This window comes from Malus domestica, chromosome 03, assembly GCF_042453785.1.
Source record: "Malus domestica chromosome 03, GDT2T_hap1".
Lineage (NCBI taxonomy): Eukaryota > Viridiplantae > Streptophyta > Magnoliopsida > Rosales > Rosaceae > Malus > Malus domestica.
The window spans coordinates 32645100-32750307 of record NC_091663.1 but is presented as its reverse complement, the minus strand read 5'-3'; the positions used below and the strand labels follow the sequence as shown (position 1 = coordinate 32750307).

Genomic DNA, 105208 nt, shown 5'->3' with positions numbered 1-105208 from the left:
AATCGAAATAGTATATAACTAGAAGTGAACCGTCATTCAGTACCACGGTCTGGTGGTATTCCTCTTTCGCTTAAAAGTGAGAGGTCTTAGATTCGAATCTCGTGAATAGTGAATTCGATACCAAATTAGGCTGCCCATTATGTGGCTTAGTCGAACTCTCCCTCCCCTTAGTGTAAAAATATCGATCTGCTGAAAAGAAAAAAAAAAAAAAAAAAAAAAAAAAAAAAAAAAAAAAAAAAAAAAAGAGAAGTGAACCACGACGGCCGTATGACCTTTTTAAGCATTTCTACAACATATTGCACAAGCATTGAATCACATCATGCAAAAACTTATTCACAACACTTGCGGTACTGTTCAATTAACCGAAGTAACTTGCAGCAAACTAAGAAGAATTCACGTGAACGTGAAAGGAAAGGCGTAAAAGTGACCGTCTCTATTTAAGATATGGAAGAGAACGAGAGAAAAATATACATGATTTACATTCAATCTTGCGAGCAAAGTCTGTCATATCTTCTCCTCGAGTCAGCTCTCTCGAATTAAGTTGGTTGGTTCGCTCAAAACATACTTCGGTAGTTCATATTTTGCACCTGCAAGGGGTTAATGTAAGCACGTGCTAAGAGGAAACGGAGGGCAGTAAAATATGAATGGCAATCTGCCATTTTTATAGAAGATGGAACAAGTTTTGCCAAATTTTCATTCAAAAAGCACACACGACGACACTTGCACATACAACACACCCGCTCAGAGATGTAAGCCAAAAAGAAACTTGCGTACCATTTGAGGTTTTTGGGGGGCAGCGAGTAGTAATGAAGAAAATGGAAATTGGATAAGTACCTCTTTCGTCATAGCAAATTGTTAAATCAGCATTTTGAACAATGACCCCAGCACTGTCCACAATCGCTTGTGCAAGGCTTATATCTGCTTCAGAAGCAGCTCGAAGTGCATCCCAAATCTCTAACGTACAGTACAAGTGAAATTTTTGTAAGATATACCATGTGTGAAGAATGTAACTTGGAAATGGAAATGGAAACAAAAACCACAGTAGCAAATGCAAAGTCAAACAAGAACATGACCACAATAATCACTTTTCTGTGCTTTTAGGGTTCTGAACCAGTATCATGTTGAAGATCCTTCTTTAATTCTCTATCGGAAGCATAAACCTACAGCATCACTCCCTAAGAACTAAAACCACCACACCAAATATACGGAAAAAAACACATGAACAGTGGTATTATTTACAACATTTTTCAATTCTTCTCGTTTATCCTGAGGTGATACTGAGGTGAGCGGTGACCACTTATTCAACTAAATACAAATCCTATCCTTAGAGATTCAGACAAGAAGCTAATCCTTGTTCTCCATTTTTTTTAGATGCAGCCATTAGCTGCCATTGCATTCACATGACGTGATCATCTTTATTCTCTTATCTAGTTATCCCTGGTTTCCCTTCATTTAACAACGTTCTATACAGAATTTTCTAGGTTACTCAACAATCAACATCATCGTACCCTAAAAATATCCCAAAAAGATCACCTTCTATGTAATTAAGACATTTCTTAGGTGATACCAGTTCCAAATAATACAGATTAAGCTGTCATAGGGTCTTCAAACTGAACTCGAAGTTTAATAATCAGGTATCTTGAGCATTCATTTTCTACATAAATCATGAATTATTCACATTGAATGAAAATTTACCAAAACATTATACTTTAAATCTTGTACTCAAGTTCTTTAGAACATTTATGATCCTTAATGGTCATTCAATCTCAGATGAGTACAAATTGTTCAATTGTTATACCAACAGACGATCACAATAAATATTCAGAGCTCTACAGAGTGACTGAATTCAAACTAACTGTTACATTTGAGATTTTAAGGTGACTAGAAAAGCAATTAATTATAGTTCTCATCCTATTTTTTTTCAAGTCAATGTTCACAAGATAAGAGCTTCTATTACACTTCTATACAACCAAGTTTACTAATAAAGACTAATAGGTTTAAGAGAATGGTTTTCCTGATTAATAAAATATCATGAAACATTTCACTCTAAATTGCACAGGATTTCAGAGATATTCCCTGATTCTCCCTTGATTGCATTTCCATATCTAAACGCATTCTGATGTTCCCTGTAAGTTGCCACCCTTGGTTTTTACAAACATGGAGTTGTTTTGGCATAGAAAACATTGCGTCCCAGTAGGAACATAGTAACAAGTAAAAAAAGTTAAGGGCAACATGACTATTTTGTATTAAGGTAACCCAATGATGCAATCCAACAAACAAAAAAGAATGAACCCAAAAATCTTCTGTAATTTTCAATACATACATACATATATCTACACATCCAGAGGAAATAGTACCTTTCCTGCCTCCATAGTGAGGAGCAGTGTCCCAAAACTCTTCACGCAACTGCAAAAGCTGAGACTTTGTTAATGGCTGAGGATGCTTCCAAGGTTTTGGCTTCCGAACCTTCTTCAATGTCCCTATTAATATTAATCTAATTATTGCCTCTGAAATCACCAGTGCTTAAAAAAACAACTATCAACTTTCTTAACCGTAAATTGCAAATAATCAAAAGATAACAGTGAGAACCATACTCCATCGACTGAAGCATGTAACTACTTGTTTCCTTTCTCTTAGTTATTCATGTTTTCTTGGTGAACTAAGAAGAAATACATAACTAGTATAACCACAAATCCCCATCCAATAACTCGTTCAAGTTCAATGAACTAGCATAGAACTAGAAAGGAAAGCCCACGATTTTTCTAGATTTTGCACAATGCCTTCCAGATATGACATTCATAAGTTCAATAGGGCATAATTTCATATATTACTTTTCACTTTTGTGCACATAAATGTCCAACATACAGGCTGGAAAAATTAATACCAACGGTCACACGCCAATGTTAAGATCAGAAAGAAATAACACTAAGAAAATTGTCTGATCAAACAATTCCCTGTACCATATTGGGCATAAAAATACCATCTTTGGCATAAAGTCGAAGTCCGGCTTTTCAATGCGCAGATTAATGGTCCAAAACACATTTAAAGGCCTAAATCCATCTCTAAAACCGCAATTTTCATATGTTCGATTCCTCAGCTAAACTGAATGTCATTCCCTAATCATCTTAATTCTTTTTTCTTCCTTTTCTTGTCTCGAAAACAATTTAACTGCTTCATTCATTCGAGCATTGTTTGTCGAAACAACAAGGCATGTAAATCTTGAAAAATCCAAACTATATCAAAAACTAATTCTTGAAATTAAAATAACAACAATTCATAAACCCCAATAACATATTGATCAATTTTTCAAGAAAGAGAAATAATTCATAAGTCTGACTCAACTGAGCTCAGCGCTCAACCAATTTCCAGAAATCACAACTACTTTCAATTTCTTCAAAGATTTTTCAACTTTCCTTTTCCTGCGTTTTCCCAGCAGCCAAACAGAAGCTAAAGCACCAAACCCAAAAGATAAACAAAGAGACTGAAGTTGAGAGAATGATAGAGTAACCTCACCGTCTCCTTTGGTCTGTGACGATCCAGCACAACCCATTGTACAGTGAGAGGGACAAAAATGGAAACCCACGAAATTGAAAGCTTCGAAAGAATTAGAGGAGGAGAAGAAGAAGCAAGCGAGCAGCGTTGAGCTTCGAGCTTGGAGGTTCAGCTTCGTGAAGACGCAAAGTCAAAAGCGAAGCGACCCGGCCGAACCGACTCGATTCCGGCGAGAAAGCCTGCAGGTTTTCCGGTAAGAGATGGAGAGTTGTAATAGTAAAAGAAGGGCGCTTTATTATATTTTTTTTTTATATTTAATTAATCATTGCTCAATTATACACGAATGTCAGGTAACATCTTCTACTTTTTCTTTTCTTTTTCTTTTCTTTCTTTTTCTATCTTTTGGCTTATAGGACAGCCAGGCTCACCCCTGTGTCAGAGACTGCATGGTGTCATCGGTTGTTCTTGATTCCAACAATTTTAAAAGTTTATGTATATTTGTTTTGTATACAGTATCTTGCATCAACTATTGACAAGTATCTACAAAAAATATTGGCATAAACTTTCGACAATATCTACTCCTGACGTATGTTGACAAATATAGGCAGGCGCCTACTAGATGCTTGACGAAATGGCCCAATGAATCTTTTTTGGTCAATATTATAACCTCATTATTTAAAAATCATGGTTAAGCCACTGGCTCCCATCTAAATTTCTGCCTAGATGCCTAGGCATTAGATCCTTATCATCCGTCCGATTAGCACTTACCTTCTTTTAAAAACTTTTATGTAATAGATTTACCGTCATAGCAATCTTCTGATTAACATTATAATTTTTCAAATTACATGTATCGTCAATATCATGTGCAATTGTTTAAATTACATTATTTAATCTAAACATCATACAATATCAATATATCATACAAAAAATTTTAAATATGAAACAATAAACTTATTTCATACACGTTGCTATTTTGTAAAATGTGAAGGAGTGAGGTTAGTGAGAAATGAGTTGGATGTCAGTCACGTCTTCTTCTTTTTTTCTCTCTTTTTGGGGTGGCCAAGTATGGCAACTAGCCATTAATCTATACCATACATTCTGTACTTTTGGCTAAAATATTTAATTACACTTTACTATTTATTGTAATAGTTATTCAAACAAATTTTATTTTGACTTTAAAGTGAAGATATAAAATGGTAGAATCTGTACTTACTACTCTCCCGCTTATAACAAACTCGCGTTTCTATTTTATTCTTATTTTAATAAAAATGAGACTTTAAGGTTTTTTGAAACTTTAGACTCCATCGTTAAAAATGCACTAGAAGCAAACTCACGCACCACTTTGTGTTTCCTATTTTTTGCTTCGAAAACTATTTGTCTCAATGTGACTAGTAATAGGGAATGGTAGAAACCAATGGACATTTACCCTTTTCAGAGTTGGAAAAAAAAAAAATGTCACAGGCTATCTGTGTCTTGCACTTCGAAATGTTTTGAATCCTTTGCTTGTATTCTCTATACAAGGATATGCTCCACGCTTGTCATCCTTATTTAGGAATGTCTAGTTTGGTTTGATTTGACTTCATCCACAATTACACTATTTTAGTCATATACTTTTTTCATGTAAATATAATAATATATATATATATATATATATAAATTTTCCGGGTACTTTTTTTTTTTTTTTTGAAAATAAAATTAGAAGAGAAGGGATAATATTATATCCAAGTCTCTGTCCAAATCAAACCAGCTTCTTTTGGAGGATGGCCGACCTATATCCACCCACCTACTATAAATATGACTATGACGTACCAAGCCGACGAGCGGAAGGCAATTTAACTATAAATTTCTAATTTTAGAAATACTTGCAAATTCCAAATTCTCAGATATTTCCAACAATATTAAGTTGATTAGCAACTTTATAATTTGTTAATTTTTATATTTCGTTGATTTTTTTAGCTAAAAATTATGAAATTAATTTTTGTATAATCTACCTTGTTTTATTTTTACGAATATTTTGAGGTAAAGAAATTAAAATGCCAAAAAGAAAAAATTGGTAGTGAAATATGAGAAAATTGAATTTTTTATGGTTTAGTGAATAAATGGATGGTTATTTATTACTTTGGAGGAGTTTAGTGTTGGATCTGATTTGAACTAATTAGTAATATTATTTTGACTTTTGAATTTAAATTTAAATCGCTAGTTTTTTTTGTTTTTATTACCGCTATGATTGATTAAATTGAATTTGAGCCGTTAGATTCAGAAATAGTTGGAGTTCGGCACGTCGCAATGGACCAAAAACCAGAAGGCACACCAGCCATTGGATCTTAACAACCATTTAATCTGGGCGGTAGAAAGTATGCCTTCTGCGGTGCACTCACCAGCATGCAATCGTCCCCGTTGATGCTGTCGTGCCGACACGAGAGGCCCGCCTGAATCTGCTCTTCAATTGGCTAGTGAAATGTGGGTCCCCCAGCCCACTTGCGACCTTATCTATCTGGGGTGGGTAACAATCCCAAATTTCCACCCCCAAACTCGAGATCCCAAAATTCCAACCCCCAAACCCAAATCCCAAAATTCCCACCCCCAAAATCCATTGCCATGGAGAGGTTTTGAGCCCACATTTTGGGCTTGTTTTGTTTGAGAGCCTAACTACTTACCCTAGATCCAAGTTAGCCCAATCGTTCAGGACAATATATTTGCTCCATTGCATCCGAGTTCAAATTCTCCTGTTTCGTAAATTAAAGTAGTAAAAAATCGTCTTATGGAAAGTTACTAACCCTATTACGCGAGAGAAATTCACCTACAATGATTGTAATTGTAGTGTCTCATGGTGTTATTTCAAGCACTGTCATGCGTTTTATCTTTCTCCCACGATGGGACCAATATTGCATCCTCATTTTATGAAAGCAATCGTCCTACCATGCAGACAAAAGAAGAACCAAGAAAATCCATTTCTGCACGTCTCAGTTTCTCATTAACTTCCTCACAAAATGAAAGCAGTGTATGGTGCCTAGACTAAACAGTCCTATGTCAGATAATACTTGTAGAATCCTCACCCATCTGTAATTTTTTCTTAACACATTCTTGTTTACAAACTTGCAGCATAGAATCAGTTGCAGACTAAGCTCGAAACGAAATACAGGATACACATTCAAGATCAGGCAAAAAATGGCTGAAATTTGCAGGCCGGCAAAGGGTATTCACCGGGTCACAGTTTGATCAAAAGCGGCATGAACTATCAGTCCCATACCTGCTCCTCATGTTGTAATTTTCATACTTTGGATTGTCATAACCCGCTGGCTTCATATCCACCGGTTTTGTTTCTGCCCCAACAGTTCCATAAACTACCTCTCCAGCCTTTTCTCGCTGGCGATCAGTCCCATACCTGCTCCTCATGTTGTAATTTTCAAACTTTGGATTGTCATAACCCGCTGGCTTCATATCCACCGGTTTTGTTTCTGCCCCAACAGTTCCATAAACTACCTCTCCAGCCTTTTCTCGCTGGCGATCAGTCCCATACCTGCTCCTCATGTTGTAATTTTCAAACTTTGGATTGTCATAACCCGCTGGCTTAATATCCACCGGTTTTGTTTCTGCCCCAACAGTTCCATAAACTACCTCTCCAGTCTTTTCTCGCTGGCGATCAGTCCCATACCTGCTCCTCATGTTGTAATTTTCAAACTTTGGATTGTCATAACCTGCTGGCTTCATATCCACCGGTTTTGTTTCTGCCCCAACAGTTCCATAAACTACCTCTCCAGTCTTTTCTCGCTGGCGATGCCTTGTCCTTTCTTTCTGGCTCTTAGACCTGCTATGAGAAGAAACCTCACCGGACCCATAGAACTCTGCAGAATCCTGTCTTTTTGAAGACCGGTGCTTGCTTGGCAAAGAGGGATCTTTGAAACTAGCTGACTTCATTTTTGGTGGCTTCATTTCTGAATACTTCTCACTTGCAATGGGAGTATGGGCCTGTCGAGTTTCAGATAGAGGAGCAGGAGCGCTTTGTCTCTGAACTACTGGAGCCTCAGATTCGTCTTCAGGCATCCTAAGAGAATCTTTTAATGGTGTGAGGGCTTTCTGGGAGCCACCAGGCATAAAACGCGACGGGAGGAAGTGAACGAATATGCCAGCCAATGCTTCAAGTCCAAGTTTGGATAGATCACTGACGAGCTGTCCAAAAGAGGGCCATCCCGGTTCCTCTTTCATGCTTTCCACCAGTAGAGTGGATTTTTCACTGCTTGGATGTTCTTTCATTTCACTCTTTGAAGGTGGCTGCTGTACCAGTTATGCATTACATCAAGCAAAGAACACAACTTGCATAAAATAGAATCTAACAAAAGCATGCACAAGCAGTAAAGAAAAAGAATAAGGGCAGAAATAAATATTTGACCAAATAACGTGTTTTACTTGAAATGCATTTTTTAGCTGAGATGGGATGAAAATGAATCAAATTTTGGGAAAAGTTCATGACTGGAACAAGGACGAGCATTTAATTTATGTTTCTGCATTAGTAGATCATAGGAAGCATACTGTTCTCGATAAGAAAGAAGGTCCATATCCCTGCTGAAGCATGCAAGTAGCATACCCTACCAAGACAGCACCAACAACCATAAGGACATCTGCAAAAGACACACAAATGTCAGTCAGAGAAATGCTTCACAAGCTTAAATAGAATTTGATGCCCCCATCATCATGAGGCATCATAAATACCATATATTTTAATGCAGCACATAACCGAGGTTATCCCGAGCTTATATTAAAAGGTAACCTTCCAGAAGGTCAAACATATTAGACAGTTTATTGTGAAACACAATATAATTGTCACAGAGCAAATCACTAACAAAATCTGTAGCATTTAATTAACCGGAGACACTACATATATCTTGTGCAGAAGGCAGAATGTCAAACATAACCACTCTTTATACTGGATAAAATATACAGTGGCGTCAATTAGGTCCTCCAATTAGTGCTTATTTCTTTCAACTGCATATGACATCTATGTCTGTTTCAAGTAAAAAAATGTACATTAAAATCACATCGGTGCCTAAAACATGATATAGTGAACATAATTTGAATTTTCTAATGATAAGGAGACATGGAAATGAAAGTCAAGACCAGACTGTGAACGCTTGGATTCCTACTCCACAGGCATATAATGATATTACAACAGGAATTCAAGAATCAGGAAAACAGCATAAAGGTGAATTTAAGAACCGTAAGCCCTTACATTCTGGTTCTGCTATCTATTGCATTGCTTCCTACTAATGGGCTCTCGGTTGGATGCGAAGAACATGCTATGCCTAAGACTCATGACTTGAATCATGTTACCATTTAGATACTCATGATGTTAAATACCCAAGTATCCAACACACGCCTCATCATATCTGAATTCACACACTAGGACACTGGCCAACAATTATTTTGGGGGTTTGACAGAAATCAACATTGACATTTAAAACAATTTTAACAAACAAATAGATGTATCCTGTTCATCACGAACGAAAACTGAATCATGCACCAACCTTCATAATATTAGTCCTAATTCCAGATTCATACTTGTACATAATAGAATACATCAAATCCGTAATAATTAATAAGCCCTTTAACGCTTCGATTATAACAGAAATACCTTCAATGCTAATTCTTCACGCAAGGCATTTTCTCATTCTTTTCATTTGATTTGCATCCTTTAAATTTCTTTTCTAGTTCATTTCTCTTATTTTCTTTTATTCTCAAAACCAAGGCCTATTTGTGTGTGCGATTCTAGAACTTTCAGGACAAAACAGCAGATTGGTGATGGATTCTAATATTAACTCACTCATAAATGTCAAATGTCAAATGTCAAATGGCTGCTACTTCCGTGGTATTATATGTCCCCATTGATCAGTTTGTGGCCATTACTACATATTAGCTAATGGGACCAACTTATGGGAAATCAGCTTCCACAGATTCCACTTCTTAATGGTAACTTTAAAGTTTGACCACAAAACCCTCCTAATTCTTTGGATCATCTAAGGCATAAACTTTCAATTTGACATCTAGATTTAACACTCCCTCATATACAATAATAGATTTAATAAAACACAAAAGGCAACCCTTTGTCTGCAGAGCTAACTGATACAGATCATTTTGAATGTTCATATACAGTATGTGAAACTGTACTTGCAAAAACTAGATGGAGAATCAGCTATAACAACCTATGCAATAATACATATGTACATGAGTGAGTATGCTTGCCTAGACAACTTGCATGGTCAAGCTAATATTACATCCACAACACCCGTTTTAGAGCTTTCATACCATCAATTCAAAACTATGCCTAATGAATGGAAACTGAACGTAAACAGCATGCAATCAAACCTGTGGCAGAAATTGAACTGTACTGATAATTACAATCTTCCTGGTTGAGAGAGATCTGCCGGAGAGCAGCATTTCCTCTATCAACAACTAGCAATGAACAAGTAGGTTGAACATATACGATATCAAAATCATTTGAGAACATTGCATCTTCACTGGGCCCATCCCTGTAGCCTGCAACATTTGATTTCCCACCCGCAATGGTTGTCACACCTGCATACAATTTGCATTAGAATTTCAGAAATTGAATCATACTCTTATCTGAGTTATCTCTAAAAAAGGATTTGAAAAAATGGTTTTCAGATAAAAATAATAATAATAATAATAATAATAATAAAAGTTGCAAAATTTTGAAATTTTTAATAGTTTACACTCCCACGTACAAGTTACGTTTCTATACTTATGTTTTGCTAATTCATCATAAATACATGCATGCATGCATACATAAAGAAATTTGATATTTTACTCATATCTTGTTGCCAGCTTTCATCTGTATAAGCTTCTAAATAACTATGAATATAACATGAACTACATGTACATACCAGCATCTCCAATCTTTCTTATGGCGTGATTCAAGGTATCAGCAACATACACATTCCCTTTATCATCCATGGTTACACCTTTGGGATGATTGAAACGAGCATCACTTGGCTTCCCATCAACATGTCCGGCGTAACCCTGAAATGAACCAGCAACCAATCTTCCCCTACTATCTGCAGCAATGATATGTTCAAAAAATGAAAAATGAAAATCAAGGAATGTGATTCCGGAAAAGATATAAATTCATATTACTATACAACTAATTCATATTACTATACAACTCAGGGATGTTGATTATTGATACAGTTAATCCATACTACAAAACTACGAAAACCAGAAGAAGTAAAAAAAAACATATACAACAAGCAAGATTAAAGATCAAGCATTGTTGTGTTAAGGTCAAATTCATTATTTTAACATCCCAAACTACAGGACCGTAGGATGTTGCACCATCTTGTTACTTTCTTTATAAAAAATTATTAGCATCGAGTAATTGATATACAGAACTTTCAAGTTAGGAAGAATCCGGGAACAGATCTCAAATAAGGTGAAGCAATAAAGCATAGTTGCATACATTGGGACAATGGTGGAGTAATCCGCATAATGTTGCTATTAACGGAGTCCACAACAAAGAGCTCCCCATCCTCCGAGATGCGGATTTTGTAAGGAATAACTCCGATATCATTTCCTTCCAAAACAGTCTCAACTAAGTACCCATCCTCAAACTGAAGAACATTCCCATCTGTAATACAACAAAATGACAAACCATATAATACTTGCAGATAAATTATCCTTGAATAAGCAAAACGTTCACCAAAACCGAACCAAAGAAACTTAAATTCACTTGAAGTTACCAGATTGTGGCGTTTTGGAGGATATTTCCCTGGTCCATTTGAGAAGAGAAGACAAGTGCTTTATCAATGGCCCTGAGCAAACACAATTTAATCCAAAGCAATATCATCAGTGAAGTAATAGTAATAATACCAATTAAGTAAACAGATCACAGGAACCCAGTATATAATCATTACCAAATGAATGAAAGACAAAAAGGGTTATTTGGGAATATCAGAATAAACAGAACCCATTAAGTAGAATCAAGAAAATGAAGAACTGGGTATCTATTTATATATGCAAAGCAAAATCCCATATTGGGTTTTTAACAATATGATAAAAAAAAAATTCAATCAGAATAAGAGAAACAAATGAAGAAACAAAGCAAACCCAGTTGCCAAACGGATCAAACATACAATCTAAACCATCAAACAAAGGAAGAGGAAGATGGTGGCTGAAAGTTTTACCTGCAGGAGCAGCATGAGCTTGGAATCGGAGGGAGTAAGTGACAGTGAGTGTTAGGAGAGTGAGGAAGAAAAGGGAATTTCTCATTGCACTGATTGAAGCAAAACCCAAAAGGCAATCGGTTGGCTTTGAATTTTCAAGTATTTACCGGAAAATCATGGCCTCCGAGGTGCAGAGAAAGCTGGGTTCTGGGATTTGGTATCTGCTTAGCAAGTACCAGCAGCTGGGGTGGTTTTTGCTGTGTACTTTGGGAGTGGGAGGCTTGATTTGTGGAGCGTACTCGGTCTACTAACAGACGGTACTCTTTTTCTTTCCCTCTTTCCTTCTTGACTTTTTAGGGCTTTTATCATAAATGTGATTTGAGATTGACTAAACTGATGGATTTTTCACTTTCAAAATCAATTAACGTGGTTCTTGACATTCATTACTACACATCAATAAGGCTTTTCCATTCAGATTCTGTTAATTATTCTGTTAGTTGGTACGTGGGATTCACAAATCCATTAAAATAATTTTTATCACAAATAGTCATTGACATTGATCAAACCCCTCATTCTAGTTCCTAAATTTCAAAAATCAATAAATTTAGCCCATAACTTTCACTATCGCACATTAATAATTTAATAGAGTCCTTCCATTATAATTTCATCAATATTTTTTTGTTAGTGTACTGATGCGGTCTCACATGTCCAATCATATGAAGCCAAGTGGATTAACTATAAGAAATTAATTTTTATTTAGAGTGAACCAACTGGGGAGTATTTTGTGCTAACATTTCTCTAGCATCCCACAATCCTGATTGGAAAATAAGATTCAATCTAAATTTGATAAAATCGAATCCAAATTCAATTCAAATTTGATAGGAGTACAACCAGCCAGAGAGTGAGAAGTAAGTTCACGAGCTTTAGCGGTGTCATGGTGCGTTTTTTTTCTTTTTGAGCATACCTAGATGAAGACGATGATGTCTTCTTTTTTTTCTTCTTTTAGTTTTTGTTTTTTAATTTCTTATACTACTTTTAGTTTTAAATCTTAAAAATATTTTTTTTATAATTAATCCATGTGGCGCTATATGATTAGACTAGTGGGACCATATTATCACGCTAACAAAAACTATTGACGAAATTTTAACGGAATAACTAAATTGATGTGCAGTAGTGAAAGTCAGGGACTAAATTTATTGATTTTTTAAACTTAGGGACCAAAATGAGGAATTTGATTAATATCAAGGACCATTTGTGATAAAACCCTTCTTTTGTATAATCCATGTATCACCATTTTATTGGATTTGTGGGTTCCACATGCAAACTAACAAAAATAGTTGACGGAATCTAAACAAAAGGACCAAATTGATGTGCGGTGGTGAATGTCAGGGATGACATTGATTGATTTCTAAGGTGAGGGATCAAAATGATGAGTTTAGTCATTCTCAAGGACCATTGATGATAAAAACCTGATTTTTTGTTTATGTTTAAACTTTTGTTTTATTATTTTCTCACTTCCTTTTACACTTTTCTCACAAAGTGAGTTTTTCTAGGAGGAAAAAGTATAATCAGTGGGCAATTATCTTATTTTAATGAGAAATTAGCTATTTTCCTTGTTTGTCGTAACTTTGATAAATAGGTTATGTTTTTTGTGTTCGTATTATTTTTGTATCAAATTCGTTATCCTAAGTGGACATGTTATGATATTCAATTTTTTTAGTGAAGATACGATATTCATTGATAAAAAATTGAATTTGTACAAACAGAATATGATGAATGCAGTGGGCCTCGATAACACTCAAATTATTTCTAAGAATTTAAGAATTTAAACTTACAACCCGACCCACTAAAATTAAAGGGTTATCCATAGAAACTGTTTACACTTATTAAGAAACAATACATACTTTAAAAATTACTAAATATTAGCATGTGAATTCGTAAGTTCCCTTGGTTAAACAACAGGATTACAATTTCATTAAGCATTGTAAGTTTAAATCTTATATATTGTTTTCTAAACGCATCATATATTTTGCTAGACCCATTGTTCAAAAATCAACCTAATTAATTATCAATACTGTTAAAGTCAAAACAAAAATTAAATTATCAAATTGTTTCTCCGACCACATAAAACTGACTATTTATTACCAGTTTAATAACCAAAGATCATAATTATTCATATATCAAACATGAATAAATTCCAATAATCCAGCAACAAAATTTCCAAAAAATAAAAATAAAAATCCAACAACATGAACAAAATTAAAAATTAAAAATCAGACAATTTGACCAAAAAAAAAAAACCATATCAAATTAAAACTACAAATAAAATCACTCAAACTATATAACAACAACATCTCATCCAATTATCCATTATTCCAACAACAAATCAATTGTCATGGATGCAACTGTACAAGTAACCTTGTTATGTCCTTGCATTATTCTGAAGACAAATGAACAAAAATGCATCAACATCGTGATTCTAACCCTAGATTGAGACTCGAGTCTCCAAAATTTCCCATAAACTTCAAATCTAAATTTCGAACTTTGGATTTTAGTTATTGAATAGTTTATTTTTAATAAACGATATTATCTACACTAAGGGGAGAGTGGTATGCTTAATCTCACAATATGCTAGCAATAATGTGGTTTAAATTCGTTTTTTGCAAAAATCAAACCTAAGACCTCTCATTTACAAATGAAGAGGAATATCATTAGACCGTAGTACTAAATGGCTTGAATGTTAAACACTTAATTAAAATACTCTATATATAAAGAAATGAAATCTGAAACATCCAAAATAGAAAATAAAAATAGAAAAAAATCCCAAAAATGACCAAGTTTGCAAAATTGAAAATGTTTCCCAACCACTCTAATTTCGAAATTGGAGTCAAATTAAAATTTAAACCAAAAAAAGGAGGCAACTAAAATTGACACACTCATTGTGTCCTATTCCACGTCATTATCCGTACACGTGTCAAACACCGATTCGCTTTGATCACGTGGCCTCCGAGTCCCACACTTACACGTATGCCCTTTATTTACAACGCCGAAGCACTTCAAGCCCATTTCTCATTTTTCAGCTCGTAATCCGGATCCGAAATCTCTCTCTCGGATCGATTTTTTCCCCGTCGGAGAAAGCCATTTCTAGGGTTTGGAGATCCCCAAATTGGGTTTGCGAGGTCAGTTTCTCAACCTCGAATCGATCTCTCTTTCTCTTTGATTTGGTTTCGGAATTCTCAGATCTGTTATGAATTGTCCCCGATTTCATCTCTATGATCCATTTATGTATGTATGTATGAATGCATACATGTCTCGATTCATACATGTATGTATGTGTTTATGCATGCCTATGTATGAATGTGCTATGTGATGGATCGGAATTGTATAACTGTGTGAATCTAGATGCTATGCGTGCCTATGAGTGTGCTTCGGTTTCTTAATTTCGTAAGATTAAGCTGGATCCTAATGCCCCTTGTCAAAAAGTCAAATTTCGTACCACGATAGTGTTTTCGATTCGAAAGATGTTGACTTGATGTTAAATGGGTTATAAATTTTTAACTTTTGGATTAGGTTGTTAGATTAGACGAAGCAAGATGGGAGGAGGATTTCGAGTTCTTCATTTGGTCAGACCGTTTTTGTCATTTCTGCCCGAAGTTCAGAGCGCTGACCGGAACGTGCCCTTTAGAGAGAAGGTGATATACACCGTTATCTCGCTGTTCATTTTCTTGGTGTGCAGCCAGCTCCCTCTGTATGGCATACACTCCACCACGGGGGCAGATCCCTTCTATTGGATGCGTGTTATCCTCGCTTCCAACCGTGGGACTGTCATGGAGCTTGGGATCACCCCAATTGTCACATCTGGGCTGGTGATGCAACTCCTTGCGGGGTCTAAGATTATTGAGGTTGACAACAATGTACGCGAAGATCGTGCTCTTTTGTAAGTATATTTGAGGCCTTTTGAATTTTGTATTGGTTAATATTTTTTTATGTTATTGTTTGCATACTGTTTGAAATGAGAAAAGGTCTTCAGTCCTTGATGATACAATTTCAGAAACAGTTTTCAAAATACTGGCTGAAAAGCTCAAGCCATTACATTGGTGTTTTAGAATGGGGTGTGATATTCCCACACCATTTTTTACGTCTCACACACCTTTTTAATTTTCGGCTGTTAGATCGGATGAATTGAAGAAGATCAAAGATAGAAATTAACAAGGGGTGTGTGAGAAGTAAAAAGGAGTGTGTTGATAGCACATCCCTTTTAGAATATGTTTGCTATTTTTTGGTTCAGAAAAGTAATGCCTTTGTTTTCTACTACCTTTATAAAATGGCATTTGAAAACATTTTGGAAACTATGCCAAACGAATGCTTTGTAAAGTGGCATAAATTTTGCCTATCAATTGTGATCGCCTGTTTCTAGTTGACTTAATTTTACTGGAAAATTCTGTTGTTGAGGTTTCAAATCTGCTATTAAGTTTGTTTGAACATTTAGTGTTCCCTTATATTTGCATCTTGCATACACAGCTTGTTTTATGTATTGCATGTGCTGATTTATGTTTTTCTTTACAGAAATGGAGCACAGAAGTTATTGGGCATCCTGATAGCTATTGGAGAGGCAGTTGCGTATGTCCTCTCTGGCATGTATGGTAGTGTTAGCCAACTTGGAGTTGGAAATGCCATTCTAATTATAATTCAGCTCTGCTTTGCCGGTATCATTGTGATATGTTTGGATGAACTTCTTCAGAAGGGATATGGTCTAGGCTCTGGAATTTCACTTTTCATTGCCACCAATATCTGGTGAGTTATTTTTATCCTTTCTTGTCCCTTAATGTGGCCGGCAGTGGGTTCTTTAGCACAAGAACTCGACAGCATATGAGTTATGTGTTCGTTATTTTGAGGAAATTTTCTAAGATGCTATTCCAAATTTAGAGTACTTAAATGTTATACTATTCTTTTTCAGTGAAAACATTATCTGGAAGGCATTTAGTCCCACCACTATCAACAGTGGGAGGGGAGCTGAATTTGAAGGTGCTGTTATTGCCCTGTTCCATCTTCTGATAACTCGGACAGATAAGGTTCGAGCTCTCCGGGAGGCCTTCTACCGGCAGAATCTTCCCAATGTGACAAATCTGCTTGCCACGGTGTTGATCTTCCTTATAGTAATTTATTTCCAAGGGTTCCGTGTGGTTCTGCCAGTGAGATCAAAGAATGCTCGTGGACAGCAGGGTTCTTATCCTATCAAGCTGTTCTACACTTCCAACATGCCCATCATTTTGCAGTCTGCACTTGTGTCCAACCTTTACTTTATCTCCCAGGTAATGGAGCTTTTATCGTGGTATGGGCAAGTTGGGATTGTTTCTTCTACTGTATTTTTGTAACCAATTTTTTTTTTTGTTTGGTACAGTTGCTTTACAGGAGGTACAGCGGAAATTTCCTTGTGAATCTTTTGGGCAAATGGAAGGAGTCTGAATATTCAGGAGGTCAATTCGTTCCTGTCGGTGGTCTAGCATATTATATCACTGCACCATCAAGGTAATTTAAAATATTTTCCTCTTGAAGATATTATGTTTTACGCCTGATAAAACTTGAATTTTGTTGGTAAACCTGATAATTATGAGCTTCCTCTCTATTTCTGCTGATCCCCGCATCAATTGATATGATGTGGTTATATTTTGCAGCTTAGCTGATATGGCAGCCAATCCCTTCCATGCACTCTTCTATCTCGTGTTTATGTTGTCAGCCTGTGCACTTTTCTCCAAAACATGGATTGAAGTATCTGGATCCTCTGCCAAAGATGTCGCCAAGCAGCTCAAGGTATTATTAATTTGAATGATTTAAACAAATTGTTTAATCATTTTGTTGCAAATGAGGGGTTAGTGTGGGTAGGTCAGATCCAATCTACCCTTTATATACATTAAATCCCACTTGTTTGACAACTTAAGTGACCAGATCAGAGCCAACCTACTCCTTAATTTTTGTTTGTACCTAATGCGCTATTTCTATTTAAACTTAAATATGTATATGAACAATTCTTAAGCCCAGCCTTTTGACAAAATAAGTGTTGCATATTATATACACGGCTAAGCGTCATGCTAACCGTAACCCCTTGTAATTTGCAGGAACAACAAATGGTGATGCCTGGTCACCGTGAGTCAAACTTGCAGAAGGAGTTGAACCGCTACATTCCCACGGCAGCTGCTTTTGGAGGCATGTGCATCGGTGCACTCACAGTGTTGGCCGATTTCATGGGTGCAATTGGTTCAGGAACTGGAATCTTGCTTGCAGTGACAATCATCTATCAGTACTTCGAGACATTTGAGAAAGAGAGAGCCAGCGAGCTCGGCTTCTTTGGCTTCTAAGCACGTGTACTGCAAGAGTAATGGTCTCGCCCTGACAATTTTGGCGTGCTGAGAGATGTAAGTAGGTTTTTACAGAGAAGTTCAAGATACTAGGCTAGTCTCTTTTCACTCCGTTTCATGAGAATACAAAAGCAATGCGGTCCTCTGAAAAGGAAAAAAAAACAGTGTTAAATGGTTTCTTTCCTTTTCGTGTTCGTCTCCACTCCCGTTTCATTGTCAAGTATCGTTGGATCGATGTAACCCTTTCGGGTCCTGTGGATCTTTATAATTTACCGTCTGAAAATTTTAAAGTACACACCTTTGCGAAGCAACTGCCAGGATTTTGCTCTTGCAAATTAGTAGTAGAAATTGCCTGAAATCTAATTTAACTGTTTCTATCGTTACAAGAAATTGAATTTGTTATATGGTTTAAGCTGCGTTTTAAAACGCATTTTGAATTAGTGTTAATTCTGCTGTTGGTTTCGTCATTGGAGTATGCTTATATTTTTGTTTAAGTCTATGGTTGCTGGTGCTGGAATTTTTAACAAAAGCGGACGATCTGTTCGTTGCTTTTCCATTTAAATTTACACCATTATGATAATAAAATTCACTGAAATTTTCTTCGAAATATCTCTAAAATCTTTTAAATTAGTTTAGATACAGGACTTTAGTATTAAAATATTTTACCGAAATTGTTGATATGGCTGAAAGGTTAATGGTTAGGGTTGGATTTGTATATCAAATGATTTGGTCGAACATGATTGAATTATTACTTAAGTATTGATCAACATGTTTATTCTCTATTGGTGACATATCAGTTAGCTTGTAAATTTGGTTTTAACAATTTGATCTGCCTAATATTATCCTTGCCGAAATATCTTTTACCTTCGGAGAAATCTTGAAAAGATATTTCTTCACCACTTTCGATTGTCGACAACTCTAGTATTGGTGGAAAATACCTATATGCAAATTTGTGAAAATACGATAGATATATTGATGCAGGTGCTTTCAATGGAAATGATGAAAAATTAAAATTAAAATATAGCGAATGCCAAACATTAGTTTCGACGAAATATAATAATTTATCTGATATTTAACTAATGTATTAGAAATATCGACTAAAGTTGTCTATTTTAACCGAAATTTAAAAATTTCTTCGATATAAGGTGAAGTTTAAGACCTCACCTCCTCCCCTTCCATATCTTTCTCTCGGAGAAATTTCACACTTGAGTATATCGATATTCAAAAACTAATTCCTCGGTAAATAGAGGGCATGGATAATTTATTGGGCAGCAATGTTTTGTGCTGAATGGGCATGGGAAGCCTATACCCAGCCACTTTGGCCCATAGCCCATCACTAATCCAGCACTTGCTTAATGGGCATGAAAATATCTCCTTCCGAAAGAGCATAGCATTGTCCTTAGGGTTTCAACTAGGTTTTTTTGTTTTTTTTTGTTCAAACTATAGATTTGTTAGAGTAGATATTAAATTAGAGAGCCGGCATGTTCGAACGCACACCATAGTTGTAAGGGCAACACTTATCTTCATTACTGTGGTAGATGACTACTTGCTATATAATCAATTAGTTAATCAAAGAAATTATGTTCAATATTAGACTTTTGGTTGGCCAAACAAGTCACTTAAGAGCATCTTCAAATGAGATGTCAAAAAATAAATGTCAAATGTTAATTTGATGATTGACGTGACAATGTTAGATTTTCTCTACTTCCAACCAATATGTTTTTTTGTTATAAATGATATTTGTAAGACCTATTTTAAAAGGAAATCAATTAAAATAAATTTCAAACATTTATAATTGGTGCATTAATGAGACTCACACAATAAAATAATTAAAAATGATTTGATATCACATTTTCTCATATGTTAAAGTTGACATGAAAACTCATATGTCAATCCTATGTGGATTGACATATCGATTGAAACTTGTTTTTACCTTCAAATTTAATTATATAACATTCCACTCATAGGATTGACATATCGATTGAAACTTGTTTTTACCTTCAAATTTAATTATATAACATTCCACTTATGATTTGACATTTTCTTTAGAGATGGTCTAATTGTGTCCAAAACCTCACGCGTTGCAATCATATTTTATTTTCGATCTGTCACTAACAATTATTCACTAGAACAAATAAGTCATGACAAATAGTCTAATACTATCTAGAAAACATAAACGTGTAAAAAAATAACACTAAGAAACAAAGCTCATAGATCCTCTGTTTTCCTTGATTTATTAATCTGTTACCTTCAATAGGATATTTCAATAAAATACTAAAGTTGCCGAGTATCGTAGCGTCGGTTTATAGCTAAGTAAGATATTAAAATGATAGGTTGTAACTTGTAATTAAGAATTAAGTTAAAGAGGCGAGAGATTCATCATCACCGCAATGCTAAAGTCACAGTAAAACAAATCCCGAACTCTCAAATTAGTACACACATCAACCTTTGATAAGCGCGTAGCAAAAGCTTAATTAAACGACTAAATTTGATCAAAAAATTTGGTTTAGCTAATTTTTAATTAGAATTTTATGGGACCCCAGTTGCATGATCAAGATGTGAAGGAGAGAGACTGCTAATTTCCATTCAAAGACGTGAACCACAAGCCACTTTTGTGGTCTTGGCTTGCCCAAATTTAACTTGTCCCAGATTTTATAGGGTTCATTATTTCTTAGTTCTTTTGTTCCCATGCGTGATCCAACCGGCCATGAAATTCAATGTAAGACGTGGGACGATTGTGATTTAGACTAATTACCTGAAACGTCATAATTTGACACGAAACTTCCTCTAACAAAGTGTATAAATTGTAGCTGACCATGTGGATGGTTATGAAATTTTGAATGTCATAAATTAAAATGGATATTCTATGAATGATATTAGTTACAAATTTGATAGAAGTAGTAGTAGATGTAAATCAAATAAACAAACGCAAATTAATCCAACCTAAAACAAATGGGAATTGTATCTCCTCCTGAGCACAAGCTCAGGATCCTGCTGATCAGCACACCTGAACCGTTAAATTTTGATCTAACGGCTACAAACAAATGATCATTTTAAAGGTTATAATAATTGTAATCGTTAGATTTTAATCCAACGGCTCATGTGGATTAGTTAGTAGGAAATGATCTAATTCCAAACAAATGGTTCCCTAGGATCCTTTGTTAATGTCAAATCAAGGGATACTTGAAAATCATCTAATGTTATGAGTCACCATATTTCTCCCCTTTCGAATATTTTGATTTAAACTTAAAAACTATACAAAATTACGCTTTGGTCTTTCTTTTTGTGGTCAGAAAATTGCATTGGATCATGATTCTCGTTTTCACACCTCTCTTTGTCCATTTTGTATGAATTTATATCCGTCCAAGTTGCCTCATTTCTCAAGAAAAAAAAAAATCTACATGCATATCAATATTCTCTAATCAAATTATTCATATTTTATTTAATTAAAGTTTAAGAGAAGCAAAGGCTAACCAATTTGAGGGCAAGAACGTACCATAAATTTCTTTGAAGACATAAAGTAGACATTTTTTGTTTTTATAGATCGTCTACCAAAAAGTATTGCGGACAGCTAAAATCAAACCTATACATTAATTTAACAAAGAAAATGATCATTATCAACTCAACTAAACTTTATCGGCATTTTATTCATATTTTCCATTAACAGAAAGTATTGGATACTTTTACCAATAAAAAAAAATATTGAATATTTGCTTAGTTGGGCAAGGGGTGGTGACATATGTTGCCATGCGCATCCGCTCACACCCAAACTTCCCAATCAGTACGCACAGACAATACCTTTTCCAGCAATCAACACAAACCGTACATTTTTTCCAAACTCTCCACCTGCGATCGACGTAAGATCTACCAGTCTTAAAACACCAAACTGCCCCTCCCCGACCTTAACTTCTCCACCCACAACGGGCAGGTAAATACCCATAGAATTGAAGGGTATATCCGTCCTATTGAAATTTCGAAAGCGACCCCACCCTTTTTAATTCCCAATGCCCCTGCTGTGACGCTGTCGGACCCTTCCCCCCAAAACCGTGCCTTCTTTCGTCATTTCATACCACGCTCGTTCTTCCTTCTCCCCCTCTGTCTTCCTCCAGGATCCAGCTCTGCGATTTTTTTTTTTGCAAAAAGCTCTGGCCTTTCGTTCTCTGAAAACGCATTTCCAAAAATCCATTTCAATTTCCGTTTCCCTCTCCAAAACCCAGTTTTCTGTTTCTGAAAACGGTCGGAAAACAAAACCCAAAACCCTGAAGGCATTTGAGCGTTTGACGAGTTCGATTCGAAAGCAGACACAAAAAACGCTTCAGAAATTCGCAAGTTTTCCTCAGAAGGTAGAACTGAGCTGTTTTTGAGTGTTGCGTGCTGGGTTTTAGCAGCCCATTTTATTTATTTATTTAATACGAAGTTTTTCTCTCAACGTTTTTTCTCTTTGTAGCTTTTAATTAGAGGTAAAGGTTGGTGAACTTTTTATGTATATTTCTCGAAATCCAAACACGTTTCCTGTTCATCCTCGATTTTTGCTTCTTGGGTTTCTCAGACCACTTGTTGTTTTCTCATTGGCAAAGAATAAAACACAAAAGTAAGTTGCATGTTAATTTATTTTCTGAATTTTAACGAAAAGTCTTGGTTAAAGAAAAATCATATTTTTAAGTTAAAATATCAATTTTGATACTATTTATTTTACTTTTTATTTTGTCATTTTCGTTCAAATTCAAAGTTTTTCAATTTTTTTCATTAGTTTTTCTCAGAAAATGTCGATTTTATATAAATTTGTTTAAATTTTTCAGTGTTTCTGATTTCTGGGTTTGTTTTGCAAGGTAGGAAGGACTCCATTTCTGCCTCCGGTGGGTTGTCGTGTCGACGTCGTCGTTCTGTTTGCTTGAGATTTACGTTACAATGAACAGAAACTGAAACTGATCCAATTTTCTCGTGATATTTCGAAGGTAAGTCGAACTGTATTTTACGCGAGATATTGTTTAGTTGACCAGTCAGTAGTCAAAGCAAGGTTTAGATGATTAATTACTGGTTTGGGGCTTTTTGGCACCAGGATTATATGGTTAGGTTCTGGTAAAGTGTTTGCAGGACCAGAACAGTGGTCCTGTACCCTCCTGGTCCATACTTTGCATTTGTGATATGGTTTCTGTGTGTGTGCAACGATTTGCTTTGGTATATCTGTGGGCTCCCCTTTTAGCTTTGCCAATTTTATTGCTAAGAATAATGAGAGGTTTGTGGTGTGCGGTCCAGCTTGTGGGGCCCAATACAAGATCTATAAACTTCTAGAGTGCATGTTAAAAATTTGCAATGTCAATGTTTGGTATTGCGTTGCCGCATTTACTGATTACATTATTAACTAATTTCTTTAGTTGAGTGGGGTTTTTGCGAAACCCACTTTTGCAAATGGATCTTGATTATGGGGGATGTGGTCGGTAATGTGATCAGTAAATATGGTTGCGTGAAGGCGACATGTGTTGTTTGCACTTGATGTATTAAGGTTTCAATTAGAAGCTTTGTTAAGTGTGGTATTGAAACTTGAGATTTGTAGAAACCTATATATAATCTATGCAATCTAGCTTCTTTTAACAAAGAAACATTTTATGAGTGAGAAATGCTAAGGAGACTTTCAAAAGTGAAACTTTTCATGAATTCCCTGCTATTATATGTTTTATATGTCACGAGAATTGATGTTAGACTACGGGAGGCAGATGGTTCACGAATTGATGCAATGAATTACAAACCCTAGACGTGTGGGGTTGGGAATGCAAAAAAATGGAGGGAAATGAGGTTTGTCAATATATGGGGGAGCGGGAAAAAATGGCAGTGGGAGTCAAACATTTGCCCGTTGGATTACAATAATAGTCTGCACGTCATGTGAAATCTGGCTCGGATCTCTATAACTTCTTCAGTACCATGAAGTGTTATCGAATGGGGGTAGTTGTGTAATTTCTTGTTTTATATTGTGATGGTGTGGTGCATGAGGGGGGGGGGGGTGGTGGAGGACAAGGAAACGAATCCACCGCCTTTGGTTGTACTAAAAACCATGATTGTGGTGTAGATGATCCAAGTTTCCTAATCAGGTTTTCACTACGATGGGTCCCATGAATTTCAGATTATCTGGTTTGGCAGAGATTGCTTTAGGAACATCACTGTTGTCCTAAGTTGGCTGCCTCAGGGAATCCTAGGGTTGATGCCCTTTTTTTATTTTGTGCATCGAACTCGGGATCTTGGGTTCGAGGGCTGAATGCTCTTAACCAACTGAGCTATAAGCCGTTTGCGTATTTGTGTTTGTTTTTGGTCAGACATAAGGTTTGTGGTTGTGTTCTGCAATGCCTAGATTTTATTGACTAGTAGGAATGACCCGAATGTAGAGTTGGGAAGAGGATGACGAAGAATGTTAAGAGCAGAAATCACCCCAAACCATGCCCTCCACACCCTAATTAAGTTATTAAAACGTGTATTATTGTTTAATCTGTGATCTTTGGTCTTGTATCGGATTTAATAACATGTATAATGCATGTGTTATTGTAACCGAGCTCCCTCGTGTTCCATGGATTTGCATTTAGAATTTTGATTTGTACGCGTCCCTTGATCCTGTCCGGTGAATGTCTTTCCATAAGCTTCTCCATCCCGCTGTTTTTAACTCTGTCTCGCTTTCGCTTTTTCCAGCATTTTTAGATCTACTTTCGTTGCCCTTTCGAAAGAAAGCAAATCGGAAACTCTTAAAGTTGGAGGAGCAAAAAACAAAAGGAAATTCACTCCTCTATCAATGGCCTTGGTCTAAGTGTTAAAGCGTATTGCTTTTTTTAGCTTTCCCTCAGCACTCTCATCATAGTCATCATTGGCGTCCCGTGTCTTTATTCCTTTTGTTTCTTTAAGTTTCGTTTTTTTTAGATAAGAGTCTCTTAGATTTCACTCAATCTATCCAACTCTCCATCATTTGTGATCCTTGTTTTGCAGATGGATTCGGTGAGACCATCCGCCGTGACCCCAAATAAGAGAAGATGGGCACGTACTATTGCTAAAGTTCTTCATCTTCAGGCCGCAACAGGTATTGCCCCTGTCGATGGGGTACAGAAGGTTAAGTCCCAAGAATTCAAAGTTCAGAAGGTAAACTACCAAGAAAGTGGAGTTCAGAAGGTGAAGTCTCAAGAAAATGGGATTCAGAAAGTCAAGTCCCAAGAGAAGGTCAAGGAGCTCCAGGAAAGAGTCGCCTTGGAGGCTCATCTAGCGAAACTGTTTGCAAGCGTTTCATCTGTTAAAGCTGCGTATGCACAACTGCAGCATGCTCAGTCTCCCTATGATGCTGAAGGAATCCAAGCTGCTGACAAAGAGGTAATCTCCGAATTGAGGAACTTGTCTGAGTTGAAGCGTTGTTTCTTGAAAAAACAGTTCGATCCTAAACCTGAGACTACCCTGGTTTTGGCGGAGATCGAGGAGCAGAAGAATGATCTAAAAACCTATAAAATCATGGGGAAAAAGTTGGAATCTCAGGTGAGGCTGAAGGACTCTGAAATTGTATTTCTCGGAGAAAAGTTAGAGGAGGCCAAGGATCATAATAAGTTGCTTGAGAAGAGATTAAACCAGAACCAGAGCGGGCAGCTACATGTGCTCGACAATCTTCATTTATCTGCTTTAAGTCCTAGCCATTTCATCACGGTTCTTCGACACACGGTGAAGTCCATCCGGAGCTTTGTTAGGATGATGGTGGATGATATGAAATCTGCCGGTTGGGATATTCATGCAGCAGCTAAAGCGATTGACCGCGATGTGCTTTATCGGAAAGAAGACCACAAGTGCTTTGCATTTGAACACTCTGTTTGCAAGGAAATGTTTGATGCTTTCCAGTACCCCAACTTCTCGCTTCCAAATGAGTCCTTGCCGGAGAAAAAGAAACAACAGCAGCAGCTCTTTTTTGTGAGATTCACGGAACTCAAATCGATGAAGCCGAAGGACTATCTCGCCCAGAATCCCGGATCAGCATTTGCCAAGTTCTGCCGTGTCAAGTACTTACGACTGGTTCATCCCAAGATGGAGACATCATTCTTCGGCAATCTGAATCAAAGAAACCTCATCAATGCAGGTGAGTTTCCGAGCTCTGATTTCTTTGCTTCATTTGCTGAAATGGCAAAGCGTGTCTGGCTCCTGCATTGCTTGGCCTTCTCCTTCGATCCTGAAGCCGCAATCTTCCAAGTAAGCAAGGGATGTCGATTTTCAGAAGTGTACATGGACAGCTTAGACGACGAAGGGTTCCTCTCAACAGCATCCGAACCACAAGTGGGATTCACAGTTGTTCCGGGATTCAGACTCGGTAAAACTGTCATTCAGTGCCAAGTATACCTCACTCGGTTACAATCCACTCCGAGAAAGCAAAGGTAAGCAATCAATCGATGATCATTCATTCGCTCCGAGCTGAGATTGTTCGTCGGCAAAACGCGCCCCAGGCCCACAACATCGGATATACCAAACAGGAACATAGCATGTTTGGTCGATGTTGTGGGTAATTCCAACTTGGTCACTTTGGAGATTTCATCCTCCATATATTGATAAAGGGAAATCGCGTTGGACAATTGTGTTGGAAGAGATCTTTTGAGTCATTTGCTTTGAGTTTTTTTAATTTTCATCCAAGGCCATCCCTAAATTTTGTTAATATTAGGTCAGTGACAGAGGGATTGTCTAGCTGTTTTGCATCATTTGTTAAGCAGACATGGGCATGTTTTTTAATCATGTAAATAATAATATATAATGTTGGCGGAATTTTTTATATTCCTAATCTTTTACTTGTCTCCTTGCTTTTCCCAAAAGGGATCCTATCCTTTCTTTCTAATTCACCAAATTAGAAAATTTGTGATATTGAAATTTGATTTAACGGTTATAAATAAGAGCTTATTTTAAAAGTTATAATAACTTCAGTCGTTGAATTAAATTTTAATGTTACGAATTTCTTGATTTGACGGATTAGAAAAAAGGGATTCGAAAATGATCTCTTTCCTTTCTTTTGCACCATGAGACATTGGTTTTTGGGTTTTTTGATGGACCAATTGGTAGTAAAGGGGTCATTTCCAGATTCATTCGTTCTAATCCATTAAGTTTGGAAATTCGAACCATTGAAATGTGATTCAACGATTAAAATTATTATAACTTTTAAGGTTGATCTTTATTTGTATTCGTTGGATCAAATTTCAATAATTCGAATCTCCGAACTTGATAGATTAGGAGGAATGAAGGATCCTTTCCCAATTGGTATGTCACACTCACGGGCAGCATTGGTGGGGGGCCTATGTGTATGATCCACGTCAGAAAGATGCTCAGTGTGAAATTCACATTAATCAGCAATTAACCATCAGGATTGTATCGTGGAAAGGCAATTAAGGAAACTATTTATTTAAATTAAATTTTGTAATATCATATGATTTTGGTTATTGATGATTAAATTATTATTTAAATATTAATTAATATTTTTATTTTTTATTGTTCAATTTAACCTTACTCGTGTAACTCATGTTAATTATCAATTTAGTTTTTTGTAACAGATGACGTAAGTTTACGAGTGGTCAATGATATTAGTCTACAAATTTTACGTCTTATGTAGATTTATGTTGATCAACCGTTTCTAGACGTGTTCATGAATATAAATGACATTGGCCCACTCGTGGACGATGACATTATCTATAAGTATTATTGATCTCTTGAGAAATTAAAGAAAACAAAGGTTCTTTTGGTTACTGTTCAGAACTTGTGGATTGAGTAATGGAGGTGGATTGTCTGCCCTTCTATTTCCATACTCTTTTCATATCACGGTTAAGTTATGTCAACATTTTATATTATTTTTTTTATAGAAATAATAAAATAAAAAGTAATAGGAATATAAAATGTTGACATGACTTAACCGTGACCACATAAACAAAAAAGAATGGAGAGAGTATGGAAATGGAAGGGCATACAATCCATCTCCTTGAGTAATATGTTCACTTGTTAACATAGACTAGTCCTGACAATTTATTATATGATTCGACAAAAATAACAAATTCTGGACTCGTACATGGTCATGATTGTTATCAAATTACTCGTTAAGATAAAAAATTTAACACTACATGACTTGTTAAAACAACCGAATATGAGATCAAAACGACATGAACGTAACTGGTTTGCTAAGTCTACCATACAAACGACATTAAAATTTAATGTCACTTTCATTGAACCGCGCAAATCTGATTTATTTCTGTCTGCAATCTGCAGTATGATGCATGACCAGTCGAGCATGATACATATCGGGTGTATAAAGCAAGGGCGGTGCATACGTATGCTTATTTCTGTACCTTAATTTTGTGGCTGGTCGGTGGATATGGAGGGCCATTCCAATTTCTATGGGAATGACGAGTTAATAGAGGCAGATTCTCTACCCTCCTATTTTCCGTGACTTCTTATTTGTGTAGTCACGGTTAAATCACGTTATTATTTTATATTATTATTTTTTATATCTTATTATCTCTATAAAAAATAATATAAAATGTTAACATGGCTTAACCGTGACCGTATAAAACAAGAGGGCACGGGAAATGAAAGGGCAGAAAATCTGTTCAAATAATCTCCGACTACTGAAGAAAATATTGTTCCCCATAAGAAAAATATGCTTAATTTTCTATAGTTATGAGTCATTTCTAGAGCCACATTATTTGGTTGAGGAAAATGATGGAATTAATTAGATATGGGCAGTTGTGGCATTAACTATAGGAGAGACAATGACATGCCAAATACCCTCAAGAGTTAAATTTCTAAGCCTATCATGTCGGGCTGGTGGTATAATATTGCATTCTAAGTTTATCACGTTATGTTATGTGTTTTGATTTTGTTTCGATAATGTTACATAATAAATTTAAGATACTGTCACTTTAACATTCTAATTACATGTATTTCTCTTATAAGTGACTTGGAACCATCGATGCCCATAATTCTTGGATTTTCCGGATACGGTTGCTCATGCATGTGTCAATGGCGTTGTGGTCTATATCTAAGTGGTTGAGAGACTATATTTGCATCAAATGTTAGAAGTGACTACCGAGCGTATGCTAACTTGTTATGCACTCATTGTGGTCTATCTCATTCTCAACGTCTACTTCCTCATCTCATCCTCGTTGTGTTTTGGGGTGCTCAATTGAGCAGCTGCTTTATGTCCAGCTAATAATTTTACATGAGGCACCAACATGGTCGGTGGGATCGAATATTAATGATCACACTTAACGAATACCAAGTAATTTAGTTACATTCATCATTTTAAAAAATTACAAATGTTTTCAAATGGAATACGAAACTACTCTCAAAAAGCAAACCGTAAGTATCAACAGTCTCATCCTTAGCTAATGACGTTTTGTGACTTGTAGTAAGAACTCGTCGTTGCACTGTTCACCGTATTATAGTGAACCAAGGGTGAAGGATTGATTTGCTATAGTATGCCATAAGCAGAATCAATCATGTATTAGGTTAAGTAATATTCCAGAGAGAAGCATTATAACTAAAAATCGACAATACCATACCGTGTTGCATTCATGCAACGCAAAATCTACGAGTAATACTTTAAGAAACAGTTCATATACCGTTCTCGACTTCATCTAACCCGTTAATATTTGAGGTTTGATGTGTTTGGTAATAGGTACCCTAAACATAAAACGTGGCTAATGGTGGGGGGCTCAGGGTTTGATATTCTGAGGTTGGCTCAACAACTGAGGGCTGCAAGTGTTTGTCTACACAGTGTGTTCGTTAACGGAGTTGGATTTTTAATATTTTAGCAAGTAACGTGAACACAATGCTGAACATGTCCATCAAGATTGCTCAAAAGGAAGGAGTAAAAACCACAAGGTAAAGAGAGACTTCAAGTTACAAGATACTAAAACAATATATAGGTAATAACAACTGAAATATTGCTCTGAATTTTGAAATATAGCAAAACTTAGATTTGTCTAGCAAACTTACAAGGGAGTTTAGGAAGTAGAGTTAATTTAATATGGTTACACTCGTGTTCTATCAGATAGGATAAGGTCCATTCACAAATGAATCAACATTGACTATAACTCCTAGCCTTTCAAGTTAATGATGTGGGTTCGATTCCCGCTAATCTTTAACCTTCCATTTTTATTATTCCACAATAATAGGCACAATCAATATAAATGGAAGAAGATTCATTCAATTTTACAAGTCCTTGAACCACGACGGGACTTTAAAAATCTCTTCTATATCTTATTCAAAGTATCAATAATCAAGTCCTTGAACCACTGATTCTTTGTGGAAATCACAAGTATAAATTTTCACCTTATTCAAAACCTTACCGTGCTTGACCAAGTACTGTGTTGCCACCAACTCATCTCGTCGTCCCTGGAATCCCCGTTTGCAAATAGTCTTGAGGCATGACAACAGACATGCACAGACTCGAGTGGTTACCAATCATGTACCAATAAATTATGCTACTCATAAGACTGACAACCAATGTTCTAGGATTAATATTTTAGAGTTTTGTACCAAGTCTACGGTCGTAGGATACTGCTTGCACATGTACGATTTATATTTATATTATGTTCAGCTTGTTCATACCACGAACATGTCCATTCAGCTTACACTAGTTACGACTAGTGTATGTCATATTATTCATCTTATACATGTATTGGGATACTATATTTATATACTCTCGGCTTGTCCTTGTCTCGAATTATTCGACAATGACTGGTTATAATTTTAATTTACACTAGTTACCGCTAGTGTATGAAATTGAATGCTATACTATCGGTAAGCACTGCTCTAAAAATCTTCGCCTAGAACTGCCTAGGCCCTGCCTATGTGTTAGGCGGCAAGCCACCGATTAATCCCTAGGCACCCACCCAGCCCTGCCTAAGTCGCAATTCTCACTTAGACATAAAATAGCTAACTTTCATTTTGCATTTTATTTTTTCAATAAATTGTAATTGACTTGTTGAACACGTGGATAAATACTCATTATATGCTTGTACCCCCATGTTTTCATTGTGTTCTTATACTTCATAATATATAATTTATTTTATTTTGCAATTGATGTATCTTAGTACAATTATGTGTTTTTTTAAAGTATAAATAGACATTTATATATTGGTTATAAAATAAATTTAGTTAAAATTAATAAAACCGCCTGGGCCCCGACCTAGACGCCCCGGTGCTAGGCCTCTGCCTGCCGACTAACTAGCGCCTGTCGCCTTTTAAAACCTTGCTAGTAAGTATCTGCTTAGTGTGTGTGTATGTGTGTGTGTCAGTTTTCAGTTTTTATGACATGCTTAGGTATACTCTAAATAGAGAAGGGAGTGCATCATTTAAGGCCCCCTTCAAAACCAACACACAATTGCCTGTGTAAACAACCTCTCAAAGACTTTGAGATTTTTATTTTCCTTTTTCCCGCCAACACACCTTCAATTTGGATAAACAATATTGTGGAGGCAAATGGCAACACCTTCAGTTTGGATAAACAACACTGGAGCTGTAGAACCAGTCGACCGATGAGCACCTTCAGTTTGGATAAACAACACTGTTTCGAGACCGACTGGTTACCTATCCAAATCTCGACCAACAAGGATTTTCGAGTCCTTTCCTCAGCCTTCTTGGTGAAGTGAGGTGTTACCAGGATACTTGTGACGACCCGTCCCTAATTTTCTATGTAATTTTCTCCCCGAGTGTGTAAATTGACGTTTATGCCATTTTTGGTAAAAGTGGAAACTGACGTGGACATACTTATTCGGCTTTAATTTATTTTTCTCGTTATCGTAATTAATTAGAACTCGTTGTTACAATAGCGTGAGCGTGAATTAGACCCAAATCGGATTTGTAACAAAAAAGTTATGCACATTTAAAGTGTGCTAACAACGGGTAAATTTGTACACGTGCGTGTTAATTATTTAGTGTTGAAAAACATTGTTTTGATAAGGAGACAAATTTTGTGTTACCTTTGGATTGCACTAAATCTTATCCTTTTTCCCTTTTTTTAAAACCTGTCTGTGACTTACCTCACCACTAATTATTTTGCTTCCCACATTATTGCACCCAATCAAATCACACACACACTCTCTCTCTCTCTCTCTCTCTCTCTCTCTCTCTCTCTCTCTCTCTCTCTCTCTCTCTCTCTCTCTCTCTCTCTCTCTCTCTCTCTCTCTCTTTTTGGACTAATCAAAAAGTTCTCTCTCTCTCATCTTCTTTTTCTCTCTCCCTCGCCCGAGTCTTTCCTTTTTGCAACACACACACATATAGACACCATCATCAAAACTTGCAGATCGAACCCAGAAACACCACCATCACACTCATCTCGAACCCATGAACCCATCCGTACAAGACGATTCGAAAATGATTGAGTTTTGACTCGTTAACTCGGAAGCTCTGACTCGATGGGTTTTACTCCGACGTGTTTTTGGTCGTGTTGCACGATTTTGGGAGCTTTGGAAGCACTTACTCGACTCCCTGTGACCACTAGCCTAGGTTTGGAGAGAAGACAACGTAGAAACCCACGGTTTTGGGACGATGAACTTAAGGCCAAGACTCTCGAGTAGAATTTGATCCATTTCCGTCCACCTTTTGGACTTTCAAGAGGTACGAACTTGTTATCCTCGTCATGGGTTTCAATTCCATGTAAATTTCTTTGAAAATAGTTAAGAATTGACAAAGTTATGAAGATTTGAATTTTTTTCCAGTTTTCGACGAAACCAGACGACGGTGGACGACGAAGGTTCATCGGAGAAAAAGGAGAATGTTCTGTCAAAGTTGACAAAATATTCCATCAAGTCTGATGGAATATTCCCTGGAATATGTCAGCTTTGCCAACGCATGGGCGCGTGTGTGGCCGTGGGCTAGGCGGCGCATGAGGGCACATCTGGCCTCCTACCAGCGAGTGCTTGACGTGTACGGGTCCGCAACATCAAGTAGAACATTTTCGTATATTTAAACCTTCCGTTTGAGTAAGCTATGAGGAAATCTACCTAGCTTTTAGTATATGTCTTATTAAATTAATTAGTTTAGTTATTTCACATACAGGTGAAAATTACCCTGATGAGGAACGAGGACAAGCGAGGTTAGGAGGTTACGATCCATCGACGTATCAGTGAGTGGGCATTTGTTTATATATATATATATATATATATATATATATATAAAGTTTTATAGTTTCCATAAATGCTTTTAGATTGATTTAACGCCTTTAGATTGATTTAACGCCTATTATGCCATGAATTATTTAAAATAAAAACTGCTGTTATTGTTGAGATTTATATATTTGTATGGCATGCTCATACACTTTATATTTGCTCATCATACTAGGTGTCAATCCTGTCATACATGTTGCATTAGGCAACTCCAACTCGTAGGTGACCGCGCTAGTCTTCACGTGATTGTAGCACTAGAGCTTATATATTATGATTACACCCAGTCATGTTCATGTCAGAAATTATCTGCATGAACTCGTGTGTTAGCATAGATTGATGAGCACCTAATTTCATTATGCTATTGTTGAGATATTGTGGCTTGGTGTATTTATAGCAGTATTGCTGATTTACAATTGTTTTCATACTTATACGTAGTATGATTTCCTGGAAGCCATACATGTTTTATAGCAAGGGGTTAATATGTTCGGAAAATAATTGTGTTTTATAAACCTTTGTTTTTGCCCACTCACCCTTCTATTTTCCCCCTTCCAGGTCCTAGATAGCTGAATTACTCTGTGGCGTATGAGGATTAGCCGGCGATTCTGACATACCCCTAATAAATGTAGGAACTGTTTCCGGTTGTGTATTAAATACTTAACTAATTTCGACTGCACACTCTTTTGTCATCTATGCTCTAAATATTTGTATTCTATGGGTTCTACCCACTACTGCGCACTCACTTTATTAATTTAAATAAGTTATAGTTTTGGTTTTAATTTATTCACATTTTTACACCATTTGCACCTTTTGATTATGTCACCTTCAGGTGATGGCCAACATGCCTCAACTTCGGTCGATGTTTGTCATTACTACATTCGGCACACTAAAAGCTGAATTCGATATTGAACTTCGCAGAACTAGCAGCCTTGTCTTCAAGTTCTAAAACCTGAAGGCTGAGAAGTGTTTCTTCCTCGATCGCAATCACGAGATCAAGAAGTCAGCAGTGTGCCTAACGCCACATCAACATTCATTTTACTCCCCGGCTAAGCTCGGTTGATGAGTTAGCACGCCCTGCGTTCGACCGAAGGACGTAGTTAGCTTATTAGCTATTCGGCTTGCGTGCTACGTAGGCTAAGTAGTTTTTAGGGTCAACAGAGCAGGTCATAGGTCCAAAGTTCGATTCCTCATTCCCAAAATTGTTTTATTAAAAAGGAAAAATGACACATTATAGTCGTTGTTTCTATCTGATTTGTCAATAACACATGAAAACTAGGCATATTAACTTGGAATTGGCTAAATCGTGGATCGGAGAGAAAATAAATTCGATCAAAGAAAAGGAGAGAATAAATAGAAAACATGATTAACGACTTCCCCACATCAAACTTCAATAATGGTCTCAGATATTTTCACTTAGATTATACGCTGAACAAGTGATGAATCAGAACAATTGTCAATTATCATTCTAAATAGGTAAACATGTCAACTGGTCCAAGTCCATGGTGCAAATACGTAGGGCAAACACATAACGATCCATAATCTCATTCCTCCAAAGCTAAAGAAGCTAAGAGCAGATAACATCAGTTCAAAACACGACTGCAGTTCCATCGATACAGAAGGGACCCCTTCCCAACTTGAAAATGGAATCCACATCAATAATTAGATAACATTATCTTCGAAATTCAATTTGACAAGCCTTTGAAGCCCTTGGGAACGTTGACATCTCCTGGCATAACTTCATCTCGTCTTTTACAGAGAAATCACAAGTAAATATTATCACATTATTCAAGACTTCACCCTGCTTCAACATGTACTTTACCACTTCCATTTCATCCGCTCGTCCTCGGAATCCCTTTATGCAAATGTTCTCGAGGCATGACATCAAGCAAACGGGTACCCACCTTGGCGGAGACCATACATGGTGTAAAAAGTCACAACCATGGCGAAAAGCTGAACACTTTGCGTTCTGAAGATTATTTAAAATAAAAAAGTTAAAATCAAGTCATTGAAGATTACCCAGGTCCCATTTAGCTTAGGGTGAATTTACATATACTTACACTTTGAAGGAATAGATATTTCAGATTGTGTGATTTCTTGAGAAAATTTGTCAGTAGTTTCCAAGAGCAGCATGTATGAAGAAATAGCTCCAAGCGGTTCAAATAATTAAACGTAGGTAGATGATATTGATGCATTATATCTGGATCCTTCACACAGAAAAAGTATATATCAATTATAAACAAAGCAAAATTATATTTCCTCAACATAGTTGAGAATTTCCATTGACGAATCCCAACATGTAAGAGGGGATAAGTTAGAGCTAGCTTACCCCAAAAAGTGGAGCTGAAACCGAAAGATCTTTAACATACAACAACCCTTCAAAAAGCCTTTGCATACGATCAGCAGATTCAAGGATATAGTCATTGTCAATGCCCTGAAACCGGTGCAGCTGTTTGAAATCAATCTTCGCTCTGCTTAAGGATTTTGCCTTGTTCCAAGAATAGATCGCCATATATTCGTCTTGGAGATCAAACTTTTCGAGACTTGGAGCATTGACATTAACAAATATTTGGTATGCACGAGGGATTTCAGACGTACCTTGGTACAAATATACTTGTAACTTGTTTAGTTTCAGTGCGGAGATATTGAACCTCAATACTGGAAACTCATCAAGATCGACGAGTTTGCAATCTATATTCAAATCTTCCAGTACAGGGCAACAAGAAATGAGCTTCTCCATTGATTCAATATCAAGACAATCGAACATGAGTTTGAGAAACTTGAGACTTGGGAAACAGTTTGACGGAGGAGTAATGGTAAAAGAAGGTTGGAGTCTTAGCTTCAACACCACCAATGTGTTGCACATGTACAAGCTTTTTGGCAACTCAAAACCCACGTAATAGGACACGGTCTCCCCATCAATAAGATCCAGTTTTTGGCTGAAACCCCCATCAACAAGATCAAGTACTAGTTCAACAACATTGTGACTAACGGCACTGCGAATCCAAACGTCAAAACAAGAATAGTTCACAAAATCCTCACAAGTAAGACTGAATCTATGAATGTCTAAGGAGCCACGTGAGAGAAGTACAAGATTCACGATTCCCTCAAAATTATCTGAATTAATCCTTCTTCCACATCCGAGATCGCATAGGTCAATATTGGGATTATAAGCCCATACATTCTTCCATCTACGTGATAAAACGCTAGTCTTTACAGCTTCCTCTGTTATAAGGAATGAAAGAATGTGGCAAATAATTTCATCTGGCAATCCACTTATCCTATCTCCAATACATGCTTTTAACGACATTTTGATTTGAAACCGAGCCAAAATTCTGTTAAGATCCAAAAGAAACAACTTTAACTTCTAAAAGAGAGAAAAAAAACCAAGTTTCTTTTCTTTGTTAGATCTAATTTGTTTCAAAGGGTTTTTAGGGTTTAGGGTTTTCAGTTAACAGCAAAACTTGTGAGATTTGGCAGTACGTGTTTTGATTTAAGTTTTCCCGAAATCCAAACAGAGATATACAAAAGGAAACAAACGAATTCATTAGCGAAAATAAAAACAAACAAGATATCTAAGAAAAAGAAAAATACCTGATACGTTACTGAATCGGTGGAGCCTTCTAGGTTTAGATAAACAGTGTTTGGTAGCTGAGAAACGGCGGGAAAATGAGCAACTGGGTCACACTGAACGACAGCATATACAGTGAAGACTGAACAGGATAGTTAAAAGAGGGGGAACCGGATCCCCTTCTAAGTAACTGGACCATTGAAATTTGATCTAACAACTACAAATATAGAGACCTCTAAAAGTTATAATTATTGTAGCTGTTGGATTAAATTTCAATGATCCAAATGGTCCGGTCAAGAAGATCCCACCCTATGCTCAGGAGGGGATCCGATTGAGGGGATCTGAACTGTTTGGAACTTGATCTTGACGAACTCTATGATGACCCTAGAGTTTGACGGACTCTATAACGACCCTAGAGTTTGATGGACTCTATAACGACCCTAGAGTTATATTCAACCACACGTCCTAAAATTTTGGTAAAATTTAACTTTGAGTTACATAACAAATTCATACTCCATATTTTAAGAGTCCTGCTCTCCTAAAGTGCTCATTTTAAGGTCATATGAGATCCAAATGCATATTAATAAAAGGTCGTACCCAGTGCACAAGGCTCCCGCTTTACGCAGGGTCTGGGAAAGGTGAATGTCGGCTAGCCTTACCCCCATTTATGGAGAGGCTGCTCCCAAGTCTCGAACCCGAGACCTACCGCTCATGGACGAAGGCACTTGCCATCACACCAAGTGCGACCTCTTTATCCAAATGCATATTAATCACAAAATTATATTAATTTAGATCAAAAAATTTAAAATATTTGACAACTTAATAAGGTCCTAAAATCCTCATTTTAAGGTCCTGTTACTCCTGATTGAGTTATTATCCAGTTACCCATCCTCCGTCTCTTCACCCTTGGCACGTCCTCCGTCAATTTATGGCTTGTTTGGAGTGATTAGAGGTGGGCCGTAATAACTTTTACCCTATTTTTAATAAAGAATTGTAAATACAAAAAGATTTAGGATAATTAATTAGAAACAAATTATAATAAACATTACATTAAGGAATTTATTATTAAGGGGAGAGGTACAAAAATGTTAATAGTAATTTACAAGAGGGAGAGTTTAGAAACGCACTATTACCCTATTAAAATATTGGTCCAAGATGAACTGTTTATGGTCATTTTAGATCCCTCCATCTAATATATTTTTTGTGTATATATATATATATTTTGTTTTTTTTGGTAGTAATGACTTTCTAAGAGCACCTCTTATGGGAGATGCAAAATTACATCTTTTGGTCATGTTAGATCCCCTGGATAAGGTTCTACAAATGAATCCGTATCAATGAATTGTTGATGGTCATTTTAGATCCCTCCATCTAGTTGTTTTTTTAGTACGTTTTCTAAGAGCATTTCGTAAAGGAGATGCGAATTTACATTTTTTGTAGACAAAAAACCCTTCAATGAGAGATGTAAAAAATTCATATTTGTTGGAAGGAAGATTTAAATAAAAATGTAAATTTACATTAAAAAAAAAAAATCTTGTGGAGGTGGACTTCGCCAGTCAAAGAAAAAAAAATCTTATTAATTTACTTATCCTCCATTAGAGTATAATTAAATTATACACCTTTGAAAGTGTAGAATGAGATGTAAATGTGGTTTTTGCATCTCGAATTTGTTTTTTTTATTGGAGATGCTCTAACTAATTTAGCCGTAATGAGTTTCTAGAATTACTACAAAGACAAACTTTGGTCGAAACAAATGGGTCGATCAAAACAAGATTCCTATCCTCTAAGACAAAAAGCATCATAGAAAATGTTAGGGAAACAATGTTTTTATTTCATATTTTTATGGACCATATGATATGGAGGTTGATGATTGAATATTTTCTTTAATAATTTAAAGAAAGAGTCTAACCATCAACCGCACATCATATGGTCTACACAGTATAATTCAAGTAGATGGTCTCTTGAACATATTGTCCCTTAGAGCCAGCCATATTTTATTCTCATGTTTTATCTACTCCCATGATCTTAGTACCACCAACGCTAAAGAAGTTCAAAAAGTGGAGAGGATTTAAAAACAAAAATACTGCAAGAAATTCATGTTTCAATGTTTCATGGACAAAGAAAGTGGATCCATTTACAATCATTTTAGTGAAGAGAGAGCCACTTACATTTTAAAATTGGAATCGACATAAAACCTATTCAACTCGACAAGTCTTTGAACCCCTTCGGCACATTGAAAGTTCGTGTCGAAACTTCATCTCTCCTCCTGCATGAAATTCAGAAGTACAAACTCTCACCATATCCAATACCTTACCGTGCTTTAGTAAGTACTTTGTCACCTCCATCTCATCTGGCTGCCCATGGAGTCCCCTTATGCAAATCGTCTTGACTCGTGATGACAGACAAATAGGTACAAGCTCCGTTGGACACCATTCATGTACAAAGATAGGCTCGTAGAGATGCAGAGAGCATTTGATGTTCTAAAAATTTTTAAAACATAAACGCGGCAATCCATGGAATAGTGCAAATGAAACAGTATTACCATTTACCGAAAGTGTAAATCCATGTATTACTTACAGTTTCAATGACAAGATATTCTAAACAGGGAGATATCTTCAGTAACTTTGTCAAAAATTGCCAAGAGTAACAGGCTTGAAGATGCAGCTCCAAGTGCTTCAGATTATTTAACGTAGGCAAATAGCTTCGAGTTTCAGTGCAACGATCCTCCATGACAACAAAGTGCATAGGTCAAACCAATGCTCCAGACAAATATAGAATGTCCATTGACATATATAATAGTATGCAGAAAGGCTACTAGACACTAGACACTAATGGAACATGCTAGAGCATACTTACCCCAAAAACTGGAGCTGAAAGTGATAAATGTGTAACATTGATAATTGCTACAAAAAGACTATAAATACGATCAGCAGACTTGTGCACAAAGTCAAGGTTGTTGAACACATGCAGGTCTCCCAAATCAATCTTCGCTTTGCTTAGCGAATTTGCATGGTTAAAGGAATAGCTTGCCAGAAAGTTCTCGAGGAGGTTGAACTCTTCAAGATTTGGAGCATTAACGTTAAGAATCTTGCAGTAATAATCTCCCATTCTGTAAATATCATCTCCATCAAAAGGGAATGGATCAATGTGCAAGCTTATTCGTAGTCGTTTTAGATTAGGTGCAGAGACATTAAAATTCAAAATTGAATCTTCTTCAAGATCTCCATCGATAATCAAATCTTCAAGTACAGGGCAACAAGAAAAGAGCTTCTCCATTAAGTCACCAACGAGATAACGCACAGTAGCATGGAGAAACTTGAGACTTGGAAAACAGCCTGAGCTAGGAGTAACGGTAATATCGTTACAATGCAAAGTCAGCTTTAAAACCACCAAAGTGTTGCACAACAAAAGCCTTCTTGGCAACTGATAACCCTGATATGTATTTGGCGTCAAGTCTACGAAGTGATCAAGTTCGAGCTCAGCAACATTACGCCTAACAGCAGTGCAAATTCAAGAATCAATCCTAGAACAATCGTCGTTCAGTACCTTACAACGAAGCTTGAATGCATGAATTTTTTATGAGCTGCGAAAGAAAAGTACACGGTCCACAAACCCAGCGAAACGGGAAAATTCTTCCGGAGAAGTCTGAGTTAGGCTTAGATCGGGAACAGAAGCCCACACATTGAACCATCTGTGTGACAAAACGCTGGTTTTTACAGCATCTCTTGTTGAAACGGAAGAAAGAATGCGAAAAGTATTGCATTCAATGCATGCTTTACGAAACTTCGAGTTTGAACCCATTTATTATCTGATGAACTTATCTTCTAAGGGAATTTCCTAATGAAAAAACGGACAACCATTATATACTTTCATGGAAAATGCATGGAAAACTTTGTTCCCTAAAATTCTACTTTTCAAATTCATGGAATTTCTCCTTATATACTATAACGTTTGGCGCTAGGTTTGTTTATTTATTTATTTTTTTTCTGGGCTTTTACTTGGTATCCAAACAGTGCATGATACCAAAAAAAAAAAAGGAATATAAAGGAGGTTAATTTTAGAGAAAGAAAAAGAAAATACCTGATCTTGTTATGGAGTGGTCGAGCCGATTTTAGTCTGTTTGGTTGCTGAGAAACAAGAGGACAAGTAAGGGCAGAAGCTGCTGGATCTCTTTGTATATATACTCCTTACAAATGGTGAGGAGTGACAGGCTGACAGCTTTGAGATTAGAGATACTCACCTGAAACTGAAGCAAATGTAATATTAATAGGAGGCAGATTGTCTGCTCTTCTGTTATGATACCCTTCCTATCCTTTTCTATTTGTACGGTCACGGTTAAATTACGTCAATATTTTATATTCATATTGCTTTTTGTCTTATTATCTTTATAAAAAAATCAATATAAAATGTTGACGTGAGTTCCGCACAAATATGAAGAAATGAAAAGAGCACGGCAGACAATCTGCCTCTATATTAATTAGAGGTGTTAAATGGGTGGGCCCACACAAAAACGGCACGGCCACGACCCATTTTAAAGAGACGGCACAGTTCAAACTCATTTAAATAATGCACGACATTATTCATAACAAGTGACCAGGCCGGACATAAATTTTGGTCCAATGGCCCGACCGGCCCATGGCACTTTCGGCTATCATGGATCCTCGAGCCGGTATCATCAGTTCAATTTTATAGTAATTGAATTGAAGAAGACGAGTGAACCCTTTGCTAGGGAAAAGCTGCCCGGCTTGAATCTTCGAACCAAAACTTCAACCCAGTTGACGTCTCATTTCACTCTTGTTTGCACCTCACTTCTCCACCGCCCCAAAGAAGATGGCTCTATCGCTGAGCAGACCAGGGTAGCAGTCACTATTAGTGAGAAAGCTTGCCCCTGTACCGCTACCCTGGAATCTGAGACAAGTAAATAGTTAGTGAACCAAATCTAGGAAGGTTTATTATATTGCATCTTTCCCCTTTTTCTTGTAGCTTTTTTATTTTATTTCTAGAGGAATAAGGTTTTTGTCCTCTTCTTTTGATGTATTTTTTTCTTATTGTTTGAAAGGTATGGTTTATGACCTGCTAACTAGGTGTAATGATCTTTTTTTCTATAATCAAATTTCTCTCCTACCGTCAATATGAGCTCAACTACTTATAAACACACATGCAAGGTTCCCCCTCTCATCAACATGTGATTCATTCTCAACATGTCTCCTCACGTGTGACAAATTTTCAAGCCTAAGTTCTAACACATGAACAACATAACTCGGGTGATGTGGAGCACGTGTGGCCATTGAGCTTCACACGTTGGACAACATGCTCTGGTACCATGCAAAAAGTTGAGGTTCCACCATAAAAACAATTGGCAATATGGAGATTAGCCCATGCAAGGTTCATCATCTTATCAATGTGAGATTCATTCTCAACAACATACACATATCCCCGTTGTTTTCAGAAAAAATGGGATTAGTAGTAGGACCTCACACTACATTGAACTTTAACGATCCGAACAGTATACTTTTTAAGTCTCTATTCATAGTTCATCATTGCAAAAAATTAATTCAATCTGAAACCGTTTGTCTATTTAATTGTTATGATGAAATTTCATTGTTTCTTAGAACACAATATGTGGTTGTCAATTTCTTTAAACTCATTTAGATACCTCAAACATTTTTTATTTGGTTAATATTTTGTAAGTATGATATGTGAAGTGCGACTTAAAAAATAGAGAGTTCGGGTTGCTTAAGTTTGATGTGGTAGAGGCCCCACAAAGGATCCCATTTTTATGTAGTTATCATGTAATTATTAACTATATATTTGATGACAATCATGACATATAACTTCTCTATATGAAATTGTACTCGTGCCAAAAACATTTCACGTTGGAATCAAACAACCTTTGTCTTAAGTGTAATTTATTTATAGATTTTGAGTGAACTAAGGGCTGAGCTCAAACCAGACTAAACAAGAATATCCCAGTAAAGCCATGCTTTTCATCCTCTTAACAAACTCAGAATATCCGGACAATGAAGCCCCATCTATTTGTCATGAGTCTTATTTTGTTATCTCGGCATCCACCTACATTTCAAATACAACCATAAAGTTCAAACTATGCCTCTTAATTGCCAACTTTTTCTCCACACATTTTTCACATCCTTTAGGGTGCGTTTGTTGCATCGGACTGTCTCGGACTAGACTAGCTGCAGGGACTAAGCTGGATTGGCTTAGACTAGACTAAGCTGAACTAGTTTAATGAAACGTTTGATGCAATGTCGGACTAAAGTGACAAATTTAATATTTTTCTATTTTTTATTCACTTCTATAATTTTTTATTTCAGTTTTATAATTTTTTTATTTCATGTTTTTTATCTCATTGCATTCACAAAAGCTATACTCTGCTCTTCTTCTTCACTGATATTAACCTTTTATTTTCTCTGCTTCCAAAAATCCCAACCACCGTCTCCAATCTCTTCAATGGAATCCAATCATCTAGTGCGATTCAGTTGCAAAAGCCCCAATCTCTTCAAGATGTGTTATTAATTTGTTTGTAGATGTTCTGCAGGATAACTATGGTCAATTTTGAGACAAGATTCAGACAAGGATGTAGAGAAGACTAGGAATAGTTGTCGATAGACCACAGCTAAACATCATTTTGAAGTGATCAATTCAATTCCAAACGCCCCAATCTCTTCAAGTTGAACATCTTCTTGACGTGTTGGGCTGCGATTTCTGTTTGTTCATATTTCAAATTTCAATTTGGGGATCTAGGGTTTCTGGGTTTTTTCTCAACATATTGGAAATCGGCGGGCAAGAAAATTTCTAGCACGAGGCGTTGGCGAGGTGTTGGAGTTGGCGACGAGGTCGATTTGGGCGACGGGGCGCGCAGTAGCTGATGATGCAGAAGACAGGATTATAGGGGGTCTTAGCAATCCCATGGTGGAGCGTGGGATTCGTAGTGATGCGGTAGCGAGGGCCGTAGTCTGGGCGAGTCCCAGCTAGTCTCATTTAATTTAATCCCAACCTGCGCCAAACATGGGACTGTAGTCCCAGTTAAGCCAGTCGCCCTTAATAACATCAAACAAACGTACCCTTAGAGCATTGGTGAAAATCCCATTGAGAGAGAGAGAGTTATTAATTAGACTTTTACTTGCGACTTCCAATGTCAACCATGGGAGTTTTGTTGCTGGCTTCTGCTCTCCTGTTGCTAATTCAGTTTTGCTCTGCTCTCCGGGTTTCATATGATGGAAATGCCCTAAAAATTGATGATGAAAGAAGAATTGTAATATCTGGCTCCATTCACTAACCCCGCAGTAATCCTGAAGTATGTTAACTGATTACCTTTATAATGAATTTTAGTTACTTAGTCACCTTCAATGCAAATATGATCACCACACGTTGTATCAAAATTGCTAGGTCTAGACGGGAAACTTTAAAATATCAATAAAGTTTAGACTCAATTTTTAAAAACGCCCTACCAAAACACTAGTATCAAAGAAAATTCTCAACATGTCACCAAACTAACAATACCTTTTATAGATGTGGCCATCCTTAATCCAAAAAGCAAAACACGGAGGTCTCAATGCCATTGAGACTCATGTGTTCTGGAATGCGCATGAACCTCTTCGTCGTCAGGTTTAATTTCTTTTGCCCCTTCTTTTTCCATAATTATTTTTGTTTTGCCATTTTAAGTGTACATATTCACTCATAATATTATTGTTAAATTAGTATGATTTCACCGAAAATCCGGACCTAGTAAGATTCATTAAGGCCATCCAAGAGACAGGGCTCTATGCTGTTCTTCGAATTGGACCATATGTTTGTGCAGAATGGAATTATGGGTAACATTTATTTTTCCCAACTTATACACTTATATTTTGACCTTTAATTTTGTCTACGCTCAACATATTATAATATTTTTCAACTCTTTCCTGCAGAGGTTTGCCTGTGTGGCTGCATAACATACCCGGCATCAAATTGAGGACAAACAATCCTGTGATTGAGGTAAACTTTTGAAAAATATACATGACATTGACTCAATGGTTTGTTTCTATTTTCAGTTTATTTACTCTACTTTTGTTATACTGTTTATGTTTTCAGAGGGAGATGGCAAACTTTACAACCCTAATAGTTGATATGATGAAGCAGGAGAAACTTTTTGCTTCGCAAGGGGGACCTATTATAGTTGCTCAGGTTTATAATTCAGCCAACTTTTTATGATTTTAGTTTTAGTATTTACTAGCAACGGTGCCCGCGCGATGTTGCAGGTTCAAAACTGTATAAAACATGTAGAAAGTTATAAATACACACGATATGCAATAATATATAATATTTACATATATGTTCAAATCTATTTACAACTATATGGATTGATGGTTCTATCACCATTGTTAATATTCATATCTTTTACAAATTGATGTCCTAACTGTCTTTAACTAAAAGAAAAGATAAAAGTTTATTTCTTGCCGAAATCTACCAATTTGAATCAAATCTACCAAAGAAGAATAGATTGTAGCATACCTTGTCATTTCTGCAAACTGGACACCTGTAATAACAATAGCGATATAATTTCTTCCAAAGCCATTGGAAAAACCAAATTTGAACAGAACTTCCTCCCCCCTCCTCTGACCAAATAAATAAAAAGTTATGTTTCTCTTTTAGAACCTCGAATCAGATGAAACTCCACTCACATGACACAAAACCATATAGAACAGAAATTAGAAAAAATGAAACTAAACACATTAACTCTTGACAAAAACTTATTACCTATTCTTAAAATCACTGAAAATACGAATCACCAATGAAGAAATGAGGAAACAAATCAATAACCTAACTTATATACCATTAGGATGAACAAATCAGTAACCTAACTTATATAGCATTAGGATGAACCATGCTAATTTGTTCATATAACAGACCTGTCTCCCTACATTTCCCTTTTTCTCAGCGAACAAAAAGACCTATCCTCCTTTTTTAAAACTTGCAACTACTTAGAATATTATAACAGAATGATCAAACAAAACAAATTAACTCTTTGAGCACACATTAACTCTCGAGCATGGAAAGACTTTGGTTTATTGCAAAAGAAAAAATGGATAATAAAATAAGAAACCCATTGGAAAACTTGGCGATAGATTGGTTAAAGAACAATTTAAAATACTTTTTGTACCACTTGGTGATGATAAATACTATTTGTTTCCGGATGACATTAAGCATCGTGAAGAAACAAAACAAATAAACTTTAGATAAAAGTTCATATCACCTGCCCCAAATCAGCTGAAGAATTCATAATAGAATTTATACCTTGCAACACTACACAGTAACACAATAAATATAATCAGTCTCATAATTATTAATCTGCGAAACAATAAGAAATTAATATAAATAAAAAAATGACAAACCTATTACTTTGCATTCTCATTATTGCAGATATCTGATAATTCCCAATACCAGAAACTCTTACTTTGTATAAACCATATGTATGTAACCTGCAAGAAAGCAGTAAGAAAATAACTAAACTATCACTCGAAAAGAAGTTAGACAAAAGTGTGGAGAATAAAAAACAGATATCTACTTCCAATCTATCAAGATGTTAAGTTTAGAGTTGCATCATCTTCAATGCCTAAACGAAGAGTAGAAATATATTCATGCACGAAATAATCCTGGTATAACTCCAATACCGCCAGAAGCATGTTAATAAAATATTAGTCCCAATACATCATATTTACTACTATCATTTTCAGAAGTCATGTGGTTTTCCACAAATTGTAAAGCATGTATATACAATGTGAGGTTTGCCAATAACTCCAGCTATTTCCGAGTGTGCACTGGTGTGTTTTTTCCTCTGAAAGATGAACCGGTATTATTCCCACCATAACCAAAAAGGAAGGAAAATTTGACAAAAGAAGCTATCTTAATACCTTTCAGGAAAATTGTGAACCACAAAATAAGCATTGCATTTCAAGTACCATTTGCACTTCGAGCTTATGAAAAGAAGAATAACCCAAAATATATTCACAATTATTATCTGAAGCTTTCTAGCTTTCTCTAAAGCTTTCTGCTTTGTCAATTCCTTTTCTGTTGCTAGCCTAAATACAAAAAGAAATTAAATCAATTTCTTTCAAAAATTCAAAAATTCATATAATTATGTAAAAGAGCATCTGATTATTTTGAAAGCAGTTAAGGTGGGTTCCATACCAAGGAATAACTTGATAAATTATTACCTGAAGCTTTCTAGCTTTCACTGAAGCTTTCTAGCTTTCACTAAAGCTTTCTGCTTTGTCAATTTCTTTTCTCTCGCCTGCCTAAATATAAAAAAAATATAAAAATTAAAAATTAAATCAATTTCTTTTGAAATTTCAATAATTCAAAGGAATATCTGATTATTTTGAAAGCAGTTGAGGTGGATTCTATACCAAGGAATAACTTGAAGCATATCAAAGTTAATAAGCTTTAAGAGGGGTGAAAAAACTTAGCAAAGAGAGAAGGTATTGAATGATCAATGATAAGAATTTGGTCACCTTATTTGATCAATGCCAATGATTCTGAAGTAAGTATCAAGTGCATTAAAATTTGAATATAACAAAGCTTGAAAAGCACACATCTGTAAATGATAAAAATAATGTTAAGTATTGATACGTAACTGAAACAACTCAAACTACGGGATCAAAATGATTGTTTCCACATAAAATAAATTCAATTGTTAGAAGGTCTTACAATTAGACAAAAGAAGAACAAAATGACAGACCACCACCCTTCAATGCCAACACAAAACACATACAAACAGTAAACGATGAACATGAAAATGAAGTTGAAATGAAAGAAAAGTAGAGCCTAAGCTAAAATGCATTCAAAGGAAGATTTTTGCACCAGAAGAACAACATCATTACCATGCAAATACAAACATATAAGACAATAACATATGTTTTAACTCTTCTTCCAGCCTTGAAATAGATTTAGCAAGCAAACCATTTGCATGACTAAGAACTCCTACTCTCAAGCCTTTGGTGCTACTAAAGAACCGTATATTTCTTCCTAGATGATCAATTGAAACACCCCAGACATCAATTAATTCTAATCATAATTAAATTCTAATAGTGGTTTAAAAGAGTAAAGGCGTGTTATATATATAGATGAACAAACAGATTCAACCTATCATATATACGGGATGTCAACTTGTTTAGTCATAGATTCAGAACAGATAGAAAAAATATTCATAGATAAGATACCTTAATGGTGTTCACGTTAATATGTCATATTTTGCCTTTTTCTGGATAACTCTTCTCATGTATTGGATTGCAAACTTCACCTCAATAAGCTAAAAAATAAAAAAAATAAAAAATAAAAATAAAAAGGTGAAGGTTAGAGGTTATAGCAGTCATGACTTAGTATGCCACTACAACTGATAAACAAAAAATAATAATTGCCCAATATAGGCGAGTATTGGTTGCCATCAGAAAAGCTCTAATTAAAAGCAATCTATTCCCCAATATGCACCAAAAAACAGTTACAATATCCCAGACAATCAGACATATAGGATATGCTTACAGTGAACTTCAACTAATTTTGTAGGTGTCCACCAATTCCGTCATTAAATCAACCAAATGAGAGAATATAGGAACTAACATTGGGTGTCAAGAATTCGTACCGTGGGTATAAAGAATTTGTACCCGTATTGCACCGATTCATAACGATGAATTGGAACCGCGGTTGAGTATTCCTTAACAATACAACAATAATAAGATTAGGTATATTAAGCAAGCTTGAGAGGTAAGTAAGAGAACAACAATGTCGCACTGGAGTAATCTGAAGCAATAACATATAACTATTCAAGATGACACATAAAAGCCTAACTTCATGTAGCTATAGTTAAGGCAACACTCTCAGTATTTCATAATTCTTCTCAAAAATTATGAAATACTGAGAGTGTTGCCTTAACTATAGCTACATTGAAGAATGCCAAGTAAAATTGCATACGACAGAGAGACTAAAACATGAGCAAGCCCACGTTCTCACCCAGACGTTAACAATTCTCTGTCTAAGCAGAGATACAATCAAAACGTACTGATGTGCCAACAAAATGACACATTATTAAGAATACTCCACTTAAGACAAAATTTAGAGCTGTAATTGGCATTTAGAAAACTAATTAGTAATATTGTTATTCGAAAACTACCTGAGTGTTATTCAAAAACTGAGTCGTATACTATTGAAACTAAGTTGTATACTGTTGAAACAAATTATTTCCTCCTTGCCTGATGCAAAACAACAATTAAATCGAAAAATTATGTAAGTTTTAGTTATATTATGACACTGTTTACGTAAAAATGCTTCAGACCTAACTTTCCCTATCTAAAACTAAACAAAAATCGAGATGGATTCCATTTCAAGGGACATTCAGTCATCCCATATTTCCGACTGTACACTAAAAACATTTTCGATAAAATTTTCTCTGCCTTTGAAACTACTTTACCTCATCCTCACTAAATCTGCCAGCACTGATTATTCTCTCGAAGAGTTCTCCCCCAGTTACTCCATCACAATGGCTAGATGAGTTGGTGTCAGCAGGACCTGCAAGAAAGAGACCCCACTACTCTCAAGTCTTAAACACAAACCTCCTAACAGAGGACAACAACTGATCCAAAACAAAATTATTAGAACTTCATCCAAATTAACAAAAACACAGAACCAAAAGTGAAACACAACAGTTATGAAATATACCTCAGTTGTAATAAATTTATTCTCCAACGATCTAAAGACAGTCGTCGCTTAACAACCGAAAGGCAGCCGTCGTTCAAACAGAGAAAAAAAACAGGGAACAGATCCGGCCAAAATTCGTCAATCGCAGATGAAAACAAACGCAAAAACACCAAAATCTTCAACCCCCAATCACAACTCCACAAATCTGGCAAACCTCGAAACCGATTTCCTTCCAAGTCTATTACCAAAATTGCATGCTTGTAAGCAAGCTAGAAAATTCTCAAACTACAAACATAATCTAATTAAAATTTCACCCAAGAAAACTCCCCACCTCTCGCATTAAATCAAAACTCCCAAACCAAGTCAATGGTTGATCACAACCCATAACACAATCTAATTAAAAAATTTACCCAAAAACTATTCAATTTTTAACACTTCAAATTGAACAAAACAAAATCGATAGATTTGGTTAAAAAAAGCTCCCAGATGCAAGATTCGAATAACTCACCGAAAAACTATCCAGTCTGAGAGCAAGTGAGACCGAGAAAGAAGATAGCGAGACAGATCCACGGACAGCAAAACCGAAAACAATGAAAGAGCAGTTCGAGACAAAACAATGAAAAGCAATAGAAGCATGAAGAGGATGCAGCGATGGCTAACACCTGGAAAGCAAGGGTATAAGCGTCATTTCAGTGTAGAAAAGCTGAAACAAAGCGCAAAGAGGAAAAAATTTGAAGGGGCAAAATCGTCCCACCACTGGTCATCCACAGTACCACCCTGATTGGGTTTTAGTATATAAAGATTTAGTAGATTTCCAAACTGGTGGCACACCATTGCCGATCTATCTCCCACTTTAACTTTTGTTTTGATCGATTTCCCCCACTAAACTATTGTAAATCTGCAATTTTTTCCGTACATTCATGGTCCCCCCCCCCCCAACACAAAAAACTTGGGAACTTTAATGAAAAACCACATTTTTACACTAAAAAGTCAATTTTGGTACTATTCGCTTTACCCTTTATTTTGTCCTTATCATTAAAACTCAAAGTTTTCAAGCCCTTTTCATTAGTTTTCCTAAAAAACTTTTCACCTAATGTCTCGCTAAAAATGAACATTTTGAAAAGAAAAAAGAATGTTAAGAAATAAAAAATCACAAATAACATTCAATGAGTGACGTGACCATTTTGGATGAAAGTTGGGTATAACATGATAGTAAGAGGGAAATTGGTAGTTGTACCAGTTAAAATAAAAGCTTAGGAAGCAAATCACGTTGTACGAATTCATGATGTAATTGTCGAAATACTTTACATATTATCTTAATATAATTATATATAACCAGAGTGAGATTTTTAGATCACCGGGCCCTCCCCACTCTAACGACACACCGATACTGCCCCCAACTTTATCACCTGCCAAATCCGTCAGATGTGAGATTTTATTACAAAAAACCTCGGTATTAGTTAAGAGTAGGGAAATCCTATTTAAACCCCTTTGGTTTTCTTGCACCCACCAATGTGGGACTTTAACATAAAAGAGGGATTAAATTGGGTGTTTGTGGAATATTGTTCTAACCAACTTATCTATGCTTAAGTCTGCAAAAATTGATTTTGAATATTGTAATATTTCTTTAGGTACAAGGGTTGGGGCATGCAAGATCCACACAGGACTGCCGTTGCGTGCTCTGTTCACGTTTCTTTCAGCTTGGTGGAACCTTCCAAAACTATTACATGGTGTTCGTGGCAGGAATTCCCGTCGGGGATGTTTCCTGGCCGACGAGCACACAGCTTCCCTGGAGGTTCGACGCCTGTTGAGGGCTGCTGTCGGGCTTCTGCTTTCCTGTCGGGCTTTGTCGGGCAAGTCTCGTGGGGCAAGACTCTTCGGGCAAGGCTCTTCGGGCAAGGCTGAAAAAGAAGGACATCGTTAACTTTGAGAGGTGCCTTTGTGGGGCCTTAGGTGTAGGCCTTGAGGCTCGCAATCAAGGTTAACATTTTAGTGCTCAGGCGTGCCACTGCCATCTTCAGCATGGCAGATGTCGAATGGATGTCAAGTTTTAGTTGTGAATATGCATATGCCCGAGAAACCGTGTTAGATATAACAGGTGCCTTTATGGGGCCTTAGGTGTAGGCCTTGAGGCTTCCTGTCAAACTAAATCAGTACTTGAGCATATTATATTTGGTCTTTATGGTTGTCGGAGTCTTATAACTATTATATTTCTGATTATCCGAGTCTGAGAGGTAGAGCGAACCCAAATAGGCGCCTTTGTGGGGCCTTAGGTGTAGGCCTTGAGGCTTCCCATTAGAGTCCGTTCTTATACTTAAACCATCTAGACCGCAGAATAGAATGAACCCAAATAAGTGCCTTTGTGGGGCCTTAGGTGTAGGCCTTGAGGCTTCCTATCAGAATTCATTCCATACTTAAGCGTTCTATGATAATCATGATATAATAGAAATAAAACCAAGAGGTAGGTCGATTACTTGCGCCCCAAGTAACTTCGGACTTCTCGTTTATCAAGGATTGTCGTGGATGGGTTAAGTCCACATAAAGTTCTTTTTTATGCCTTGAGGCCAAGGACTTTTAAACTAATCAGATTTACATGCCTGAGGGCTTAGGACTTGGATCTGATTTAAACACTGAAAATATATTCAAATCGGATCCAAGTACTGAGAAAGCTTTGTCATCGTGATTTTGCTAGAAATAACTTGCATATAACTGGAAATATACAACATATTGCTAGACTTTAAAGAAAGAGAAGACAAAGACAATGCAAAGCAGGTCGGGCAAGATTAAACCTTATCAATTAAGGCCGATCGTCTTGCAGGTCCCTATCTTTGTAGTTCTGTCAAAGGTCTGAAAGCTTAGAGAGGGAGAGGGGAAAGGAGAATACAAAAGGTGAATCGATACTACAACAAGTTCGAACAAGGTAGCATAGCTATTACAGAAGTTGGGAGAAAAGATTATCCCGCGGGGGATGAAGGCTTGGGCTGATTACATCTTTGTTTTGAAAGGCAAATCTGGCTTTTTGAGCAGAGTTTGTGCTTTTGTTTGTTTGATTGAGTGTCCTTATTCCTGTCTTCTCTTCCTCCTTTTATAGACGACTCGGTTTGGCTCCTGTAGCGACAGTTTTGCCCGAATGCGGTCTGAGGGTGATGACTCATCAGCTTTATTACATGTAATGCCACCATAAAGTACTTTATGGGCTGTGCAGTCTGATCAGTCTACACCACTTGGTCCTTGGGTAGGTAGGCAAGTGGCCCTTATGAATTGTATCAAGTCAGAAAATGCCCTTTCCTGCTTTCCCAAGTTTCGCCCGGGCCTTGATCTTCTATTCCTCCAGGCCTCCTTTTGGGCCGACTCCATCCTTGGGCCAAAAATCAAGTTTTAATCCAAACACATGGTAATTATACACTTCACTTGGTGCCTAAGCTCATTTACCAATTTAATTTAGTCATTCGACCATCTTTCGATTATTAATACGCGTAAGCAATACGCCTGCAGTGCCATGGTGGTACGAATTTTGGTCGTGTAGCAGGCGGTCCGTACATCACCACATCATATGATTATGATGCACCACTGGATGAATATGGTAATTAAACATGCAGAAAATCAAGTAATTAGCTTCTGTGTTTGTATGAATTTTGTATACCGACTGAGTCTATGTTTTAACTATGTGAATAGGTAATTTGAATCAACCCAAGTGAGGACATCTTCAAAAGCTCCATAATATCATCCTATCAAGGGAGAGGGCACTGACTTATGGCGCTGTAGATAAAATCGATTATGGAAACATGATGGAGGTACGTAAGACATTTATGTGTATATTTTAGAAGACAAAAAAAAACTTTCAATCAGAAATAGAATTGGAGACATTAGACAAACAATTAATCATACAAAAAGCTTTAAACCATGGTTTAGTGACGTTTGTTGTATGTTTACCGTGTGAGAATTGTAGTGTATGCGGTATCAAGGTCATCAATGGTGACTGTAATTAAGAGAGAAGAAGAGAGGTTGAGAGAGAAAGAGATACAGAGAGAGAGAGAGAGAGTATACTTTGATATACTCCTGTTTTCTTACTTTAATACAAGCATATCATCTCCTTTTATACTTGTTACATTACTTACTTCTTAAGCAATCTATTTCTCAACGATCTTAACTAACTTTAACAACTATACTGCCTAATCTATTGACACATGGCAGTATGTTGACCCTTGCTCAAGGCTTGATCCTTGTCATACTGAGTAAGCTAGCTTATGTTATCCTCAATTAGTAAACAGTTCAGCACCATCTATGACTTTAAATTTGTTAAAAGTTCAATATCGGAATTCACTCAGCCTCGCTTTTGGAACGAGTAAAACTTCCTTATCATTGTTGAGAGTTTCGAGTTCAGAACGCAGAAGTTTATGGTCTGTCCTAAGATGAACATCGAGCTGCCGGTGTGGGTTGTCTTGCATTCTTAACTACACTCTACATTTTGCACAATTACCCCACAACTCCCATCCGTTACTGATAAGTGAACATGTCATTAAAGGTTATGAATGTCGATTTCGTTGCTAATTACTTTAAAACTCGAAACTTTGAACCTTGGACTTGAGTTCCAAACTTAGGACTTTTTGACATGACGGGACCTTGAAATCAAGCCTTAACATAAGACCTTAGGCCATCTCCAACAGAAGGCTGGCCAGAGGGCTCGTTTGAGCCCTCTGGCCCTCCAAGATTCCCCAAGATATTAATATTTTAATGAACAGTACAGGGCCATATTTGCCTCCGTCTCCAACCGAGGGCCAGAGGGCCAAAGGGCTCGTTTTAGCCCTGTCACAAAAAACCGTCTCCAACCGAGGGCCAAACATAATTTATTATTTAAAAACTACAATTTAATGTTGTATAAATGGCCTAGGAAGTTATACGAACAAAATAGAATTGAAAAAAAATATGAAACAAATTTTGTGAAATAGAAGTTATAGGAAAAAAATATGAAACAAAATTTGATTCATATGAAAAGGAAAAAAAAGGGAAAAAAAGAAGTTTAAATTCATTAAAAAAAAAAAAAAAAAAGGCCTAATAATCCAACGGCTACTAGCCGTTATATTAAAAAACATTTCAAACTATTAGTGTCGGTTATAACCGACACTAATAGTAGAACTATTAAAAAAAAAAAAAACCTCTTCAATGCTGTCGGTTTTAACCGACAGCAATAGAAAACATTAAAAAAAAAATAAGCCAGCCCGGGGCTGGCTGGCTGGCCGAAAGCAGCCAGCCCTCCAGCCCTCCAGCCCTCTCCGATCCCGTGGGGCCCTCCCAGATTCCAGAGCCCTCTGGCCTAGCCCTCGGTTGGAGACGGTTTTAGGGCTATTTTCGGCCCTCTGGCCCTCTGGACCCTTCGGTTGGAGATGGCCTTACATTCGAGATGTGAGAATTTTATCCCAGTAAAGCGATGCTTTTCATCCTCTTAACAAACTCAGGGCTAGTTTGGTATTGCTGTGCTTTGAAAAAAAAGCTGCTGTGAGAATAAGCGGCTGTGAAATAAAGCCAGTAGAGTGTTTGGTAAACTTTTTTGTGAAAGTGCTTTTGGAAAAAAAAGCAGGATGATAGTGTGTCTTTTCATTAAAGGAGCACTGTAGCTCCGTGTGCTTTGAAAAAACTGGCTTTTTTTCAAAGCAGCAAATAGCAGCTTCAGCTTTTCCTTTTATTTTCAGCTTATTCTCACAGCAGCTTCCAAAATAAGCCCTTTTTTTTCAGTTTACCAAACACAAAAATGACCCTCAGCTTTTTTTCACAGTGGCTTTTTTTAAAATCACCTCAATCCCAAACGGGGCCTCAGAATATCCGGACAATGAAGCCCCATCTATTTGTCATGAGTCTTATATTGTTATCTCGGCATCCACCTACATTTCAAATACAACCATAAAGTTCAAACTATGCCTCTTAATTGCCAACTTTTTCTCCACACATTTTTCACATCCTTGAGAGTCTTGGTGAAAATCCTATTGAGAGAGAGAGAGAGAGAGAGAGAGAGAGTTATTAATTAGACTTTTGCTTGCGACTTCCAATGTCAACCATGGGAGTTTTGTTGCTGGCTTCTGCTCTCCTGTTGCTAATTCAGTTTTGCTCTGCTCTCCGGGTTTCATATGATGGAAATGCCCTAAAAATTGATGATGAAAGAAGAATTGTAATATCTGGCTCCATTCACTACCCCCGCAGTACTCCTGAAGTATGTTAACTGATTACCTTTATAATGAATTTTAGTTACTTAGTCACCTTCAATGCAAATATGATCACCACACGTTGTATCAAAATTGCTAGGTCTAGACGAGAGACTTTAAAATATCAATAAAGTTTAGACTCAATTTTTAAAAATGCCCTACCAATACACTATTATCAAAGAAAATTCTCGACATGTCACCAGACTAACAATACCTTTTATAGATGTGGCCATCCTTAATCCAAAAAGCAAAACACGGAGGTCTCAATGCCATTGAGACTTACGTGTTTTGGAATGCGCATGAACCTCTTCGTCGTCAGGTTTAATTTCTTTTGCCCCTTCTTTTTCCATAATTAATTATTTTTGTTTTGCCATTTTAAGTGTACATATTCACTCATAATATTATTGTTAAATTAGCATGATTTCACCGAAAATCTGGACCTAGTAAGATTCATTAAGGCCATCCAAGAGACGGGGCTCTATGCTGTTCTTCGAATTGGACCATATGTTTGTGCAGAATGGAATTATGGGTAACATTTATTTTTCCCAACTTATACACTTATATTGACCTTTAATTTTGTCTACGCTCAACATATTATAATATTTTTCAACTCTTTCCTGCAGAGGTTTGCCTGTGTGGCTGCATAACATACCTGGCATCAAATTGAGGACAAACAATCCTGTGTTTGAGGTAAACTTCTGAAAAATATACATGACATTGACTCAATGGTTTGTTTCTATTTTCAGTTTATTTACTCTACTTTTGTTATACTGTTTATGTTTTCAGAGGGAGATGGCAAACTTTACAACCCTAATAGTTGATATGATGAAGCAGGAGAAACTTTTTGCTTCGCAAGGGGGACCTATTGTAGTTGCTCAGGTTTATAATTCAGCCAACTTTTTATGATTTTAGTTTTAGTATTTAGTAGATTTCCAAACTGGTGGTACACTATTGCCGATCTATCTCCCACTTTAACTTTTGTTTTGATCGATTTCCCCCACTAAACTATTGTAAATCTGCAATTTTTCCGCACAGTCATGTTCCCCCCCAACTTTTCACCTAATGTCTCGCTAAAAATGAACATTTTGAAAAGAAAAAAGAATGTTAAGAAATAAAAAAATCAAAAATAACATTCAATGAGTGACGTGACCTTTTTGGATGAAAGTTGGGTATAACATGATAGTAAGAGGGAAATTGGTAGTTGTACCAGTTAAAATAAAAGCTTAGGAAGCAAATCACGTTGTACGAATTCAGGATGTAATTGTCGAAATACTTTACATATTATCTGAATATAATTATATATAACCAGAGTTATATTTTTCTTTTTTAATAGATTGAAAATGAGTACGGGAATGTTATTCAGTACTATGGGGATGAAGGAAAGCAATATTTACAATGGTGTGTGGGGTTGGCTGAATCTTTCAAGATTGAAGTGCCCTGGATTATGTGTCAAGAGAATGATGCTCCACAACCAATGGTTTGCTTATAAATATCCATGGAAAATATAAACAAATCTACAATGAATTTATTTTTAAATTTAATCTTCATTGTTTTATCTGCAGATTGATACCTGCAATGGCTGGTATTGTGATCAATTTCAACCTGCCCACAACAATAGTCCCATGTGGACAGAAAATTGGACTGGCTGGTTTGTTTGCTTATTTTTCCTCCCCACTCTAATGACACACCGATATTGCCTTCAACTTAATCACCTGCCAAATCCGTCAGATGTGAGATTTTACTACAAAAAACCTCGGTATTAGTTAGAGTAGGGAAATTCTATTTAAACCCCTTTGGTTTTCTTGCACCCACCGATGTGGGACTTTAACATAAAAGAGGGATTAAATTGGGAGTTTGTGGAACGTTGTTCTAACCAACTTATCTATGCTTAAGTCTGCAAAAATTGATTTTGAATATTGTAATATTTCTTTAGGTACAAGGGTTGGGGCATGCAAGATCCACACAGGACTGCCGTTGCGTGCTCTGTTGCACGTTTCTTTCAGCTTGGTGGAACCTTCCAAAACTATTACATGGTAATTATACACTTCACTTGGTGCCTAAGCTCATTTACCAATTTAATTTAGTCATTCGACCATCTTTCGATTATTAATACGCGTAAGCAATACGCCTGCAGTGCCATGGTGGTACGAATTTCGGTCGTGTAGCAGGCGGTCCTTACATCACCACATCATATGATTATGATGCAACACTGGATGAATATGGTAATTAAACATGCAGAAAATCAAGTAATTAGCTTTTGTGTTTTTATGAATTTTGTTTACTGACTGATTCTATGTTTTAACAATGTGAATAGGTAATTTGAATGAACCCAAGTGGGGACATCTTCAAAAGCTCCATAATATCATCCTATCAAGGGAGAGGGCACTGACTTATGGCGCTGTAGATAAAATCGATTATGGAAACATGATGGAGGTACGTAAGACATTTATGTGTATATTTTAGAAGCCAGCAAAAACTTTCAATCAGAAATAGAACTGGAGATACTAAACAAACAATTAATCATACAAAAAGCTTTAAACCATGGTTTAGTGACCATTTGTTGTATGTTTATCATGTGAGAATTATAGTGTACGTGGTATCAAGGTCATCAGTGGTGATTGTGTAATTAAGAGAGAAGAAGAGAGGTTGAGAGACAAAGAGATACCGAGAGACAAAGAGATAGAGAGAGTATACTTTGATATATTCCTGTTTTCTTACTTTAATACAAGCATATCATCTCCTTTTATACTTGTTACATTACTTACTACTTAAGCAATCTATTTCTCAACGATTTTAACTAACTTTAACAACTATACTGCCTAATCTATTGACACATGGCAGTATCTTGACCCTTGCTCAAGGCTTGATCCTTGTCATACTTACATACTGTTCTTCCCGTTCTATTTTTAAAAGTTTATAACTGGTTATATTTGTGTATACTTCTCCATACAATTAAACATATTTTTCTTTTCAACTTTTCAGGCAACATCGTACGATTTTAATGGAAGTAAAATCTGTTCCCTTGGAAATGCAAATGAAACAAATGATGCCGTTATTAACTTTGAGGGTATAATGTATAGAGTTCCCTCTTGGGTCTGTCTCTGTCCTTCCTAATTGCTCTCATACTGAAGTCTACAACACTGCCCAGGTAAATGTGATCAAATTTTTACATATATAATACTTCTGCTAGTCAATATATATTAAAAACTCATATATACATGATAATTTTGAATGTTGTTTATAAGGGTAATACCCAAATATCAGTAATGGAGAGAGTGCTAAATGGAGCGGATGATAGTAAGGAGCCTTACGCATTAAACTGGGTTTGGAAGCCTGAGCACTTTACACACATCAAGAACGGCTCGGTTAAGCATAGCAATCTGACTGCTAATGAACTGCTTGATCAGAAATTAGTAACAAATGACACAAGTGATTACTTGTGGTATATGATTAGGTGATATATGCTTCATTTTCCTCCTTTTTTTTCAATTTTTTTTTCCAGATAGTCTTCTTTACCGGTTTTTATCATCTCACAAGAATGTAGCAGAACTTGTCATCTTGTATTGAAATTTATGTGTTTTTAGTCTGGACCACATTTCAACTGATCCAATTTGGGGTAACAAAGAAATTGCGCTACGAGTGAATACCAATGGGCACATCCTTCATGCTTTTGTTAATGGAAAACACATGGGTAACCTTCATTTAGTTTGTCACTACCATTTTCCTTGTTATATTTCTTTTAGCTAACTATATCGTTATTGAATTCAGGTAAAAGAGCTGCTAAAAATGGACAGTTCAGCTTCACTTTTGAGACAAAGTCGTTCAACCTAAAGCACGGGTAGAATAATGATTTATCTCTACTCAGTGTCGCTGTTGGCTTGCAAGTAGGCGTTAAATCACAATTATAAGTTTAAAGCATTTGATTCTTGTGATGATTATAATCTAACATATCTAACGTTTATTTCGTTTTGAATGTTAAGAATTATGGTCAATTCTTTGATGAAGTAGATGTTGGGATTCATGGTCCTGTTCAACTGATTGCACGAGTAGAGAATGGTACAGAGGTGATGAAGGACTTGAGCAAAAATGAGTGGACATATAAGGTTGGAATTGATGGTATGCACAAAGGAAAGTACAAAATTACTGGTCATCATGCTGCTAAGTACAAGTGGAATACAAGAGACATACCAAATGGAAGGATGTTTATTTGGTACAAGGTACTTACTATATATATCATACTAATTTGCAATTGAACAAAATTTAAAAGGTTTCTTTGCACATTAATCTGGATTTTTTCTATTCTACTTTTTTCAGACAACTTTCAAAGCTCCTCTAGGGACCGACCCCGTTGTAGTGGATTTGATGGGGTTGGGTAAGGGTCATGCCTGGGTGAATGGCAAGAGCATTGGCAGGTACTGGTCAAGTTACTCTTCAGATGAAATTGGGTGTTCACCAACATGCAACTACCGCGGAGCATACACTGATAAGAAGTGCTTGACAAATTGCGGGCTCCCTTCACAGAGGTGGTAATCAAATTTTTTTATCTGTTCATAGATATATTTGTTTGTGTACCTTCTGAATCACTGACCACACGTTTTTTCTTTGTTTTGGAGAAAATTTTAGGTACCATGTTCCGCGCTCGTTTCTTCAAGCTGATGATAATGTTCTAGTTTTATTCGACGAGTTTGGAGGCGAACCTAATAATGTCAACCTTCAGACTGTAACAATTGGTAAAGTTTGTGCAAATGCTCATCAAGGGGGAGGCACCTTGGAGCTATCATGCCAGGGAGGAAAAATTCCATCCAATCTTAGATTTGTCAGCTTTGGTGACCCACAAGGCACTTGTGGATCCTTCAGTAGAGGCATATGCGAGTCTCCTCTAGCTTTCTCAGTCATCGAAGAGGTATCCTTCAAAGCCATCTAGTTAGCTATTAACAAATTTTTCGATTTTTTTTTAGAGTTGTGGATTAATTTTGTAAATGGCAGGCGTGCATTGGCAAAGAAGAATGTTCTATTGATGTTACTGAGGGAAATCTTGGGCCAACCTCTTGCTGGGCGCCGAATCGACTGGTTGTTGAAGTTGATTGTTCTTATAATGTCTACTAGCTTATTTAGGGTTCATAGTTGTATATAGTTACTGTGTTTGGAGTGTATAATCTTCTTATATATTTTGAGTTAGTTATGGATCATCTCTGGGTAGGGATTTTGCATAGCATTAAAGCATTGTTAGAATCTCAGCTTTGGAATGAGTTTATAAATTCTTCTTTGTAAATATTAGTTTATCTCGGTTTTAACTTTGTTATGATGCGTGCAAGATGACATGCAAGTTTTCTTCATTTCTTTTCTTTAAGAGTTTGAAAAACTCTAAAGTGAAGAAACAAAACAACATTTCATCTTTTTCAATACATTGTTCAACAACGCATAGCATTCTCCTTTCTCCACAAGAGTAAGGCAGTACTATATGTCATTGACTGACCACATTGTTTCACCAAAATTTTCATAAAACATGAACTCAATATTCATACATATTGTAAATAATTTCGTTATATTGAAACAATAATTGAGGGGATGTTTCCGTGCAAGACGTATAATTACTCTATCATAATTAAAATGCTTATGTTGCTAGATTGTTCACTAAATCAAACATTAGGGTTGAAATTAATCTAATTAATGATCCAAATTCACTATTTATCGACACAAAAATCTTAGATTGTCTTACTCCTTAAGAGAAAACATTTCCCATATCGAAAAAGAAAAAGAAAATCAAATATTTAAGAAACAAGCAAAGATCTCTCTCATGAACCACAGTAAATAGGGAATTCCCACAAAGTGAGAAGGCAAACACTTACAGCAGTCAAAGAAAATAAGCGTCTGGGACAAGCCATCTTGGCATTCTTAAGTTTGCAGCAGTATATTTCTTCATCTTCATCACAACACGATATGATAATATTGCCGGGTGAATCCAGAAACACTGTCCGGGGTAATGGCGGAGACCACAAACCACAGACCACTCTGCTCGTAATTGAAGTCGTACGTATTGGGAGGCATCATATTGGAAGAAAGAATGGCAATTAGGGTTAGGTTAGGTTGCATGTTCACCGTACAAAGGATTTTAGGGTGATACATAGTGTTGTCAATTCCCTTAATTCAAGGGATGTGTCTCTTGTTGTCAATTCCCTTAATTCAAGGGATGTGTCTTATTTGTCTTGTTGTTAATTCCCTTAATTCAAGGAATATGTCTTATTTGTTCTTTTTTTGTTAGCTTTAGACGTAAATCAAGGAGGGATATGTAGTCTTGTTTTCTTCCCTCTAGCACATATATATTTGCTATCTCTTGTACTTGTCTCATGATGAATATACCATTCACAAAATTCAATATGGTATCAGAGCAGTGACCCTAACCGGCCTGTCTCTGTGGTGTTCTCTTGAGAGATTTGTGAGCTTCTTCTTGTCCTTCAATCATGGCTAAAGAAAGCTCAGTAAATTTGGAAGGAGACGACTTTCATGCAACTCCACCATCACCACACTCAGATATTGATATCAACCCAAATCAACGTCTTAGTTCTGTCTTGCTAAATGAGTTTAACTATCTTTCATGGGAGAGAGCAGTTTCTCTTGCTCTGGGAGGACGATCAAAGCTTGGTTATGTTAATGGTGCTATTCCAATGCCTGAGACTACCTCACCGGAGTATGATGCTTGGCTATGCAAAGACCAGTTGGTCATGTCATGGCTACTTAATTCCATGGATCGTAAGATTGCAGAAATTTTTAGCTATGCTGAATCCTCCATGACTCTTTGGAAAAATCTCAAGGAAATGTATGGAAATCAGAACAATGCGGCTTGTGTGTTTCAGTTAAAGAAGGACATTGCTTGTTTGCAACAGGAAGGGAAGCCATTTGTGCAACATCTTGGAAAGCTGACCACTATGTGGAACGAGCTGAATGTGTATCGACTACACACCATCGACGCTGTTGTGCTAACTAAGAGAGCCGAGGAAGACAAAATATTCCAACTCCTAGCAAGCCTGAGCCATGAATTCGAAGATCTTCGAAGCCATATCATCATGAATCCCGACCTGCCTTCTTTTTCAAGTGTGTGTGCCACAATTCAAAGAGAAGAGGTTTGAAGGAAAGTCATGACCTTGGACATAAAGGCAAATATACCAGAAGCTAGGGCTTACTTCTCTAACCAAAAACTTGGTGAGGAGAGAGGCTGCAAAGGAAAGAAAATTGGCTTAAAATGTAGCCATTGTGATGCTGGTGGGCACTCAAGAGACCGATGCTAGATTCTTCATCTAGAGTTAAAACCAAAGTTTCCTAGGGATAACAAAGGTGTCCCGAAAGGCTCGTACAACCCTTCTTACAAGGCAAATCATGGTGCCACAACTTCTTCTGAGGGAGCACTGAAGTTCACCACTAATCCAGCTGCACTGATCAACGAGTTTGCTATGTTTCTTCACAAGAAACAAGGTCTTGGAGATAGTGAAGGACCACTAAATCAGTGTGACAACAATCAAACTGCACTACTAGGACAGTTTGCTGGCTTCCTGGCTGGAAATGATGGCGTGGTACAAAGGGACATCCCAGGTATCTTACACTCCTTCTCAACTGCTCTCAACATTGATAATGTGCATGATTATTGGATTATAGATTATGGAGCCACTGATCATATGACTAACAAGTCTACAAATTTGCATAAATTTGAAAAATTTTCTATTCCATCTCAAGTGTCAGTTGCCAATGGAAAAAATGCTATGGTTGTAGGAAAATGAAAAATACATTTGATCTCAAGTGATGTCGAGTCTGAGGCTCTTTATGTTCCTTCATTCCCTTTTCAACTTTTATTTGTTGGCAAGATCACAAACTCATTAAATTGTCTTGCCATTTTCTCTCCAAAAAATGTGATCTTTCAGGATGTAGTCACCAAGAAGACGATTGGTGAAGGATTTTTCTTAAATGGTCTCTACTATCTTTCCAAGCATATTCAAGTTCCCAAGGTTTTTCAAGTCACTTCAAGCTTAGCTCAAGAACAACAACTTTGGCACCAACGTCTAGCATATCCTTCTGAAAAAGTTCTATCCACCTTGTTCCCAAACATGTGCAAAGTTACAAGTCCTTGTGATGTTTGTCATTTTTCTAAGTTTACTAGATTACCAATTACTTCCTCTTTGTCTAGGGCTAGTAATCCTTTTGAAATCGTGCATTCCGATGTTTGGGGACCAATTCTAGAGTCTTTTGATGGATACAAATATTTTGTAACTTTTGTGGATGATTTCACAAGGATTACTTGGTTGTATCTTTTGAAATTTAAAAGTGAAGTGATGGAAGTTTTTCAAGATTTTCATAGACTTGTGGCCACCCAATTTGCTTCAAAAATTCATATTTTACGATTAGATAATGACACATAATATATGTCTCATAACATGTCACACTACTTGAGCACGCATGGTATATTACACCAAACAAGTTGTGTTCGAACACCTCAACAAAATGAGGTGACCGAGAAGAAGAATAGAGATCTACTTAAGAAGACTAGAGCTCTTATGTTTCACATGAATGTGCCTAAGAAGTTTTGGTCTCAAGGAGTTCTTACTGCGGCATATCTCATCAATAGATTGCCTAGTAAAGTGTTGAATTTTAAATCACCTTATGAGGTCTTGAAAAATAGAAAGATCAACTTTTCCTATTTGAGAGTTGTTTGTACCATACTTGACCAATCCCGAAACTACCGAGCACCGGCCAACGCTATACTGTCAAGGACCCAGAAGAGTTCCCCTCCGACCAGGAGGCCAATCACTACTCGACACGTGTCAAGATTAGAAGCCAATCAGAGCGCAGCACGTGTCGACATCAAGAACCAATCATAACATGACACATGTCAATGTGACAAAGCTACAAGTTTTTCTATAAATAGGGGTCATTCCCCCACAATATGGCCTAATGCCATTTGTGTTAAATCATTCACAAGAACTCACTAAATTGAGAGCTTGATCCTTTGTACTTGTGTAAGCCCTTCACTACTAATAAGAACTCCTCTACTCCGTGGACGTAGCCAATCTGGGTGAACCACGTACATCCTGTGTTTGCTTCTCTGGCTCTATTCATTTACGTACTTATCCTCACTAGTGACCGAAGCAACCAAGCGAAGATCACAAAACCTGACACTTTCTGTTGTACCAAAGTCTTCGCTGATTTTGTGCATCAACATTTGGCGCCGTCTGTGGGAAACGACACTTATTCCTACTCTCTTCAGCTGTGTCAAGCTGGTTTCTATCATTCGTACACTTTTTTTTGATCAGGCATCCCTCTCCAACATGGGAAGCGAAGGAAGCCACAGCACACAGAATGACACCCCCCTTGCACATAGTGCGAAACAACGAAAGAAGGAAGGAAAACGAGTTCTTCTTCAAGCTAAAGTCGATGAGTTGGAAGCTCAGAACAACAAGATAGCAATGAAGAATGAGGTCCTCCAGGAGCAATATGAGAAGCTCTTCGAGACACTCCACGAAGCTAGGCAAGCTCAGACACGCGAGCTTGTTGCCCCCGTGGAAGTCAACCATCAACTGGGTGCCCTCCAACATGGAGGGTCACATGCATTCGACATAGATATCCCTGATAGGGAACAGATTACCCCTCGACTTGATAATCAACATGAGGCTTCTCTTAACCCAGTTGCTTCGACCCGAACCATGAGAAGTGGAGGGAGACACCTCTTTGCTGAAGGGGCAGAAGGATCGAAAGCCGTCTTTCGCGATTGTCGGGATTTCCTGAAGCAACGTCGAGAGAATTCCATCCATATAAGCTCAAAGATTAATGACCCAAGGATTTCTGAGAGACTCGGTCCCCTGCCACGGCCCAAGCCGGCCACCAATTTTGGGAAGGGGCAACAAGTCCTAGAGAGACATGAGGGTACAGGGGACTCAGAGGTGTTCCGACAGACATACCCTGGAAGCCAGTACAGCGAGTCCAGGGAAAAATCACATGCCCTTGATCAAACCTTCCTAATTCCAATAGGAGATGGAGATTTACGAAAGAAAGCTCCAGTGACACATAACTCCGCTCAGGACCCCCTTGTCCTACAACTTCTTGAGGAAGTAAACAAGTTGAAGGCTGAACGTCAGGCTGAAATACCTGACTGGAACCAACCCAGGCCTGGCCCTCTTACAAGGAGGATCCTCAACACCCCCCTTCAAGCAAAGACAAAGCAAAAGCTTGGCTTGCAACTTTATACTGGAAAAGAGGACCCGATTGAGCACCTTAACCTCTTTGAGTCCACCATGGCATACCGGATGCACACCGACGAAGAGCGATGTCTTCTCTTCCCCTCCACCCTCTCTGGTGGAGCTCTAAATTGGTATTGTCGTCTTACACCTGAGACGGTAGACTCATTTGAGGAATTGAGGAAACTATTTGTTTCCCAACACATTTTCCAAACCGATCGCTTGCACTCTGCAGATGACTTGTACACTATCCGCCAGAAGCCAGACGAGTCATTACGTATGTATGCTGGCCGCTTCAGCCATGAATACTCCCGGTGTGCCAAGGCAGACGACAAGACTGCCCTCAAAGCCTTCACGGTAGGCCTACGTGATTGTTTCTTTAAATACATGATCAATGCCAATACTTGGAAGACTTACTCTGAGGTGATGGCGCAGGCTTATAACCATGCCTCCGCCGAGGCAAAGACATATCAGGAGAAACCCCCTACAACCATCCTTTATCAACAAGTGGGAGGTGGAAGCCAGACTCACCTAAATGAGAAGACCTCGACTTTCCAAACAGCAGTGGCACCTCCCCATGCCTTGCATAATGCTTCAACGAATCAACAGACATATCAATTTCAAGGCAAGAGGAAGGATTTCCATCCTCACCACTCTCCTTTCAGTAAAAAGAGTAAGGGACACTATCCCGATAACCAAGGGTATCGCCACAATAACGCTCGCCCCCAGGCAGTCAATGCAGTGGGTCAAACCCGCGTCAAGATACCCCCTACCCCAAGGTATGAGACATACACGCCCTTGAATGCCACATGCGCGGCCATTTACCCCAGCATAGCTCACCTGATACCAAAGCCAAAGCCGAGGCACCCAGATTACACGCCCCCGAATAACGCGGGCATGTTTTGTTGCTACCATGAGCATAACGGCCATGATAGCGAGAAATGTATCATCCTCCGTGATCGTATTGAAGCTTTGGCACGAGAAGGAAAAATTGATCAATTCCTTCTTCACCCTCAAAGGGATAACCGTAACCAACGCCAGGTGAATGTCATATATTCCATAAGCGGCGGCACACCCATATCTGAATCTTCCAATAGGGCCATGAAAAATAGTGAACGAATTCTGAGGCCTGGTCACCAAGTGTTTCACGTGGAAGACATCAGGGGAGGGAAGTATCAAAAGCCTAACTGGGATCCAATATGTTTCTACCCTGAGGAAGAAAGAGGCATCATCTACCCTCATAACGACCCATTGATCGTGGAGGCTCACATAGCCAACTTTGATGTTCGACGAATCCTCGTAGACACAGGGGCTTCGGTCAATATCATGTTTGCCGAAGCTTTCAGGGCACTCAGTGTAGCTGAACACTTGCTCGATCGCTCGATTTCTCCTCTGATAAGCTTCTCCGGTGATATCGTGCAACCCTTAGGGAGCATACATTTACCCTTAACTATTGGTACAGGCCCTTACACGGCTACCATTACCACTAACTTCCTAGTGGTTGACTGCCCAACGGCATACAATGTCATCTTTGGGCGCACAGGCATCAATGATCTCAAGGCTATGGTATCCACACATATGCTGTTGATGAAATTTCCAACCCCCCATGGCAACGGCTACATCAGAGGAGATCAGCTTAGTGCACGATCATGTTACAACACTTCAGTTAAGCAACAACACTTGCCCGGACCCAAGGAAACCCTGTCTGTACATGACCAAGTCACAAAGATCAGCCTAGATGAAGCGAACTTGGATCTTCCTGATAGCAACAATCAACCCGATGATCCTCGAGATGACTCTTTCACCCAGCAAGCCTAACCTGCTGAAGAGTTGGAGAAGGTACCTATCTCAAGAGATCATCCAGACTGCATGGTGAATATTGGCACCACATTGTCACCACCCCTTCGGTTAGCATTGATATCTTTTTTGAAAGAGAACACTGAAGTCTTCGCCTGGTCATACGAGGACATGCCAGGCATCTCTCCTGATGTCATCTGTCATCGTTTGAGTATTGACCCCAAGATCAAGCCGGTGAGACAGAAGCGAAGATCTTATGACGCTGAACGATACGAGGCAATGAAAGCAGAAGTTGAAAAACTCAAAGGCATAGGCTTTGTCCGCGAAGTCAATTACCCGACATGGGTAGCAAATGTGGTCCTTGTTAGGAAAAATCCGACCAAAGAAAGTCTTTCGCTTCAAAAGGTCTTGTGGAGGATGTGTGTTGACTACACCGACCTAAACAAAGGGTGTCCGAAAGATAGTTTCCCTCTTCCTCTTATTGACAGGCTTATAGACTCTACGGCAGGGTGTGAGCTCTTGAGCTTTATGGACGCTTATTCAGGATACAACCAAATCCTCATGAACCCCTCAGACCAAGAACACACGGCCTTCACTACTGACAATGGACTATATTGCTATAAAGTCATGCCTTTCGGCCTAAAGAATGCAGGAGCAACTTATCAGAGACTGGTCAATTCAATGTTCGCCGAACAAATTGGGAAGAACATGGAAGTTTACGTTGATGATATGCTAGTCAAAAGCAAACATACTGACCAACACATCACCAACCTATCTGAAACTTTCACCATTCTAAAGAGGTATCGAATGAGGTTGAACCCCAACAAATGTGCCTTCGGCGTGGGCTCTGGCAAATTCTTAGGCTTCATGATTAGCCAACGAGGCATTGAAGCTAACCCTGAAAAGATCAAAGCAATCCTCGACATGAAAGAGCCAATAACTTCAAAAGACATCCAAAGCCTTACTGGCAAGGTGGCAGCCTTAACCAGATTCATCTCTAAGGCCACAGACAGATGTGCTCCTTTCTTCAAAGCACTCAAGGGAAATAAGAAGTACATTACATGGACGGAGGAATGTGCCAAGGCATTCAGGAACCTCAAAGAGTACATGAGTAAAGCCCCTCTGCTCTCCAAACCAGAAGTTGGTGACACTCTCATCATCTATCTATCGGTTTCGCCTTCAGCAGTCAGTTCTGTTCTTATTCGAATGGACAGTGGTGTCGAACGGCCCGTCTACTACGCTAGCAAGGCCCTACAAGATGCGGAGACACGATACTCCAACATTGAGAAATTAGCTCTAGCATTGGTCATGTCTGCTCGGAAACTTCGCCCTTATTTCCAAGCACACGCCATCATCGTGCTTACCAATCACCCTCTTCGACAGATACTCCAGAGTCATGACACGTCTGGACGAATGATCAAATGGGCGATAACATTGGGTGAGTTTGACATCTCCTACCAACCAAAACCAGCCGAAAAAGGTCAAGCAGTAGCAGATTTCATCGCCGACTTCACATATCCTGTTGACATTGCTTCTACACCTGAAGCAGTAGCTTCATTACCATCGGAAGCTCAGAAAGTAGAATCAACGACCTCAGCATGGAGTCTGTATGTTGATGGCTCATCCAACCAACAGGGCTGTGGAGCGGGACTAGTCTTGACTACGCCCGACAAAGTAGCAATGGAGTATGCTCTTCGTTTCAAATTCAAGGCATCAAACAATGAGGCCGAGTATGAAGCCCTTCTAGCAGGATTACGTTTGGCCAAACACCTCGGGGTTAAACAAATTGATATTTTCAGTGACTCCCAATTAGTGGTCAACCAGGTTACCAACAACTTTGATGCTAATGACAGCTCCATGGTAGCATATCTTGCGCAAACACAACTTTTGCTCAAGCACTTCCACTACCAGATCACCCAAGTTCCTCGAGCGGCAAACAGTCATGCAGACGCCCTGGCTCGCCTCGCCTCAGCTGTGGAAGATTGGAAGAAAAATTCATGTCGAACTGTTGACAACACCAAGCACCATGGCCGCAGAAGTATGCAACTTACAACAGGGGGATAGTTGGATCACCCCGATCTATAATTTCCTTGCTCATGGCACCCTCCCAAATGATAAAGTCCAGGCTAAGCAAATTCGATACAAGTCTACCCGCTACCTGATCATCAATGATCAACTCTATAAGCGAGGTTTTAGCCTGCCATACTTAAGGTGTCTTACGCCTGCCGAGGCGGAAATCGTCCTTCGGGAAATACATGAGGGAGTCTGTGGAGATCATGCTGGATCTCGGTCCCTAGCACACAAGACTTTTCGCCAAGGATATTACTGGCCAACACTCCACCAGGATGCCATCAAAGTATCCCGCTCATGTGACAAATGTCAACGATATGCGACTATTCCTCATTCCCCTCCAGAGCCTCTTACTCCTATGATCAGCCCTTGGCCCTTCGCCCAGTGGGGACTTGATTTGATCGGCCCAATGCCGGCAGGGAAGGGCAAAGTCTGTTACGCAGTCGTTGCAGTGGACTACTTCACAAAGTGGGCCGAAGTAGAACCCTTGGCAACCATTACTGAGGCAAAGATAGAAGACTTCGTGTGGAAGAACATCCTTTGTAGATTCGGCATTCCCAATGCGATAGTCACTGACAATGGGCGACAGTTTGACAACAAGAAGTTCAGGTTGTTCTGCTCTAAGTTCAACATCAACTTATGCTTTGCCTCTCCAGCTCATCCCCAGTCTAATGGACAAGTTGAGGCCATCAACAAAATAATCAAGCGCACTTTGAAAACCAGCTTGGACAAAGCTAAAGGCTGTTGGCCAGAATTTGTACCCCAAGTTCTTTGGTCATATCGCACTTCATATCGGACTTCAACAGGAGAAACTCCATTCTCACTTGCCTTTGGCACAGAGGCGGTTGTCCCTGTTGAGCTCGAGCAAGCAACATTCCGAGTCCAGAACTACATTCAAAGTGAAAATGACAAACAACTCACCCTCAACTTGGATTTAGTCGAGGAACACAGAAACCAAGCTCACTTGAGGAATGTCGCCTACAAGCAGCGCATCTCCAACTATTATGACTCTAGGGTCAAGCCTCGTTCTTTCAAAATAGGAGACTGGGTCTTAAAGAAAAGATTACTCTGCGACAGAGTCCCGAGTGAAGGCACACTTAGTCCAAACTGGGATGGACCGTATGAAGTCATTGGCATCAGTCGCCCTGGCTCTTACACACTTAGAAGCTCCGATGGCAAGACCCTTGGCCATCCATGGAACGCTGATCACTTGAAGTACTACTACAAATAGACTCACGATGTACAAGTGTTGAGCTATAGCCGTTCGGCATCCTATGTAATGAAGGCCATTTGGCAATGAATTCAATAAAGAGGTAATTTAGCCAACTCAGCCCTCACTCTTTTACATTCCTAGCAATGGAACACTCAAGTGTTGAAACCTCAAAGCAGATATATCCAACACGAAACAAAATCTAAGTATGTGTCGACAAGACTATACAAAGAAAGGAACAACCAAACAATGGCTTATATCCAAACAATAGATCTATTCATACACAGCCAAAAAAAAAACTTCACCTACAAAGCTTCACCTACATAGCTTCACCCAGAAAGCTTCATCTACAAAGCTTCACCATCAAAGCTTCACCTACATAGCTTCACCCAGAAAGCTTCATCTACAAAGCTTCACCATCAAAGCTTCACCTAGAAAGCTTCATCTACAAAGCTTCATCTACAAAGCTTCACCATCAAAGCTTCACCTAGAAAACTTCAACACCAAAGCTTCACCTACAAAGCTTCAACACAAAACCTTGCTCCAAATAAACAAATTTTGTTCACAAAACCCAAGATGCCCTTGAACTTGTACAAAAACACTTGGGTAAACATAAACATTTTTTGTTTTACACCCACAAGGGCCCAAAATCTTCCTTCTTATTTATTCACTTATATATGTTCCCAAACATATTATAATAGATCCAACAACAAGCCAAAGTCCCAGGTTTCATAATGGACAAAAGTACAAGCAATTCATCAATAATGAAGGTGCTACAAAAATTGGAATCTGCCAAATAGAAATCCAACCCAAGAGACTTTTTCTCTCTCTCCCTCTTCCGCCTCCTTTCATCTATCAAATTTCTGCAACCTCTGCTCTTCTCCAATGGAGCTGAATTTTGGACACCCTATAGTTTTTGAGCATATGAACAACTTTCAAGAAGGAACCATTTCTGTTTGAGCGACGGAAATTAAAGTGTTGAAGCTCCAAACATGACAGTCGGATTCTTGCAGATTTCGAAGCTGCTGTGATGTTTCGAAGATCTGGAAATATTTAACCATTAGTTCATTCTGAATTTTTGATATGTTATGAAAGAGACGATGAGGAACAACTTCAATGAAGAAAGCATGCTGATCTGAACAATAGAAAATGGAGTTTCGAAGCTCACAACAAATCTGACGGGTTGACAGAAAAATAATAACCAGTCATTCATCATACCTGAATTTCTTGAGTTATACAGCTTCGAGGGATCTCAATTTTGGATATGTTGTAGTTCACAAGTTAAGGAACAACTGCGATGAAGAAAGTATGTTGATCTGAGCAAGAGAAAATGGAGTTTTTGAAGCTCACAACAAGTCTGACGCGTTGATATACAAATGACGAATAATCACTCATCATACCTGAATTTCTGGAGTTGTACTGCTCCGATGGATCTCCAATTCGGATATGTTGTAGTTCACGAGCTAAGGAACAACTTTCATGAAGATGGTTTTGCGATCTGAGCCACAGAAAATGGTGTTATATTGAAGAAAAGCTAAAGGCAGACTAAAGGAAAGCAAAAATGGTAAAGCAAAGCAAAAGAAAAGCTAAAGGAAGACAAAATCATGGCACATGATAATGAGTCATACCCTACCCCTCATTGGATTCGAATACACCCATCCTCCAAAATCATGACAAAGGCCACATTATAGATATCTGTACAAACATTCCAAAGAAAAAGGGAGGGAGTTAAAAAAAAAAAAAAAAAAAAAAAAAAAAAAAAAAAAGGGCCTAGGCCTCCACTTCTTTGAGCCTAACACATCTTCATAACAAAAAAACAATATATGAAGAAAGAGCCCTGGGTTACCACTTCGAAAAGAAACAAGTGAAGTTTTCCTACTCATGACATTGACTACTAGCTAGACACCTCATTCGGCAACTCTCTTCGCCTGAAGACTTGGGGGACTCCCACCATATGCTACTGCACCTTGATACTCGGCAGTCTCACAACCACTCAGTGACTTGGATTTTTCAAGTCTCCAACCGAGAAGTTTTCCTCACTCGGGAAATTAAGGGAACACTACCTCAAACTACATGCTTCACTCACAAAGCTTCAACAATACAGGTTTCAACAAAAGCAAAAATTCAAAGAACTTTATGAAGAAGGCTTTGGTGTATTTAACACAATATGTTGAAATGAAGCAAAGCTTATTTATTAATATTTTCGATAAGCCACAAATATGTACATATACATGAGTCAAAATAAACAAACAAAAGGGAGCCTTCACAAAGGTTGCTTAGGGGAAGTCTCAGCAGTCGGTAGAGCCCCAGAAAGAGAAAGCACCGGAGGGTGGTTATCCGGAGCCTCAGTACTTGACAAAACCCCAAAAGGAGGAGGCATTGGAGGTTCATCATTTGAAGCTTCATTACCAGGTACAGCCCCAGAGGACGAAGGCAATAAATGCCTTTGGAACAAACCCACAAACCGCTGATGATCAAGTAAAACCTTACCATCAGATTCCTTCATCTGGTCAAGCTTCCTCTTCATGTTTGTAGCATAGTCATGGGCGAGCCGGTGCAACTGCTTATTCTCATGCTTGAGCCCTCTAATCTCCTGTTTGAGACTCATCACTTCAGCAGCCAATGATTCAACTTGGCGGGTTCTAGCAAATAGGCGTTGGGCCATATTAGACACAGAACCTGCACACTGAACACTAAGAGCCAGAGAGTCCTTAACAGCCAACTCATCAGACCGTTTGGAAAGTAGTCTGTTATCTTTGGGAGTGAGAAGGTTCCTGGCCACCACTGCAGCGGTCATATCATTCTTCATCACAGAATCCCTAACGGTAAGAGGACCAGTAGAGGATATGAAGGATGGGCGCCATATGTTGTCTGGAGAAGGCGTGGCTGTCTCTTCTCCAAGGTTCAAGTCAAAACGACGGTCGGAGGGTCCAGACATTTTCAAATGTGTTGAAGAGGGAAGAGGTCAGACAAATCAAGATCTTAGAAGTGCAAGAAATGAGCTTCTACTGGTAGAGATTCAAGTGTGCTGTGGAACTTAATGCCAGCCTCTATAAAAATCTGCACTCGACGGAGCTTCAGAAATCGAAGAGGCGTTTGCTTTCTCAAAAGCTGGGCTGCTCAGAGACCACGAGGGCCGATCTCAGAAATCGAAGAAGCACCTGCTTTTTCAGCCTCGTCAGCACCTGTCACATGCACACTCAGCTTTGCGGAAATTACGGGCAATCTGTCGAAGATTTCTGGTGAAGTAGAAAGCACGTGAATCTTACTGTTCAATCACCGCTCTCCATATGCACCATCAACTCCTCGGGTACCACATATAACTTTGTCAAAGATCTCTGACAAAGTTTAGGCACGAGAATTTCGAAGTTCCAGCTACCCTACTATTACCCATAAGGGTAAAGGAACAGCACCACTGCTTGACAACTGGAAAGTCCCTATGTGTGTCGACCTCCGTGTTTTGCGGTAAGACAGGTTGGCAAGAACGTCCAACCTTTACTCACATTCGAGAAAAGACTCCCAACATAATTACTTTCTCAAAAACCGGAGTAGCACCGCTTTCCGAATCTCGAGAGTCAGATCCTCGACGGGATTGCTTGTTCGAAAACCGAAGAGGCACAACTCTCAGAACTTCGAGAGCCAGATTTCCTTAGATAAAGCTTGTCTGTAATCTTCACACGTAACATCAGCTTTCCAGATACCACATACCACTTTTTCAAAGTGCTCTGACAAAATTAAAACACGTGAAGCTGGCAGCTCCCACTACATTGTTGTGACCAAGAAGGGTAAAGGAATAACATTACTACTTGTTATTGGGAAATCCCTATATACATTGACCTCCCTCCTCAACGGACAGGCAAACCTGCAAAAATGCTCAACCCTTTCTCGCATTCGAAAAGGCACCCTCAACATAACCTCTCGAAATACTCAGCTTTATTTCCCCCCGATAATACCTCAGCAAATAAGCCACACCAAGAACAAGAGTATCTCATATCATCAGGGTCGAAAGCAAGAGTATCCCATATCATGCTTTCTCCCTGTCTTTGTCTTTGTCCTTGTCCACACCTGCAGGACAAGGAGAAAGAGAGCAGTCAGTCGGAACCTGAAATCAAACCTCCAATTTGGAACTGACTGCCTGGAGCCTTTACCTGGTTGCTTACTTAGCATTGCTCTCGAGTACTCATCCTCAACTGCTGTCAAGGTCATGAATTCCACCGGCAAATACCTCATGACAGTTGATCAGATATTGGCTCTTTACACTGAAGCTGCCAAGCGTGGATGAGTCACTATGAAGGAATGTTCTGAAGGACCATTTAAATGCCAAGGTTGCACACCACTTCTGCCATGCAAAAGATTGAAGCAGAAGGTTCAACGGTGAGCTGAAACAGATCACTACAGCACGACACCTTTCCATACCACATTCATTATTCCGTCAACAGCAAAAGTATCCCATATCATCAAGGTCGAACGTACTCTAGATTTGATGGACTTGTTTTGACCCTCAAATTTTTGAGTCGGCCTTATACTCTGAAGGGCACCAGAAAACCCTCCAGCACAGTTCAAGAATAAGCCTGTGGAAAGTTACTTCTTCAAAAGCAAAAGTATCTCATATCATCTCTTATCCATTTGCTTCTCCTTATCCTGGCAGTTGAATGAGAGACAAGGAGAAGGAGAACAATCAACCGGAAGCCGAAGTCAAACCTCTGATCCTGGGTTGCTTACTTGGAAGTTTGACTGCTTACCTTGTCTGTCACCTCTTTCGGCAGATCTCCTAGCTCGGCGACTTGGGGGACTCCTACTATAGGGTTTGTATCGCACTTGACCAAGCCCGAAACTACAAGTAAGCTTCAAAGTGAAATTGATACATTACCTTGTGCATCTTCATCAGCTAAATACACCATTCCCGGATGGAGGAAAGGTACTTCCAGAGAAGGGCAGATGAAGATCAGACCACACTTCGGTACTTAGAAGTTTCGTGATTACTCAAGGGATTGGATCTTACAAGTCCCCAACCGAGGAGTTTCCCTCACTCGGGAACTTAAGGGAGCACTGTTTGTACCATACTTGACCAATCCCGAAACTACCGAGCACCGGCCAACGCTATACTGTCAAGGACCCAGAAGAGTTCCCCTCCGACCAGGAGGCCAATCACTACTCGACACGTGTCAAGATTAGAAGCCAATCAGAGCGCAGCACGTGTCGACATCAAGAACCAATCATAACATGACACATGTCAATGTGACAAAGCTACAAGTTTTTCTATAAATAGGGGTCATTCCCCCACAATATGGCCTAATGCCATTTGTGTTAAATCATTCACAAGAACTCACTAAATTGAGAGCTTGATCCTTTGTACTTGTGTAAGCCCTTCACTACTAATAAGAACTCCTCTACTCCGTGGACGTAGCCAATCTGGGTGAACCACGTACATCCTGTGTTTGCTTCTCTGTCTCTATTCATTTACGTACTTATCCTCACTAGTGACCGAAGCAACCAAGCGAAGGTCACAAAACCTGACACTTTCTGTTGTACCAAAGTCTTCGCTGATTTTGTGCATCAACAAGAGTCTTTGGGTGTACATGCTTTTTTCACATTCAAGCTCAAAATCATGACAAGCTAGACCCAAGGGCTGCCAAATGTGTCTTTCTAGGTTATTCATCTACCCAAAAAGGTTACAAGTGCTATAATTCAACAACTAGAAAAATGGTTGTTTCAAGAGATGTTAAATTTGAAGAACATGTTCCTTACTTCTCACAATCACTGGATTACTCTAGACAGGGGGAGCATTTGATGGACTTATTTCCTTTTCCATATCCAAACGGAGAAGATGCAACATGCATTCCTAGTGATCATGTGCCGGATGATGTTAATCTTCACCCGGTGGAACATTTTGAAGATGAAATCCCTTCCTCATCGGAGATTCACACTGCACCCTTAAGTGATCCTTCCAACCATGAGGTTGTTCAAATACCTGTAGTTCAATCTCCTACAGTTCATCGCAATCATGCACGAGAGAGGAAACTTCCATCCAAGTTGCATGATTATGTGACCTACACTGCCAGGTATCCCGTGACTGATGTTATTGACTATAGCAAAGTCTCATCTTCTTTTGCTACATTCCTAATCCTAAGTGCCATTAATGAAGCTCGAGAACCTCAAAGTTTTCAAGAAGCCAATCTTCACAGTGAGTGGAGAAATGTTATGGCAGAGGAGCTTCAAGCCCTCCATGAAAATAGCACATGGACTATAGTGAAACTTCCAAAAGGAAAGAAGGCAGTGGGGAGTCGTTGGGTGTACAAAACTAAGTTTCATTCAGATGGCACAATCGAAATGAATAAGGCTCGCTTGGTTGCTCGAGGTTTTACACAAACCTATGACGTCGATTATAAAGAGACATTTGCTCCGGTGGCAAAAATGAACACTGTTAGAGTATTGTTGTCGGTTGCAATTAACAATGCATGACCTATCTTTTAAATGGATGTTAAAAATGCTTTCCTGCATGGTGAACTTGAAGAAGAGGTTTACATGAAGTTACCCCCAGGTCATCCTCAATCAAACAATCCAGAAATGGTGTGCAAACTCCATAAATCCATTTATGGTCTCAAGCAAAGTCCACGTGCATGGTATGCCAAGCTTAGTCATGTTCTGGAAAGGGTTGGTTTTTGTCAAAGTATTGCGGATTCTTCCCTATTTGTTCGTTCCAGCTCAGTGGGTAAACTAGTTGTGCTCATTTTTGTTGATGATCTAATTGTGACAGGTGATAATATGTCAGAGATTAATACTCTTAAACAGTATCTCAACAACAAGTTTGCTATCAAGGATCTTGGCACTCTCAAATACTTTCTGGGCATCGAGATGGCACACTCTCACAAGAGTTTCTTCCTCAACCAACGCAAGTATGTCATGGATCTTCTTCACGAAGCAAAAATGACAGATTGCAAGCTTGCTCGTACCTCATTGGATAGCAACTTGAAGCTAAAAACTCATGGTGATCTAGTTCCCAATTTAAGTTACTATCAAAGAATGGTTAGCAAACTCATTTATCTGATTATCACACGTCCTGAAATATCATATGCCGTCAGCATTGTTAGCCAGTTTATGCACTCTCCAAGCATGGATCATTTGAAGATTGTTCATCGTGTGCTACGTTATCTGAAGGGTTCCATTGGTAGAGGAATTCTTATGCGCAACAATAGTCACACTCAGATCTCAGGCTATACCGATGTTGACTGGGCAGTCAATTCTCTCGATCGCAAGTCTACCATTGGGTTTTGTACGTTTGTGGGAGGCAACCTAGTTACCTGGAAAAGCAAGAAACAAAGTGTTGTTGCACGCTCTAGTGCAGAGGCAGAGAATCGTGCTATGGCGTCGACTACTTGTGAACTTATTTGGCTCAAAAGCCTTCTGTTGGCTTTAGGTTTTCCTCATCAACAACCCATGTCCCTACACTGTGATAATCAGGCCGCGATGCACATTGCATCGAATCCTGTATTCCATGAGCGAACTAAACATATTGAAGTTGATTGTCACTACTTCAGAAATCAAGTTCAGTCCAAGGTGATCGATACTCACTACACGCGCAGTCATGATCAACTTGCGGATATTTTCACAAAAGGATTAACCTATGCTAATTTTCAGCGTCTTTTGTTTAAGCTTGGATCAATTAATCCCTTTGATCCAGCTTTAGGGGGAGTATTGGAAGAAAGAATGGCAACTAGGGTTAGGTTAGGTTGCATGTTCACCGTACAAAGGATTTTAGGGTGATAGATAGTGTTGTCAATTCCCTTAATTCAAGGGATGTGTCTCTTGTTGTCAATTCCCTTAATTCAAGGGATGTGTCTTATTTGTCTTGTTGTCAATTCCCTTAATTCAAGGGATGTGTCTTATTTGTTCTTTTTTTGACGTAAATCAAGGAGGGATAGGTAGTCTCGTTTTCTTCCTTCTAGCACATATATATTTGCTATCTCTTGTACCTGATTGTCTCATGATGAATATACCATTCACAAAATTCAATACATCAAAAAAAAATTCCCGAGAAGCCTCTCAGATATTGACTTGGAAACCATTTGATCATTTGTAGCAGTACTAGTACTGTTTGGGCAAGGATTCGGCCTTGGCATAGCTCCCCTGGTGTGTTGGCACTTGGCGTTGATGTTGGTTGTTGGTTGAGTTCTTACTGCTTAGTGTGCTACAAGAAGAGTACAAAGTTAGTTTTGAAATGTGCCTTTGTGGGGCCTTAGGTGTAGGCCTTGAGGCTCACGATTAAAACTAACAAAGAGCTAGGCGTGCCACTGTTATCTCAATATAACAGATGTTGAATAGATTTGATTTAAGTTGATTACTTACGCCCTAAGATACTTAAACTTCTCGTTATCAAATGATTGTCACAGATATGTTAAGTCTGCATTAAGTTCTTTTTTCTTGCCTTGTGACTAAGGACTTTTACTTATAATTTTGTATGTTCAAATGAAGGGAGTCCATAGCCTTCTTAATCATTTGATTGGTTACAGTTAAACGCTTAAATAAGTGATGTTAACTTGCTTAGCCATATTTGATCATAAATGGGTCTTAAAACGAGAAACAATTGCAAGTGAGTTAAAACATAACATAATATGCATTTAAACAACAGATCTACAAACTATAAGTACAAACGCAAGGAAGTTGGGCAAGATTTCACCTTGTCGGGCAAGGTTTGAACATCTTGCAACCACTTCTCTTTGAGTTTGTAGAAGGGTCGTGGGTACTGGGAAATGGAAATGTAAGTAGGAAATACAAACAGGGTTTCCGAAAGGGAATCGATACTACGAATCTAGGATAAGGTAGTAGAGCTTCTAATCTTGCCAAAAGATGGCCTTCTACGAGGAATCCATGGCTAAAAGGTGTATAATCTAGACGAAGTGCAGCTTTCTGGGTGTTTGCTTGTCTGAGAGGCAAGTTTGTATGTCTTTTGTTTAATTGGTTGAGTGTCATTTTCTCTATTGTCTCTCTTGGCTTTTATAGGCAATTTGGCCCGATTGCTTTAGGTTTACTCTTGGCCGATGGCTCTCAGGGGTAGTGAGTCATCTTGTATTTACACCTTGATGCCATCAGAAAGTGCTTTTTGGTTGGTATTGAGCTGATCTCTGTCACTTATCACTCCCATCATAGACATGTGACCTATGCCTTGGCTGAGAAGACTTCAATTTGTTTCAGGCTTTATTGCTGGGCTTCGAGCAAATTCAACTTGTTTTGGTGCCTTTAGGCTTCCTTTATGCTAAGCTAAATATTCAAATATTAACCCAAACAAGTACTTGAAGATCTGCAGTTGTACTTTTCGAATTCGATGAGGCTGTTGAAGAAGGATCATATATGGACATACTGAGAGAGTTGAAGAAGTGAGAGAGTGAGATAGAGAGAGAGAGAGGCAATTATATATGGTGGGGACGCGATCGAGTACTATGATTTGAGTTCTTTTATTTGATTTTGGGGTTAGCCCTTTAGATATTTAGGTTTTAAAGCATCTTTAGGTGTGATCCAAAAAAAGTTAAAAAGTTTTGTAAATGTAAAATGAAGACCATTGAGGGGTTATCAGGCCCTTCATGTTTCATTGGGTCCAATCTCGTATACACACTTTACCAAATTCCCTTGTAATTGTGCTTAGGGTGTAAGTGTTGTACTGGAAAATCAGATTCCCATCATAAAATTTCGAAAGTTCAAACATTTGAAATCCAAAGTTCTAAAGGAAAGAAAAAGGGCATGCCGTTAGAGACGGATCTTAAAAGTGTATAACTAAATTAGAAAAAGAGATTAATCACAACATCAACAACAATTTGATAGGATGAAATGTCTACATTACTTCTAATATAGCGCATACAATATCATAATATTGTAGTGAGATACTATTGTTACTATATCAAAAATATTAAGATGGTGTAACTATTATATTTGCATTGTGTATCTACCGTTGATATAAGACTCATAATGATGTGTGTATTTTATATATTGACAACGTGGTTTGAATATTGAGGATTTTAATGGTTTGCTCACAGTTATAAGCAGGAGGATCCACAGAAGAAGAACGATGTCAGATAAAATAGAGACTATGATGAGTTGGGATCGAGCCCGACTCTATGAGAGAGTAAGAGTCGCAAAGAGAGAAGAACGTAGACGTTCTCCAAAACCTTTGCATTGACCGAGAGTTAGGATCATAAACTACTGTCATCTCCTGGGATCTGGCACTCTAAACTTTATTCAAAACTCCTATGCAACAAAAACTATAAACTTCTCATTTTTAGAAATAAGGAGCCGTTTATTCTCTTCAAAAGCAGACTTGTTAAATAAAAAGGGAAACTTACAATTTTTAGAAAAACAATTAAAGCATCTAAGAATTGTTTCATCATTTCATTCAACTATTAAGGTGTCTATATAAAGGGTAATGTTAAGGAGAACAAATAATGTGGTTGTTGATGGTTTGATTATTACTTAAATGTTGACTCACATGCTTATTTATGATAGGTGACACATCATTTGGTTTAAATTTTGATCTGTTTAGAATTCTTATATAAAAGTGTGGCTTGTTAAAAATAGAAAGCTAGGCCTTTCATTGTGTACTGAAAAATTAAATTTAGTTCCATGCAAGAAAACTATAAATTTAATTTAAGTCACTTGATATGCAGATTTAACATATATGAGAGCTTGTTAAACGTTTCATAACGAGGCTACAACACCCTATAAGATGTCAATGGCCCATCTTTAGCACGTCATTTTCAAATATCTCCATAAAATTATGAAGTTTTAATGAACTTTCATAGACTTAAATGGGAATTTAAGAGTTTGGTTTGGTGGGTGAAGTTGGATTTATCAAAAAGAATATTTAGTAAAAAAAAAAAAAAAATTACACAAACAAAAAAGAGTACTCATGGTATTTACATGGAGGTTTCCTCACTGTACAAATTCCTTTCATATCAAGTTTCTGGCGCTTTTTAATTAAAAAACACTTTCACAATTCGCACTGCACTCTTCCCAAGTTCCCACCGAAAGCTCCACCACGCTGCAACTCTCTCTCTCTCTCCTAATTCGAATACCGAAAGCTAGAGAACTGCAGAAATGGCTGGATACAAAGCCGACGATGACTACGACTACCTCTTCAAGGTGGTCTTGATTGGGGACTCCGGTGTGGGCAAGTCCAATCTGCTCTCCAGGTTCACTAAGAACGAGTTCAACCTGGAGTCCAAATCCACCATTGGAGTTGAATTCGCCACCAGGACCTTAACCGTTGACGGCAAAGTCATCAAGGCTCAGATTTGGGACACTGCTGGCCAAGAAAGGTCCTCACTTTTCTTCTTCTTCCATGGATTTCCCCATCTGGGTCTTGCTACTTTTCGATTTTATTTTCTGGGTTTGCGAATTTTTTTATGCTGGATTGGTAGGTTATGTGCTTTGGTGAAGTTTAAATTGTGGGGTTTGGTGAAAGTTTGGATATATTTGGGTGTTTATTGTTTCATGTAGTTTATGTTTGGCTCAGATTTGTTGAATTTTGGTTTAGTTTGTGTGTTTAGGAAGATTTAGGTTCTCTCTTGTTGTTGCAGAAACTCTTTGATCTTAGGATTTGGGTGGTTTGTTTTGGTTTGCTTGATCTTTGAATAGTAGGTGGGTTTTAGATCTTGGCTGGTTGAGATCCACCCGTAATAAAGGAAGAAGATAAGCTAACCGTGGTAGTGGTGGTTTTTCTTGTCGGGCACGTGCCGCTGTCAGGTGCCCGATTTTCGAGACTGAGATCAGTGAGGTTCCTGATTCAGCTGTGGTCGATCTCCTTAAATTCCCTCTATTTGTGGACTGAGATCTTAAATTTAGTGATTAAGTGTCATTCCTTAATTACTAAACATAATGAGAATGCTTCATGGTGAAGCTTCTGACATGCCTTTAAATTAAATAAATGCCAACGAACAAGCGGTTAGCACAATATTTAAACATTGTCTAGCAATTTAGTGTAAGTTTTTAGAAAAGGCCTTCAGTAAATATAGGAAAGAAAAAGAGAAGAAAGGACATGGATTTATCTGCAACCAAATATAGAACACCCGAAAATTGACCTCCTCTTTCCTTTATAGATATAGTGGTGCAGCATCGTACTAATAGCTTCCCCTTTAGTTACCCTTGAGTTATAACTTACTTGCCAAAGATTATCTTCTTTCCCTTTAAATGCTGGATAGGAGTTTATGGTGGCGGTTAGAACTTACAATTCATTAACAGGGTGGGCTTTAAGGGTTGACAGAGAACGGCAGATTAGAAGGAACAGGACCGAGCCAAATTAGCATCTGTCGTGTCCACATATATTGTGACAGTTAGAATCTAGGGACTAAAAAGGCTAAGAAAAATAGTGGTTGTGGACTGTTGTTTTCTTTTGAGATTTTCCAAGTGATCCTTTAGACATGGTCGTTGTTGTTAACTAATAACTAGTTGAGGGGAAATAGAGGTTATTTTTGAGACTCATAGTGAATCAATTATAAAAAAACATAAGCAATTTCATCTTTTAAACAGCGACAAGTCAGCCATATTAATGAGGACATGTTATACGATTAAAGTTTGATGCAGTGCGAGGACTTTTGATAATTATGCTTATTTGCTTCTTGTTATGAGTTTCACTTTGTTTACATTTCATCTGGTGGTTATGGAGGCTCAGCTCATAAGATATATCAGAAAAGGAATGCTATAAGCTGATAAATATATGCTTTCTGGTCCTCAAAAGCTAAAAGCTAATTAACATTGCTTTTTCTTGTTTATTGGCATTTCAGTTAGTGCAACTTATTAAGTCCATATTATATATCTTTTGGAAACTTAAAGCATCATTATATTAATCAAACTACTGTCGTTAGTATATGGATGATAGATTGTCCAGAATGTTACATTACTATGATGGGAACTAAGTTCAGGTTTACGATTTCTAATAGTGAATTGTGGCTTGTAATCAATTTTTGGCAAAATACCTCCCCCCTTGCTTTTGAAGTCTGTTATGACATTTTCTCTTAGTGATGCCTTTCTACTTATTTTTTATGCTAAAGTCTTCCCTCTTGGTTTCATAGGTATCGCGCCATCACTAGTGCGTACTATCGCGGGGCTGTGGGTGCACTCCTTGTGTACGATGTCACTCGCCATGCGACATTTGAGAATGTTGACAGATGGCTGAAAGAATTGAGGAACCACACCGATTCCAACATTGTTGTGATGCTTGTTGGGAACAAATCAGATCTGCGCCACCTTGTAGCTGTCTCAACTGAAGATGGGAAGTCCTATGCCGAGAAGGAATCACTCTACTTCATGGAAACATCTGCACTGGAAGCAAAGAATGTGGAAAACTCCTTCGCTGAAGTTCTGACTCAAATATACCATGTTGTGAGCAAGAAGGCAGTTGAAGGGGGAGAAAACGGAACTTCATCAGTCCCAGCACAAGGAGAGAAAATAAATATAAAGGATGATGTGTCCGCTTTGAAGAGAGTCGGGTGCTGCTCAAGCTAGGCCTGGTAAACAAAACTTGATTGAATGAATATTGCCTCGATGTACTGTGTAATATTTTGCAGAGGGACACAAACTAGAGAATACCGGAACACGAAATTTTTACTGAGTAAGCTATCTTATGTTATCCTCAATTAGTAAACAGTTCAGCACCATCTATGACTTTAAATTTGTTAAAGTTCAATATCGGAATTCACTCAGCCTCGCTTTTGGAACGAGTAAAACTTCCTTATCATTGTTGAGAGTTTTGAGTTCAGAACGCAGAAGTTTATGGTCTGTCCTGAGATGAACATCGAGCTGCTGGTGTGGGTTGTCTTGCATTTTTAACCACTCTACATTTTGCACAATTACCTCACAACTCCCATTCGTTACTGATAAGTGAACATGTCATTAAAGGTTATGAATGTCGATTTCGTTGCTAATTACTTTAAAACTCGAAACTTTGAACCTTGGACTTGAGTTCCAAACTTAGGGCTTTTTGACATGACGGGACCTTGAAATCAAGCCTTAAATAAGACCTTACATTCGAGATGTGAGAATTTTAGCTGTGACCGGGTGGATATCACTTTGTGCTTGTTTTTCTTCTCACATGACACATCTTACTTACGGCGATAAAGATAAATGCAAAGTTATATACACTCGGTTGCACTTTAAGAGTTTGTCGTATAATATTATGAGAAGTCGAGATTGTACCTAAGTTTACACATAATTCCAGTTTGAATATTAAACTAGTTGCTAAATATCAAGTAGTTTAGTTTAATCACAAGGTGTTTACAAAAGCTTAAACAAGGACTTGGCCCAACGCCCCATCACTCTAAAACCTCCACAGCTCCCGGCCAATTCAATCAGTCTCTCTCTCTCTCTAACCGAACTCGAATTGAGGCAACAAGAGCAAAACCCCATTTCGGCGACAATGAGAGAGGAAGAGATTGAAATGCTTCGTGGGGTAGTGAGGGACTGCGTGACGAAGCACCTATACTCCTCCGCCATCTTCTTCGCTGACAAAGTCGCTGCCTTTACCAATGACCCTGGCGATATCTACATGCAAGCTCAGGCTCTCTTTCTTGGCCGCCATTACCGACGCGCCTACCACCTCCTCAATGCCTCCCAGATCGTCCTACGCGACCTTCGATTTCGTTACCTCGCCGCCAAGTGCCTTGTAAGTCTCTCTCGCTGCTCAAATCAGGAAATCGGTTCTCTTTGTTTGCTGATTTCGTTCAATGTTTTTGCTTGAAATTGCGTTTTCCATTTTGTGGGTTTTGGGTTTCTTAGTTGGGTTTTGTTACAGTTTGATAGGTGATTGATTGTAGAAAAAAGGACATTTTTTTTCGTGTTGTCGAATTTTCAAATCCAGTAGAACATACCTTATCAGTTGTTTAGACAAATTGTAGTTTCGGCGGTAAATACATCGATGGGTAGATAGACATTATAATGATTAAAAATTGTTGGTCTTCAAGGTGGGGTTGATGCAGTTATGTTCTAGGTTAATAGGACTGACTAGTTCATTTCTTTTTCGTGTCTCTGTTTTACCAGGAGGAGCTGAAGAAGTGGGATCAATGCATATTAATGCTCGGTGATGCGAAAGTGGATGAACAAGGGAATCTGTAAGACTCAAAGGATTCCAATATCATGTACTTGGATAAAGATGGTGAAGATCATGAGATCAATGTAACATTGTCTGACTCCCTCACCTCCTAGTAAACATTGTTACATGAAAATTTGGCAACAGTTTCTGATGTTCTGTTTGTAGATACTACTAACTTTGTCCCATGAAATGTGTTATTCCTCTCTTGCAACAGATATCTTCTGCAATATGCTTTTTACGAGGCAAGGCATATGAAGCATTGGAAAACCGTGTCCAGGCCCGACAGTGGTAAGTTTTTCTCTGAGACTTAGCTTTACCATGTAAAGTCTTAACGCGTGTGTGTGTTTGAACATGTTTTCTGGTAAAAGAAATGACACTCTGTAGTTTTTAACTGGTAGTAGTATGAGACTTAAGCTAAATGTTGATCTTGTGGATGGAGAATAATATGATTTCTATATGGGCAGCCTCTCCATAAATGGGGGTAAGGCTAGCCGACATTCACCTCTCCCAGACCCTGCGTAAAGCGGGAGCCTTGTGCACTGGGTACGACCATTAATTATGTGTGGCATCTGCTGAGAAAGGAATATATGTTGATTGAAGGGATCCTTTAACTAATTTTATTTTCTTTTTTTAAAGGTATAAAGCTGCTATCAAAGCTGATCCCTTATGTTATGAGGTACGTTCGGAATTTATTCCGTTGGATCTATGGGATTTTAACTTACCAAAGATGGTTTAATAAATTAGAGAAAACACCCTAATAACTATAAGTTTTATATAAAAAAAACACTTCAAGAGTGCAGTTGGAGAAAAAAAAACTCCTCGACTATCCACTTGTCAAGTACTAATTGATTCTTAGTTGCAAAATAAATTTGGTTCCCTTCTCCCATTGCAATGTAGAAGGGTATTTTTCTAAAGTATTTAGTTTGAAGTGTTCTTCTCTGAAATTTAATCTTATCAAGGTTTATATGTGAAAAGCCCAAACTTATTCTTTCTTGCCTATTCTAACATTTTATGGTTTCCAAAAGCAGGGAGGGGATATAGCATTCCCTGCAAAAGAATTGAAATTACTAAAGTATCAACTTGATCAATTGTTTTATCCTTTCAAACATGCTTAAAATACACGGAACATTAATCAGATGTTAGATAGAATCACTTTATGGGGAATTAAATTTCATGTAGAAAATACTATTCAGTTGAACTCTTTACCCAATTCTGTTACATGGGGTGAAACCCACGTGAGAGCGTTAGACAAAAGGTTGACCTCTATAGCACCTTCAGTTTCATCCTTCAAGCTTTTTCTTATGACCTTTTTAATTTCTTTTCAGGCTTTGGAATGTCTTATTGAGAATCACATGCTTACATGCAACGAAGGTTAGGGTCATTCAAATAAACTTTTCTTTTGTCATGTGAGTGTTATTCAAGGAATTAACATCATAGATTTTGATACTACCTTTTCAAATTAATCGATGAAATGTGTTCTAGGCCTCTGGCACTTTTATCTTTGTTGATCCATAGATTCCATCAGAGTGTCTCCTCTGCGTTTCTTTTATCAATAAAGACTGATGTAAGCCTCTCTGCTTTTGTAGTTTCTTATGCAGGCGAAGACCACTTGCCCATCAGATCCACTAGTATACAATGAACCTGGTGTTGTTGCTTATCATTTGAAGGAGTAAGTACTGTTGTAACTGTATCATGAGAAATGCAACCATGATAATGAATATAAGATAAGTTTGTAATGACATTCTAAAAGGCTGACCTTTTATTTCTAATGGTTTGTAAGTAAGGATCAAACATGCACAATTTTCTTATGTAACCAATAATATGTTATATTGAATCGCAAAAAGTTAACTCTACTATTCTATAACAGTAGATTTGGGTAACTTTACATGTATAAGTATATAACTGGCCCAGTGGTATATTTATCTGGTGGATGAATACTTCGTTTTTCTCACATTCATATTTGTTCTCTTACATTGTGGCTGTATGTATATTGTAGATTGCAGAATGATTATAGTTGGTAGGTTTTTATTTATTTATGTTTGTCATATCTACACTGTTTATTTTGGAAGGATGCTAACAATGAAAACTCTAGTTTCCCCAACCAAGATTACCAGAAGGGGAAGTAGTTGGTAATAATTTGAAGTGGGGGAAATAGTGTGCACTCACATAGTAACTTATGACGTGAGAAATTTTATCATTTGGGGTCCTCATGCTGTATGATTATTAGTTGGCTCCTATAAAGTTGCTACTGCATTAAGTTTATGGAAATTGTATTTGTATTCTGTCATTTATGTGGACTATTACGTCGTCTGATTAAATCTTTTGCATGTTTTCTTTCCTTTTTAGTCTGTTCTATTTGCTGGCTATTTGTCACAAATTTTCTTTTCAGCCACCCCTCGTCCATTTGTACTAAGTGATTATATGATCATCTGTCTTTTTACTGAATGTAGATTTGTGCCTCATTAAAATACAGATGTCTGCAGTTTTAGTCTTTAAATGTAAAACTAATATTTCCTTTAGCCTAACTAGATAAATCTACTCGTCTCAGGATATATGAAGAAGCTATTAAATTCTATGAGAAAGCACTTGCATTGTCGACAAGAAGTGTGAGTACTTATGCAGTTCTTGCATATGCTTACCATTTGCAGGTATGTAAAGTTAAAGATTACGTCAAGTATTTTAAGAGAAGAATTGTATTTATTTTATCTTTTTGCTGGATATTTCTTCTTGTTCCTGAAATGTGTTCAAAACTTTGAATCTGTGTGATGGATAAATTCTAGCAAGGGCTTCCGAATTGATAGAAATGAGTAATTTCCACAGGTAAAAGTTTGTTGTAGACTTAATGCAGACCGTTACAAATAAACATTCAGGGAATAAAACAAAATGGCTTTAGGTCTAGTTTTTGTTTGTCAGAAGAGTATGAGTACTATGTTGTTTGACGCATGATGTTCTGGACGTCATTCGACAAATAATATGCTTGTTTCATTCTCTTCTTTTGAAATGTTTCTCAAATGTTTTGTTCATATTTTGGAATTGTTGAAACTAGGATGGTAAACAACCGCATTATGCAACACTCTTAGAATCTTGTGTCCGGATACTGAAACTTCAAAATTGAGTGCCTTTCGTCCCCTTTCAGTATGATGAAAATACTTGTGTTGGTTTTTTTTTGGGTCGGAATACTTAACGTTGATTTGTTCCTGTTTCACTGTCGTGCAGGATAATCTTAATGCAGCAATTACATACTATCAGAAGGTGAGTGATTGTATGAAATGCTTGTCATGGCAGGAATATAGCATGATTATGACAGAGGTATGATTCTGTTTCTTTTGTTGTTTCCGTGCAGGCTCCATGGCTAAAACCAGACGATCAGTTTTGCACCGAAATGTTAAGTGTGGCTTTAGTAGATGATAGCCGTCGTGGTGTAGACTCCGGAACTGAATTTCTACGCTTAAATACTTGTTTGGTACTAAGGTGCTTTTATAAAAAATGGGTATGAGCTCAAAAATGTATTTGGTAAACACTTAAAAACAGCTAATTTCCACAGTTTTGGGTGAAAAAAGCTGAAAACGTAAAACAACAAAAATGAGCTTATTTACATAGCGCAGTATAAACTGTTTTTTTTTCAAAACACAACAATATCAAACCAGCCCTAATTACGTTTGATGAACGTGTGTAGTCTTGTATGCGTGTTGTATTTTATGTGCAATAGACACCTCCATTCCTGGGATTTGATCAGGTGCTGTAATATCATAGGATTACTTCTTGTATCAAAGTAATATGTCTGAACCTGTAAGTTTCAACGTTTCATTGTTGAAATAAAGGTACATGGTTTATTCCTGGTTTTGGCCAAATCCGTCATTTTCACGAGTTTTTGTATTTAACGTTAACAGCGAGGTTAATGAAGGATTAGGTGAGCATAACTATACACTAAGTTAGGTCATTAGATTTCAACGGGTGCCATTCCATTTCTTGCACCATGCAAATAAAACGAACCTACCCTGCAATACAAGAAATCCGTCTCAATCTAAGCATTATACCAAGCACGACGTTGTGACTGCTAATGGTTATGCATGCACAAGAGACACGTCCAAATTATAGCTAAGCAAGTGGTCCTTTACCACAGTAGTGGAAAGAGTTGAGCCCTTGCATGATGACGTGAGTTCGAACGCCGTCAGTGACTAATCTAATATTTAATCTAACAAAATCTATGTTTGACAAAAAAAAATTATTATTTTTTATATCTAAACCTCAAGCAAATACTCTTAGTAATCATAAAAAAACTCTACCACAACCAACCCTACCAAAATATGGGGATGTCACAAAACCTCTACAATTTTTGGCCAACTTGAAGGCCGATAAGGTGCCTCGAAATCCCGCATAAGAATCATAAACCTGATAAAATAAGACGTCCTTGGCAAGAAGATCGATGCCCGAACATTATTAATATTGAAACCGGTTTGTATGGATGAGTTGTATGTATGAGTTGTCATCCTCACCATAGCTTGTCATTCACCTTACATCAACCTTTCTCCATAGCTTGTCATTGACCTTACATCAACCTTTCTTAGTTGCTTGTAAAGGCTTCTTTACTTGTAATTTGGTTTTTGCTTTTCCACTTGTTAGGGCAGATTTTAGGGATTGTGTTTGTGTAGTTATCCTACAATCTATTGTAGCTTTCTTTTGGCTCTCTATAAGAGTTGCCTTGACTCTCTTGTAATCTTCATAATGAAATATACAACAAATATTGAAACCAAAACTCAACATGGTATCAGAGCAGGAACCATAGGGTCCTGACTCTGTTCATTTTTTTACTTCTTCATTTGCTCATCATCGATAGAGATGGCAGAAGAAAATGTGTCTAGTACCGACAGTGCCTCATCCTCTTCCCCAAACTTAACCCAAGGGGTTGAGAACAATCTAAATCAACGACTCTGCTCGGTGCTACTGAACGAGTTCAACTACCTTCCTTTGTCAAGAGATGTGTCACTTGCTCTAGGATGAAGATCGAAGCTAGGGTTTATCAATGGAAGCTCTGAGCCCTCAGAATCCACTTCACCAACTTACGATGCATGGCATGCTATTGATCAGCTGGTCATGTCCTGCTTACTTAACTTCATGGAGCCAAAACTGTCTGAGCTTTTCAGCTACTCAGAGTTTTCCCTTCTCCTATGGGAGTTTATCAAAGATATGTATGGCAGCCAAAACAACTCAGTTCGCATCTTTTAACTGAAGAAGAGTGGCTAGTTTAAAGCAAGGTGATCACTCATTTGTTCAACACCTTGGAAGTATGAAATCCATGTGGAATGAACTCGATATGTATCATCCACACACGATTGATTCCGTTGTGCTACTGAAGAGGGCTGATGAAGACAAGGTGTTTCAACTCTTAGCAAGCTTAGGAGCGGAGTATGAAGACCTGCGTAGTCACTTGTTAATGACTCAAGAGCTGCCCTCTTTTACCAGTGTGTGTCATGTAGTCCAGAGAGAGGAAACTCGACGAAGAGTGATGAACGTTGAGCCCAAATCCAACTCTGAAGCTAGGGTTTTCACAACAAATCACAAAGCAACTGGTGATAGAGTGCCTGGCAAGAAAGCAGACTGGAAATGTTGTTATTGCAACATGAAGGGACATTTGAGAGAAAAATGTTGGATTCTTCATCCGAAGTTAAAGCCTAAGTTTGATAAGGAAGGCAGGATGATCAAAGATGGGAAGGGTGGAGTCACTCCAAAAGTATGTCATTCAACTTGTTCCTCAACTGATGGGATGACCAATTTCTCAACAAATCATGTGTCCTTGATCAACGAGTTTGCTGTTTTTCTTCAAATGAAGTAAGGAAGCACTGAACCTGATGAAATGACACCTGAAAACCCTACTGCAATGCTAGGGAAATTTGCTGGATTCTTGGCTGACTCGGAGAACACATCGAAAGGCAATATTCCAGGTATTATCAATGCCATTTCCATTGCTCTTGATGCAAATGTTACACATGATTTTTGGATTATTGACTCTGGTGCCACTGATCATATAACTAATAAACCCTCTAGTCTCCACCATTTTCAAAGAACTATTGATCCAATTCATGTATCTGTTGCAAATGGGAAAGGGGAACCTATTATAGGGAAAGGAAAGATTAGATTGCTAAGTGAGCATACTGATTCCACTGCTCTCTATGTACCTTCTTTTCCTTTTCAGCTCGTCAATAGGAAAAATCACAAAAACCTTAGACTGTCTTGCCATATTTTCCCCTCACAATGTTGTGTTTCAGGACCGAGTTACTCAGAAGAAGATTGGTGAAGGGTTCTTCTTGAATGGACTCTACTATCTCTCAAAGGAGTCCAATTTTGTCAAAAAGCTCAGTGTCAACTTAAGTCAAGTTCAGGAACACCAACTCTGGCATCAACGCCTTGCCTATCCCTCAGAACATGTGATGACCAAGTTGTTTCCTTTTTTTTGTAAAAAACACATGGAGTGTGAAACTTGTCAAATGTCAAAAGCCACTAGACTTCCTTTTGTTTCCTCTAATTCTAGAACTAGTAAACTTTTTGAGCTTGTTCACTCTGATATTTGGGGTCCTTCTCGTGTAGAATCCTTTGATGGGTATAGATATTATGTTACATTTATTGATGACTATTCTAGAGTAACCTGGTTGTATCTTTTAAAACTTCAAAGTGATTTGTTTGATGCGTTTTAAGGACTTTCACAACCTAATCACCAATCAATTTTCATCTAAGTTATATATGTTAAGATCAGATAATGGTACTGAGTACACTTCCAATAACATAAGTAATTACTTGAGCAATTATGGCATTTTGCATCAAACTAGTTGTGTTGGTACCCCATAACAAAATGGTGTGGCAGAGAGAAAGAATCGAGACATATTGAAAAAGACTCGATCACTTATGATCCAAATGAATGTTCCTAAGAAATTTTAGTCTCAAGCCCTACCCACTGCCACGTACATCATTAATAGACTGCCAACTCGGGTGTTGAATACTAAATCTCATTTTGAAGTCGGCAGACCTATAAACTTGTCTCACCTTAGGACCTTTGGTTGTACTTGTTATGTGCACATTCAAGCTCTACATTGTGACAAACTCGACCATCGAGCTACCAAATGTGTGTTTATGGGATACGCCAGTTCTCAAAAGGGTTACAAAGTGTACAACCCTAACACGGGGAAGCTGAAAGTCTCTAGAGATGTGCGATTTGATGAATATTCACCTTATTTCCACAAACGGTTAGAGACTAATGCTAATATGGAATATCTTATGGACCTATTTCCACTACCTATTCTAGCAGAAATTCATGAAGTCACTCCTGCTCATATCAACACTGATAATTCTTAACTCACTGAGAGTGTAATTGATGCAGTGCCAAGCTCATCTAGACCATCAGAAGCTCAACCAAATCAGCAAGTTATAAGTGCACCAAGAAGAAATTCTACACGGGATAGACATCCACCGGTGAGGTTACAAGAGTGTGTTACTTACACTGCAAGGCATCCTATCTCTGCAGCCATTTCTTATCACAGATTCTCATCTTCTCATAATTCTTTCCTTAACAAATTGTCCCACACTTTCGAACCAAGGAATTTTCATGAAGCCACATGCATGCCTAAGTGGCAAGATGCTATGACTAAAGAGCTTCAAGCTCTGAATGACAGCCAGACAAGGAGTGTGGTGGATCTTCCAATTCCAAATGGCAAGAAAGTCGTGGGAAGTAGATGGATATATAAGACCAAATTCAACTCCAATGGAAGCATTGAAAAACACAAAGCACGGTTAGTAGTTCAAGGCTTTACTCAAACCTATGACATTGACTATAAGAAGACCTTTGCTTCTGTTGCCAAAATGAATACAGTGAGGGTATTGTTGTTTGTGGCAGTCAATAATGCATGGCCCTTATTCCAAATGGATGTGAAGAATGCATTTCTTCATGGGGATCTTGAAGAAGAAGTGTACATGAAGTTGCCTCCTGGTCATCCAAGAGAAAATGAACCCAACAAGGTCTGCAGACTTCACAAAGCCATATATGGTCTCAAATAATCCCCTCGAGCTTGGTATTCTAAGCTTAGTTCAGTCCTTGAAGCTGCAGGGTTCAAAAGGAGTCATGTTGACTCTTCTTTGTTTGTTCGAAGTAGTATTGCTGGTAAATTGGTTGTGCTTATATATGTTGACGACCTAATTATTACAGGTGACAATATAAGTGAAATCAAGACGCTTAAGCAGTCACTTCACCAAAAATTTTCCATTAAAGACTTGGGGCCCTTGAAATACTTTCTTGGAATTGAGGTGGCTACCTCTTCAAATGGATTGTTCTTGAATCAAAGAAAGTATGTTCTCGATCTTCTAGATGAAGCTAACATGATGAAATGTAAACCAGCTCGGACACCCATAACTAGCAAACTTCAGTGGCATGAAAAAGGTGAACCTCTCTCAGACCCTAGTGTTTATTAGCGAATGGTTGGGAAACTTATTTATCTCACCATTACTAGGCCTGATATCTCATATTCAGTTAGCCTAGCAAGTCAGTTCATGCACTCTCATACTCTAGTTCACTGGGAAATCGTCAAGAGAATACTTCGATATCTCAAGGGCTCAGTAGGAGGGGGGATAATTATGAAGAACGATGGATCAAATCACATCTTGGCCTACATAGATGCTGACTGGGCTGGAAATGCCCTTGATATAAAATCCACGACATGTTTTTGCACATTTGTTAGAGGGAACCTTGTCACTTGGAAGAGCAAGAAACAAACTGTTATTGCTCGATCTAGTGCCGAAGCTGAGTATAGGGCTATGACAGCAACAACCTGTGAACTCATATGGTTGAAAGGTCTTCTTTCCGAGCTCGGATTCACAAGCATGGCACCTATGTCCTTGTATTGTGATAACCAAGCTGCCATGCACATTGCCTCTAATCCAGTATTCCATGAAAGGACCAAACATATTGAAGTTGACTGCCATTATATTCGTGCTCAAGTTCAATCCAAGGTGATAGACACCGTGTTCACACGCAACCACGACTTGCTGATTTATTCACAAAAGCACTAGACTCTATTCAGTTTCAGCGTTTGTTATGCAAGCATGGATTAATCAATCCCATTGATCCAGCTCGATGGGGTGTATTGAAACCGGTTTGTATGGATGGGTTGTATGTATGAGTTGTCATCCTCACCATAACTTGTCATTCACCTTACATCAACCTTTCTCCATAGCTTGTCATTCACCAATCACTTTCCATAGCTTGTCATTCACCTTACATCAACCTTTCTTAGTTGCTTGTAAAAGCTTCTTTACTTGTAATTTGGTTTTTTCTTTTCCACTTGTTAGGGCAGATTTTAGGGATTGTGTTTGTGTAGTTATCCTACAATCTATTGTAGCTTTCTTTTGGCTTTCTATAAGAGTTGCCTTCACTCTCTTGTAATCTTCATAATCAAATATACAACAAATATTGAAACCAAAACTCAACAATTAACAATGATGCGACGAGTAGAATAAACCACAGGAACTAGTTCCTCAAACTGCAGTTTATTTCTTAAACCGTAAACAGAGAGGGAGCCCTGTGCAGGACAGGCTCCTAATTAGCCAAGTAGTATTACAAAAAGTTGTATAGAAAGTACAGTAAATCTAGCCTCTAAGCCTTTGTTTAATCCTGGTTATGCGCACAATTATCATGACATAGAGCCTATCTTGTACATCGTCTAAGAATTGAAAATATGCATATCTCCACTTCTTCATAATAATCAAAGAACCACACACTCCCCAAAATCCCACAATAAACCCTAACACAAGGAACATATAAAACCATGGAAATTGATGCTCATTGTCCGCATCTTCATTGTTTTGATCATCTGCATCAATGTCCTTGTTATGCTCGCACTTATTCAGAAGCGGGAGGCCGCAAAGTTTTGGATTTCCCTCAAATGCAGAAGTGTCGAAGCTTTGGAGTTGCGTGCTTGTTGATATTGGACCTTCGAGATTATTGTATGAGACGTTAAAATCTTCAAGAAAGTCAGGCTTGCCAATGACGATGGGATTTTTTCGGACAAATCATTTGCGGAGAGAATCAAAGTCTCTAGCTCTTTTAGGTTACTTATTTGGTCCAGAATAATGCCAGAGAAGTTGTTCATGCCTAGAACCAACCCTTGGAGAAGCCTCAATTGACCGATCTCGAAAGGTATATTGTGTCACAGCCCGTCCCGAGATTCTATATATCGAGGTTGTGAAATGACAAAATTACCCTTGACGGTTATTAAGGTATGTGTGTGACATGTTATTGATTATGCATATTTCTTAAGTTTTGGAAAATTTAATTGGATTAAAGGTTATATGTATTTTTGTGGTTAGGGAGTTAAGAAAAATGGATGGTGATGGTTTTGGGATGGACCACACACACATATACACGGCTCAAACTTCTCTCTCTCCTTCCCCGTGCTCTCTCTCTTTTCTCTTCTCAGTTCACTCTCTCCCTCTCGAAAACGTACGGACGAGACCAAATTCCCTCTAAACATCGCGGATCGACGCTAAAAAGGTAAGGTTCTTCATCCTTTCGACCTCCTGAGTCGTTTGGTACTAGTTTTAGAACGAGAAACCTTAGAAAACACGTTGAAAACCCGAGGTCCGATTTGAGTACTGTTCATGCATTCGTGATGTGTTGATTTTCAGGGAATTCTAAGCTTATAGTGAGCTTAGTGAGGTCCTAAGGAAGCTCGGAGTGCTTAGTTTGAAGGTTTTGGACGTCGGGATCGTTGAGTTCGAAGTTGGCCGGTTTTCTTGGAATTTCTCCGGTGAGATTTCGTAGTTTTTAGAGCCTTAAAGTAGTGTAACGTGAATCTTAGGGCTTCATTTTGATGTAAAATGCGTGAAAAATGGTTGAGAAATGACGGAGAACAAGGAGATTGAAAAATCTCCAGTTTTCCGGCGACCGGCGAACCAGTCCGGCGACTGGAGGTTAGGGGTGATGCGCGTGGGGGCGTGTGCGGCCTCAGAATTTTTTTCTGAAAATATGTCGACGTCCTTGACGTCGAGTAGGTCACTGTGGTATATTCATATACCCAAATTGAGCACCGTATGAGAAGTTATTACGAATTGTCGGTTATGTGCTTTAATTAACGTTTTTATAGTTGTTTCGCATATAGGTGATACCTATCCCGAGGACGAGCGTATGTAGGGACGTCACGGGGGTTACGACCCTTCGACTTATCAGTGAGTGGGTAGTTATTTTCTGTTATTACCTATATACTATTGATTTTCCCAGAAATTGAATTTAAATGAAAGTATGTTTTCAAATGCCATGCATGCATATTATGAATTATATGAATTAGTAATTGATGCATATATATATGAATTGGTGCTGTGGACGCACAGGTGAGTATCATGTGAGTTTTATGTTATTTATGTGAATCATTGATGATGTGAATTATGTTGAGAGCTCATAACCTGCACCCCTGGTGTTAGTGCTTATATTATTCACCCGCACCGCACGCTCACCTTGGATCCAAGTAGGTGCACGTCGTACAGACCATGAAAGGGTTCCGACATGCTAGTCGTACAGATCACTAGAGGTGGTTCCGACTGGTAGGTGACCTTAGATTATGTGCACAGATGATTGATGAGAGAAGCACTAGAGCGTATTATTACACCATCCTTGTTGTACAGACTACTTCAGGTAGTTCCGACTTATGTGCAGAGTAGTATCGTACAGGTCACCGTGGTGACTCCGATTGGTTTGGATATTGAACTATGGAATTAACCGTACAGGACCAACTGCAGGGTCTCCGGTTGATTCATTATGTCACCTGTTATATTGATGCATTCTTAATCTGTTATTGACATTTATGGCATGGCATATTTTTTGGGTTTTGATAAAGATTGGTGATTTGAGATATTTGTTGAAGTATATGCAAATTATATTATTTTCTGGGAAAGTATACAGGTTTTACAGTGAGGGGTTAGAATTGTTTTTGATGAAATATTTTCGAAAAGCTTTGGTTTTACTGACCCACTCAATTTTGTTTTGCGCCCCTCCAGGTTCTAGTTAGCAGCGTTGGTGGCCCACGAGGATTCCAACAGTGTACTGACAGACTACATAAATGTAGGACCCACCTGCGGGTGTTGTACTTTAGTTATAGTCCTACTTGACTGCACCTAGTTATTATGCTTTGAAATTGTGTGTTTCGCACTTAAACTTACTCTAGCACGTCATTTGGTTATTATTGCTAGTATTTGGTTTTTGTTTATTCGTATTTCTCTTATCTTTTACTTCCGCGTCGCACTTTTGGTTACGTCACACTCATGTGACGGCCAGCACGTCTTGATTCTAGGATCGGGGTGTGTCAGTTTGGTATCAGAGCCTAGGTTGCAGTCCTGTATAAATTGTTAATGCTCTAATGATCTTTCGGTGTCTTCTGTCAGAACTATGCCGCGTCGTAGGGAATCACGCCGTGCTTCTGAGTCTAATTTCCCTGATATAACTCAACTAGGGGAAGCGATAACCCATGCCTTTCAGAATGCAATCCGTCCTCCTCTTCCTCAGAGAACACCCCTGGACACTATGTATAATCTGAAATTGGACCGTTTCATGGGTAATGAGGGTCATGAAGGGGTAGAAAAGTGGCTAGACCATATTGAGAAGACTTTCCAAGTGATGCAGAGTCAAGGGAATCTTCCTGCTAATAGATGGGTGGAGACCACTACTTGGTTTTTAGGACTAGAGCCAGCAGCTTGGTGGGTAAATCAGACTAAGTTTATGTCACCTGAGATGGTAGCTGACTGGGAAGTATTCAAAGAGAATTTTATGAAAAGATTTGTTCCTCTAGAGTACATTGATCGTAAGAAGCATGAGTTCACTCAACTGAAGCAAAAGAATATGTCGGCGCATGAATATTACAGGAAATTTACAGACTTATCTCGTTATGATCCTAATACAGCTGGTAATCAGGCAGAGATGCTTCGCCGTTTTAAGCTGGGAACTAAGAGGAAATGGCAGACTTTTGCTAGTGCGCTTCCTTGCACCGATTATCATGAGTTTTCCGAGATTTTGGTTCGGATGGAGGATTCCGACAACCTTCCTAGTAACAGTGAGGATGATGAAGATAAGAATGATAATCAGAAGAAAGATGATAGGGGTAAAGGGATCTCCACTCAGGGACCCCGTAAGATGCAGAATTTCAAGAAAAGTGGAGCGAGTTTGAGTTCTTCCAGTGGAGGATTTAGTGTCACAGGCCCGAGGAGAGGTGGAAGATTTGCTGGTGGACCCAAGTTTCAGAGACAGAGAGATTTTGGTGGTGCTGGTGGTTCTGGTGCTCCGTTGTGTCGCCGTTGTAACTTCAGACATCATGGAGAGTGTAGGAGAAGTGGTGGTGCTTGCTACACTTGTGGACAGATGGGACATAGGGCTGCTCAGTGTTCCCAGAGTCAACAAAGATCTCAGCAGTCTGCTATACCACCTCCAACGCCGATTCAGCAGAGTTTTGGATTAGGGAGTTATAGTCAGATGGGTCGTGGGGGTGCTTATCACTACCAGGGTGATACTACTCCCTATGCTTCCGGACATTATCAGTACCCCCAGGATCCTTATTCTCAGATTGGGTATTCCCAAGACCCTGGAAGTTATACTTCTTATTCTTCCATGCCAGCTAGTGGATCTTAGTGGCATCAGGGAGGTCAGCCCCGACAGGGAGAGGTTGCTGCTAGTAGTGTAGGACCGCCTAGGCAGTCTAGCCAGCCAGGACATGGATGTACTTCTCAGGGGTGAGGTAACCAAGGCAACAGAGGTCGTGGTGGACGACAACAAGCTTAGGGACGTGTTAATCACATCTCACTGCAAGATGCTCAGAATCATCCGGACTTGATTATGGGTACGTTAAATATCCTTTGTCACTTTGCTAGAGTTTTGATTGATTGTGGTGCTACACATTCTGTGATTTCTCATACGTTTGCTTAAATGACTCAACCTCACCCTACGCCTCTAGGATTTGATTTAGAGTTTGCTATGCCTAGAGGGGACAAATGTTATGTTGATAGTGTTTATCCAGGGTGTCTAGTGATGGTATATGGTGTGGTTATGCCAGCTAATCTTATCCCGTTAGATATTGTGGATTTTGATGTGATTTTAGGGGCAGATTGGTTGCATTATAATCGTGCCCATATAGATTGTTACGGGATGTCAGTTACTTTTCATCGTCTTGGATTACCAGAGGTTACTTTTGTGGGTGAAAGAAATGGGGTGAGACATGGTGTTATTTCTGCCATAAGAGCAAAGAAGTTGTTATTGAAAGGTTGTCAAGGATACTTAGCACATGTGGTGTTGAATGATGTTGTTCCTAGCAGTGCGGAGGAAGTTGGAGCAGTCAGGCACTATCCTGATGTATTCCCAGATGATTTGCCTGGATTGCCGCCAGACAGAGATGTGGAGTTTTCGATTGATTTGCTTCCAGGTACGGATCCTATATCTTTGACTCCATATAGAATGGCTCCAGCTGAACTGAGAGAGTTGAAAATTCAGTTACAGGAATTAATTGATAAAGGTTTCATTCAATCTAGTACTTCACCTTGGGGAGCTCCGGTGTTGTTTGTAAGAAAAAAAGATGGAACTTTGAGATTATGTATTGATTACAGGCAATTGAATCGGGTAACGATTAAAAACCGTTATCCATTGCCTCGTATCGATGATTTATTTGATCAGCTCAAAGGTGCTTGTGTGTTCTTTAAGATTGATTTGAGATCTGGCTATTATCAGTTAAAGATTAAAGATGATGATGTACCTAAGACGGCTTTCAGGACCCGTTATGGACATTATGAATTTTTGGTGATGCCATTTGGATTGACTAATGCACCTGCAGCTTTCATGAGGCTAATGAATGAGGTATTCCAGCAATATCTTGACAGGTTTGTCATTGTCTTTATCGATGATATTCTGGTATACTCTAAGTTAAAAGCAGATCATATTCGACATCTTAACTTGGTATTGAAGAAATTAAGGGAGCATCGGTTGTATGCCAAGTTTAGTAAATGTCAGTTTTGGTTGAATGAAGTGGCATTTTTGGGGCATGTAGTATCGGCACAAGGAATTCAAGTAGATCCTCAAAAGATAGCAGCAGTGGAAAATTGGGAACAACCACGAACCGTCACTGAGGTACGGAGTTTTCTGGGTCTAGCAGGTTATTATCGATGGTTTGTTCAAGATTTATCTATGATTGCCTTGCAACTAACGAAGTTAACCAGGAAAGATGTTAAGTTTGAGTGGGACGAGAATTGTGAGCAAAGTTTCCAGCAACTGAAATATTGCCTCACTCATGCTCCGGTATTGGTACTTCCTGATGATAGCGGTAACTTTGAGATTTACTGTGATGCTTCTTTGAATGGTTTGAGATGTGTTTTGATGCAGCATAATAGAGTGATTGCCTATGCTTCTCGACAATTGAAGATTCATGAAAGGAATTATCCTACTCACGATCTTGAGTTGGCAGCCATTGTTTTTGCCTTGAAAATTTGGAGGCATTATCTCTATGGTGAGAAGTGTAAGATCTTCACAGATCATAAAAGTCTTCAATATCTTTTCACTCAGCATGATCTTAATCTTCGTCAAAGAAGGTGGATGGAGTTACTAAGTGATTATGATTGCACTATTGAATATCATCCGGGTCGTGCAAATGTGGTGGCTGATGCACTAAGTAGGAACCTCAAGGTCGACTCAATGCTTTGTATGCTTGTCGTGTTCCTCTTCTTGCAGATTTGAGAGCTACTGGAGTAAGATTGGAGTTAGAAGAACGAAGAGAAGCTTTTCTTGCTAGTTTCCAAGTCAGGCCAGTTTTGGTCGATCGTATCCTTGAAGCTCAGATGGGTGATGAGGAAATCCAAGAAATGATTCAATTGAGAAGTGAAGGGAAAAAGAAAGACCTCAGGATTCGAGAATCAAATGGCATGCTTATGCAGGAGAACATAATGTATGTGCCGAATAATGAGGAATTAAAGAAGGAAATTTTGGATGAAGCACATTGTTCAGCTTATGCGATGCATCCATGAGGGACTAAGATGTACCACCATACCATTCGACCATTTTATTATTGGCCGGGTATGAAGAGGGAGATTGCAGAATATGTAAGTAGGTGTATTGTTTGTCAGCAAGTTAAAGCTGAAAGAAAGAAGCCATTTGGTCGGATGCAACCACTTCATGTTCCTCAGTGGAAATGGGAAAATATAACTATGGATTTCATGTATAAGCTTCCTCGTACACGAAATGGATTTGATGGTGTTTAGGTGATTGTAGATCGGCTTACTAAAGCAGCACACTTCATTCCAGTGAGGGAAAAGTATCCCCTGAATAAATTGGCTAAGTTGTTCATCACGAAGATTGTGAAGTATCATGGAGTTCCAGTGAATATTATTTCTGATCAAGATCCAAGATTTACTTCTAAGTTTTGGGTAGCTTTTCAGGAAGCTCTTGGTACGAAATTGCTTTACAGCACTGCTTATCATCCTCAAACTGATGGGCAATCAGAGAGGACTATTCAGACGTTAGAGGATATGCTGAGATCTTCAGTGTTACAGTTCGGTGATTCTTGGCATGATCGCCTAGACTTGATGGAATTTGCCTACAATAATAGTTTTCATTCAAGCATTGGTATGTCACCATTTGAGGCACTTTATGGTAAAGCTTGTCGTATGCCATTGTGTTGGTCAAAGGTTGGCGAAAGAGTGCTTGAGGGCCTAGAGATTGTAGAAGAGACTACTCAAAATGTTCAGGTGAATAAGTCTAACCTGAAAGCGGCCCATGATCGACAAAAGAGTTTAGCAGATAGACTTGCTATTGATCGAGTTTATGATGTGGGTAATTTGGTATTCTTGAAATTGTCACCTTGGAGAGGTGTAGTGCGGTTTGGAAAGAAAGGCAAGCTAAGTCCTAGGTACATAGGACCTTATGAGATCACTGAAAGGATTGGTGAAGTTGCTTACAGGTTGGAGTTGCCTCCGGAGTTATCTAAGGTACATAATGTGTTTCATGTCTCAATACTTCGACATTATGTTTCAGATCCTTCACATGTGATTCCTCCTCAACCTTTGGAGATTAATCCGGATTTGACGTATGATGAAGAACCAGTGACTATCTTGGATTGGAAAGACAAGGTTCTAAGGAATAAGACAGTGAGCTTGGTAAAAGTATTGTGGAGGAACCACTCAGTAGAAGAAGCTACTTGGAAGACAGAAGATCGAATGAGAGAGATGTATCCGAGGTTGTTTTATGAGTATTAAGTGGATTGTTTGGTTGTATGAATTTCGAGGACAAAATTCTATAAGGAGGGTAGATTGTCACAGCCCGTCCCGAGATTCTATATATCAAGGTTGTGAAATGACAAAATTACCCTTGACGGTTACTAAGGTATGTGTGTGACATGTTATTGATTATGCATATTTCTTAAGTTTTGGAAAATTTAATTGGATTAAAGGTTATATGTATTTTTGTGGTTAGGGAGTTAAGAAAAATGGATGGTGATGGTTTTGGGATGGACCACACACACATACACACGGGTCAAACCTCTCTCTCTTTCCCCGTGCTCTCTCTCTCTTATCTTCTCAGTTCACTCTCTCCCTTTCGAAAACGTACGGACGAGACCAAATTCCCTCTAAACATCGCGGATCGACGCCAAAAAGGTAAGGTTCTTCATCATTTCGACCTCCTGAGTCGTTTGGTACTAGTTTTAGAACGAGAAACCTTAGAAAACACGTTGAAAACCCAAGGTCCGATTTGAGTACTGTTTATGCATTCGTGATGTGTTGATTTTCAGGGAATTCTAAGCTTATAGTGAGCTTAGTGAGGTCCTAAGGAAGCTCGGAGTGCTTAGTTTGAAGGTTTTGGGATCATTGAGTTCGAAGTTGGCCGGTTTTCTTGGAATTTCTCCGGTGAGATTTCGTAGCTTTTAGAGCCTTAAAGTAGTGTAACGTGAATCTTAGGGCTTCATTTTGATGTAAAATGCATGAAAAATGGTTGAGCAATGACGGAGAACAAGGAGATTGAAAAATCTCCAGTTTTCCGGCGACCGGCGAACCAATCCGGCGACTGGAGGTTAGGGGTGATGCGCGTGCGGCCTCAGAAATTTTTTTCTAAAAATAAGTCGACGTCCGTGACGTCGAGTAGGTCACTGTGGTATATTCATATACCCAAATTGAGCACCGTATGAGAGTTATTACGAATTGTCGGTTATGTGCTTTAATTAACGTTTTTATAGTTGTTTCGCATATAGGTGATACCTATCCCGAGGACGAGCGTATGCAGGGACGTCACGGGGGTTACGACCCTTCGACTTATCAGTGAGTGGGCAGTTATTTTTTGTTATTACCTATATACTATTGATTTTCCCAGAAATTGAATTTAAATGAAAGTATGTTTTCAAATGCCATGCATGCATATTATGAATATATGTGTGAACACGGAAAATTCCTGAAACGAAAGAGACAAGAACAACGTGCACAAACAAATATTTGTATTTGATGATTTTGGGTTACAATCTCTCTCTATTTTGATCCTCTGATTCAATCTCCGTAAGGTGTTGATTTATGGATGTTTCGTTGATCCAAGGGCCGTCGAGGCTTGATCTTGGATGAACTGTTGGAAGTTTCTTCAAGGGGCCGTGGGCTTGATCTTTGAAGGTGGATTTGAGCGGATCTTCAAGGAGCCGTTGGGGCTTGATCTTGAGGATGAGTGTTTCTTCAAGGGCCGTTAGGGCTTGATCTTGAATAACGGTGATGAACGGATCTTCAAGGGCTTTTGGGCTTGATCTTGAAGAACAGTGATGAACGGATCTTCAAGGGCTTTTGGGCTTTAATCTTGAAGAACTGTTGGATGAACGGATCTTCAAGGGCTTTTGGGCTTGATCTTGAAGAACAGTTGGATGTGTGGATTTGTCGACGTTGTTGATCCAAAGGGCCGTTGGGGCTTGATCTTAAGATGAACGGATGATGAACGATGGTGCTTTCTTCAAGGGGCCGTCGGGGCTTGATCTTGAATTGGTGGATTGTTGATCCAAGGGCCGTCGGGGCTTGATCTTGGAAGAACGATGAACGAAGAACGAAGAACACTTTCTTCAAGGGCCGTCGGGGCTTGATCTTGAATTGGTGGATGATTGTTGATCCAAAGGGCCGTTGGGGCTTGATCTTGGAAGAACGATGAACGAAGAACGAAGAGAGCTTTCTTGATTCTTCGGGAACCTGGAT

The 105208-nt window shown here is 38.2% G+C and overlaps 11 protein-coding genes, 3 long non-coding RNA genes and 1 pseudogene across 31 annotated transcripts; 9 read left to right on the top strand and 6 right to left on the bottom strand.

Moving 5' to 3' along the window:
- Positions 1-250: 250 nt before the first annotated feature.
- On the bottom strand, positions 251-3963 carry LOC114824047 (uncharacterized). Its single transcript, XM_029100275.2, has 4 exons — positions 3514-3963; positions 2358-2480; positions 835-954; positions 251-587 (listed from the first exon to the last, which is right to left on the bottom strand). The coding sequence occupies exons 1-4, from the start codon at positions 3548-3550 to the stop codon at positions 523-525; spliced, it is 345 nt and encodes a 114-aa protein (XP_028956108.1). The 5' UTR covers positions 3551-3963; the 3' UTR covers positions 251-522.
- A 2480-nt stretch (positions 3964-6443) lies between these two features.
- Positions 6444-12061, bottom strand: LOC139194543 (uncharacterized). Of its 4 annotated transcripts, none has more exons than XM_070819335.1 (8): positions 11688-12006; positions 11244-11315; positions 10964-11131; positions 10392-10562; positions 9853-10062; positions 8023-8111; positions 6878-7767; positions 6444-6742 (listed from the first exon to the last, which is right to left on the bottom strand). In XM_070819335.1, exons 1-8 carry the CDS (start codon positions 11770-11772, stop codon positions 6712-6714), a joined length of 1716 nt encoding a protein of 571 aa, XP_070675436.1. In that variant the 5' UTR covers positions 11773-12006; the 3' UTR covers positions 6444-6711. The 4 variants fall into 4 exon arrangements, with proteins under 4 accessions (XP_070675436.1, XP_070675437.1, XP_070675435.1 ...); XM_070819336.1 differs by having other exon boundaries at positions 6878-7764; positions 11688-12003; XM_070819334.1 differs by having other exon boundaries at positions 6444-7764; positions 11688-12061.
- A 2646-nt stretch (positions 12062-14707) lies between these two features.
- LOC139194542 (uncharacterized) lies at positions 14708-18357 on the top strand. The gene is made up of 7 exons (XM_070819332.1): positions 14708-14845; positions 15237-15603; positions 16233-16460; positions 16624-16978; positions 17068-17195; positions 17342-17477; positions 17783-18357. The coding sequence occupies exons 2-7, from the start codon at positions 15260-15262 to the stop codon at positions 18020-18022; spliced, it is 1431 nt and encodes a 476-aa protein (XP_070675433.1). The 5' UTR covers positions 14708-14845; positions 15237-15259; the 3' UTR covers positions 18023-18357.
- Positions 18358-22042: 3685 nt separating this feature from the next.
- Positions 22043-26801, top strand: LOC103432396 (protein GRAVITROPIC IN THE LIGHT 1-like). 4 transcript variants are annotated; one of them, XM_070819331.1, is made up of 4 exons: positions 22059-22365; positions 22852-22977; positions 24698-24822; positions 24989-26801. In XM_070819331.1, the coding sequence occupies exon 4, from the start codon at positions 24989-24991 to the stop codon at positions 26405-26407; it is 1419 nt and encodes a 472-aa protein (XP_070675432.1). In that variant the 5' UTR covers positions 22059-22365; positions 22852-22977; positions 24698-24822; the 3' UTR covers positions 26408-26801. The 4 variants fall into 4 exon arrangements, with proteins under 4 accessions (XP_070675429.1, XP_070675430.1, XP_070675431.1 ...); XM_070819328.1 differs by lacking the exon at positions 24698-24822 and having other exon boundaries at positions 22043-22365; XM_070819329.1 differs by lacking the exon at positions 24698-24822 and having other exon boundaries at positions 22046-22365; positions 22856-22977.
- Positions 26802-32112: 5311 nt separating this feature from the next.
- Positions 32113-34469, top strand: LOC108173083 (uncharacterized). 3 transcript variants are annotated; one of them, XR_011579042.1, is made up of 5 exons: positions 32113-32623; positions 32725-32952; positions 33065-33131; positions 33724-33793; positions 33998-34469. It is a non-coding gene; the product is annotated as an uncharacterized lncRNA (long non-coding RNA). The 3 variants fall into 3 exon arrangements; XR_011579041.1 differs by lacking the exon at positions 33998-34469 and having other exon boundaries at positions 33724-33968; XR_011579043.1 differs by lacking the exon at positions 33998-34469 and having other exon boundaries at positions 32707-32952; positions 33724-33968.
- A 220-nt stretch (positions 34470-34689) lies between these two features.
- LOC103432402 (F-box protein At4g22280-like) lies at positions 34690-36933 on the bottom strand. Its single transcript, XM_017331114.3, has 4 exons — positions 36760-36933; positions 35495-36500; positions 35226-35372; positions 34690-35134 (listed from the first exon to the last, which is right to left on the bottom strand). The coding sequence occupies exons 2-4, from the start codon at positions 36473-36475 to the stop codon at positions 34838-34840; spliced, it is 1425 nt and encodes a 474-aa protein (XP_017186603.3). The 5' UTR covers positions 36476-36500; positions 36760-36933; the 3' UTR covers positions 34690-34837.
- A 2057-nt stretch (positions 36934-38990) lies between these two features.
- Positions 38991-40537, bottom strand: LOC103432403 (putative FBD-associated F-box protein At5g56820). Its single transcript, XM_008370587.1, has 4 exons — positions 40350-40537; positions 39593-40229; positions 39046-39216; positions 38991-39002 (listed from the first exon to the last, which is right to left on the bottom strand). The coding sequence occupies exons 1-4, from the start codon at positions 40535-40537 to the stop codon at positions 38991-38993; spliced, it is 1008 nt and encodes a 335-aa protein (XP_008368809.1).
- Positions 40538-44264: 3727 nt separating this feature from the next.
- Positions 44265-45038, top strand: LOC139194541 (beta-galactosidase 7-like). Its single transcript, XM_070819327.1, has 4 exons — positions 44265-44362; positions 44456-44568; positions 44665-44731; positions 44828-45038. The coding sequence occupies exons 1-4, from the start codon at positions 44267-44269 to the stop codon at positions 44945-44947; spliced, it is 396 nt and encodes a 131-aa protein (XP_070675428.1). The 5' UTR covers positions 44265-44266; the 3' UTR covers positions 44948-45038.
- Positions 45039-45041: 3 nt separating this feature from the next.
- LOC103442211 (uncharacterized) lies at positions 45042-50068 on the bottom strand. Of its 8 annotated transcripts, none has more exons than XR_011579492.1 (12): positions 49935-50068; positions 49448-49664; positions 49200-49297; positions 48903-48981; positions 48375-48446; positions 47956-48044; positions 47248-47330; positions 46951-47031; positions 46648-46815; positions 46129-46215; positions 45990-46039; positions 45042-45272 (listed from the first exon to the last, which is right to left on the bottom strand). It is a non-coding gene; the product is annotated as an uncharacterized lncRNA (long non-coding RNA). The 8 variants fall into 8 exon arrangements; XR_011579494.1 differs by lacking the exon at positions 48903-48981 and adding an exon at positions 47444-47481; XR_011579489.1 differs by lacking the exon at positions 48903-48981.
- Positions 50069-55478: 5410 nt separating this feature from the next.
- LOC103432395 (beta-galactosidase-like) lies at positions 55479-60917 on the top strand (annotated as a pseudogene).
- A 1167-nt stretch (positions 60918-62084) lies between these two features.
- Positions 62085-62750, top strand: LOC139194826 (uncharacterized). The gene has a single exon (XM_070819745.1). The coding sequence runs from the start codon at positions 62085-62087 to the stop codon at positions 62748-62750; it is 666 nt and encodes a 221-aa protein (XP_070675846.1).
- Positions 62751-71561: 8811 nt separating this feature from the next.
- LOC139194537 (uncharacterized) lies at positions 71562-72614 on the bottom strand. Of its 2 annotated transcripts, none has more exons than XR_011579486.1 (3): positions 72321-72614; positions 72139-72236; positions 71562-71963 (listed from the first exon to the last, which is right to left on the bottom strand). It is a non-coding gene; the product is annotated as an uncharacterized lncRNA (long non-coding RNA). The 2 variants fall into 2 exon arrangements; XR_011579485.1 differs by having other exon boundaries at positions 72139-72212; positions 72321-72612.
- A 4780-nt stretch (positions 72615-77394) lies between these two features.
- On the top strand, positions 77395-78684 carry LOC139194825 (uncharacterized mitochondrial protein AtMg00810-like). Its single transcript, XM_070819744.1, has one exon. The coding sequence runs from the start codon at positions 77395-77397 to the stop codon at positions 78682-78684; it is 1290 nt and encodes a 429-aa protein (XP_070675845.1).
- A 3111-nt stretch (positions 78685-81795) lies between these two features.
- On the top strand, positions 81796-84542 carry LOC103429485 (ras-related protein RABA1b). Its single transcript, XM_008367634.4, has 2 exons — positions 81796-82226; positions 83979-84542. Exons 1-2 carry the CDS (start codon positions 82006-82008, stop codon positions 84409-84411), a joined length of 654 nt encoding a protein of 217 aa, XP_008365856.1. The 5' UTR covers positions 81796-82005; the 3' UTR covers positions 84412-84542.
- Positions 84543-85335: 793 nt separating this feature from the next.
- Positions 85336-89590, top strand: LOC103429483 (anaphase-promoting complex subunit 6-like). Of its 2 annotated transcripts, XM_070819320.1 has the most exons (9): positions 85336-85567; positions 85942-86076; positions 86208-86281; positions 86630-86669; positions 87319-87364; positions 87580-87662; positions 88542-88641; positions 89210-89245; positions 89337-89590. In XM_070819320.1, exons 2-9 carry the CDS (start codon positions 85985-85987, stop codon positions 89487-89489), a joined length of 624 nt encoding a protein of 207 aa, XP_070675421.1. In that variant the 5' UTR covers positions 85336-85567; positions 85942-85984; the 3' UTR covers positions 89490-89590. The 2 variants fall into 2 exon arrangements, with proteins under 2 accessions (XP_070675421.1, XP_070675422.1); XM_070819321.1 differs by lacking the exon at positions 86630-86669.
- The last annotated feature ends 15618 nt before the right edge of the window (positions 89591-105208 follow it).

Bases quoted from the DNA above. Each gene is read 5' to 3' on its own strand.
- LOC139194825 (XM_070819744.1), top strand. From the start codon at position 77,395: ATGGATGTTAAAAATGCTTTCCTGCATGGTGAACTTGAAGAAGAGGTT.
- LOC114824047 (XM_029100275.2), bottom strand. From the start codon at position 3,550: ATGGGTTGTGCTGGATCGTCACAGACCAAAGGAGACG. The intron at 2,481-3,513 runs GTGAGGTTACTC...TAATATTAATAG, and splicing joins GTCACAGACCAAAGGAGACG to GGACATTGAAGAAGGTTCGG. The intron at 955-2,357 runs GTACTATTTCCT...ACTGTACGTTAG, and splicing joins TCACTATGGAGGCAGGAAAG to AGATTTGGGATGCACTTCGA.
- LOC103429485 (XM_008367634.4), top strand. From the start codon at position 82,006: ATGGCTGGATACAAAGCCGACGATGACTACGACTACCTCTTCAAGGTG. The intron at 82,227-83,978 runs GTCCTCACTTTT...TTGGTTTCATAG, and splicing joins GACACTGCTGGCCAAGAAAG to GTATCGCGCCATCACTAGTG.
- LOC139194542 (XM_070819332.1), top strand. From the start codon at position 15,260: ATGGGAGGAGGATTTCGAGTTCTTCATTTGGTCAGACCGTTTTTGTCA. The intron at 17,196-17,341 runs GTAATTTAAAAT...TATATTTTGCAG, and splicing joins TATATCACTGCACCATCAAG to CTTAGCTGATATGGCAGCCA. The intron at 17,478-17,782 runs GTATTATTAATT...TGTAATTTGCAG, and splicing joins ATGTCGCCAAGCAGCTCAAG to GAACAACAAATGGTGATGCC.
- LOC139194541 (XM_070819327.1), top strand. From the start codon at position 44,267: ATGTGGCCATCCTTAATCCAAAAAGCAAAACACGGAGGTCTCAATGCC. The intron at 44,363-44,455 runs GTTTAATTTCTT...TTGTTAAATTAG, and splicing joins ATGAACCTCTTCGTCGTCAG to TATGATTTCACCGAAAATCC. The intron at 44,732-44,827 runs GTAAACTTTTGA...TTATGTTTTCAG, and splicing joins CAAACAATCCTGTGATTGAG to AGGGAGATGGCAAACTTTAC.
- LOC103432403 (XM_008370587.1), bottom strand. From the start codon at position 40,537: ATGGGTTCAAACTCGAAGTTTCGTAAAGCATGCATTGAATGCAATACT. The intron at 40,230-40,349 runs GTTTGTGGACCG...CACTGCTGTTAG, and splicing joins GAATTTTCCCGTTTCGCTGG to GCGTAATGTTGCTGAGCTCG. The intron at 39,217-39,592 runs GTAAGTATGCTC...AAAAATTTTTAG, and splicing joins TTTCAGCTCCAGTTTTTGGG to AACATCAAATGCTCTCTGCA.
- LOC103432396 (XM_070819328.1), top strand. From the start codon at position 24,989: ATGGATTCGGTGAGACCATCCGCCGTGACCCCAAATAAGAGAAGATGG.
- LOC103432402 (XM_017331114.3), bottom strand. From the start codon at position 36,475: ATGTCGTTAAAAGCATGTATTGGAGATAGGATAAGTGGATTGCCAGAT. The intron at 35,373-35,494 runs GTAAGCTAGCTC...TTCTGTGTGAAG, and splicing joins TTTCAGCTCCACTTTTTGGG to GATCCAGATATAATGCATCA. The intron at 35,135-35,225 runs GTAAGTATATGT...AATAATCTTCAG, and splicing joins AATATCTATTCCTTCAAAGT to AACGCAAAGTGTTCAGCTTT.
- LOC139194543 (XM_070819333.1), bottom strand. From the start codon at position 11,772: ATGAGAAATTCCCTTTTCTTCCTCACTCTCCTAACACTCACTGTCACT. The intron at 11,316-11,687 runs GTAAAACTTTCA...GTGTTTGCTCAG, and splicing joins AGCTCATGCTGCTCCTGCAG to GGCCATTGATAAAGCACTTG. The intron at 10,563-10,963 runs GTATGCAACTAT...TCATTGCTGCAG, and splicing joins TACTCCACCATTGTCCCAAT to ATAGTAGGGGAAGATTGGTT.
- LOC103429483 (XM_070819320.1), top strand. From the start codon at position 85,985: ATGCGAAAGTGGATGAACAAGGGAATCTGTAAGACTCAAAGGATTCCA. The intron at 86,670-87,318 runs GTACGTTCGGAA...ATTTCTTTTCAG, and splicing joins CTGATCCCTTATGTTATGAG to GCTTTGGAATGTCTTATTGA. The intron at 88,642-89,209 runs GTATGTAAAGTT...ACTGTCGTGCAG, and splicing joins CATATGCTTACCATTTGCAG to GATAATCTTAATGCAGCAAT.
- LOC139194826 (XM_070819745.1), top strand. From the start codon at position 62,085: ATGGCTAAAGAAAGCTCAGTAAATTTGGAAGGAGACGACTTTCATGCA.